We start from the raw sequence: 138093 nt of genomic DNA, 5'->3' as shown, positions 1-138093 counted from the left end.
AAATGGAGAAACTGGGATATCAACCAGTGCCCATATGGGATCCCAGTGGATGCAAGGCGAGGGCTTTAGCCACTAGGCCACTGCGCCAGACCCACCCCCTAAGAGCTCGAGACTGATTTCAAGGGAGCCCAAGGCAGGAAGCATCGTCACTGACTGGCTCCTGGTGACCCTGACTGCAGCCTTTCCGGCAGCCCAGCGCCCCCTGCAGGGAGGGACCTGGAGCACGTGCCTGTGGGGCTGACGCATCGCGCGCTGTTTCAACAGGAGGCGGTTACAGCTCAATGCCAACCAGGCCTTCTTCCTCCTGGTGAACGGGCACAGCATGGTGAGCGTGTCCACACCCATCTCGGAGCTGTACGAGAGCGAGAGGGACGAGGACGGCTTCCTGTACATGGTCTACGCCTCCCAGGAGACGTTCGGAAGGCAGGCGTCGGGGTGAGCAGGAGACGTTCGGAAGGCAGGCGTCGGGGTGAGCCTGCGCAGCGCACCTCGGAGCGGCAGAAGGGCTGTCTAGTCGGCCTCACGTCGGCAGGCAGCAGAGTCCGCCTGGGCGTGTTAGCCAGTTGTTTTTGTATTTCAAACAAGAAAACAGCTCCAACCAAGTACATCCAGCTTTGGGAAATTATTATTTAATCTAGGCTGTCTTGTTTTCAAATTTCAGGAGTTTAAAAATAAAATACCTTGCATTCTAAGTTGCCAATAAAATAGGCCTTGGAGTGGTTTGAATGCTCTCCCCTTCCCAGTGACTTCCAGGCCTGCAGAGCTGCGTCTTCTTGGGGTCGTGGAACCTGCTGCCTTGTCCTAGGGGAAGCCCCTCAGCGTTAGTTGTCAAGCACAAGCCCCAAAGCTACGTTTGCCCCCACGTGGCCGCCACGCAGGGCCCACAGAGGTGCAGGGGCGGGCAGCGCTGGCCCTTGACTCCCGGCAGCAATACCCCAACCCCGGGCCTCTGCGGCGCCTGTGGCCCGGCCGCCTCCCTGGAGCCATGCACAGAGCAGCACCGCCTGGGACCTGGAAGGCTTTGGGCTCAGGCCGGCTCCTTAGGGCCCAGAGAAGAGGGTGGATTCGCTTCTGCCAGGGGTTTTTCTCTAAGAACTCAACCCAGGCCTGCTCTGGTAAATAAACAATTGGTGCAAAAATTTTTTCTTTTGTCACTAGCGGAAACTACAGAATGAAGCACTGAGGCCCCCTCCCTGCCCAGCTCACAGCTAAGTGATCTGTGGCCTCTGTTTTGCTTTTTTGTTGCTGCTCAAGGTGTCCTGTTTGTAAGCGTAGTCAGGTCGCCCACCATCGGGAGCTCCCTGCCGCCCCCGAGTGCATGTCCACAGGTCCGGGATGTGTGTCAGCCAACCCAGAGTCCATGAGCACGGGGTCACTGCTTGCTGATGTCGGGAGCAGCATGGCTGTCCCACCTGTGGGGGCAGAGAGCAGCGTGGCTGCCGGGCCTGGGCCGGATCAGCACAAGGCCCCGCTGCATGCGTGCATCCGCGGCTAACTCTGTTTTCATGCTGTGTACATTCTGGCCAGTCTGTCGCGTTGACATTGTATATGCCATTATAAGACATTCTGTGACTATTGTGTGAGCGTTAAGGTCCCTGTAAGGAGTTTATGTTAACAAGGCTGACCTGCACATCAGTGGGTGGTCACTTTCTTAATATTTTCATGAATTAAGGTGAATAAAGGCACAGCTGAAAACGGGCTCAATTTAACAGGATTGGTCCTTCAGACTTCCGTTTCTGTACGCTTTGGGGGGGGCACTCTCCAGGAGGGACACCCTTCCCTCCCCCAGGGGAGCCACAGGTGTATTCCAGCAGACAGGCAGAGGGGTGCGGAGCGTGTGAGGCCTGCGTCAGCTCTGTGTGGGTCAGACAATGTTTAGAAAGCTCTGGATCCAGATCAGGTTTAGGCTGGCGCTTCGTGGGAGGGGTGGGGACTGTGGGTCCTGCGAATGCGCACCTTGGGCCACAGTGATGGGAGGGCCAGCTGGACCTCCCGGCTTCGCCCTGGCCCAGCCTGGCTGTGGGAGGTGTTGGGGGAGTGAACAAGCTGACAGATTGCCGTCTCTCACCTTTCAAAGAAGTAGAATAAAAATTAAAGCCACAGTGTGATTTTGGTACAACATAGCAGTGGCACTATGAAACACACAGGCTCCCACCTCAAATGTCAGGGGCGGTACCTGGTGCCCCAACCACAAGCAACACTGGGCAAAGTGGCTTTGTCCCACTGCCACCACACACCCCGGCAAGGACACTGGGCCAGCCTCACGACCCCCACCCTCCCAAGGTACCCGAGACCTATTCCCACCAACTGTTTTAACCCACAAAGTTTTTTTTGTTTTATTTCTATTTAAAGTTAGAGAGGAGAGGAAGATCTTCCATCTACTGGTTCACTCCCCAAGTGGCTTCAATGGTCAGAGCTGCGTCAGTCTGAAGCCGGGAGCTACTTCTGGGCTCCCACACTGGTGCAGGGGCCGAGGACACGGACGGGTACCCATGTGGGATGCTGGCGCTGGCAGGTGCAGGATCAGCCCGTCAGGTCTCCACGCAGCCTCAGGAACAGTGTCCCTTGCGTGGGAACACCAAGGGTTAGCGTTTCCCTCTGAGACACAACTGATGAGATCCAACGATGGGTCTTCCTTAAAATTTTTATTTTCAGTACATTAAATTTACTCATAAAAACATTCTAAAAATGTACAATTTTTCCTTTTTAACAAAGTATAATAAAACATAAAAATCCCAAAAACAGAATACTTGACATTTACAATTCAAAATCAAATTAGCAGAATATTAAATATTTACAAAACTATATCTTTTAAAAATATTTATAAAGTTACATGCAATTTTGTAGAATTGACAAAAGAATGGCTCAAAAATGAGTTTTCCTTCATTCCTAAAAAGAAAACATGTCCAAGAGAAGCTGTGAAGGTTTCAGTCTTGGTGCCAACACCGGCTGTGCCCACGGGCCGGGCAGGGCACCTGGCTCGCTCCCGCAGCTCGGCGTGGCAACCTGAACCTCTGGCCTCCACCAGCACAGTATATGGTTTGCTAGAATATTGCGAGTTTTAGTAAAAGATGCTCACTTTCACTCAGACCCTTGGGACTGTGAACCACTGGCTTCACGTGCCCCCCACTCACCCCCTGGGCATCTCCTGTGCCTTGGAGGCCGCTGGTCGCAGAGTGAGTGGGGGCGGAAGCCTGGGTCAGGGCCCCTCCTGGAGACCCCCTCCTGGAGACCCCCTCCTGGAGACCCGCCGCTACTGTGCCGCAATACGTCATCTGTAGTGTGCACGGACTATGCTGACTCCTGGCAATAAAGGACCTAGAGTTCTAAATACTGAAGGGAAATACAGGACCTACAACTACTATATTAACAAGCTGACATAGCTTCCGGCGGGCAGAGTGCTGGTTTGGGAAATGCTGTGTCTTGTCTAAGTGCTGGCTCCCGCCCCTCCGCACTCTCACTTTCCGATTAGAAAACTGTGTTGCTCGGGCACCAAGACTCCGAAGTCCCTTTGTCCCTCCGGCCCCGCTGGGAGGTGACGGAAGCACGGGAGAAACGGAGACTCCACAGCGCCCAGCACAGGTGGCAGCCCACGGCCGCCCCGCGAGAGCGCTGCCAGTCGAGGCTGCCACCTGGGGCTACGCAGGACCCCGAGGGCTCAGTCCGTTTTCTGTTTTAAACTGACGGAGTTTCCTGATGAAATGCAAAACGCTCTTTCGGCTTCTCGACTTTGGTTGCTTCTGGAGAGGAATCATCAGAGAATCCTGCTGGCCGACAGTGTCCAGTCCGAGGCGGGGGTCACCCAGGAGCCGTGGCCGCCTCCAAGCCCAGGGTCCTCGCCCCGGCAGCCCCCCGGAGGTGTCACGCTGCACACGCACGCCTGTCGAGACGGGCGGGCGACCCACCGGCTTGCCTCAGCTCAGTCACACGTCTGATCCAATTTCCTGTGGTAAGGTTAACACTTCCCCTATACTGATCACTAAAACCAAAAACTGAAATGATTTTCACCTTTGCTATGGCCACTTTTCAACAAATCCACTGTGTTGAAGTAGGATTTATTTAAAATACTTCTTTGTTAAAAAAAAGGAATTTGAAGTTTGGCTCTCAGCACACATCCGGGCCACCGCCCACGGCCTCAGAACACGGAGGCGTCAACATCACTGAGCACGCCTAAGTCACGTTCAACCGGAAGCGCCAGTTGAAGCGCCAGTTCTCGTTAAGGCAAAATTGTGTCAGTAAGTATGTTGACATTTCGTAGTGTTTCTGACCGAGAGGTCCACGAACCAGTCCCCTAAAGCCACTGCCCTAAGCATCCCCGGGCTCCCGAGGACGCCACGGGCCGTCCTGCATTGCATAGAAACAAAAGTACCAGACTCTGCGCAGAACTCGGAAGCCGCCCGAGAAATGGGGCGAGTCCGTCTCAAGGACACGGACCTCCAGACCCCCCATCCCCAGGGCTGCTCTGCGTCATTCGACGTAAGGTCAGCTGAATGGAATGGAAAATTTTCAGCCGGAAAGTCCCTGGCACGACCTTAACCCACCAGTATCTTAACATTGAAGGCTTCAGCATTTTCAATAAGATCCCTTCACCCAGGACGGCTGAAGTCCTGAAATTCCAGACCAGATGCTTTCATCCCATCCGGGTCAGTCAAAGACCTAGAGAGGGGACTTTACTTCCTGTCTTAAAACGAACCCAAACTGGTGCTTGCAAGCCTTGGGCTCCGTGTGGGCTGAGTGGTCTCCCTGTCTACTCTCCACTGAAGTCCCCCAGGATTTAACGGGACTGTCAATCAGTACCCAGGCTGATACCAAACAGGCTGACAGGGGAGAATGCCACACCTTTCGCTCAGACATTGAAGGACTGTATTCTTGTTGAAACGTCTCTCTCGAGTGTGGATCTGGTAGCAGTGTGAGCTACGACAGCGTGCACCCCTCAGAGGCAACCGGGGAGCCGTGCCTCACTGCGTGTCCGTGAGCTCCCGCGTGGTGTTCCCGGGGGAGGAGGGTCCGGGCACCTCAGTGCTCCCGTGTCTGGCCCTCAGGAGCAGGTGCTGCGTGTGGCCAGCGCAGGCTCACCAAGAGGGAGCCAACACTGGACTCGGTGCCAGGCCGACGGCCTGCCGGTGCCGACTCGCGACCCGGACTTCCGGCAGGCCCCGCACTGACTGGGCTCAGGAGTTCGTCTCCTAGAACTGCAGCTGTATCAGGTCCCATTCTTCTGTAGTGCAATCCGTAAGAATCCCAGAGATTAGTGCCTCATCGCTTTAGCGAAAAACAACAAAACAGGCGACATTTTCCTTAACCCGGGGGGGCCAGAGTCCGACTGCGGGACCCCACCCTGATTGCGTAGCTGCCCTGGAATGACGTGAGCCTGGAGGACCGAGACGTGTGGTGCTGCGCACGGCGTCGTCCGCCGCCCCGGAGATGCCTGCTGGGCAAGGCCGACGTCCAGCTCCGCTCGAGGATTTGGCAATGAATCGAGTGGGATGCGTGTCTACGCTAGGTTTTCTAGCCAGTCTAGTAAAGTAAAGCACCTTTGGATTAAACATATTAAGCTCGACAGCAACTAGACGTGTCAGTTTGTATTTAATTTTCCCTATGTCTCCATGGCTTAGCGATGTTCTGTCGCCAGAGAAAAACATCAATCGGTGGAGTCCAGGCTCTCTGCTGGGGGCGCATACTTCAACCTGAAAGTACCTGCAGAGGGGAAAGACACGACACGGGGTCACTTCACTGCTGCCCACACCCGGCTGCTGGGAAGCTGGGGTCCAGCCACCTGGGGCGCCCCTGGTCCCCGGGCCGCAGCCCCAGCCTGGACAGCACTCTACGGTGCATGCATCCGGCCGGGAAGTGACCGATGGCAAGGTGACCGTCCACTCCTGGGACTCAACCCTGCACTGCGCAGGAGGCCCAAGGGACACAGCCTAGCTCCAGGAAGAGCCCACGTGGCAGGGCCACCAGGCCTAAGTCACAGATGCCTCCCGCCACAGGCTCCGGGCGAGCACGAGACGGGCAGCGGGGAGCCCTTGGCAGCAGTCGGGCCAGGCCGCGGGGCTCAGCATCGGCCTCCAGAGCCCAGGTGCTCTCCGGCCCAGCACCGCGTGCACCAGAGCCGCAAGGACCTGCTGTGGTCACCAACCATGCATGCACTTGAACCTAACCAAGGAGACCAAACAGGCATGCAGGCAGCTAGTGCAGGGCTCTGAGGGAGGCTCTGAGGGCGGCTCTGAGGGCGGCTCTGAGGGCGGCTCTGAGGGAGGCTCTGAGGGAGGCTCTGAGGGAGGCTCTGAGCGCGGCTCTGAGGGAGGCTCTGAGGGAGGCTCTGAGGGCTCTGAGGGAGGCTCTGAGGGAGGCTCTGAGGGAGGCTCTGAGGGAGGCTCTGAGGGAGGCTCTGAGGGCGGCAGCAGCTCCCTTCTGTGGGGTCTCAAGTGTGAGGCTGCGCACTTGCCAAGGAGGTGGGCGCCTGGCATTACACCCTCCTGGCCCCAGAGGGCAGCGTCTGCAGGCACAGACTGAGTCCCACAGGGGTCCTTCCTCCTGGAGACAAAGCCACCATTCAGAGTCTCTGCAAGCTGATTAGCTACAGCACGCACGCTTGTGTGTGCCACCCCCGTACCTTGCCGATTGAAATCCATGGACGGCTGCTTGCAGTCCTGCGCACGGTGACCCGTGGCCCCGCAGTTGTAGCACGACAAGTTCCCACTCTTCTTGTGACTGGAGCCATTGCTGCCACCCACCAGTCCCTGCGCTTGGTACATGCCCGCAGGCCCCGCCATGAAGTTCTGCATGGGCGGCACAGCAAATGTGGACTGGCCGCCCAGGACGGGCTCCGTGGGGACACTGCTGCTGTAGGGCGCGTGCACCACGGGGAAGGCGGAGCCTCCGCCATACTGCTGCGCGCCAACGTAGCCGTTGCTGCACACGGGGCTGAAGGGCAGGAAGGGAAGGGTAAACACGGACGGCCCGGAGAACGGGTGCTGGAAGTAGTTGGCGTAGCTGACAGTGAGGCCGCTGGAGCCACAGCTGCCACTGCAGCCACAGGATGTGCACACGATGCAGCCGGGCGGGGGCGGCGCGGGCTGCGGCGGTGCTGGGGGCTGCTGATGGTGGTGGTGATGGTGGTGGCCCTGGCTCGAGGCGGCAATGTTCCCCGTGGAGCTGCCACCCCCAGCACCGCTGCTGTAGAAACTGTTCTCTGGGACAGAAGCGAGCGCAGGACTCGAGCTGGGGGCCGGGCAGCTGGGCAGCGTGGCCATGTTAGCAAAGGACGTGGCGGGGAGGCTGCTAGAGGAGGCAGCGTTGCTGCTGGCACAGAAGCCGGCCTGCAGAGGGCCCACGGGCAGACTGCTCACTGAAGGAAAGGCAACTTTGGTGCTGGCTGTGTAGAGAGCATTCCGGGGGCTGATGACGGCGGGGGGCACGCTGAGCTGCACGTTGCTGGGACAGGACGTCTGCCCGGACATGGGGGTGTCTGCAGGAACCGAGGAAGACAGCAGCAGCTTGATGGGGGGCCGGGCCACGTGCAGCACGCTGCTCGGCGTCCCCGTCGCGGCCGTGCTCGTCTCCCCTGCCAGGGCTGGCTGCTGCGCTGTCTTCAGCACCCTGTCCAGTGTGGATGCGTGTACAACTTTGGCCCGGGGACCGAAGGAGACTGCGGGGGACAGGGAGCTGCTCTCTGAAAGTCCAGAGAGGACCTGCATGGGCTGATGGGGCGAGGACGCAGGCAGCACATCCATCATGGCACCGCCGAAGCTCTTGTCCACTTTGATGCTGCCCCTTGGCCCGGACCCTTTCCCCCTCTCCTCGAGAGACAAGAGCGAGTGCACAGACGACGAGAGGAGCTTCATGTCTGAGCCACCCCTCTCGGGCTTGTGCACAGAGCTCAGCATCCGGATGGGTGCCAGGTGCGAGGCGGCAGGCAGCATCTGCGGGGGCAGGGGGTGGTGCGCCGACGGGCTGGAGCCGGCCTCATTCTGCACAGGGAGGACCTGGGCCGTGGGCCTGGCTGCACTGGACGTGAAGTGGTTCAGCAGCATGACCGGCTTCTCCTTCTCAGAGCCCTCCAGGTGGATCTCCACACCTACAGGGACAAGCACAGCATCAGCCAGCTGCGGCCCAGCAGCCGAGGGCAGCCCCTCCCCAGCCGCGCCCTTACGTCGCTCATTCTCCTCTGCGCTGTCCGAGCTCTCTTCCCGGGCCTGCACACCCCGCGGGCTGGAGGAGGAGCTGGAGTACTCAGAAGAGCTGCCTTCCCGGGGCAGCTGGTGAGAGGCCTGCTCCACGTCCACCCGCAGCTCTGCAAAAGAAACACAGCAGGGTCCCAGATACCCGCTGTGCACCTGACCCCACAGGCCAGAGGAACCGGGCACCCCTTCCAAAGTCACCCCTTCCAGAAGGGCCCTGAGGCTGGTGCCCACACACCGCCCAGGATCCCAGGCCGGTGACCCCGCCACCACTGGCAGGGCCCGTTTACTAAGCGGCTGACAGAACACCCTTTAGTGAAACAGTCACGGAGTAGGGGCACTGCCATCTCCCCTTTCTGTTCCCATCATACAAGGGAGGAGGAAGAAGATGCAGTTGAGAAATCAAATCCCTAATGATCCACACCCCCAGAGCAGAAGGCAGGTGGTGTGGGAGGGAGGCGCACAACCTGGACAGAGCTCCCCCACAGCCGGCTCTGTGTCTGTCCACGGCAGCCCTGCTCGGCTCTGTGTCTAACTGGCTGAATAACTCAAGTTCACCGGTCTCCAGATGCTGACTCACATGGTACACATGAAAATCAGGACAGAGAAGGACAAGGGATACAGTGCTGAGCCCTCACCTACCTGCAGCGTGGCTGCCGTGGCTGCCGCGCCCCGTCTGCACAGGCCCCACATGACTGGTGGGGGGCACACGAGCCACCCCGCTGCTGGTGACCAAGGGCGTGGCTGAGGGGTTCAGGCAGCGTCTCTCTGACTTCTCCCTGGTAACACACGAGCACGCACGGGTGAAGTCACGCTCCTGGTGTCCCCAGCAGGCCACAGCGGGCTGCTTCCCCAGGCGTCAAGGCTTGCACCGGCAGGCAGGGCAGGCCCAGTGAAGGTAGGGCACACTTACTTTTCCAGCTCCAGCTGAGTCTTGAGTTTTTTCTTTGCTCCCATGGTGAGGGATTCAAATTTATTGAGATCTTCTTCAGTGAGGCTCAAAAACTTCCACAGGATAAACAAATGGCCAGTTAGCAGAGCCCTGCCTCTCATTGCCCGCCGGCAGCCTGCCTTCTGGAAGAGCTGCAGTCTGACCCACCAACTTCCTAGTTTATAAAAAGCCACCAAGCCACTCTGCCCAGCAGGGGGAGCGCAGAGTTCATCAGTGACCAGTGATCACAGACAAGAAATCTCGGCATTTTACCAACAGAAAAAACCAGGCCTGCCAGGAAGCCAGCCTCGCCTCTCCTCTGGACCGGCAGGAGGCGGACTCTGTCGAGCAAACAGCTGCCCTGGGGAGCAAGATCTACAGAGCTGGGGAAGCCGGTCCTGCTGCCCGGAGCTTCCGCAGAGGGAAGCCGTGCCCTGCCAGCCCCAGCTCGCCACCCCGGGCACTTCAGAAACCAGTGCAACCGCTAAGGAGATGAGGTGGGAACACAGGTGGCTCGGAGCCTGGCATCCCCAGTCAACGACATACCTTCTCCATGGTGAGCTGCTTGAAGACCGGGTAATACTTGTGCAAGCGCAGCTTCCGCAGCCAGTCTAAAATCCCATTCTGTTCCTGGGTCTGGGGGGCCTGCAGACCGGAAGGCATGAGGATGGCGGGCGAGGTGTCCATCTGGGTGCGGTAGGCCAGTGCCGAGCCTGCGCCCGCTGAGTGAGGACAATGGGGCAGGCTGGTGGCTGCGCTGGCAGCGTGTGGCAGGTGATGCTGGGCACTGCTCTGAGAGGCCGGGATGCCGGCCACTCCACACACGGGCCTGCAGGACAAGCAGGGGCGCGGGAAGACAGCGTCTGAACACCCCACCCAGGACCTCTGCCAGGGGTATGCACATGCCAGCACCTCCTGGACGGCCTCCGTCACTGTCCACTGTGAACCCTGCACACACTCTGCCCTCTCCCACCTGGCCTCCCCGGCCCTGCCTTCCTGTCATGAGGACAGGCATCGGCGGTTACACACCCACCTGGCTCAGCCGTGTGTACCTGCACCATGTGCGTGCCTGCCTCTGGGTGTCCATGCTCAGTATGAAAACAAGGACCACCACAAGACTTCAGGCCAACACGCCCAATTTCTCATTTTTCACTTAAAAAAATAGTTTGGCTAATCATGTGAGAGGCAGAGAGCGTCTCCTTTCTCAGTTCATCCACAACACTTTCAGGAGCCAGCACTAGGCCAAGCTGCAGCCGGGGCCTTGATCCGGCTCTTCCACATGCGTGCCATCAGTGCTGTCTCCTGGGGTGCAATTCACAAAGAACTGAAACTGGGTGCCAGAGGTGGGGGGAGCTGGGCACTGTGAGGTGAGCCGGGCACTGTGAGGTGAGCCGGGCACTGAGAGGCGAGCCCGGGCACTGAGAAGTGAGCTGGGCACTGAGAGGCGAGCCCGGGCACTGTGAAGTGAGCCGGGCGCTGTGAGGCGAACCCGGGCACTGAGAAGTGAGCCGGGCACTGTGAGGCGAGCCCGGGCACTAGAGGCGAGCCCGGGTACTGAGAGGCGAACCCGAGCACTGTGAAGTGAGCTGGGCACTGAGAGGCGAGCCAGGCACTGAGAGGTGAGCCCGGGCACCTGCAGGGGCAAACACCTGCACTGTGTTATTCTCAAACAGTTGGCTCTGGCAAAGCAGTCAAACTGGCTCCAAGTTAAGTCTTGACAGTCCAGGTCTTCAGGGCACAGAGGCTACCAAGAGCAGCCAGCTTGCCACTCCCCTCGCCTACGTACGTACTCAATGCTGTTTCCCAGTTACCAGGCAAGAGGCTGAGCAAAATCAGTGTCCCCCAGAAAAACTGCGCACCCCACTCTCCACACAGCCATCTACAGAGAAAGTGTATATGATAAACACCCTGGCCCAGCTTGGCATCAGGTCACTCCAGACAACAGGCCTCTTCGGCAGACGCTGAGGAGCTGTGGGGAGCGAGTGGACGGGGCCTGCTGCAAAGGGGGACTGAGCCCAGTGCTTGCAACGGACACGTGCCCCCAAGAATCACTCTGGGGATTTGCTCACTGGATTCTCTCCTCAGACCCTGCCCCATCCTGCCAGGCCCAGAGGGGATGGACACAGCTTGTGTGTGCCCATGCAGGGGGGGCCTTACCTTCCAGACACACCCATCATGGTGCCCACTTTGGAGAGGGAAGGGTTGCCAGGACCTGCACACAGAAAACACGCTGTGAAGCCTTGCAGGCGGCCCGAGAACCCTCCTTCCTGCAGGCCCTCATGCACAGACTCACTTGGACCCGGAAGCGGTGGGCTGGGAGCTGCAGTGCTGAAAAACTTCTTCACGTGGTCATTTTTTAATACATGAGAAGGTAACGAAGACAAATACCTGAAAAGCAAACCATGGCTCAGTGGGCACGGGTGCCCCCACGGAGCCCTGGGAGGAACACACACTGAGGCCGCACCTTCTGTTCCTCCTCACGAGGACTTGGGGCGTGGGCAGTGAGCCAGAACTTGGGAGCGGCCAGTGTCACCCACAGGATGCCAGGACTCACAGTCACAGGCCCAAGATGCCAGCCCAGGTCCCTGGTGGCACCAGGCCTGTGTCACTGTGCCAGCCGCTGGCTGTTTACACGGCCCTAGTTCTATCTTGGAGCGCTCTCAACTGGCAACGCCAGCACAGGAGTGGCCATCAACATGACTTGCTGAGACCTGCAAGGCCCCAGGAGCGCTCAGCACAGAGGCTGCCCGCCCGCCAGGGAGAACCAGGGAGAACCGACCTCAGGCCTGTGTCCAGGTCCATGTGGCTTCGCTCAGCATAAAACGGCTCTGGGGCAGCTAAGCAGGGAAGGAGCTTCTCCAAGCTCTCCTCCGGGTGGAGCTGTGACAGCTGCAACCAAAGCAGAGGTGCGAGAGGCATGTCAGCGCTCGCTGTTCCCAGGACCCTCAGATGGCAGCACCCATGGGTCCCACACCCACCTGGCACGGAGACAGCCCCCAGAGCAGCACCCCTACTGGAACAGCAAGAAACAGTTTGCCAGGCTGCACAGCCTATCCTGCCCAGAGCCCCCAGGACGCCAAGCAGCAAGGCCAGCACCTGAACACAAGGACACAGGTGGCCTCTCCTGTGGCACATGAGAGGTCCTACATGCAGCCAGCGCGAACACAGCCACCTCCCCGGGTCCTCTTCCCTGAGAGCCAACTAATGCCACAGCCCTGGGCAGGGCTCCCAGATGCCCTCCAAGGCAAGCCTGCACACCAGGAAACGGGCAGGGCCGTGCTTCCTGCCTCTGGCACCAAGCAATGGGGAGACCCACACTGCTGGCAGAGGGGTCGAGGCTAAGCGCCTGCAGAAGGGGCATGAAGCCCCCTCGGGACCAAGGCCCTGCACCGACCCAGAGCAGAGGCCAGTCCAGTGGAGAAGGCCCACCTAGACACCCTGCTCCAAGGCCCGTCTAGGAACAGCACCCACAAGCCAAGAACCTGGTAGGGTCTAAAATCCCACTCAGTGCCAGAGGCCACAGGGACCGCGGAGAGCCCAGTGAGGCAAAACCATGAGGACAGCCACCACTTGCTGGGGGCACATGGTGACACCCCCCAAGCCCCTCCACTCTAAGAACCCACTGGTGGCCTGACAGCCACCACCTGCTGGGGCACACGGTGACACCCCCCAAGCCCCTCCACTCTAAGAACCCACTGGTGGCCTGACAGCCACCACCTGCTGGGGCACACGGTGACACCCCCCAAGCCCCTCCACTCTAAGAACCCACTGGTGGCCTGACACTCCAAGCAGCTTTCCAGAATCTTCCAAACACGTCACCCACCATTCAATTACAACATACAGGACATGCTGACAGCTGGACCGGCAGGAGGAACTAGCATTGAGGGGTCAGCAGGACTTGGACTCCCAGACAGGCTTTGCAGTGGCCATGAGGACTCATAGCATTTAGGGTCCAGGGAAAGGAGAGACAAGAGGTTGCAGGGCACGCACAAGTTCTAACGTTAAGAGCTGTCACCCCTATGGCAGTGAGGCCAGGTGGGCACTCAGCAGCCTGCACAGAGCAGAGGAGAGGTGGGGCAAGAGACGACCTGGCCCGGACAGAGGGAGGCAGAGTCAGAAAGGCCCAGGCTCTCAGAGGCCTCAGCACAGAGCTGGAGCCCCACAGCACGACGGCCTGAGAGGACGGAAGACAGCAAGGCAGCCACCCAGACCAGCAGCCAGCCACAGTGCTGGCGGATCGTCACGGGATGCAGGAGTCCTTCTAAGAGAGGAGGTGGCCCAGGCCAGCAACATGGAGGGCAGGTGGCTTTCCGGAGCTAACCGTAACCTTAGAAGCTGGAGATGGGTGCCCTCTCGTGCCTGGCTGGCTACAAGGCTCAGCCAGAGCCAATGTTTCCCCACGCTGAAGCCAGACGCCCCTTCCTGCTTTCCTTTGGAAACTGTGAGACCAACCACGGCAGAGTGCAGGCCACGTCCACCACCCAGGTGCAGGCCAGCAAGTGTACACACACAGGCCACGGCCACCACCGAGGGGCGGGTCAGCAAGTGTGCACACATGGGCCACCTCCACCACCCAGGGGCGGGCCAGCAAGTGTGCACACACGGGCCACCTCCACCACCCAGGGGCAGGCCAGCAAGTGTGCACACATGACCCACGGCCACTGCCCAGGTGAGGGCCAGGGGCTTTAAATGCCTAGGTACACGGATGTGCACGTGTGTACATGTGGGCACAGAGGAGTCTCTGTGGTGGAACTTTTTGTTCATAATATCCAGCTGAAGTACTTGCCTCTCCCTCAGCTTCTGCCAAGGACGCTGGGCTCGAGAGGAAGCCACATGCAAGGACTGGCGGCCTCGTGGCCGCACATCCCGGGGAGTTGAGGCACACAGCTCGCCCCTCAGAAGCGTCTCCCTGCTGCTGGGGAAGGGACAGTGTCAACGGCTGCCTAGGAGTGGAAATGTTAAGATTTATGCCCCTTAATCACCTTACCTTTGAAACAAATTCAGTCACTTCACAGGAAGATTTGGTTACTGATGTTACTGAAGAATCGGACCACAAGACCTTAAAAACAAATAAGCAAACAAACCTTAAAGACATATACACTTAATTCACAGCAAACACGTACATGTTCCAGTGAGCGAGCTATTCCATGTCCTCCATCAATTACCCAAAGCCAGTGTCTACACTGCGTGTACCAGCACTCGCACAGCACCGTGAGCCCTGGAGAAGGCTGTCCTTACAGACAGTGGCCACGGCTGCAGGCTGGGAAGGCGTGAGCGCGGCAGGATGGCAGGTCTTCCCCGGAAGGGCGGGGAGGCAGCCTGCGGTCAGCCCGCCGGAACGCAGGGAAAGGCAGCCGACAGGGCTCTGCGGACAGGCCTGCCCAGCTGGCTGTCGGCCACCTGCACGGGCGCCGTGCTGCCAATCTCTCGGAGGGTCCCGGGGGGTGGGCTGGGTCTCTGCCACCACCAGACGCCCAGAAGATGCCAGCTACAGGGTGACTTCTGATGGCCACAGGCCAGCTGAAGACATACACCCAACAGGGGGACAGCACATGACCAGGGAAGCTAGGCTGCCTTGGGAAGGGACAAATACCAAAGACAGACCTTGCCCTGAAGTCCAGAAGTTACCAAAAGATTCCAAGTCTGGAAACAGAATGAACTAATGTGTCACTCTAAGATGGGCTTAGAGTTGAGGCCAAAGTTAGAGCCACCGTGCCCCACACCCACCCACCCGCCTCCAAGCTGGGCTGGACAGAGGCAGGCACAGCCCAGCCGGCCCTGAGACAAGAGGCACCTCTTCCACAGCGCTCAGTCCCCAGAACCACAGCAGTTGTGAGGCTGTGCTGCTGGCCATACACCCTGCCCCCTCCACTGCCAGGACAGCCACAAGGCTGCGCTGCCCACGGCCCCTGCAGCCAGACACCAAGAGGGCACCACAGCACAACTGGCATTTACCTAAGAACAACTGCCAAGAAAAACTGCTCTTATACTCTCCCACCTGCTTCTAACTGGAACCTTCTCTCTCCCCGTTCCCACATCACAAACACAACATCTGCTTCCCGGCAGTTCAGCTTCAGGGTGCACAGCTGTGCTGAAGCTCACTTCCTGCTTTGGGAACACCCCAGGGGTACCCCAAGTTCCTAGCAGGCAGGCACTGTTCACTTGCTGCTCAGTCTGCGCACGGAGAGTGGACAGGCCACAGCAGGTGCACACTCTGCTAGCCTGGCAGATGCTAAAGACTCAACACTTCCACTCACAGCCAAGTCCCAGTCACCTGTCAGCCACACCATTACTCTGCATGCCCCCAGGGAACACTGCAGCTGAGGCCAGCACCCCAGGCCTGATCAGAGTCACCCCAGGGCTGATCAGAGTAGCCCCAGACCTGATCAGAGTCACCCCAGACCTGATGAGAGTCACCCCAGACCTGATGAGAGTCACCCCAGACCTGATGAGAGTCACCCCAGGCCTGATCAGAGTCGTCCCAGGCCTGATGAGAGTCGCCCCAGACCTGATGAGAGTCGCCCCAGGCCTGATCAGAGTCACCCCAGACCTGATCAGAGTCACCCCAGGCCTGATCAGAGTCACCCCAGACCTGATGAGAGTCGCCCCAGACCTGATGAGAGTCACCCCAGACCTGATGAGAGTCGCCCCAGGCCTGATCAGAGTCACCCCAGGCCTGATCAGAGCCGCTGAGCCTCACGGCGAGGAAACAAAGGACCTCACTGACATCTCCATGGTAGAGCACGCCACGTTCAGGGTCTCTTCCCAGGCAGGGCCAGCTCCCCCAGCCCCATCCCCTTTCCACATCAGCCCCTGGAACGCACGATGCTGCAGGTGCCAGTCACCCAGATGGCCGGTACAAAGTCCAGCCTGCAGGCTCCTTGGCAGGGGGCCCAAGACCAAAGACCAAAGCTGACAATTACGAGGAGAACACACCCCAAATGGCAGGCTATGGAAAAGCAGCTGCCAGACTCAAGGAGAGAGGGCAGTGGGAGTACCCCTCAGCCAGGGGTGGCACCACCACACCACCCACCCATCCAAACACAGCACAAGGAGAACGAGCCACAGGGGCCAGCCAGGCCGTGTCCAGCAGGCTGTGGACCACACAACTGCAGGGGCAGCACCACTCGCTCTCTGCCCACCAGCCTGGATGTGTCTGCAGCTAAGACCCCAAGAGCTGCCGGCAGACCCATCCCTTGTTAGTGGGTGTTCAGAGCAGATAATGTAACGCTGATTCGTGACGTAGCTCAGGTGTTACTTCAGAGCAGCTTGAAGGGATGACGGCTGAAGAAGACTCTAGCTTCGCTGGACAATTTCGAAGTCAGCACAACCAGTCAGCGCAGGTGCGGACTCTCTCCTTCCTGATTCTGTGCAACATGGAAGTATTCCTTGTTAAAATATTTTCCCTTTTATATGTTTTTTAACTATTATCTATCTGAAAGGCAGAGGGCATAGCACAGTAGCCTAGTGGCTAAAGTCCTCACCTTGAAGGCGCTGGGATCCCATATGGGCGCCATTTCAAGTCCCAGATGCTCCGCTTCCCATCCAGCTCCCTGCCGGTGGCCTGGGAAAGCGGCGGAGGACGGCCCAAGGCCCTGGGACCCTGCACCTGCACGGGAGAGCCAGAAGAGGCTCCCAGCTTCAGACTGGCTCAGCTCTTTCCATTACGGCCACTTGGGAAATGAACCAGCGGATGAAAGAGCTTTCTGTCTCTCCTACTCTCTGTCAATCTGACTTTCCAATCAAAATAAATGACGTGACCCCAGACATCCCACCGCACTATCTCACTGCCCACTCAGGCCAGCCCCTGAGTGCTCACAGCAGCCAGGCAAGGTGTAGTTCTCAGCAAAGGCTCGGGACTCTGTGTGGGCCTCTCACGTGGGGGGCCAGGACCCGCGGGTTGGTTAGCACTGCTGTCCCCAGGGTGCGCGTTAGCAGGCAGCTGAGTGAGAAGCAGAGGAGCCAAGTTTTGAACCAGGCACTATGATACAGGAGACATGTGTCCCCAAGGGCTTTGCTGTTTTGTTTTTCTTTTTTTAAGATTTATTTTATTTTTAACTGCAAAGTCAGATATTACACAGAGGGGGAGAGACAAAGATCTTCCATCCGATGGTTCACTTCCTAAGTGGCCGCAGTGGCTGGAGCTGAGCCAATCCGAAGCCAGGAGCCAGGAGCCTCTTCCAGGTCTCCCACACGGGTGCAGAGTCCCAAGGCTTTGGGCCGTCCTCCACTGCTTTCCCAGGCCACAAGCAGGGAGCTGAATGAGAAGCGGGGCTGCCGGGATTAGAACCGGCGCCCTTATGGGATCCCGGTGCGTGCAGGGAAAGAACTTTAGCTGCTAGGCTACTGTGCTGGGCCCTAAGCATATAAACTTTAACATGGGAAAGAGAGAGCGAGAGAAGCTGCAGCTGGATCCCCAGCCAGCACTGTGATCTGAGATGCTACAGGGGCACGCACACTCGGCTGCCTCCAGGCAGGGCTCCCACACACACACTCAGCTGCCTCCAGGCACGGCTCCCGCACGCACACTCGGCTGCCTCTAGGCAGGGCTCCCGCACGCACGCACACTTGGCTGCCTCTAGCAGGGCTCCCGCACGCACACTCGGCTGCCTCCAGGCAGGGCTCCCGCACGCATGCACACTTGGCTGCCTCCAGGCACGGCCTCAGCATGCACACTCAGCTGCCTCTAGGCAGGGCTCCCGCACGCACACTCGGCTGCCTCCAGGCACAGCTCCCGCACGCACACTCGGCTGCCTCCAGGCAGGGCTCCCGCACGCACACTCGGCTGCCTCCAGGCAGGGCTCCCGCACGCACGCACACTCGGCTGCCTCCAGGCAGGGCTCCCGCACACACGCACACTTGGCTGCCTCCAGGCAGGGCTCCCGCACACACGCACACTTGGCTGCCTCCAGGCACGGCCTCAGCACGCACACTCGGCTGCCTCCAGGCACGGCCTCAGCACGCACACTCGGCTGCCTCCAGGCACGGCCTCAGCACGCACACTCGGCTGCCTCTAGGCAGGGCTCCCGCACACACGCACACTTGGCTGCCTCCAGGCACAGCTCCCGCACGCACACTCGGCTGCCTCCAGGCACGGCTCCCGCACACACACTCGGCTGCCTCCAGGCACGGCTCCCGCACACACACTCCAGCTGTGTACTCACTCCACAGTCACCTTCGATTCTTACCAGTGAAGCCAGAAGAGCTGCCAAAGTGAACATTCCCACGTATACAAATACTAATTTTGTACTTTTTTTAAAAAAGATTGTTTTTACAGGCAAGTCAGATTTACGGAGAGAAGGAGACAAAAACCTCCCATCCATTAGTTCATTCCCCAAGTGGCTGCAATGGCTGGAGCTGAGCTGATCTGAAGCCCGGAGCAGGAGCCAGGAGCCTCTTCCAGGTCTCCCACACAGATGCAGGGTCCCAAGCACCTGGGCCATCCTCCTGTGGCTTTCCCAGGCCACAAACAAGGAGTTGGTGGGAAGTGGAACAGCAGGGGCATGAAGTGGCGCCCACGTGGGATTCTGCTGTATGCAAGGCTAGCACTTCAGACACCAGGCTGCCACGCCGAGCCCCACCTGGCTTCAGATCAGCTTGGCTCCAGCTACCGTGGCCACTTGGGGAGTGAATCAGCAGATCGAAGATCTATCTCTCTCCTTCTCTCTGTACATCTGCCTTTCCAAGAAAAGTACATAACAAATCTTTAAAAACAGAAAGTTCTGGTGTTTGCTCTACATACTCATTTTATGTCCTCAGTAACTAGTTTCTGACAACTGCAGTTTCAGCAAAAATAAAACCAACTCCATGAAAGACAACAGGAGACACTTAAGAGTTGTCGACCTCAAATTGTTCGCCACTTCACACCCTTCTAGAAATCAGTGGCCCTGGTACAGAAAGCTCAGATGCAACAGCCCCCAGACGCGCGACTGGGCAGCAGGGCAGCAGGAGCTATGAGCTGCGGCTCTGGGAGCACCCACGGCCCTCTCTCCATGATGCAGCCACCCCTGGGCCAAGCATCCCGTGAACCTCAGGGCCAATTTCATTCAAGAGGACAGTCCAGACCGTTCCAGCCCACGAGTCCAGGGTCTACCAACAAAAGGAGAAGGGTGAAGTCAAGTAATGTAGTAAAGAATACAGTCTAACCTCTGATAAATTTCTGCAAGCAAGAAAGTTCCCAGCTGCCCCAAAGCCCAGCCACCCCACAGGACCCCTGGCCTTCCTGTGGGGCCCAGGCTCCGCGTTCTGCTGCTGTGGCCTGGGCTGTGCTTGCTTGCTTTCTTTTTCTTTAAAGATTTATTTTATTGGGCCCGGCGGCGTGGCCTAGCAGCTAAAGTCCTCACCTTGAACGCCCCGGGATCCCATATGGGCGCCGGTTCTAATCCCGGCAACTTCACTTCCCATCCAGCTCCCTGCTTGTGGCCTGGGAAAAGCAGTTGAGGACGGCCCAAAGCCTTGGGACTCTGCACCCAAGTGGGAGACCCGGAAGAGGTTCCTGGTTCCCGGCTTCGGATCGGTGCGCATCGGCCCGTTGCGGCTCACTTGGGGAGTGAATCATCGGATGGAAGATCTTCCTCTCTGTCTCTCCTCTCTGTATATCTGACTTTCCGATAAAAATAAATAAATCTTTAAAAAAAAAAAGATTTATTTTATTTTTATCACAAAGTCAGAAATACAGAGAGGAGGAGAGACAGAGAGGAAGATCTTCTGTCCGATGATCCTCCCCAAGTGACCACAACGGCCAGTGCTGAGCCAATCTGAAGCCAGGAGCTCTTCCGGGTCTCCCACGCGGGTGCAGGGTCCTAAGGCTTTGGGCCGTCCTCAACTGCTTTTCCCAGGCCACAAGCAGGGAGCTGGATGGGAAGTGGGGCTGCCGGGATTAGATCCAGCACCTACATGGGATCCTGGCGCATCCAAGGCGAGGACTTTGGCTGCTAGGCCACCGTGCCGGGCCCTGGGCTGTCCTCCAGCACCGTGTGTCAACAGACTCGTCTGTGGTATGCAGTCCCTTTTTTCAGAATAGAGAGTCTGGTTTGTTTCAACAACTATGATCCAGCTACACTGCTACCGAATCAGCAGCCCACTCCAGCGCTGCCACACACCAGGACCGGCTGGAGTGCGTCTTCCAGGGACAGGCACTGCAGTTCCCTTGGGAAATCCCCAGCTATGGAGTTGAAGCAGCTGCATCTCAAACTTACTAAAGAAACTGCCAAAGAACCTTCCAGCAGCGTGAGACTCCAGGTCTCTCCCTTTGGCCAGGCCGGGGTTATCTGCCCCCCACAGGTCTTCTGACTACAGACTCAGAGTGCTCCGTGTCGTGAACGGAGACTCTACCAGCTAAGTGATCCGCAAGTATCTTCTGCTACTCTGGGACTCCTCATGCTCCTCACAGCTCCTTTCTTTTCTTATTATTAGAAAGGCAGATCAGATTCATGGAGAGCAGAGACAGAAAGATCTCCCATCTGCTAGTTCACCCAAGTGGCCGCAACAGCCGAAGCTGAGCCAATCCAAAGCCAGGAGCCAGGAGCTTCTCCCAGGTCTCCCACACAGGTGCAGGGTCGTCCTCTACTCCTTTCCCAGGCCACAAGCAGGGAGCTGGGGAGCAGTTGGGACACGAACTAGCGCCCGTATGGGGTCCCGGGGATTGCAAGGGGAGGCCGTCTCACAGTGCCTGAGAGCTAGTTGTGAGTGCTGGTGAAGCTCCAAGCTGCAGCCGTGTCTGGGCGCTGCAGTCAGGAAGAGCAGTGTCGGGGCAGCAGCTCCAGTCTGTCCCAGGTCAGGAGTGTGGGTCTGTCCCCAGCCTCCTGCCTGCGAGGCAGCGAGGGAGTTCCTGTCCAGAGGCTGGCCGTGACCCAGCCCTGGCTACTGCAGATGGAAGCTCACTCTGTCTTCCTGTTTCTGTCTCAGAAAAACAGAAAGAGAAAACAGACTCTGTGCTTTTGCATTCCCCTCCTCCTTTCCCAGAAGGTTCAGTCCAGGCTTTACGTGGAGGTCTGTGGCAAGTTAAGCGTTAGTTCTACAAGGGGGACCTAGTCCAGGCTTTACATGGAGGTCTGTGGCAAGTTAAGCGTTAGTTCTGCAAGGGGGACCTAGTCCAGGCTTTACGTGGAGGTCTGTGGTCAAGTTAAGCGTTAGTTCTGCAAGGGGGACCTAGGGGAGGGGGACACTGCCCTGCACACAGCTGTCCTGGCTAACCCAGTCCCTGCCTGCACTGCGCCTGGGGGCGCCCCAACAGCAGTCCTCGGGCTCCTGCAGCCCGGTCTGCCCTGCAGACAGGGAGCCGGAGTCCTTCAACCGGCTGTGAACACCCACCCTCCTTGCAGCCCTGTGAGCTTCAGAGCCAGCCCTGGGCAGTGGGGGCAGGGGGCACGCAGGTGCACAGTGACCGCCGTGAGGAGGCGAGGGCAGCCAGAGCCGCCCTCTGGTCACCCCACAACACACCCCTCAGGCATGCCCCGTGGTCCTTCGGGAAAAGCTCGCTGCTGTGCTGGAGCCAGCCCACCCGCATGGACACAGCTGTGTGTGAGCACGGCCAGGGCCCAGGGCAGGGAGTCAGCCCAGCAGCCTGCCACCCCTTCCCCATCAGAACCTCCCTGTGGGAAGGCTGAGCTAGCCTGGAGCACCTGTTACACGGCATGCCCCCCCCCGACCAGACAAGGCCTGGGGCAGAGCCCAGCCCACTAGGACCAGCATCAGAAAGAAATCAAGCAGAGCCACCTTCCTGCCGACAGGACAGCAGGGTCCCTGTACCCCCTGGGGACCCCCAGGGCTCCTGCAGACACAGGGCAACCATCGCTCCCTCCTGAGCACTCTACCGTGGCTCCCCGCCAGAGGAACGCACCAACGCCACATGTCCACCTGCTGCCAAGCCAGCCTCCGCCTAGAGGACACTTCTCAGCCTTCGGCAGCTGAGGACCAAGACGCTGAATTCTGGCCAGCACAGCCCAAGGGAGGCGTCTAGAGTGCTCACAGGGACATTCCTCCCCTGAATGAGCAGGCGGGCACAGGCGTCCCACAGCAGGGCAGAGACACCTCTGATGGATCCCTGGGGCCTCACTGCCACGACTCCTCAGCAGCCCCAACCCAGGGCCAGCAACAGGGACCTGGGCAGGCAAGCTCCCAGGAGCCCTGAGGCGCATTTGCCACGCAACCCAGCTGAGCACCTCTGCCGGCCCCAGCGTGTCCCTCCCAGCTGAGACGGGGACCCCCTTACCTCAAAGGAGCAGTCCACGTTTCTGTCACTTTGTGTGTGCGACAGTCGCTTCAGGTCTACCTTCTCGACACTCACTGCAAGACAAACAGCAGGATTATAAAACGGAACCAGCTCCCAGGGACGGGCACGGCACTCTAACACCTGATAGCTGAGGCGTTTGTTCTAATTTCTTCACTGGTTTTGCAAGGCAGAGTCACAGACGGAGCGCCCCGCTGGTCCACTCCCCGGACGGTGCAAGGACAGCACTGGGCCAGGCCGCAGCCAGGAGTTCCGAGTTTCCTACACGGCTGCAAGGGTCCAAGCACTTGGGCCACCTGGTATCTGGATGGGAAACGGAGCAGTCAGCACATGAAGTGGCGCCCCCTATGGGATGCCTTAACAGCTCCTGCTCAGACAGGCTCCGCACAGTGTCCACACTGTGGCTCCCACAGCACGTCTGCCCAGCAGTGTCCACACCCCTAGCTCTGCTTTAAAATAAATAAATCTTTAAAACAAAACACAAAAGCCAAGGGTTTTATCTGAACTATTTGTTACAACAAAGTCAATACTTCCGGAGTGAGGAGCTCGGCCCGACGGCTGGTGGGGCAAGGGAGGCTGCGGCAGCTGTGGCTCCCAGGGTGTCCCTCTGCTGCTCCCACCACGGGCAGGTAGAGTGCTCCCAGGCAGATGTGCACAGCTGGGTGTAAGGCCAGCTGCTTCTGGCTGTAGGATTTGAGGAACAGACCACCGATGAGCTGCCAGGCTCAACCCAGCTGTGCACTTGCAGCTCCAACTCCAGGAAGAGCGCATGCAGACTTGGGGGATGGAGCTGGGGACGGCCCCACCTTGCATAGCCCAGGGGTGTGCAGGGGACAGTCCAGAGAGCTTGCTGAGGCTGCAGCTGCACCGTCAGAGGTGCCCACCAGCCTTGCACACCATGGGCAGCAGCAGAGCCGTGCAGCCAGCACACACACATCCCTGGGCAGGCACTCACACCTGAAGTACGGGGGCGGAAACCCTGGGCCAGTCAGCACATGAAGAAACACAACTCACATTCTGGAATTGTCAAAAAGTGAACATTTTGAGGGAGATAATGGCTAAACAGTCTTTTGGCTGAATGTCCACTCCAGAAGCACGACAAACCCAACCCGCTGAACCGAAGGAACCATGATGAGACGCTGCAAAGCCGAGCGAGCCGCCTGCAAGCAGCTCACCTGCGAGCCTGCGGGCTGACGCCCCCGCGGCGGCCGGCCTGCACACCCATGGAGCAGCGTGGTGCATTAATGTGCCAAAGCCTCTCCAACCCGGAGGGAAAGACACAGGAAAGCAAAGGAAAGCCACATGCGGCATGCACGGCCCAGCCAGCACCCCAGAAGGCGACCGGGGCACTCAGCGGCTCAGTGGCTGCCACCACCCAGGCTCGGGATCTGGCACAGTCCCACCTGCTGGGGCATTCAAGGAATGAACCAGCACACGGAACCAACCAATCATTCTCTCTCTGCCTTTCAAATAAATAAAAACACTTTTTAAGATACTATTTTTAGTGTATCAGATTCACAAAGAGAAAGATTCTCCTTCCACCGATTCAGTGGCCGCCACAGAGCTCGGCTGACCCGGAGCCTCTCTGGGTCCCACGCGGGTGCCGGGTCCGAGGCTCTGGGCCGGCCTCCACTGCTTCCCCAGGCCACAGGCAGGGAGCTGGATGGGAAGTGGAGCTGCCGGGACATGGACTGGCTCCCATAGGAGATCCCAGGGCTTAGAGGTAGAGGACTAGCCAGTTGAGCCATCATATCAGCCAGTAGAAAGATTACCTTTGAAGTGAAACTTATCTAGAGCAAGTTGTACCCTGGATCTGGAGCCCCTGAGCCGAGGGGACCCGGGCAGCGCCTCAGAGTGAGCCGAGGGGACCCGGGCAGCGCCTCAGAGTGAGCCGAGGGGACCCGGGCAGCGCCTCAGAGTGAGCCGAGGGGACCCGGGCAGCGCCTCACGCTGAGCAGCCCAATGCCACAGTGTCTTTCTAGTCCAACACGGCTCCGTGATGGCAGCCGAGCCCCCCAGCACTGTCCCACTGGAACCGCTGTGCTACTGCTCCCCACTATCTTAGCACAGTGCCTGAGGCCACACCTGGCACTGGCCTGTGCCGTCTGGGTCCGAGGTGTTGTGCAACAGCAAAATTGCCAAATGTCGTTTTTCTTGCAACACGTTCCCGTCAGTGAAGTCCATGCTGCCTGTTGCTTGGGGCTATGATGCGGGAAACGGCGGGCACTTCCGGGCACTTCCGGGCACTTCCAGCAGGTGCCTGAGCGCATGCACATTTCTGGAATGAACCCTGCTCGGGCAGCTCTCAGCACACCCGCCTCCTGCCTGCCCATGTTCTAGTCATCTGCTGCCACAGGCCAAGCAGGGAACAGGGCGGTGCAGAGGCAGATTGCTGCATGTGGCTCCATCCGCCGTGAGCCTGCCAGCACAGGCTGGTGCCTAGCAGGGCTGGGGCTGTGTGTGTCCCCTCTCTCCTGACCAACACCCACTGCCTCCTCACGTCCAGAAAGTCACTCGTACGCACTGGCCACATTCAGTTCCCCCTCTGAACTCCAGAGCAAGTTCGCTGTGTCTCATTCCCACGTCATCCTCGGCAGGATCTGCGGCCCGAGGCCAGCGCAGTGAGTGAGCTCTGCCTGTGACAGCTCCACAAGGCTGTCCCGCTGACGTGTCTGGGACAGCAGGAGAACATGGCCCAAGGCCTCGGGCTTGGTATCCCACCTGAGAGCCCAGGATGGATTCTCTGGCTCCTCTTGGAGCCACTGGACGGGTGAACCTGGAAAGATCTCTTCTCTCCCTCTGTCGCCAAACAAGCCAACGAGACAAAACAAAAAACCTCTCTTTATAAGTAACTGTAGAAAGACAGGCTGTGTGGGAGAACCAGGCATTCCTGGCACCCCTTCTGTCATTCCTGCTCCCTCAAGGTGCCCCAGTGCCCACCAACAGCGAGTCTGCTGTCAAACGGGAACAATCTCTCACGCCTGAGGAGCTCGCCTCCTTGGCACGTGTCCCAACGGACTGAGGCGGCCTCAGCACCTTCCCCAGTCCTTGTCTTCCTCAGGTCCCTGGAGACCCTGGCAACCCTCTAACAGCACTCATTTCCACTTGCTCAGGAAATTGTTTTCAATTCCATGACCTCTTTGGTCTCCACGGCACTGGACCAGCAACTTAGTCGCAGCATCCACGTAGCTCCCAGGAGGGCAGCTGAAGTCCGCTCAACAGGTGAGATTCGTGGAGCGCTGCCCCTGGGTCCATGCACGTTCTGCCCCGGCCCTGGTCCACGCACGTTCTGCTCCCGAGTCCTGGACTCCCAGTGTGCCCGAAGCCAGGCCCAGAGCTCATGTGTACCTGGTGAATGACATGCCAGCAGCCTGAAGACTGCAGCCTCTGTCTTCTGAATGAAATTAACAGATAAAACTGTGGACAGGGCCAGAGAAGGGGCATGAGGTACGCTGGCACGCCGTGTCTGGAGCTGTCGCCAAGCTAAGCAGAAGCGAACCTCTCTGCGCCAAGAGGGGGAAACCAAGGCTGGTTCAGGGAGCCACGAGGCAGGGGCCGGTGCAACGGCTCAACTAGCTCATCTTCCATCTGAAAGCGCCAGCATCCCACACAGGTGTCTCACACGGCTGTGTGTCCCGGCTGCTCCGTTCCCATCCAACTCCTCCCATGGCTGGGAAAGCAGCAGAGAATAGCCCTTGGGCTGCTGACTCCATATGGGAGATCTGGAAGAAGGTCCTGGCTTCCGACCGGCCTAGCTCCGACTGTTGAGGACACAGGTGGAGTGAACCAGCCTTCCACTTTCTTCCCACAGATGTCCAAACCCTAACACCATATTATAGGGTGGGGTGAGGGTGCTCGGGTACATGACTGGCAACTGGCAGCGGTTGGGAAGGCCCTGCCTGACAGCATTTGCCAACTTCCAAACTGGAAGCTGCCCGCCCCCAGCTGTTTCCTGCTGCCAGTGTGGCGTCAGGCACTGAGAGGCTCTTGGGAGAGTCCTAAGTGGTCCAGACGGGCACCAGCCCCCACCTGGCACCACAGTGCAGAGATCCTGCTGTCTCGCCCGCGTGTGCCACGGAAGCCCTGACGACTGACCTTAAAGACAAGCAGGCAGGGAGACGACCTGCCCCATCTGGTGATGGCGACCATCGGGGTGCTGGGAGCACAGGTTTCAGAACTACCTGGCAAATGAAGCTGACTGAAGTTCTACCAGGGCCACTGCCTTGCCAAAACTGAACTTCAAGAAGGTACAATGACTACAGGTTCCCAGGACACAGTCACAGAACTTCCTTCCTGCCCCCCGTAGTATAGGCCTTGTGGGAGCTTCTCTAAGCCCCCTGGCAGGACTGGCCATGAGGGGTCGGTCAGCCCCACGCTCCTGGCCTGCGAGGCGCCCGGTGAGCTCTGCCTCAGGCTCCCAGCTTCACCTGCAAAGACACTGTGACTCAGCCAGGGCCCCAGGGCTGTGTGATGTCAGGGCCAGGGTCAGGGTCAACACGCCCACTGAGAGCAACAGGAGTGGGCTAGGCCTTGGTGGGCCGTCCTGTGCAGTGTAAGTACGTCACCTTCACAACACACAGCCGTGAGCCTCCCCGGGGGAGGCAGAGCCGACCGCACACAGTGCTGCCCTGTGGAACCAAGGGACGGGGTGGCAGGGTCAAGGCAGCGAACCAGCACCCTCCCCACAGAAGGCGCGGCTCCCACCCCAGAGCAGACGGGCGCAGGCTGCAGGTGCTCCCCAGGGTGACGGCTCTGTGAGGGGACAAGGGCAGCCTTGCAACAGCCAGGGCTCCGACTGCGCACGCTGCCTCCGGGCTCTCGGCACAGGCCCCAGACAACAACGCGCGACAAGGTCCACCCTGCAGGAAGGCCTGGGCAAAGGACTGGGCAGGCGGCAGCCTGGACCTACAGCGCCGCACGAGCACAAAGTGCCTGCTCCCCGCCTGGAGGAGTCAGGCAGATAGCACAGACGTGAGGACGCAGCCCGCGCGTCAGGCACAGGCTGCAGGCACGGACAAGGGGCTCCTGCGCTTCCACCTCACGCACAGGTGGCCTTGCTGACCTCCGACTGTGGCGTTCCTGTGCCACGGTGAGGGGCAGCGCCCAGGCCTGGTGGTAGGAGACAGCAGCAGCCGCACAGGCAGAAAGCCAGCCTCGGGACCCCAGGGCCTCCCCCAGGCACAGACTTCATGACTACCTCACTGAACTGGGACCAGTTAACCCTTCAGTGCTTCTCCTTTCCAGCTAGCCCAGCCTTGCGACTAGAGAAGGCCATGTACGTGCCTCACCCACCACCACCACAGCCTCTCTCTCACTTGCTACTCCCGCCCAGCCTGGCAGTTGCCACCTGAACGAAGCTGTGTGCATTTAAATGCAGTGCAAGCAAACCAGATTCCCTCAGCGGCAGTGTGAGCAGAGGGCATCTGTACAGCCAAAAGCGCATGGCCGTCCGGGGCCCCAGAGCTCAGCTGCAGGTTCCTGGCACGCTGCGGGCTACACAGCCACGCCGAGCATCCCCACGGACACGCACCTTTGCCGTGCTTCCCCAGCGGCCTCTTGGGCAGTGGCTCCTCAGTGGAATGTGCAGACGTCCGCAGCGCGCTCTCCAGGCTGTGGCTGCCACTATGGCCGGGGGTCTCGGTCCTCGGGGTAACCTGTGGGGACAGAGATGATCATCTTTCCATCACTACAGAAGCCACCCAGAGGTAGGAGCATAATCCTCCACTCTCATGCAAAGGGGATCTGCACATGGAGTGGCCCAGCAGGGCCTGGAAAATTCCACACTGCCACACTCTCCACGCAGCAGACTTCCCCGGACCGATGGAGAGCTGCAGTAATTTCTTCGTTTCCCTCCTTCTCAGTGCCCAAAAGTTTTACAGCCAAAATATAACAGTTACTTGTAGGATTTAGAGGAATAAAAATTGTAAAGGTTTTAACTTCTTCACAGTCACAATTTAACATAAATTTCAAGTATTACAGAAAGACACAGATGTTGAAGTTTACCCAAAGAGGCCTAGGAAAAAACGAAATATGCATAGAGGGAAAGCTGCCACAGCGGCCTGCACCTCTGACCCCGACCCACTACCCTGGGCCTCTGACCCCGACCCACTACCCTGGGCCTCTGACCCCGACCCACTACCCTGGGCCTCTGACCCCGACCCACTACCCTGGGCCTCTGACCCCGACCCACTACCCTGGGCCTCTGACCCCGACCCACTACCCTGGGCCTCTGACCCCGACCCACTACCCTGCGCCTCTGACCCCGACCCACTACCCTGCGCCTCTGACCCCGACCCACTACCCTGGGCCTCTGACCCCGACCCACTACCCTGGGCCTCTGACCCCGACCCACTACCCTGGGCCTCTGACCCCGACCCACTACCCTGGGCCTCTGACCCCGACCCACTACCCTGGGCCTCTGACCCCGACCCACTACCCTGCGCCTCTGACCCCGACCCACTACCCTGGGCCTCTGACCCCGACCCACTACCCTGGGCCTCTGACCCCGACCCACTACCCTGGGCCTCTGACCCCGACCCACTACCCTGGGCCTCTGACCCCGACCCACTACCCTGCGCCTCTGACCCCGACCCACTACCCTGCGCCTCTGACCCCGACCCACTACCCTGGGCCTCTGACCCCGACCCACTACCCTGGGCCTCTGACCCCGACCCACTACCCTGCGCCTCTGACCCCGACCCACTACCCTGCGCCTCTGACCCCGACCCACTACCCTGCGCCTCTGACCCCGACCCACTACCCTGGGCCTCTGACCCCGACCCACTACCCTGGGCCTCTGACCCCGACCCACTACCCTGCGCCTCTGACCCCGACCCACTACCCTGGGCCTCTGACCCCGACCCACTACCCTGGGCCTCTGACCCCGACCCACTACCCTGGGCCTCTGACCCCGACCCACTACCCTGGGCCTCTGACCCCGACCCACTACCCTGCGCCTCTGACCCCGACCCACTACCCTGGGCCTCTGACCCCGACCCACTACCCTGGGCCTCTGACCCCGACCCACTACCCTGCGCCTCTGACCCCGACCCACTACCCTGGGCCTCTGACCCCGACCCACTACCCTGGGCCTCTGACCCCGACCCACTACCCTGCGCCTCTGACCCCGACCCACTACCCTGGGCCTCTGACCCCGACCCACTACCCTGGGCCTCTGACCCCGACCCACTACCCTGGGCCTCTGACCCCGACCCACTACCCTGGGCCTCTGACCCCGACCCACTACCCTGGGCCTCTGACCCCGACCCACTACCCTGCGCCTCTGACCCCGACCCACTACCCTGGGCCTCTGACCCCGACCCACTACCCTGGGCCTCTGACCCCGACCCACTACCCTGGGCCTCTGACCCCGACCCACTACCCTGCGCCTCTCACAGCCTGCATGCTCACTGTTCCCTCCCTCCAGGACAACAGGAACAGCCACAACTCCCAAGCAATGGGCTTGCCCAGGAGTCCGGGTGTGGGTCTCAGGCAGGCAGTGAGGAGGTTTGATGGCAGCCCCGTAGACTGTGACCTGCCACAGGGCAGCCACAGCAACAAACAAGGACACCAATCCTCTGTCCCCAGTTTTTGAAAGCCAGCCCACTGGGCACACGGGTTAACAGACACAAGTTGCTGCTAAGGCATGGAGGTAGCTCCTGGCAGGGCTGGTCAACCGGAGTTGATGGCACTCGGTACAGGACAGCTACACACTGCTCCTCCAGAAAGCCATGTCTCCTGACGCACCACAAGATGCTAACAGCTGTAATTACTCATATTTGCAAATTAACTAAATGGGGTGATTTTTCTTAGATTTTTCTTTTGTCATCCAACGCATAAAGCGTCCCAGAGCCTTGTGTTATCTTGTGTATTGGAAAGGTGGAAGAGACGCTCACACAGCCCTTCCCCTCGCAGCTTCCCTCCCACGATGTCCACAACAGCCAGGGCTAAACCAGGACCCCCAGACACAAACAGGACCTCGGGGTGGGCGACTCTGGGTGTGAGCCATGGGTGTGTGAGCGACTCTGGGGTGTGAGCGACTCTGGGCGTGAGCCATGGGTGTGTGGACGACTATGGGGTGTGAGCGACTCTGGGTGTGAGCCATGGGTGTGTGAGCGACTCTGGGGTGTGAGCGACTCTGGGTGTGAGCCATGGGTGTGTGGACGACTATGGGGTGTGAGCGACTCTGGGCGTGAGCCATGGGTGTGTGGACGACTATGGGGTGTGAGCGACTCTGGGTGTGAGCCATGGGTGTGTGTACGACTATGGGGTGTGAGCGACTCTGGGTGTGAGCCATGGGTGTGTGGACGACTATGGGGTGTGAGCGACTCTGGGTGTGAGCCATGGGTGTGTGTACGACTATGGGGTGTGAGCGACTCTGGGTGTGAGCCATGGGTGTGTGAGCGACTCTGGGGTGTGAGCGACTCTGGGCGTGAGCCATGGGTGTGTGGACGACTATGGGGTGTGAGCGACTCTGGGTGTGAGCCATGGGTGTGTGAGCGACTCTGGGGTGTGAGCGACTCTGGGTGTGAGCCATGGGTGTGTGGACGACTATGGGGTGTGAGCGACTCTGGGCGTGAGCCATGGGTGTGTGGACGACTATGGGGTGTGAGCGACTCTGGGTGTGAGCCATGGGTGTGTGTACGACTATGGGGTGTGAGCGACTCTGGGTGTGAGCCATGGGTGTGTGGACGACTATGGGGTGTGAGCGACTCTGGGTGTGAGCCATGGGTGTGTGTACGACTATGGGGTGTGAGCGACTCTGGGTGTGAGCCATGGGTGTGTGAGCGACTCTGGGGTGTGAGCGACTCTGGGCGTGAGCCATGGGTGTGTGGACGACTATGGGGTGTGAGCGACTCTGGGTGTGAGCCATGGGTGCATGAGCGACTGTGCGGTCTAAGTGATGGGTGTGTGAGCCACAGGTGTGTCAGCATCTGTTGGATGGGAGCCATGGGTGTGTGAGTGACTGGGGCATGTGAGCCATCGCTGCTACCCCCAGCTTATCCCTTGGCAGGAAGCTGGGGTCAGGATCAGGAACAAGGACTTGATCCTGGGGCAAGTCTGATATAGGACCGTGTGCTGCGCCAAACTGGTCCCATTCAAAGACTGTTAGCTCCCCAAAGCAACAGCTACTCTGGGACACATCTGTAACCACACCTGAGTGACACCCCCAACTCTACCTTGTCTGGGCTGACAGGAACCCACAGGTGTTCACAGCTCCTATAGCACATCACGCTAAGGCCAGTGCTAGAGGACAGACCGGGACAGGAGGGACAGCCCGCAGCACCAGACAGCTCTCACACACATGCCTCCTGCCCCTCCCATGTCTCCCCAAGGAGTCACCAGGAAAATCAGACTGAGCCCACTGCAGAGCAGATTGGGGTGAGGAACACAACTTGCCAAATGGGAGCACTAGAGGACCACAGCAGGGGTGCCCACAGCAGGGGTGCCCACAGTAGCAGGGGTGCCCAGAGCAGGAGTGCCCATAGTAAGTGCCCAGAGGAGGGGTGCCCACAGCAGCAATGCCTCCCTTCACTCAGTACTCCCAGAAGGGAGACTGATTCCCCCTCCACCAGTGTCTTCCTCACTGATTCCAATCCAAAATGATGCCACGTCCAGGGTCTAAACTGAAAAAAAAAAATGGCAAACTAAAACAAAAAGTTCCCTGGGGATTCTCAGGAAAAGCTGCAGACGGAGGGCCACTGTGGCCAGCTGCAGGCGGAGGGCCACTGTGGCCAGCTGCAGACGGGAGGGCCACTGTGGCCAGCTGCAGACGGAAGGGCACTGTGGCCAGCTGCAGACGGAGGGCCACTGTGGCCAGCTGCAGACGGAGGGCCACTGTGGCCAGCTGCAGACGGAGGGGCAGTGCATGGTCTGTGCGGCAGAACGGTCAGGTCAGCGCGGGGCAGACAGACACACGTTTTCCAATGCTCACTCTCCCAAGCAGCCTTATCTTGACTCTGGCCCCCGTGCTGACACTGAAAGCTGCCTTACGGCGTTTCCCAGAAATGCTGTTTTGGGCTATTTTTGGCTAAGTCCATGTGTTCCACGTGACCCTCCCAGCTCCACTCAAGTGCTCTCTGACTCACCATCACCCACAGAGCCGCAGGCCCAGCTGCATGTGCGGGAGGCAAGCAGGAGGTGCCCAGCCCAGATGCGACTTCAGTGAGCCACACTCCTGCTCTTCACCGCCACCCTGCACAGGCTGGGCAGCCCGCTCCACCCGGGGCACCCCTCACCCCTGCGCAGCCTGGGCAGCCCGCTCCACCCGGGGCACCCCTCCTCGCCCCTGCGCAGCCGGCGCCATCCCTGAGGGCCACTCCACACTCAGGGGGCAGTGATTTGGGGGTTCCCTCTCCACACTCAGGGGGCAGTGGTTTGGGGGTTCCCTCTGCTCACTGTGACAACTCCTGCACTTGGGACAGCAAAGTTTACAACTATGCCACCACAATTTAACGAGGTTCAGGATTAAATGAATAAAACAGCCCCTCTGTCTCAAAATACCCAGGGCCTAAAGCAAGCAGCAGCCCACGGTCAGCCCTCGGGCCTGTGAGCCGGCCAGAGGGAGGGGCGTGCCTCCAACTGTAGTTCCAGGACATCTGACCTGGGTCACCGTCTGCCGCCCCCGAGTACAGGCACCTGCGGGCAGGCTGGCTCTCACCCTGAAGCTGCCACCAAGCAGGACCCGAGTGTGCCACGTGCTGCAGATGCCTCGCAGTCCCAGGTGCTGCTGGTGCTGCGTCAACACCTCGTACCAGAGGACGCCCTGTGAGAGGTCTCCGAAAGAAGGCACAGTGGGCCCCACGTGCCCTGCCTCCTGCTGTCTCCCTCACACGCCCCATCTTCTTCCACCTGCTCCTCAGTTCACAGGCCAACAACCATGTGCTTCCTAAGGATGTGTTCAAAATGCTCAGTATCTGTGCACCAGAGCCACAGTTTCTAAAGGGATTTAATTTCTTCTATCTATCTCCTTAAAAGCCACCTGAAAACATCCACATGGGACATGTGGGGAGTGGTCACAGAAATGGCACTGCCCTAGAGGACAGCTGGGCCCCAAGGGCCCGTGTGCGAGGACCACTGAGCCCTTCAAGAGGCGAGGGGCCACAGCTGGCCTAGGCCAGAACCCCCTGCTCAGGTCTCAGCACCAACCAGGCCCCGCTGCGCCTGCCCCTGCACGAGGCCCCTCCCTGGAAGCCTGGCGGCCCCAGCCTCACCTACCTGCCTGCCTGCTCCTCCACAGATATGGGGCAGATGAACAAAAGGCCACCCCAAAATCCTGCGGTCACTGGAAGTCCAGGTGAGCTGCACAGAGAAAGCAAACCTGCTAGCGGGCCTGGCCAGGCTGTGGGGCCTCCATGCAGGCGGAGGCTGTGAGGTGCTCCCCCATGTGAGGCCCCCCTCAGGCCCTGCAGGCAAAGGCAACCTCTCATTTCCACCTGCAGCCCCCCGCCTGGCAGCACGGTGCCTGGCTCCGATGGTGCCTGCAGGTGAGCGTGTGCTGCAGACCAAGCAGCATCTGAAGATGGACCCGACACTCCCTCACCTGCCCTGACCACACCCGGAAGGGGACAGGAGGGCTCGGGGAAGCGGCAGCTGCCGAAGAACCTGTGGCAACAACAGGTTCTTCTGAGAAACCGAAGCCTGGCCACGCGGGGCCTTCAGCAGCCCGACAGGCACAGGAGCACGCAGCAGGCGACACGCAGAAACTGCCTCCAGCAGTCACCTGGCTCGTGACACGGGTTCCCAATTCCACTCGTCCGCTTCACCCAGACACTGCGAGTGGCCTAGGTCACAGGTGATTACCACAGCCTCACGGCGCAGGACTGCAGACACATCACTAACACACAGACGGGCCGGCAAAACAAGCTGACTCACGAGCTGGAGCGCCAGCAAACCACGGGGTGGGGGCTGTGAGAAGGCAAAACGGCAAAATCTGTGTTGGGTTCTTGTTTTTTTTTCTCCTAAGATTGATTTATTTGTAAGAGTTACAGAGAGAAGAGCAGACAGAGAGATCTTCCACCCAGTGGTTCACGCTGCACACGGCTGTCACGGCCACTTGCAAGCCAAGCCGGCGCTTCAGCCCCGGGACAGCGGCCCAAACACTCGGACCAGGCCTCGGCAGGCAGCTGGGTCCCAGGCACCAAAGACACGAGTCTGAAGCCAGGCGCAGGCACTGGTGCTGTGGGAGCGTCTACACCGCCAGCATGCCCCGGCTCTGGCCTAACCCAGGTGAGCCACAAAAACAGAGGCACAGCCTTCTCTGCCTTCCCAATACATAAGCCTTTCATCCACATATATAAACATAAAACAATGGGACACACTTCGTAGTTCCTTCACCACGTCCTCGTCACACTGTCTGCACAATGCGTGTGTCATATGGCCGCGGAAGGACAGTATGACACACACAGACACATTATCTTCACAATTTCTTTCAAAAATTTATTTTTATTGGAAAGGCAGAGAGGAGAGATAAGACAGAAACAGCCTCCATCTGCTGGTTCACTCCCCAAGTGGCTGCGACAGCCGGGACTGAGCTGAGCCAAAGCCAGGAGCTTCTTCCACGTCTCCCACGCGGGTGCAGGGACCCAAGGCTCTGGGCCGTCGTCCTCTGCTTTCCCAGGGCACACAGGGAGCTGGATGAGAAGTGGAGCAGCGGGATATGAACTGGCATCCATGTGGGATCCCAGCAGACGTAAGGCAAGGATTCAGCCACTAGGTTACCATGCCAGGCCCATTCTCTCCATATTAAAACTAAGGCCAGCCCCAGTCAGGCGCCAGTGAGGAGCGGGACCCAGGCCTGCCAGGAGCCTCCTTCCCATATGGGCTCGAGACCCTCAGCTGCGAAAGAGAAACGTGGTGCTCACCCCGCAGGGGTTTTGAGAGAATCCCTAAAACCCGCATGTACAGGACCCAGTCAACTGGGCAGCACCATCATCCAGACCCCAGGGCCCCCCTGCAGGGACACGCGCCAGCCCCCCGTGGGACTGCACTTGGGAAGAGCTACGACAGCTGCCCACATCTCATCTGTGCAGCACAGGCTTGAGCTCAAAATGAACTCCCCCATGACATCACACCACCTGTTCTCAAACTGGCTCATGTCAACAGCAGCATGCTGTCCACACTTCCAGTGGCACAGAGGGACTACCTCCTCACCCAGCAACACCAACTGCTCCACCCACCCGCACAGCAAACAGGCAGAGGGCACTTCCATTCCTCTCAAAGCACTAAGCTCACTCATAAGAACTCATCCCGAGGGGATAATCAGGGCCCGGCACAGTAGCCTAGCGCCTAAGTCTTAACCTTGAACGTGCCGGGATCCCATCTGGGCGCCAGTTCCTATCCTGGCAGCCCCACTTCCCATCCAGCTCCCTGTCGTGGCCTGGGAAGGCAGTCGAGGACGGCCCAAAGACTCGGGACCCTGTGCCTGCAAGGGAGACCTGGAAGAGCTCCTGGATCCGGACTTTAGATGAGCTCAGCTCCAGCTGTTGTAGCCACTTGGGGATTGAATCAGCAGACAGAAGATCTTCCTCTGTCTCTCCTCCTCTCTGTATATCTGCCTTTCCAATAAAAAATAATTTTAAAAAAAAGAGATAATTAATGATGTAGGCAAAAGTTTGTGTGCAAGGAGGTTCCCCTGGGCTTTAAAAGGGCTACAATAGAGGCTGGCATTGTGCCACAGTGGGTTAGATGGGCACAGGTTCACACTGCAACTCTACTTCTGATCCAGCTCCCAACCCAAGTACCACCTCTGCGCGAGACCTGGGTGCAGCTCCTGGCCTGGCTCTGGCCTGACCCACCCGGGACCCCTGCCTCGCAGCCCCCTGGCACTGACTGACACAGTACACAGGTGGACTAACTCTGCCATCCAGACAAATAATAAATATTTTTAAAGTATATTTTTAAAAGACGTACTTTATTGATTCAAAGTCAGAGTTTCAGAGACAAAGATCTATCCACTGGTTCACTCCCTAAATGGCCACAACGACTGGGGCTGGATGGGTATAAGCCAGGAGCCAGGAGCTTCTTCCAGGTCTCCCAAATCCTTAGGCCATCCATCCTCCACTGCCTTCCCAGGCACATGAGCAGGAAGCTGGATCAAAGTGGCGCCACAGACAGCGCCTTTACCCACAACGCCACGCCACCGCACCAACTCCTAAATAATCTTAAATAAAAGGCAACAACGCCTCCATGCAACGTTAATATCACAACAAATGTCTGTGTGTGCGCATGTATCACTGTACAGCCGTATGGTTAATAGTACGCAATCTTTATAAACAGGGCCAGCCCTGTGGCACAGCGAGTGAGCTACTGCTTGTGGTGCTGAGCCAAGAGCCAGGACCGAGTCCTGCCTGCTGCCCTACTATGCTCCCTGGCACCGTGCCTGGGAGAGCAGCAGAAGGCCCGAGTGCTTGGGCCACCGCACCCACAGGGGAGACCCAGACGGCGCCCCAGCTTCCTGGCTAAAGCCTGGCCCAGCCCCGGCCGTCAGCTCCACCTGCAGACAAACGTTCTCCATCCGTCCCTCTTCTCTCGGAGCTCTGCCTTTCAAATAAATCAATCCTTAAATGGAAATAAAAATAACTTCAGAAAACACAATGCATGGGAATACTCACACAGATCAGTTAAAAAAGAAAGAATATATATTAACTGCAACGTGGAAGACCTCACCCCAAATGCAGCTGGTACGCCGGCCCGCCACCTCCCACAGGAGCCACCAGAGGCAGCAGTGAGCAAGTGACAGAGGGCAGGACGGCCAGCGGGGAGGGGTGGACGGCCAGAGGGGAGGGGTGGACGGCCAGAGGGTAGGGGTGGACGGCCAGCGGGGAGGGGTGGACGGCCAGAGGGTAGGGGTGGACGGCCAGCGGGGAGGGGTGGACGGCCAGCGGGGAGGGGTGGACGGCCAGAGGGGAGGGGTGGACGGCCAGCGGGGAGGGGTGGACGGCCAGAGGGGAGGGGTGGACGGCCAGCGGGGAGGGGTGGACGGCCAGAGGGGAAGGGTGGACGGCCAGCGGGGAGGGGTGGACGGCCAGCGGGTAGGGGTGGACGGCCAGCGGGGAGGGCCAGAGCGGAGCCCTCCAGGTGTACCCCAGGGAAATGAACCCTAACACACCTACCACCCAAAGTCACTTGTTTGTAGCTTACTTTCTAAGTAATCTGCCTCTGTTCAGAATGAAATAATGTTACAACACTGCAAAATCAAGGTTTAAAAAAAAAGCATAAAATGGAAAAGAAAAGTGATTTGTAAGCATTTCACTAAAACAGTCATCACATTTCTCTTAAAACCAGAAAATGGATAGTTCAACAGTGAGAACTACCCGCTGACTTCAGCCAGCTGGAGGCCAGTGCGAACCAAACACTTTCCACATAAAGACATCCGTCTCACCACTCCCGGAGCACTCAAGAGAGGACTGCCCAGGGCCTCCCAGCCGAGTCCCGAACCTGGGGCTGTGCGTGCCTCACGGACCGTCCACACAGGCTCTGGGGAAGGCTCAGCACACCCACAATGGGAGCGCCCATGGCCAGGCGGGAGGACAGCAGAATCCAGCAGGGCCGGCCAGCCCGACCTCTAAGGCGTGAGAAGCACACACCGGGCTCCTGGCAGCCTTGCTGACTTGAGCGAACACCGAGAAGGGTCTAGTGCTGCCGTGTGCATTGATAGCACCTCTTCCTTCATGCGTGAGCCACCACTCAGACCGTCTGCTGTCCACACCACTGCGTCCACTCAAAATCACCACCCCACGTGCAGCAAAGCCCCGGTGATGGTAACGCGGAGCAGCATTCTCCCAGAGAGGGATCCCTGAGAGAGGCCAGCCTCCTCTGCTGGTCAGAACGCTAGCCCTAGCCAGGCACTCCAGCAAAGCAGAGACACGTGCACTGCCAACCGCAGCCCACGCAGCACAGCGCCCAGCAAGGACACAGCCCACAGGGAAGGCCGCCCTCGGGGCTCCCTCCCAGGGAGGGAGAAGGCAGAACTCGGAGCGGGCTGAACAAGGTACAGCGGCAGCGGCCAGGACTGTGACGGCCAGGGAACAAAGCAGGCCTGCCAACCGCCATCAAGGGCGCCTTCCTGGTGGCCATGCCAGCAGCACCAGCTGTGAGAAAGCCTCGCAGAGCCCCAGCTCCTTCTCACACAGCGGCTGCGAGCAACAGAAACCACACACTTCCTCCAAGACACTGTGAGCACGGGGCATCCGACACCTGCTGCAACCGTAGAGCAGGCCCTGCCACACGCCCTGCCACGCGACCCGCCACGCGCCCCACCACGCGCGCCGCCACGCGCCCCGCCACACGCCGGGGGAGCAGTGCACAGAGCCCAGCACCAGCTGGGGGGAGCAAATCAAAGCACAGATCTGCCTCTCTCTCCTTCTTGCTGTAGATCTGCCTTTCCAAGAAAGATAAATAAACCTTTAAAATATATACATAACGTTAAAAATCATGTAACAAATTCACTGGAATACACAGTTTTGGGCACAGAGAAAACGGACAGACTCAGTGCAAAAAGCGAAGAGAAAAGACAAGGGTGAGCGTCCCCCAGGTCACTGCTGGGATACGTGGGCACGGGGGAGTGCAGCACAAGGGGGTGCGGCACGGGGGAGTTGGGACACGAGGGGGTGTGGCATGGGGGAGCTGGGAGGGAGGCTGTGAGAGAGGAGGCTATGAGAGGAGGAGGCTGTGAGAGAGGAGGCTGTAGAGAGGAGGCTGTGAGGAGGAGGCTGTAGAGAGGAGGCTGTGAGAGAGGAGGCTGTGAAGAGGAGGCTGTGAAGAGGAGGAGGCTGTGAGAGAGGAGGCTGTGAGGAGGAGGCTGTAGAGAGGAGGCTGTAGAGAGGAGGCTGTGAGAGAGGAGGCTGTAGAGGAGGCTGTGAAGAGGAGGCTGTGAAGAGGAGGAGGCTGTGAGAGAGGAGGCTGTAGAGATGAGGCTGTGAAGAGGAGGAGGCTGTAGAGAGGAGGCTGTGAAGAGGAGGAGGCTGTGAGAGAGGCTGTGAGGAGGAGGCTGTAGAGAGGAGGCTGTAGAGAGGAGGCTGTGAGAGGAGGAGGACGTAGTGTCACGAGACCCCCAAACCCGTCCCAGGTTTCAACCACACACAGAAGGAACCCTGCTGCGTGCAGGGGCTGCCCAACCCTGGCTGTGCCTGCCTCGCGAGGGCAGAAATATGAAAAAAATGGATCTGCTCAGGAGAGTATGCTCCACGGGCAGCACACAGGAACCGTGAGCCCAGAGCCGGGCTGCAGTGTATGCCAGGGTGAGGACAGCCTCGGAAGGCCCGGGCGAAGCAACAAGGTGCAGAGAGAGCTGCAAGCACACATTCTGAAATGGACGCGTCAAAAGGCCACCACACCACACCACACTACCAACAGCAGGCCAGGCATCTGAGTCCACCTGGCAATGCCACCTGCTCCCTAGTGGCCAGGTCCAAGTCACTATGCAGGCATGTCATTGGCACTTTCTCTAAGAATTAAGGCACGAATTTCGTGAATGTTAGTTAAGACATAAGATGGGGGAGGGGGGGCTGAATCCATGGCATAGTAGGTTAAGCCTCCATACACAGTGCTGGCATCCAATGGGCACCAGTTCCAGTCCTGGCTGCTCCACTTCTGAACCAGCACCCTGCTAATGGCCTGGGAAAACACTGTGAGACTGCTCAAGTTCTTGGGACCCTGCACCCATGTGGAAGACCAAGAAGAGGCTCAAGGCTCCTGGTTTTGGACTGGCCCAGCTCCAGCCACTGCAGCCATTTCTGGAGTGAACCAGTGGATAGAAGATCTCTGTCTCTCCTATATCTGTGAATCTTCCTTTCAAATACAAACGCATCTTTTAAAAAGAAACCAGGGGGAAAAAGAAGCTAACCAGCTAATAACTGTTTCTTGTAGACTTCATAAACAATGACCTCAGCTTAATTCTTAAAGGAGACCACCTCCCATCTCACGGCAGCACGGGCTGACTTAGAAGTGGAGTTGCACTAAACCTACGGTCACGCGTGTCCCCAAAGGCTCCTGGGCACACTGCCCAATCCGTCTGTCTGTAAAAAAACCATGTCATGTATGTAATCATCACACCAGATGAGCTAGGAAAAGGAAGAGAGGCTGGAGACCAGGACAGTGAGGACCAGTGGGGGCACAGGGCAGGAGGAGGGATGGCGGGGGGCACAGGGCAGGAGGAGGGATGGCAGGGGGCGCAAGGCAGGAGGAGGGATGGCGGGGGCACAGGGCAGGAGGAGGGGGCAGGGCACAGGGCAGGAGGAGGGATGGCGGGGGGCACAGGGCAGGAGGAGGGATGGCGGGGGGGCACAGGGCAGGAGGAGGGATGGCGGGGGGCACAGGGCAGGAGGAGGGATGGCAGGGGGCGCAGGGCAGGAGGAGGGATGGCGGGGGCACAGGGCAGGAGGAGGGCTCAGGGCAGGAGGAGGGATGGCAGGGGGCGCAGGGCAGGAGGGGGGAAGGCGGGGCACAGGGCAGGAGGAGGGGGCAGGGCAGAAGGACAGCGGCCTCCAGAGGACACTGGCTGTGGCTGGGACAGCACAGATGAAGACTGCATTTGCAAAACTACAAGGACAGGCTGCCACTGCTGAGGGCGGGGGGGAGGCTGAGCTGTTTAAAAGCCTTGGGCTCTGGCTTGGGCAGGAAGTGTGAAGGCAGACAGGTCCAGGAGGGGAAGGGAGACGCTGGCCCATGCACAGGCTGCACCAGCTGGCAGCCTACTCGAGAGCATGGCCAATCACAGCTGGAAGCGTCACGAGTGATGCCCAAAGAAAGGAGCTCAGTCGAAAGCACCCACCATTACCAGCCAAGCAGCAAAGCAGGTGCGCACTGGGAAGCAAAGACACAAAGAATGACAGGAAAAACCAGGGGCTGCAGACTTCTCAGCCACGGCCCTCGGCGGGCTCACTCAGACACTCCTCAGCCCACAGGGCGTGCGGCCAGTCAGCGCGACACCCATCGGGAATGGTGTGACCCACCGGCAAACAGGCACACACGTCACACACGTCACACAGCTGCAGAGCCGTAAAAGGTGTGCCTGTGGGCTGTGACGCACAGCAACACAACATGCAGCACACCACGGAAAGAGTGCCCTTCCACAGGGACCGGTACGTGACCAGTGCACACAGAGAACCCGGGAGCTCCACCCCGACCGAGACCACCAGGACAAACACCAGGGACAGCAGGGGCAACAGCAGCCATCGGGTGAGGGCTATGCAAGCCACTGTGCCACCTCCTAAAAAGGGAGGCTGGGCAGAGGTTTCCAATGTGTCTGCGTTCATTTACTTGGAGGGCAAAGAGCCACAGAGAACGATCCTCCACTCACTGACCCCTGTGAAAAGCCCATCACCAAAGCTGGGAGACCCCAAAATTCCATCCAGCTCTCCTCCAGGGGTGACGGAGCCCCAACTACGTGGGCACCTCACAGGAAGCGGGGAGCAGCAGCAGAGGCGGGACTGGAGTCCAGGCCCTGCAGGCCAGACGTCCTCTCAGTAGGAAAGCGACAGATACGGCCCGCCTTCAGCCTTCAGCCGTCCTGACCCTCCCAGGCGGAGGGACAGCCCTCCAACATCCCTTCTCGTGTTTCCTGATTATATTATCAGTTAAAAACAACTGAAATCCCTTTCTTATAAAGATTGCTTTCATCCAAGTCATTAGAGTCAGAGGCAGGGCACAGGAGGCGAGGGGTGCAGGTAAGCCATTGGCGAGGGCCAGCCTGCTCCCCGAAGTCACCTCCTTTGCCCACCCACAACCTGCACTGCAGATGGACAGCAGTGGCCAGTGGAGGAAGGACTTGGTAGAAAAACAAACCAGATAAGCACGAACCTGCCCATGGGCCAAGCAGGGAGTGAGTGGGAGCCAAGGACTGTTGAGTGGAGGAGGAGGGGATAGGAAACAGCCGGGACCCCCGAGCACACGTGACTGTCAGAACCGGGACCCCCTGAGCACACGTGACTCTCAGAGCCGGGACCCCCGAGCACACGTGACTGTCAGAGCCGGGACCCCCCGAGCACACGTGACTGTCAGAGCCGGGACCCCCGAGCACACGTGACTGTCAGAGCCGGGACCCCCGAGCACACGTGACTGTCAGAGCCGGGACCCCCCGAGCACACGTGACTGTCAGAGCCGGGACCCCCCGAGCACACGTGACTGTCAGAGCCGGGACCCCCCGAGCACACGTGACTGTCAGAGCCGGGACCCCCCAGCACACGTGACTGTCAGAGCCGGGACCCCCCAGCACACGTGACTGTCAGAGCCGGGACCCCCCGAGCACACGTGACTCTCAGAGCCGGGACCCCCCGAGCACACGTGACTGTCAGAGCCGGGACCCCCCGAGCACACGTGACTGTCAGAGCCGGGACCCCCCCGAGCACACGTGACTGTCAGAGCCGGGACCCCCCGAGCACACGTGACTGTCAGAGCCGGGACCCCCCGAGCACACGTGACTCTCAGAGCCGGGACCCCCGAGCACACGTGACTGTCAGAGCCGGGACCCCCCGAGCACACGTGACTGTCAGAGCCGGGACCCCCCGAGCACACGTGACTCTCAGAGCCGGGACCCCCGAGCACACGTGACTCTCAGAGCCGGGACCCCCTGAGCACACGTGACTCTCAGAGCCGGGACCCCCTGAGCACACGTGACTGTCGGAGCCGGGACCCCCGAGCACACGTGACTCTCAGAGCCGGGACCCCTGAGCACACGTGACTGTCAGAGCCGGGACCCCCGAGCACACGTGACTCTCAGAGCCGGGACCCCCTGAGCACACATGACTGTCAGAGCCGGGACCCCCGAGCGCTGTGGCTGCCAGGCTCAGGGTGGCTGCTCCCGAGTCTGCCAAGCACCCAGCGAGGACCATCATGGCAGGCGAGCTTTCCACTGGGAAGTGGCTCAGGGTCCCAGCACGCCTCTCTGAGGCAGGATGACGCTGCCAGACCATACTCTGACCCTGTATTCATGCAGTGGCTACAACAGCCATTTGAAAAACTTTTCATCCTCTCTCATATAACTTCAGGCCTGTTTTTTTCTTCTAGATTTTTTTTTTTTATTGTTAATTGGAAAGTCAGATATACAGAGAGGAGAGACAGAGCGGAAGATTTTCCGTCTGCTGGTTCACTCCTCAAATGGCCACAATGGCCAGAGCCAGGAGCTTCCTCCAGGTCTCCCACGCAGAGCAGGGTCCCAAGGCCTTGGGCCGTCCTCAGCTGCTTTCCCAGGCCATAGGCAGGGAGCTGGAGTACATACTGTGTAACAGCCAGCACCCATATGGGATCCTGACGCAGGCAAGGCGAGGATTTAGCCACTGAGCCATCGTGTCAGGCCTGACTTCCGGTCTCCTCACCCAAAGCACACGGTTACTGTCCTAGCCCTTGGCTATCTCTCCTTCTCAGAGGAAACGCTTGCACATGGCACTGGGTCTCTCCACAACCGTAACACCTGTGGGGACAGGCAGAGGGGCAGAGGGGCAGGCTGCCGCCCAGGAGGCCCGCACCCCACGGAGCCGGTCTGTGCTCCAGACACTCGGACACCGTGGGAGGCAGCAGGTGGCAGCCCAGGCCTGGGGCCCTGTCACCCAGAGGCAGCCTCGCTCCAGCACGGCCCTTGCAGCTGCGGTGTGAATCAGCTAACGGAAGACAGGTGCTGTCTGCCTTTCAAATAAACATTTTTTAAAATGGAGAGACCGGAAGGGAAACATTCCTGCGCTGAAGCTGATTCCTCAGGCTCATGCACAAGGTCAGAAACCCTGCCAAGCAGCGCGACTTTCTGCCACGTTCCTGTGCACTCGGGAGTGTGCCAAGCGGAAATCACCTCTCCAGGCAAAACGAGCCCTTCTCTGGATCTTGTCAGTCTCCACGAGGGTGACAGCCCCGTTCCCACAGCTTCAAGACCTTCCAGAAGCCTGCCCCGGAAGTGCAGGATTCGTATGTGAATTTGTTGGGAAAATACCAACTAACCTCAAGATAGCCTTGATTCAAAAAGCAGACCAGGGAGGGCAGAGGCTGAGGGAGAGCGCAGGCGCCCGACAGGAAGCCCAGGGCACTCCAGTGGGCAGTGATGCCCCCCTCCTGGGCTGTCCCACTGCATGGTGACACGGTAAGCACCCCACCCCAGCAGAAAGACCCCCTCCACACCGCATCCCACAATAGTACACACACGGGCACACCCGTGCCCACACCTGAGGCAGCCCGGGGGACGTGAACGGCCCTCACACAGCACAAGGGCCAAGGGCAGAAAGCGTCACCCAGCAGACAGACGCAGGGCTCACACATGCTGAGATCTCGTGAGATTTGCATGGGCACTGAGCACACTGCCAGAGGGCAGCTCCAACCACACCCACATCACTGCTGGTGCCCCCTGCCCTTTGTGGTAAAGACAGGGCAGCCTCCCACACCCAGGAACTGCATGGGACAGGCACTGGGACCTGGGTGACGGCAGCAGCCACTCCAGATCAGGTGCAGCCTGGGGCACGCTGGGCTACGTTTAGCAGCCACCAGCTGGGTCCTAGGTTCAAGGCCCCCCACAGCATCATCAGCACAGAGCAAATGGCCCAGGCTTCTCCACCCTGCGGGGACTCTGCACCCTCACAAAAGCACTGAGTACTCATCCTCAGTCCTCGAGTAGACCCCAGGTCACCCAGTGTCCACCGCCAGGCAGAGCATCTGTGAGCCACCCCTTTGACCTTAGTGCCCCCAGGACTCGCAGTGCACGAGGGCCTGGGCAGTCTGCAGGGCTGGGCCACCCAAGGTGACCTGACTGAGCAGGAGGCCCTCTGACAGTTGCCACGTGACGTGTCGAAGAGAATAGTGCCATACTGGCAAGCGAAGCCAGTGACGGCCTAACGGACAGGGCCACAGCCTGCCCACACGGGGCAGCACCACTCAGCCTCAAAGACGGTCAAAGTCTGTCCTAGCCACCACCCAGGTGAACCCTGAAAACACAGTGCTGAGGCAACCCTCCAGGAGACAAGGCAGAAGATGGGATGTCGCCAAGCACCTCAGCAGGGTGGGCCATGCGCTCCTCCGGGGGACCGTACCCTGAGCCGGACTGGGGCTGGGGCGCTTCCCGGCCCCGGAGCCGCAGCGAGAGAACCCAGCCTGCCAGCCCCGCCACAACCAGCAGACTGCGTGGGTGTGCCCCAGGCAGTTAGGACTGCCCTCACAGCAAGGGAGCCCAGCCCAGCCCAGCCCGCAGCACTGAGGGGCAGGGGAGGGGCACAGCCCCTCACCAGCTGCTTCACCACGGTGAGCATCCCGCCTCACAGAAAACATGGTGGCTTCACCTCCCTGCACGCCAAGCGTGGTCCCGAGCAGTAAGAATGCCTACCGGGAAGCCCCTCCCGTGCCCCTCAATGCAGCTGCCACCCATGTGGACCCCAGGAGGGCAGCAGGCTGGTACCAGCCCCCACAGAGGGCATGCAGGGGAAGACCAGCTCAAGACTGCACTCTCAAACAAACAAGGGGGAAAGACATAAAACAGCAAGGGTTTGGGAGAAAAAATTGCAAATAACAACTGTTTTAGAGAAACACAGCTAAAAGAAATACAAGTTTAAATAAGACATTAAAGTCATTGACATCTTTAACTCTAAAAGAAAAACACCAAATCTCAAAGCTCAGAGTGCAAAACAAAACACAACTAAAGAAAAGCAAACGAGGACTCGAAGGGGCCGCTCTTTCCAGGGCGAGGGAGGAAGGCAGGCCCTCGACGGCAGACAACACAGGGACGTCACCCAGAGAGCGAGCGGAGCAGCCTGCCCGTCCCAGTGTGCCCAGGGCCCGTCCCAGTGTGCCCAGCATGCCCGTCCCAGTGTGCCCAGCCTGCCCGTCCCAGTGTGCCCGGCATGCCCGTCCCAGTGTGCCCGGCATGCCCGTCCCAGTGTGCCCAGGGCCCGTCCCAGTGTGCCCGGCATGCCCGTCCCAGTGTGCCCGGCATGCCCGTCCCAGTGTGCCCAGGGCCCGTCCCAGTGTGCCCAGCATGCCCGTCCCAGTGTGCCCAGGGCCGGGCTCCCTCAAAGCCACCACAACACTTCCATTCCCCAGAGGACAAAACGCCTGGCAGCCCCACAGAACCATTCAGAACCAGTTCACGGCCAAGACATAATTACGTCACCACACAGAGAGCACTGCCCACAACGGAGCACTAGAAGCCAGAGGGGAAGAGGGGAAAGCCACCCCCAGCCCAGGCCTCACACACAGGGACATGGAGGTCCTCACACACACACACACACACACACACACACACACACGAGGACACAGAGGTCCTCACACACACACACACACACACACACACACGGGGACACGGAGGTTCTCACACACACACGGGGACATGGAGGTCCTCACACACACACACACGGGGACACAGAGGTCCTCACACACACACACACACACAGGGACACGGAGGTCCTCACACACACACACACACACACGGGGACACAGAGGTCCTCACACACACACACACAGGGACATGGAGGTCCTCACACACACACACACACACACAGGGACACGGAGGTCCTCACACACACACACACACACACACACGGGGACACAGAGGTCCTCTCACACACACGGGGACATGGAGGTCCTCACACACACACACACACACACACACGAGGACACGGAGGTCCTCACACACACACACATGGGGACACGGAGGTCCTCACACACACACACACACACACAGGGACACGGAGGTCCACACACACACACACACACACACACACAGAGGGACACAGATATGGATGGCTTCATTACCCACACACAGAAGTGGAGTGGCCCCAGCACTATAGACAGTCACAGAGCAGGAAACAGGGGTGCCCATGGCCACTTGGGGGGCAAGGCCAGGAATAGACCTATCTCTTCATCTCACCAAAGACTGCCCCAGGCCAGCTGTGCTGCCCCTCAAAACCACAGCCAACACCTCCCGCACCAGCACGGGCCTCACCCAGGTGGAGGCAGCTCCCGGGACTGGCTGAGACCCCACGGCCACCTGCATCCACACGCCCACGGCCACAGCCACGGCTGAGACCCCTCGGCCACCTGCAGCTCCACATACCCATGGCCACAGCCACGGCTGAGACCCCACAGCCACCTGCAGTTCTACACGCCCACGGCCACAGCCACGGCTGAGACCCCTCGGCCACCTGCAGCTCCACACGCCCACGGCCACAGCCACGGCTGAGACCCCTCGGCCACCTGCAGCTCCACACGCCCACGCCCACGGCTGAGACCCCTCGGCCACCTGCAGCTCCACACGGCCACGGCCACAGCCACGGCTGAGACCCCACGGCCACCTGCATCCACACGGCCACGGCTGAGACCCCGTGGCCACCTGCATCCACACGCCAACGGCCACAGCCACGGCTGAGACCCCTCGGCCACCTGCAGCCCCACACGCCCACGGCCACGGCCCAAACCCCACAGGCCACCCGGCGGCCCCACGCGCCCATGGTCACAGCCATGGCTGAGACCCTGTCGGCCACCTGCAGCTCCACACGCCCACGCCCACGGCCGCAGCTTAGACCCCACAGTCACTCCACATCTCCACACGCCCACGGCCCAAACCCCACAGGTCACCCTGTGGCTCCACACGCCCATGGCCACGGCTGAGACCCCACGGCCACCTGCAGCTCCACATACCCACAGCCATGGCCGAGACCCTGCAGGCCACCTGCAGCTCCACAGGCCCACAGGCCCAGACCCCGCGGCCACCCAGCAGCTCCACACGCCCACGGCCATGGCCTTGGCCAACACCCTGCCGCCCGGCCTGCAGGCACCAGGGCTCACAGGGACGCTGCCTGTGTGGGGACACAGAAGGAGCAGCTTCCCGCCAACCCACAAGGTGGAACGCACAGAGGAGACTTGAACTCCATCCAAGGAAAAGCTCGTCTCTGGCAGAAACGTCACCCAAGGAGTGCCCCAACAGCCAGCGCTCCTGGGAGGGCAGAGAGGGCAACCCCACAAGCAGAGCGTGACCCGGGGCCCAAAGCCAGCCGAGCACGTGCAAGCCCTTGGCTGGGTCGTCGCGGGGAAAGAGCTTCGGTGGCAGCGAGAGCCCGGGGAGCGCACCTTGTGGCAGGCCGGGCAGGTGGGCGCGCCCTTGCCCGCGGGGCCCCCGCCGCCGCCGCCGCTCAGGCTGCTCTGGATCTGCGTGAGCTCCTGCCGCAGCACCTGCTTCTGGTGGAAGCTGAAGGCCGGGTGGTTGGAGGCCATGGTGAAGAGCAGCAGGAACTCATCGCCCGTGCGGCCCTCGTTGAGCTGCAGCCCGTAGTTGTGGATGATGGAGTCGATGTGCGTGAGCGTGCGGTAGAGCACGCCCGCCGCCTCGCGCTGCTCCGAGCCCAGCAGCGCGAGCGACACGAGCAGCTTGCTGCGCACCACCTCGTCCGTCAGGTTGGTGAGGCTGCCCAGGTCGGCCGGGTTGTTGGCCTTGATCTCCGAGTCGCGCAGCGAGTGGTAGTCCTTGCGCGCCAGGTCCTCGAGGCACGAGCCGAGGAAGCGCAGCTCGAGCGGGATGCACAGGTCCAGCAGGCCGCACAGGAACTCGACGCGCTGCGGCGACGGCAGCTCCGAGAACCAGCGGTACACGCCGTCCCTCTGCAGCGGGCAGCGCTTCTCCACCATGCTGCCGCCGGGCGCGCGGGGGCCCCCCGCCTGCAGCGAGCGGCCTCGGCGGGCCCGGCGCTCACGGGCGCGCAGCCTCCCCGCGCCCGTGCCCAGCGGCGGCCGCTGAGCGCCTCGGCGGCGGCGTCGTCGTCGTCGTCGTCGCCCCGGAGGCGGCCGCCCCCATCGCCCCGCGCGCCGCAGGGTCCGTCAGCGCGGGCCGCCGCCCAGCCGGCCGTTGCGGGGAGCGCCGGGAGCCGAGGCCGGGCCGGGAAGGGACGCGCGGCGGCGCGGAGGGATCCGGAGCGGACACGGCCGGCCGGGCCTGCGCGAGTGGGCGGCGGACGGGGGCCGCCCCTCGCGACGGCCGGCGCCGGCCGCGCCCGCCCCCGCCGCCGCCCATTGGCCCGGCGCGCCCGTGACCGCGCCGGCTCCCCGAGGCGATTGGCCCGCGGGCGGCGGCCACGCCTCGCGGGGCGGGCCGTCCGTCACGTCAGGGCCGCGATTGGCCGGCGCGGGGCGGCCGGGCGGAAGACCCGGGCCGGATCGCCGGCCGCTTTTGTTCCCTCAGGCTTGCGTGGAGGCCCGGGCGGCGGCCCGGCTGGGCGGCCTCGAGAGGCGGCGGCGCGGGGCGGACGGCCGGTGTCCTCCCGGGGCCGCGGCGTCCGCGCCCAGCCTCGCCGGCCTGCGCCTGTGCGCGCTGTGCGGCCTTGGGCCAGTCGCTAGGCCTCTCTGAGCCGCGGCCGCCTCCCCGGGGAAGCGGGGGTAATAATAGCCGGTGAGCTCACAGGCTGCGGGGCGGGACGCAGCGTGGCCGCCTCCTCCTCGGCCGGGCCTGGGGCACGGTCCCCTTCGGACCCGAAGGAAGCCGCCGCCCGCGCCCTGGGCAGAGGTGGACTGCGTGAGCGAGTGGCCCGCGCAGGGTGTCACGAGGCGCTCCTGGCCGCAGCCCCTCAGGGCGCCCCTCAGCCCTCCTCGCAGGGCACCCCGAGTGGACAGGCCAGGCGCAGGGACCCGCTAAGCCGCAGACCCTCCAGGCCAGGTGGGCGCGGGCCGTGCGTGTCGGGCACCTCTGCTCCCTCCTGAGCAGTCCAGCTCCCCGGCTCGGGCAGCACCCCGCTTGCACCGCCAGCCCCGGCAGGGGCCGTAACCTTGGCTGTCCCCTCGACCCCTGCTGGCCAGCGGCAGCCGCTGCCGTGGAGCCCCCGCGTGGGGGCTGTGCTGTTTGCTGGGCCGTGTCCACAGCACGCTGAGCGGCCAGGCCCCTCAGACTGACCCCACGCGGGAGCAGGTCAGGCAGGTGTGATTAAATGAGGTGAGGTGGCACCCGGATGGGCCCCACGTCCCGGGCACTGTCCCCACCCCAGGACGACGGAAACGCCAGGGGATGGATGAAGGCTGAGAGGCACCTGGGTCCCCCGGCCTGGGAGTGGCCACCCCCTGGCTGTGAAATCCTGGCCTCCAGCCTGGGGGCGGTGGCCTTCCTGTTGTTTGCAGCCCCTGTTCCCACTCCCCACTCTGCAGCCCCGGCAAGCCAACACAAGGCCCTTTCCCTTGCATTCAGTGTGGCTCCACACCCCATACCTGGTCCCTCCCGAGGGCAGCACCCCTGTGAGTTGCTGCCAGCCTGGGCTCCCCACTCTGGGACAGGCTGGACCCCCGCTCCTGCCCAGGGCACTCTCTGGGGCCAGGTGTGGACCCTCCTCCAGCCCAGCCTCCTTCCTTCCTTCCGCCCCTCGGCCCCTCCTCTGCAGGGCTCCAGGCCTAGTCATGAGAGGGCTGGGGGTCGCTAGGAGGCCCCCAGGCTGCTGGCCACGGGCCGAGCATGTGGGGCGTGTGGGGAACCCCGTGCCTAGCGCGATGCCGTGGGGGTTGTCCCGCAGGGTGGGCCGTTGGTTCCCTCCTGCTGGGGGGCTGGCGAGGCCGGGGACTGCCCCTGCACGGGGCTAGAGCTGGTGCAGATTTCTCCACCGCGTGCTGATTCAGAGAGAGAGGAACTCAGATTTACCGCAGACTTGCCCGATTTCGCAACAAAGCCACAGCCTCCCCGGCTGCCGCTCGCGTCGGAACCAGTGACGCTGCTAGGATGTGGCTGCGGTCGGCTGTCTGCAGCAGTCGGACCCCAGCCGCGCCGCCAGCCGGCCATTTGGTCACTGAGAGCAGTGGCCGCTTGGGGTTCAGACAGTGAGGCCAGAGCTTTGAAATGAGGGGGGTCAGCTTCTTCCAGGGCAGGGGCTGCCGGTGTACCTGGAGGTGCCAGCCCTGCTGTGTGGGTAGCTCAGAGAGCAGGGGGCCTCCAGTGCACCCTCCATCCTTCCCTCGGCCTGAGCCTGAGCACCCCTAACGTGGCAGCGAAGGTGAGGGGCTCCCAGGGCTTCTGCATGCTGACAGCCTAGGTGCACCCTGATAGCCGTCACCCACTCTCACCGTTCCCACTCTCATGGATGCCACTCAGGGTCCAGCCCAGCCGCACTCAGTTCACGCCAGAAGTGGGTTCTGACCCAACTCCCCTGCCCACAGACCCTGCCCCTCCCACAAGGAGGTCACAGGGGCCAAGCTGTTTATTCGGGGTGTCTGTAAGCCTAGCCCGGCCCAGGTGTGGGCTGCATGCCCGCCTTGCCCAGCCAGCCGTGCCTGCTGACAAAGTCCACCTGCAATCATGAACGGGCAGTTGTCCCCGAGCCACGCCCGGCCCTGCGCTCGGCCTGGAGTCGCAGCTGGCCCTGGCAATCTGCTGTTCCCACTGGAAGTTTCCCCAGGCTTCCAGGACCTGGCAGCTCCATCCCGGTCTCCCACATGAATTGCAGGGCCCCGAGAACTTCAGGCATCTTCTGGCTCTCCAGTTGTTTATTTGATATTGTTTCCATGCTTGAGAGGGATGCGCTCCTGCTGGCCTCTGATGAGGGTGGGGAGGATGGAGGGCTGGAGAAGGGGGTGGATCGGTGTCACAGTTTTTTTTCCACTCTGTCCACTGGAGAAGGGGAGGGGGCCACTTCTTGCTGTCACACTGCGTCAGCACCCAGGGACGGGGACAGTGCTTTGATGTCTCGGAGACCCCTGTGTGCAGAAGAGCATCGTGAGGGGGTCACTGAGTGCTCTTGGTCGTCTGGACACATCAGCTGCATTGCACCGGGGTTGAGAAAAAGCTACACGGCCTGTTGGCTTGAACCATTTTCTGCTGCTTTCCCGGGCACATTAGCAGGGGGCCAGAGGGGAAGTGGAGCTTGAACCGGCAGCCCTGTGTCACAGGCAGTGGCTCAGCCCATTGCACCCAACACCAACCCCTCGCACCTTGTCGCTGTGTAGAGTCTTTATCTGCACACACAGGCCGTGCTGTGCCGTGTTCACGGGGCCCGCCACAGGCAGGGAGACCCTGCTTGTCTGTCCACAGGTCGCCTGTTGGTGGCTTTCCCCGACTTCTTGTTAGGGTGTTCACTGTGTGTCTGTGTCTGTGGTTTAAGCGTTGCATTGCTCCGGGTGTTGGGGCAGAGCCCCTTGCCGTGGCTCGTGTTGACATCGTCAGGAGTGGGACTGTGTGCTTTGGGAGGGGCGGAGGCAGGTAGCGTGCCTTCTCAGTCCTCCTTCTCTGCCGTTAGATTTATTGATCTTTCATTCCACCTCGCTTTTGAGTCATGGTGAGAGAAGTTCTCCCCGCAACAGGTGGTAACAGAATGGGCCCATGCTGCGTCCGTTCACATGCTTGCCCTTCTTCCACGCTGAAGCCTCTGGTCCACACGGAGCTCACTGCTGTGGGAAGCGCGATGTGATAAACCCACCCGGGACGGAACCCAGGGCTGCCAGCTAAGGGGCGGCAGAAGCGTGCCAACGGAGCTGATGCCTGTGGCCAGTCTGAGACCAGAACCTTCGGCCCGGCCTCCTCACCGCCCTAAGCAGGAGCTCCCGCTGCAGAGGCCAGCATCGGCTTGCCAGGCCCGGGAGACTCCCGGCCTCCCAGTGTCCCTCAGCTTTCGGTGCCGGGCTGTGTTTACACGCAGCCACCTGTGAGCGTGTGTATGTGTGCGGGCATCCAGCGAGCTGCCCGCTCGCGCTTCAGCGTCCTCTGTGGGATGGGCACAGAACATGGCAGGACTGAGGGGGCCCTTCCCGGCCAGTGCTGGGCAGTGCTCAGAAAGTTGTGGCCACCATGACTTTCAGAAGCGACTTTGTCCCCGGGCACAGATGGCTCAGGTGCTGCCCACCTGGACTAGTGCCAGTTCCTGAAGCCCAGGAGCGCCCAGACCTCTGTGTGGGTACATACACGTGCGTGTTGGGGTGCATGCCTGAGTGTGTGTTACGTGTGGGTGCTTGGAGGAATGTGCTCCGTGTGTGTGTGTGAATACACTCTGTAGAGGTGTGTGCCTGTATGGATATGTGTGGTGTGTGAATGCCTCTGTGTGTGTGTGTAGGGGGTACGGCACCTGTGGATGCGCCTCTGTGTGTCAGTGTGTGTATAGATGTAGTGTGTGTGTGCCTGTGTGTGCTTAGGGCACACACTCTGCGCCTGCTCTGGTCCAGCCACCCTCGAGTCAGCTGTGAGCAGTCCCTACAGGCCCCACCTCTGGCTGGTCAGGCTGAGGGGGCAGCGTGAGGGCTGTGGGTGGAGACAGTCCTGTGGGTCAGCACCGCTTGATGATGGCGATACAGGACCAGAGCAGGTAGGTCATTTGCAGAGGTCAGCCAGCTGCCAGGGCCAGGCCTCTGGCTGCGGCATCACCATACCTGCTGGCAGCCCAGCCAAGCGTTTGGCAGGGAGAGCAGGAAGGGCAGAAATGCCGGTGGGCAGCACGTCCACGCCTCATTTAGCCCCATGTTCTGAAGCCGCCGGATGGCTCTCCGCACCTGCTGAGGAGGGGCCTGTGTCCTGCAGCCAGGCTGGTAGCCGGGCAGTGAGGCAGGCTCCCCACGGTCCAGCTGAGGCTGGTGCTCAGCACACACAGCTGCTCCCTGTCCTCCCCCACAGGCCGGCTGTCCGCGTCCCCACTTGGGGAGGGAACCATGGCCCAGGAGCCGGAGAGGAAGAACAGACCCGTGGTCCCTTGTCTCCCCTGGTCACCCCAGCAGCACAAGGCTTCCTGACCACCTCGTGGCCTTGGCCTGTGCGTGTGGCCCACAGCTGCCCTGGGACTTCTGAGTAAGCGTGCACGTATGTGATACATAGCCACATGCAAACTGTGGTACATGTATGTGATGAAACCACACGTGTGTGACATGTGAGCACATGTGTGGTACATGTGTTATGAACACACGTGATGTGTGTGGTACATGTATGTGTACGTTTATGCTGCTGTTAATGCTGGAGTATCAGTATGTGTGTATGTATGCATATATGTAAGATGTGTGTGAATGTATCATGTAGCTTGTATATGTACATGTGTAATATATGTATTAATGTGTATGTTTGCAGTATTGTGTGTATGGGTTTTTTTTTTAAGATTTCTTTGTTTTTATTGGAAAGGCAGGTATACAGAGAGGAGGAGAGACAGAGAGGAAGATCTTCTGTCCGATGGTTCACTCCCCAAGCAGTAGCAACGGCTGGAGCTGAGCTGAGCCGATCCGAAGCCAGGAGCTCTTCTGGGTCTCCCAAAAAGGTGCAGGGTCCCAAGGCTTTGGGCCGTCCTCAACTGCTTTCCCAGGCCACAAGCAAGGAGCTGGATGGGAAGTGGGGCCACTGGGATTAGAACTGGCGCCCATCTGGGATCCTGGCACTTTCAAGGTGAGGACTTTAACCACTGCTATCACACTGGGCCCATTGTATGTATGTTTTATGTAACGTGTATATACGTAAGTAAATTATATGTAATATATGGATGGATTAGTGTTAAGGTGTTCAAGCATAAAGATGTATATTTACATGTATATGTATTTATGTACGAGTGGACGTGTGAGGTGTACGTGCATGTGTGTATGATGTGTGGCGTGTGGTTTTTGTATGTGTAACATTTGCTTGTCTGTGTGCGTGCCTGGCTGTTGTGTAAGGCTCCGTTGCGGAGGGCATTTCTGAAGCCTGCGGCCCACACGGGTTTGGCTGCTCTGGCACACCGGCACTGCCCTCAGGCCCCTCACCACCTGCAGGGAGCCCGGCGGAGGTGCCCGGTCGGCGCCCGTGTGCCTGTGCCGAGCGCTGCAGAGCAGGCAGGGCCGTGTGCCGGGACAGACTCCCGGAAGACTTGGTGGCTCTGAACTCCCGCGTCAGCTTTCCCAGTGCTCCCCAGCAGGTTTCCTCCTAGAGCTCCGGGTGGGTGTGGGGCTGCTCACCTCCGTGAGCACTGGCAAGTCTGCCGGCGCTTGTAACCGACATTTGCACGAGGTATGGTGGGACTTCCACGAACACGGCGTGAATTCCAGGGTGGCTGAGGCGTGGGTGGCTTCGTGCTTCCATTAGCAATACAAGTGACTGGAGCTTCAGATTCCCTGGGGGTTTTTCAAAGAGACTTCTCTATTTGAAAGAGCGACAGAGACATCTGCTCGTTCACTCCCCTGGTGGTCGTGATGGCCAGGACTGACCCCAGGAGCCAGAGGCTCCATCAGGGTCTCCTCCAAAGGTGGCAGGGCCCTAGCACCTGGGCCGTCCTCTGCCACCCCTCCAGTGACTGCATAGGGAGCTGGATGGAAAGCCGAGCAGCCAGGACTCGAACCTGGATGTTGGCATTGCAAGCCACTACGGTGGCTCCCGTGTCTGGGGTCTTGCCTGCTCCGTGTCTGTCCAGTTCTCCCTGTAGTAGCTGTGCTGACCGGCGGCGTCCCTCCTGTCCTCGGCTTCCTGCCCTGGCCCACTGCGGGATGCTCGCCTGTGAGCAGGCGCCCACTGCGCCCCTGGCCGCTGCAACGGGAAAGGCAGCCAGCACAGGCCAAGGAAAGCTTGGGGCAACTTGGATCAAAAGCAGGGTATGTTTCTCGTGGAACGTGGTGTCCACTTGGCGTGGACACAGGCCATCCCATGATCTGCTTAGCTGCCTCTGGGTCGCCATGAGGAATGTTTGGCTTCACAGTGACATAAGCATGCGGTGTGTCTCACATGACAGGAAATGCAGAGGCGGCAGCTGCTGGTCCCACTCGACTGCAGCAGACAATGTCTGTGATCCTTGTAGTAACAGCAGGGCTACTGTGGCTCCAAGCATCACCTCCTGCATTTGGGGCAAGAACAAGGCAGGCCAGGGTGAAGGTACCGGGTTCTGCACGTGTGAGAATGAGCAAATTCTTTCTTTCCCACTTAGCCATTCTCTGAACAGATTTCTGTCAAACTCACCTGCCAGTATGGCCATTGCTCCCGCCTGCCCCAGCCCCATAGCGGCAAAGATTAGGAGAGTGGGCAGTGCCCCCTGGCGCTCGCGGCTGGCGGCTGTCCCTAGAGGAGGCTGGGCGGGAAGCAGAGCCGTCGGGGCTGAGCCCAGCCTACACCAGCCTCCTCCAGAGCTGTCCTGCCAGAGCCACCTTCCCACGGATGGGTGAGGATCGGCCACCATCATTTTGCGATGGTGTTTTTTTAAATTTTTAAATTTTTTAATTTTTTAAATTTTCCACCTGGCTGGAGCCGCCCAAGCCCGCAGCTGGGAACTCTGGGTCTCCCAGGGGCTGGCAGGAGCTCAAGCGCCTGACCCAGCTTTTCCCCCACCCCGGGTGCCCCAGCAGGGGCTGGCCTTGAACCGGTGCTGAGGTAGCTAGCGTAAGCAGCAGCTTAACTCCTGTGCCACAGTGCTGGCCTAGGCATTGTTTTGTTTGAGTGACAGAACCCTCCCGCTGTCGGCACACTCCCCAGATGCCCACGCCGGCCAGGACTGGGCCAAGCCCACAGCTGGGTGCTGGGAACTCCAGGCCGCCCGCCTGGGGGACCGGAACCTGGGGGTTCCAGTTCACTGCTTCTCCCGCAGGCCTGGGTTGGTAGGAAGCCAAAGACAGGAGGCAGAGCTGGGGAGACCGGCGTCTCGCACGGCTGAAGCTCAGCCCTCTCGCAGCCTGTGGCCACAGCTGGAGGAACCGAGTAGCAGCGCGCTCAGAAAGGCAGACATGGGAGTGTAGCAAGGGCAGCTTGGTTCATAGTTTGTGTCTCCAACTGGAGTCAAGGGGCCCCACCAGCAGAGGCTACACTGTCCTTCCGTCATCCCTCAGGCCACAGGACGGCCGCTCTGCACTGGCCTTGGGCCAAGAGCTTTGGACTGCACACACCGGAAAGCCCAAGTCACAGGGCCTGAGGCTGCGAGGAAGCGCTCCACCGCCATGTCCCAGGGAGCAGGCCTGCAGACAGGCTGACCCGTCCGCCCCGCCGAGGGCTCCGTGTGGGCCGGGCTGCTTCCGTCTGGGTTCTGCCCTCCTCGGCCCTGGTGCCCGGCTGGCTGGCCGCCCAGCCCAGCTGTCCCAGGCGTCACATCAGGCAGCTGGCAGCAGAAAGAGGACCAGGAGAACCATCCCTGAGAGCAAACAAAGCTTTTCCTGCTAACCCCCCGGCAGACCCCCTGGTGCCTGTCCAGGCTGAGCTGACCCCATGACCACCCTCAGCCAGGCAGGATGTGCACGCTGGGCCACAGCGGTGAGAGCCTGGCCAGGGCTGCCCCTTCACCAGGGCCTTCCGTGTTGCCCAGAGGCAGCGTCCAGCGTGCGCACTCAGCCCCGGGCCAGCACGTGGGTTCCCAGCCAGTCAGTGCCTATCCTGCCTTCCAGCTTGTCCGGTGGAGAGTAGGAAAGCTCTTGTCTCTGGGGCCCTGGTTGGTGTGGGCCAGGAAGGCTGTCACAGCCCGGGAGCCCATGGCCATGGTCAGGGCCATCCTCCCCGGGTACCCGGTGCAGCTTGGCCTCACCCCGGTCCTGGCGCTCCCTGTCCTGTCTGCAGGCTGGAGAACCAGGGCCCTGGGACCCTCCCCTGCAGGGTGCTGCCTGACAGTGTCGCCTGGCGCCTTGGCGACATGAATGTTGAGTATCCACTGCATTGTTGGCCTGGCAGAGGAGTGGGCACTGAATGCATCACTACTGGACGTCAGCCAACAAACCAGCATGAAGTGAAGGCTCCTGGGAAAGACAGCCAAGCATGTGACTGCGGAGCGAGCAGTGCCCTGGTGGCGTCTGAGCACCTGGTGCAGGGAGTGTGACTGGCCGAGGCTTCCGCTGTGTCCAGAATACTGGGAAACGGCCCCCAGGAGTTCTGTTTCCTTCTGGGCGAGGGCGACGTAGCACATCACTGCCAACACTGTCGCTGTGACGCTGCGTCCTCGGGGCCTCCTGGTTCCCGAGCTCACATGTCCCTGATGAGCTTGGCAAGTTGAAAACCAGGTGATGGGCCTGGCGCAGTAGCCTAGTGGCTAAAGTCCTCGCCTTGCACAATCCAGGATCTCATATGGGCACCAGTTCTAATCCCAGCAGCCCTTGTTCCCATCCAGCTCCCTGCTTGTGGCCTGGGAAAGCAGTCGAGGACGGCCCAAAGCCTTGGGACCCTGCACCTGTGTGGGAGACCCAGAAGAGGCTCCTGGCTCCTGGCTTTGGATTGGCTCAGCTCCAGCCGTTTCGGCTGTTTGGGGAGTAAATCAGCAATGAAAGATTTTCCTCTCAGTCTCTCCTCCTCTCTGTGAATCCTACTTTCCAATATAAATAAATAAATAAATAAAATATTTTAAAGATACAGTGGCTTCCTGGTGTCTCGTAGGGAAACAGCTCCTAGCCAGGTTGTAGCAAATGAGCTCCCTGTGATGGGAGAGCGCCCAGCTGCTCCCCGGGGCGCCTGGCTTGGAGGAGAAGCTGACAGCCTGGGAGCCCCCCGTGGTGCAGGAGGCCTTGCCCAGCCCCTGGCCACAGCACCTGTGAGAGGGCTAAAGGCTGAGCCAGCCGAGCTGGCAGCCAGGGGCCCTCACCCCTTCGTAAAAAAGGGGCCAGCACCTTGGCACCCTGGTGGGCCGGCCTCACAGGCAGTTGCAGCCTGCTTGGCGGGGACTGAATCTGGCCCAGGTGGCCGAGGCCTCTGGACTGCAGGCTGAATGACCAGGGTTTGTGTCCGGCTGCTGCACTCAGTGCTGTGTGGCCTGCGGAAAACGAGCCGGTCGGCCTGAGCCTCGGCTTTCTTGCCTGCAGGCCAGCAGTCCCGGCCACTGGTGCCCAGCGTAGGAGGGCGGCCCTGGCGCGGTCAGCGGTGCAGGTTGGGAGCTGACAAGTGGGGAAGGGCCAGACAGCAGCTGCTGGTGTCTCGTCTGAACAAAACTGGGGACCGAAATTGGACAGATAGCAGCCCGAAGCCACGACCTGCGGCTTGGGCCTCCCTGGGCGCGCCTGGCCCTGGCGGGCGCGTGATGTTTCCCAAGCCCACTCGTGTCCATGCTGAACGCGGTCCCGCTGTGTCTCGGTCCTCTGTGATGCTCCGTGCTGGCCACCATCTCTTCTTTGGTTTGCTATGGGCCAGGCATATTTACCAACCCATATATACCAACCCATTAAAAAAAACAACTTAAAAATATATTGAGAACATTTTCTCCTAAGCTTTTTTACCACTTTGCATATTTTTTTGCGTGTTCATGTTTGTGACATAAGGACGTGTTTCAGAACCAATGTCGAAAGAAACATGCCAGCTAGCACTTCCCTTCCTCCCTTCCACCCCCTCGCGGGGCTACCAAACAGGTCACTGGGGCCATGAGCCAAGGCGTCTCAGCCCCTGGCGGCCCTGGCATAGGTGGCCACACCTACCATAGGAGTGCCCTCCCTGCAGACCGTGTGCCCAGGGCAACACAGCCTACGCCGGACCCGTGCCCCCAGCCTAGCTTCCTTGTGCCTGTTGCTGGCTCTGGGAATCCTGGGCCACCAGAAGGGGACAGGGAACTGAGCCTGGCAGGGGACGCTGCTTGTCCTGGGGAAGGTGGGCTGGCACAGAGTGGGGCCCAGTCACTGCCCACTAGGGCCCTGGGGCTGCATGCAGCAGAAACACTCCCGCTGATTGGGCTGGGGCAGGGGTGTGCTAGGAGATGCCAAGAGAGGGGGCAAATGGAAAGGAGAGGCCGGGGCTGGATCCCAGGAAGGCAGGAGCTGGGTGGCGCTGGGGGACCCCGGGGCTGAGGGGCTGCGCTTTACACAAGGCACAGCAGATGGGCTGGGAGGCCCAGGGCCCCACCGTTGTTGAGGGTCCCTCCCTGCCTCCCACAGACCCTGAACCCTTGGGCCACGCCCTGCATCGGGCAGCAGCCTGTGCCCCAGGCAGAGGGAGGGGAGGCCAGGAACTGGGGAGGTGAGTCATCACTGTCTGCCCAGCCAAGTGACAAACACGGAGCTGGCAGGCAGGGATGGCCCGCGGCCACCAGCCAGCAGCCAACACCCTGCTCGGAGCAGCCAGCCGGGCCTGGACGTGTGCGGCGGCCCTCACAGGCACCAGGCCTTGCTTCTCTGGCATCAGCATGCCTTGCTTCCCAACACCCACCCCGCCGCCTTGCTCCTGCTGCTCCTCCCACCTCTGGGAGCTTGGCATAAAGGAAACAGGCTGTGTAGTCAGAAAACCATGGCCCAGCTCATACTGGCCGGCCGGGACCCCTGGATGGCCCGGCTCATGCTGACCCGCCGGGACCCTCAGATGGATGGCCGGGCTCATCCTGACCCGCCGGGACCCCTGGACAGCCTGGCTCACGCTGGCCGGCTGGGACCCTCAGATGGCCTGGCTCACCGTGACCCACCGGGATCCCTGGAGAGCCCGGCTCATGCTGGCCGGCCTGGCTCATGCCAGCTGGCCGGGGCCCTTGGGCAGCTCATTTCCTCTTTTGTAATGAGGCCGTGAGACCCTCATCCTCCACGGGGTGGTGTGGGGGCTGCAGACACGCTCCCCAAGCAGACTGCCGGCATGGACTCCACCCCAGCTATGGCCTCAGCTCCTGCCTTTAAAGGCAATGGCCCGGTTCACAGCAGGGGCCAGGCCCAGGGGCTCTAGCTGGCCAGCGACAGAGCCGGCTGGCACTCCATGCTGCTGGAAGCTGGTGGCCATGGTCCCCAGTCCTGCCTGAATACCTCAGCTCTGAGCATTGTGCAGGCTGCCAAAAACAGGGACGTCGAACCAGGCCACTGTCTGTCTGACCCCTGTGCCCTCTACACTGAAACACTGGCTCACTTCCGTCAGGACGGAGGGTCAGGGCCACCTCCCCGTGCCGCTGTAGCTGTTTAGTAAGAGGCAGTATATTTCCTGCCTTGTTCTCTATCTGGAGACCCCCCCATGTTGTGAGGAGGCCCCCACTCACAGAGGAGCTGGGACTCCCTTGCCGAGACCCCAACTACAGGATATGCAAGAGCCTGGGCGCAGAAGCAAAGGTCGTCCTCACCTCCACCTGCCAGTCCTCACCTCCACCTGCCAGGTCTCACCTCCACCTGCCAGTCCTCACCTCCACCTGCCAGGTCTCACCTCCACCTGCCAGTCCTCACCTCCACTGCCAGACACGGCCAGCAAAGCATTGAGGGCACGAGGCTTGTGGGCCATTGTTACCGTGGCAACCACAACAGCGTCCACAACCCCCACAGCTCATAGTCATAGCAGACGACCCACACACCTCACGTCTCAGGAAGAATTCTGTCGACCAGCTTGGGTGAAGGGCTTGACCCTAAAGCAGCCACTGTGGTCAGGGGGATGGAGAGCCCTGAGTGTCAAGGCCACTGGGGCAGGGGCCTTCCATGGGCATGATGAAGGGTTGATGGAGTTGCCCTTGTCAGGGATTCAGGCGGCCGACCAGGGGTGGGGTGACACGCCGGGGCGGGGGTGGGCAACAGCTGCCAATGAAGTGAAAGGAAACTGCATCCAGGGCCGTGTGCAAAGGCAGGCCAGGTGGCCACTGCCAACGCCTCCCCTGTCACTCAGCTGTGTCCTGATTGGGGTGTGGCTGTGGGGGACTGGCGGGGTCTGGCGGGACTAGAGGTGGATCTGGACAAAGCCATGGGACATCTGAGTAGCTAAGGCTCTGACCCCCAGGCAGGGCTGGCCACACCCAGCGTCACCTCAGAGTCCCGCGTCCGCTCCCAGCCATGCACCTGCAGGGTGGCCCTGGACTGCACACTGGCTGCCGGCTCAAAGGCTGGCAGGACAGCAGCTGAAAGAACAGAGGGTTCTTCCTTTCCCAGAGGAAGCAAGCCAGGCTAACAGGGCAGCGCTGGGTGCCCAACTGCACCCCAGCCAGCCAGCGGTGGAGGAAAGAGGCGCCATGGCAGCCCGCCCTGCTGAGAACAGCGCCCAGAGGTATTCGTCATCGCTTCTACTTGCGTCCTCTTGACGGGCACTTCATCACACAGCTGCATCCTGCTGAAGAGGAGGCTGGGAAATGTAGTTTTCAGCCAGTGAGCAGCTCCTGGGCTAAGGTGGAGGGAAGGCACCGGAGCGTCCCTGGGTGGGTTGCACCATGGGTGGTCATGCCTCCAGGGGGCTTCAGCTTAGCTCTGTTCAAACTGCTGAGCAACCTTAGCCGCACTTCTGCCGTCCACACCGCTGGGCTGACGACAACATGTGATGGCTTCAAAGACACACTCACATGTTGTATTTATTTGGCTTTTTGTAACAGACAGGTTCACTTCTCAAATGGCTGTAACAGCCAGCGCTGGGCCAGAGCAGTCCTCCCTCCAGGGCCTGGGTCGTGTCCTGCTGTCTCCCGGGGCACACCTCAGCTGAGACTGGAGCTGGAAGCAGAGCCAGGACTCTGCCATGCTGCTGTGGGATGCTGTGTCCCGGGTGCTGTGTTAGGCTCTGGGCCACGTGCCCTGAGAGTCGCACTGCAACATCTGAAATCAGCTGCCTTTACCAGGATCAGCACATTCAACTGCCAGGTAACTGTAAAGTTTGGAATAGTGCTTAGCGTGACGGCTCATCCTACAGCCAGCTAGTGTCTTACAGTCGATGAAACACGTGCGTGGTTTGCAGGAGGATGTCTTCCATAGGCCATGCAGGTTCCGTTAATAAGGTGACAGATCAAAAGGTCGCCATAGATTGTGTCCTGGGGGCACAGTGAGGACTCAGTCACTCACTCCCACCACCTGCCGCCGTGGGCAAGAGAGAGCAGCCCAGCCCACTACACTGGAACTGCAGGAGTACCCAGGGCTCACAGTTAGGCAAGCCGGAGGTCTGGCTCCAGCTTCCCCAGGTCAGTGGGCAGATGGAGGCCGCGGCGTCCTCCCTCACAGCGTCTGGGTTTGCAGCGACGGTCAGACACACAGTGCCCACAGCTCAGGGGCAAAGGCCACACGGCCATGTTCTCCCTGTCTGGTAGCTTACACCAAGGTGAGCAGGAGGGGCACGGGCTCACTGGGGCACGGCAGAGCTGGCTGCCGGAGGCTTCCTCACAGCTCAGTTCTCATTTGCGTTCTTACCTTTTAGGAAAGAGAGAAAAATGCCCTCTGGTTAAGCAGCAACTTGTGCCAGGACAAAGATCACTCATGGAAGAGCTTCAGCTCAGGCGCTTCCCTCTTGGCAGCGGGAGGGGAATGAACAGGCCGGGGCACTGGCCGTGTGCGATGGCCCGGGCACCAGAGCGCCCACAGCCGCCTAGGGGAGCTGCGCTGGGCCTGCTCGGGGCCAGGGCTCCAAGGCCAGGCTCCGCTGTGCAGTCTGCGGGACTCTCCCATGTCCCAGCACGCGCCCTTCTCACGGCAGGTGTTTTGTGTCACTCCTAGTGTTTGGAAACAAGACATATAGAAAGCATAACCCACCTGTCCACCCATGGCCCAACAGAGAGGCAGGTCTGTGCCCTGCCAGTGTTACAGAAACGTCACTGAGTCGATCGTTGTCAAGGATATACAGATTCCAGAGGGCACATGCCTGGGTCTGACCGTGGCCAATACGTAACAGAGTGGCCTGGTGCTTCAGGCTGAAGGTAACAGTGGCGGGTCAGCGGTTGCAGAGGCCTGGCTGGACACGTGACCTCAGTGCTGAACAACTCGAAGTTCCGCACACGGAAGGCTTCTCTGTGCTCCCGCGGTACTTGCTGCACAGATCTAGCCATGAGTTACAGCCTCCTAACTTGCTGGGGCTGCTCTCTGGGGGGACTGAGCCACTCCAGCTGCCCCTGCGAGTCTCCTGGGGCTCCTAGGGGCAGCTCAGCCACCGCTGAGGCCCAGAGACTATGTGCCCCACCTACAGGTCAGTGGGTCCTGCACATGCCTGCCTCAGGACGGTGTGGCTGCAGAGCTGGGCGTCCTGGTGGGGCAGGAGGGCCTGCTGGCCACTCAAGAGTAAGGGGCTAAGCACACCACGTGTCCGGAGGGCCCAGATGACAGCACGCCTGGGCCACCAGAGCAGGATCAGGTAGGACAGGCTGGATGTGCGCTGAGGGCAGCCGGGACAGATGCAGCACACTGTCCACTACCCTGACCCTGAGCTGCCCACAGGAAACTGCCAAGGCCCTTGGCTGCCTCAGCCATGGCTCAGCAGGTGCAGCCTGGGAAGGGGGAGCCAGTAGGAGCCGAGCCCTGGGCTTCAGAGATGAGCCGGCATGGGCAGGCAGGGAGTGGCAAGGACTTGGAAGAGTTCTTGGAAAAACAAAGACTGCAGAGTGCCACACCCTAAGTGATCTCAGACAACGAAGACCTCCCCCAGAGGCCCCAGGCTCCACCGGCCAGGAGGGGCTGTCAGCATTGCTGGGCCTCACACTGTTCTTGCTTGTGGGTGTCATGATGAGGGGACCAGATCTTCGGCTTCTGTTCCCATGGAGGTCCCTGCACCTGTGTGGGAGACCTGGAAGAGGCTCCTGGCTCCTGGCTCCAGATCAGTTCAGCTCTGGCCGTTGTGGCCACTTGGAGAGTGAATCCGCAGATGGAAGATCTCTGTCTCTTCACTCTGTATCTGACTTTATTTCCAATAAAAATAAATAAATATTTTTAAAAGGCTCAGTAAAATTAAACTATTGTAACACAACAAGGCGCACCTACCAAAATGCTGCAGCTTATTAGTAAGGATGTCCACGACAAGTGGCCTCTCTCTCTCTCGTAACTAGTTATTTATGTGAAAGGGAAAGGCAGAGAGAGAGAGATCAGCCTTCCATCACTGGTCGCTCCCCAGGCGGTCACCTCAGCAGGGCAGGGCAGGGCTGGGCGGGAGCCAGGAGCTGGGAGCTCCTTCCGGGTCTCCCCCGTGGCTGCTGGGAGCCCACAGTCTGCCACCTCCCCTCCGCTTTCTGCCTTCCTCTCTGAGAGCTAAACCCAGCCCAGAGGAAAGCTGCTGGCCCACAGTGGCCCCATGTGAGTGGCCCAGGTGCTGACCCGGACCTGGCACAGCCAACCCCTGCCACCTTGGTCACAGCACCCACAGCAGCCGTGCAGCCGGGGCCTGTCTCACCTCTCAGACCTCCCGTCAGCTTCCTGCTCTTGGAGTGGACGTGGTCCTCCCACCCACGTAGAGCAGACAGAAAGGTCTCCCTCCACTGAGCTGAGGTGCACGCGGCTGGCCAGGGGTCAGCGGCGACAGCCCTGGGCTCGCACACCCAGCGGCTGTCCCTCTGCAGAGGGGAGACCTTCCCTGAGCCCACGACACCTGACCTTGGCCCGTTGGTGACATTTGACCATCCCTGTGGCATGGATTTGTTCTTGTGAGAGTTACAGAGCCACTCTCATCCCCCACTCACACGTATGACCTGCACACGCGTGTGCCTGCATGTGGTGCCTGCAGTCAGTGCAGATCGGTGGGTCTCTGTGAATGGGCAGTTCCTCTCAGTGCAGCAGCCAGGCAGCCGGATGCTGCGGCCTCCATGAACCACAAACCGCAGAGCCCACCCCGTTCACACAACCACAGATGATCTGGAAATTATTCATAGACCTGAGCTCCCCAGAAACCACGTGCCTGCTGTTGCCATGGCGACGGGGATGCCGGCGGGGGCGGAGGAGGGAGCTGCTGGCCTGGGGCAGTCTGTCCAGGAGGTGCCGGCTCCTGGCCTGTCACTGGGATTGTGAAAACTGCTTCACGAGGTCGCCTGGAACGGTGTGCAGGCCTGGCTGTGTGCCCGTCACCTCAGGGCCCTATAAGAATCCCGGCTCCTGTTCTGCTCCGAGGCTCCCTGCGTGGCAGCCCAAGCACACGGCGGTGGGGGGCGTGCAGGTTCTCCCGTGCCTGCCGCCTGTGGGCTCGATGGATTGCTCTGAAGGCAGAGTGAGAGCCCAGCTCTATCCAGGCCCAAGCACTGTGCAGGGAGCTGGTGGGAGGCAGGGTAGCTGGCCTTGCAGGTGACACGCAGCCACGAGCCAGGGCGTTAGCTGATGCCCTGCCCTTCTGGCCCCTCCCATACCCCTCGGTCACTTTGAGTGGCCCTTGGGTTGCAGTATCTGGGCCCCACTGCCTCCCCAGAGCACAGGACCCGGGGACAGGGTTCCTAGTGGTCATTAAGAGCTGGCGGCCTGGGGTCCCTGCTCCAGGAACAAGGGTGGGATGTGGGAAGCCGCTCCCAGAGCGTTCTTGCAGCAGCCGGAAGGAGCTCACGCGGTGTGAGGAGCGCCTGACCCATCAGGCTGTGCTGGCAGATGCATAGCCCACTAAGCCCTACGCTTGCGGTTGGAGGGGCCAGGGCGGGGCCGCCCCGAGGGCTGCTTCCCCAAGCAGAAGTGCTTCAGTCTCCACTCCCTCCACTTTTGGGTTCACCTCCTGCTGCTGCCCTGGCCAGACACCTGCCCTGAGGCCCAATCAGCACCTTCCTTCCCAGGATGCACTTCTCAGGCGTCAAGGGAAGAATGAAGAACTCACAGGTCCAGGGACCATGGTGTGTGGGGTCCATGGACTGCGCTGTGCCCGGGACGGCCACCCCAACTCGGCCTGGCTTCCAAGCCACCATGCCGGAGCAACCCTGGGTCCCAGGAGTTCGCATTTAGGTGGCCCCTGGCGGCCCCTGGCGGCCAGGAAGCAGCCCCAGGTGCAGGTACTGGAGGCTGGGCGGCAGGCCGGTGGTGGGAAGAACCAGGAGCTGCGGCGGAGCCCTGAGCTCTGCTGGGCCGGTGGGGATGGGCAGCCCAGGTGCTCCCCACTGGCCCCCACAGACGGCCAGCTCTCCGTCAGAGGCGTGTGTGGGGTCGCTGGGCTGGTCTGTCCCTGCACAGTCAGCCTGCCTTTCCCTTCCTGCCAGTTCCTCAAGGACACAGCTCTCTGTCGGCCTTCCTGCTAAGCTGGCCTCGTCCTGGAAAGGCCCATCCTCTGCTGACCGTGGCCAGGAAGAAGACTCAGGCTCCCTGGCTGAGCTGGCATAAATCCCAGGGCCTGCCTGTCCAGCCGGGGCCTACCTGTCCAGCTGGGGTTTACCTGTCCAGCCGGGGCTTGCCGTTGTCCAGCCGGGGCCTGCTTGTCCAGCCGGGGCTTGCCGTTGTTCAGACAGGGCCTGCCTCTCCAGCCGGGGCCTGCCTGTCCACCTGCAAACGGAAGATGCAGTTCCTCCTGTCAGTGGCTGCATGCCTGCTTCCAAATCAGAGTCCTGTCCTTGGGGATGGGGGACCCTCACCCCAGCAGCGACACCAGCCCACAGGTCACCTGGCACGCGGTAAGTCCCAGCAGGAACACGACGTAACTTGGGAGCTGAGTGTCCACGGTGTGTGGGAGAAGCAGCTGCGTTCTCGTGGGTGGGAGTGCTGAGGGACCTTGTGCGTCTTGGTGTTTCATGCTGCTCAACCAGCAACTATAAAACCTTGTCAGGGCCATGACGCAGTCTGTGTGGCTGCCACCCGTGATGCCTCCATCCCTGTTCATGTCCCAGCTGATACACATCTTATTGTTTTAATATTCATTACAAAGGTGAGGGGGTTACAGACCCCTGTGGGTCACTGGTAGAGACGGAGGGGTCGTGGGAAAACTCAGTAGGGGGAAAAGAAGGGGGTGGCCGCTCCTTGGTGTCAGATCACCTCTGTGCTGGGGGACAGCCCGTCTCCTGCAGCCGCTTCCAGGCCCTCGGTGTGCAGTGTGCGTGGAAAGGGAGCAAGTCCTGGGGTGTCGCCGTGAGACTGACGGGGAGGAGCCACCTCTGGCCTGTGGCCCTCGGCGTGCTGTGTGCTTGTCCCGACTGTAACCCTCATCGGGCTCCCCCTTCCATGGAGAGTAACAGGGTCCATCTGCCCCCACAGGGGCTCTTCCTGGTTCTGTGTGAAGTGTGAGGCCCTGAGGCCGTCCACGCTCCGCAGCGTCCCAGCTCCCCGGAGAGCTTGGCTGAATGCTGTGTCCTCGCCGTCCTGTCCCTCCTCAGAGAGCTGCGAGGTCCTCTGCTGGACTAGCAGCTGGCTGTCTTTCATGTGTGTCGGGGTGAGTTCCCCACACTTTCTCTGGGCTCAGGCAGGCCCTGCAACATGTCTGTGGTTGGGATGCTCCTGTGTGTGGGATGCTCCTGCGGTCAGGGATCCTGCCAGACCCACGTCCTCAGCTCTCGCTGGCAGGGCACCTTGGCCTGGTAAGGGCAACTCCGCAGCCTGGCTCTCACGTGTGTGCTGCAGCCTGCCGTGGCCCACCACCCCCCACCCTGGGTACCAGGGCAGGACAGAGGCCTAGTTCCAGGAGACCCTCCCAGCTCCTGGCAGCCCCAGGCCTAGCTCTGCTGTATGTTGGCAGGCAGGGCCGTCCAGCCTGGGGAGACCCTCTGGCACCCCATCTGCGCCATCACTGTATCAGCCCTCTTACTCACATGGTGATGTGATGGCCTGCCCTGTGAAGTCCTTAGCAACCATCTCCTACACCCCAAGGCCTCTGTAGGACCCCCTGGCCTGCCCCTGGTGTGCAGCCATAGTGACGGGGCAGACCTCAGCCACCGGCTGCTCCACTTTCAGTCCAGCCCCCAGCTTTGGGCCTGGCCCGGCCTTCACCATTACGGCCACTGGGGAGTCCCCCACCTTCGGGCGACCTGGGACTCACTGGCTGTCAGCTGGAGGCCGCCCCTTCCCCACTGCACGGCCCCACCCCCGCCCCACTCCACGTCACGGGCAGTCACTTCTCCAAGCTGGGCAGGCATCTTGCTGCACTCGCACCTGCTGAGATGGTATCCTGAGGTAGTGAAAGTAAAAACAGATATGCGTGTTCAGGCTCCAGTTGTCACAGCGGGCCCCCCGGGGGAGTCTGCACAGCCCGGAGGCCGGGGCCGGCTGCACTGTGCCACCCTGGGCGGCTGATGTCCTCCTCAGCAGGGTACAGGTCAGTATGCACCGTCCTCAACACAGGGCCAGGTGTGTGCCACGTTCATGTCCCGTGTCACCTGGGTGCAGACCCAGGACCTGGGGCCGTGTTCCCAGGTGGGACGCGGCAGTCAGGCAGTTGCGGTAGGTGGCATGGCACAGCTGTGTTCCACCTGCCAATGCCTGCAGGGCTGCCCCTTGGCCATGTGTCAGACCTGGGCGGGCGGGCGGGAGGAAGGAGCAGCCTGGCCAGGATGGGCCTAACTTGAAGGCTAGCTCTCGCCTGCAGACCCCAGCCCTCGTCTCGGGGCAGCCGTCCTGAGGAGAGCACCGTGGAGCCCCCCCCGCCCCCAGGATGCATGCCTCTGGGGCCTCTCTCACCCAGTCGGGGTGCTGTCTGAGATGGAGTCTGCAGGAGGGGCGTCCGACTCTGGACAGGGTGAGGACCAGGGACAGCTTAGGAGGTATGGGTGGGCCGTGAGCTTGGGGAGACAGTGAGGGTCCCCCACCTGAGGGAGGCTGGGCCTCCACAGCCTGGCAGGAGCCCGTCTGCCACGAGGAGGTGCCACAGGAGGTGTAGCCCGAGGCATCCACTCTGGCAGTGAATGCAGGCTGGTCCTAGCAGAGCAGGGTGCCATGGGGGTCGCAGGCACACTGCCCGATGGCAGTGGTCTGAGCAGGTGAGTGTGGCAAGCACCTTTGCTACCAGAGCAGGTGCTGGAGTACCCCCGAGCATCTCCCCTCCCCCACTCCAACGGACAGGGACGGGGAGGGGCTTTCCTTCCAAGCATGCACTGTTCTGTGTGTGATTGGACGCTGCTGCTGAGCTGGGGAGCAGGTGGGGAGATGAGGGATAGCGTGGGAGGAGCCACAGAGAGGGCAGGAGGTGGTCTGGCCCAGACCCAGAGGACTTTTGGGTGGGAAGATGGGCTTCCAGCAGCAAAGAGGTCCCTAAAGGAAAAGATAGAACATATTTATCCTTGGGGGGGGACCCTTGGATGTCTGGTTTCAGGATAGGATTTCTTAAGATTCCCCAGAGCAGGCAGGGCTCGGCAGTGTGGCCTAGTGGCTAAGGTCCTCGCCTTGATCCCATATGGCCGCTGGTTCTAATCCCGGCAGCTCCACTTCCTCTCTGTCTCTCCTCCTCTCAGTATATCTGACTGTGTAAAAAAAAAAAAAAAAAAAAAAAAAGATTCCCCAGAGCAGCAAATGCTGCAGAAAACTTGACAAACCAAGCGAAGGCTCCTTCCCATCCTGTGCTGGGCTCGGGTCCTGGGCCCCAGGGAAGCCCACTGGCTGGGCAGCTTCCAGGGTGGGGGGGGTGCTAGCAGCTCCACGCATGTTGGTCCCTTGTGCTTCCCTGGGTGCCCAGCAGATGGCGCCGCTTTGTAATTTGCCACTAGGCGTCAGGGGTCCTCAGGGGTCCCTACCCAATTCCTCCAGTGCAGGTGGGCTGCAGGCCTCACCCTCTGCAGTGCCTGCCCCAGGCCACAGACCCTCCCCCCGCCGGCCCCTCTCCTCTGAGCCCTGACGCGAGCCCTGCTTGCCCCCAGCCTGGAGACCTGTGTGTTTTGGGGATCACAGGGAGGTGTACATCGGGCTGAGCAGTGTAACTCTGGGTGAGCAAGCAGCTTGGCTATCCTGGGTCTCCCTTCCTTTGTGGCAAAGCTGGCCCCTCAGGGGTGGGGTGGGTGGTTCACCCCTGCCTGCACTGAGGCAGCAGTTGACTGGGGTCCCAACCCTGTGTGTGTGACCTTACCTGGAAAGGAGGTCTGTGGCAGTGTGGTTAGTCCAAAGTTACACTCCAGGGGTGGTCCTGAGCCCAACAGCAGGTGGGAGCGGGCACGGAGACGTCTTGGGGAGATAGGGCTGTCGTGGAGGGGGCAGAGACCAGGGGCCGACAGTGAAGTGGGCAGGAGGCAGGGCAGCAGGTCTGGGGATGAGCCTGGGGCGGCCGGACCCCCCACAGACTCAGTGCCAGCAGGGTTTGAGCAGCAGGCTCCACTTTCTCAGCTGTGGGGGGGCTGACAACCCCCTGGCTCTCAGCAAACAGGACGCCGGACATTACCTGTGGAACACATGGCATTCAGCAGGGCACACGCTGGATCGCTAGTCCATGGGCAAGATCCCCCTTGCTTCCTTTACATCCACCCTGGGCCCTGGCGTGGCGGAGCTGTGGGCAGGCCTGCAGGCGGGGGCCGAGCCTGGCTGCCCTGGCGTGGTGGAGCTGTGGGCAGGCCTGGGGCAAAGGGTCCGAGCCTGGCTGCCCTGGCGTGGTGGAGCTGTGGGCAGGCGTGCGGGCGGGGGCTGAGCCTGGCTGCCCTACCTCAGAGCAGAGGCAGAGATGCGCTTTCTGCAGCTCAGCTCCTGTGCTGTGGGGAGGTGAGAGCCTGGCAGGTGTGTAAGCAGGTCCTGGGGGATGCAGGCAGAGGTGCGGGTGCTGTGAGACTGAGGACTGGGGCCACTGGAACCAGGGCCCTCCCTGCACCACCCCCCACCGAGCCCATTGGTGCCGAGAGGAAGGCCCCTTGGGCCCTGTGCCTGCAACAACTGCAGGTGGGTACGAGGCCCAGAGCACAGCTGGCAAGGGGACATCCCTAGGCCTGCTCCCTGCACCCCATGACTGCCTGTGCTCCGCACCTGCTGGAGCCACAAATGGAAGTCCCTCGGTCTCAGGCTGTGCCTGGGGTTGCTGCTGCCCTCCAGTGGAGAAGCTGTGGTGCCAGAAACACACAGTGCTGGGGGCTGGATGCTGTGTCCTGCAACCCCAGGCCCGCAGTGGTGGGAGACTAGCTAGGGAAGGTGAGGTAAGGCGGCTGATGGAAGGAGCCACTGTTGGCACTTGAGGGCAAATGCCAGGTTGGTGTTACAGCTGTGTGCACCCCCACATGACCATGTGCACACACCCTGGGCTGGGCAGCTCCCCGTCATGGGAGACGGCTTAGCAGGAGAGAGTGCAGCCAGGATTCAAGGCTCTGCCGCATGCTGCACCAGGGGTGTGAGCCCCAACCTCTGGGGGGGAGGGCAGGGGCAGCCGGAGGGGGGAGGGCTCCCGACAGCAGGGCAGGAGCAAGCGGATGTGCCTGGTGACAGTTAGATGGCAGATGGTGGCTGAGGGGGTGTAGTCTGCACTGCAGTGAGGCAGCCACAGGACAGCTTGCTCTCAGGCAGTCTCTGTTCCCTGAAGACCCAGCCCAGGGAGCAAGGCTGGGCTGCCTGCTGCCACCTGTGTAGGCAGAGCACAGCCCCCCGCATGTGCAGTGGGACCTCCAGAGCGCACAGGCGCAGTTCCCAAATCCTCCTGCGTTCCAGTCACCTGAAGACGCGTCGCAGGGCAGACCCGGCGGTGCAGCTGCCGGGGGCCCGACGCGTCGCAGGGCAGACCCGGCGGTGCAGCTGCCGGGGGCCCGACGCGTCCCAGGGCAGACCCGGGGGCCCAGCAACGAGCATTTTCAGACAAGCATCTCCGAGCCCTGCTTGGGCCTTTGTGTGACCGGGTGGGGAGACCCATGTCGTGGAGGAGGACCCACTTGACTCAGATCCTTAGCCTTACTCCAAAACATTGGCTCAGGAACCCCCGGAGCTGCCAGAGGGAACTAAACTGCCCTCTGCACTTGGAATCTGCTGAGCAAGAGGTCGGGGCTGGGCCAAGCCGGCCCATCCGTGAACCTCGGCCCGGACTTGGAGAAGCTCGCCTGAGCCCCAGGCTGGCACTGCCCCGATATCCGCCTCCTGTGCCAGCTTAGCCCTAGGCTCCATGCGCCTGCTGGAGGGCTGGGTCCTGGCCAGGGCCAGCCTGGCTACCTGCCACCTGCCCAGCCCCAGGGCATGTCTCCAGCTACCGGTGTGCGTCCCCGTAGGTGACTGCCTCCAGGGGGATGTGTGGCGTTCCTGCTTTTAGACACCTCAGCCTGGCTCCTCCGTCATACGTGACCAGCAGGCTTGGGTTTGCTGCCACAGCCCTGGTTCACCTGGCAGTTACCTGGTGAGAGTGAGCAGGGCTGCTGGGGCCTGTTCTGATCCTGACCCTGCTGTGTCCACATGGCCAACAGCCTGCCCGAGCCCCGGTCCCCAAAACCAGCCTGGGAATCACACTGGGGGCGGGCGAGAACTGTCCTGCAGCCTGGACCCCCAGCTCAGCCTTCCTCCCTCATCCCTTTGGGGAGGTGCAGGGAGGCAGTCCCGACCCCCAGTCCACCTGGCACGGCTTTGGTGTTGCTGGCTGACATTCTGGGCTGTCACTCCCGGTGAGCTGTGGGTAGAGGAGCCGTAGTCGCAGGGTTCCGGGGCCACAGGAAGAAGGTGGCTGCTGGCCTGGAGGGGCCCTCCGACAGCTCCCCTGGGCACCTGGCCCCAGCAAAGCGGAGTCCGCACGGCTACCTGGGCGTGCCCTCTCTCGCAGAGCCATGATGGAGACCGGGATCTGGGGCAGCCCTGCCCTCTCCTGCTGGGCCCTGGCAGTCTGTGAAATGAAGTTGCTCACACAGGCTGAGCCTCAGCGGTCTGTGGTGTCTCCACGGGGTGCTTCCTTGCAACTATCACCACTACATAGTTCCAGAACTTTTCTTCTGTGAAGGAGGTATTTATTTGAAAGGCAGAGTTCTGGAGAGGGAGAGCGCTTCCATCCACAGGCACGCCTGGTCCGGCATGACGCCAGGAGCCTAACGCTCACCTGGGCCTCCCATGTGGGTCATCTTGCCCTCCTACCTCAGCGCATCAGCAGGAGCCGCAGGGAAGCGGAGTTGCCAGGACTCTGATGGGCACACCCACGAGCCGCTGGCTCACAGGCAGCGGCTAGACCCAGTGGTCATTACAGATTCTCATCTCCCCTGGGGAAGCCTTGTTCTGCCAGCGCCAGCCACTTCGTCACTCGGTGTCTCTGTGGACTCCCCCTCCCCCAGCGGCAGAACCCTGGTAACCAGCCCTGTGTTACTCTGTCTCCAAAGGCTCACCTGTCTGGCTCTCTGGCATCCAGGGAGCTGCGTGGGTGGGCGTGGGTGGGCGTGGGTGGGCGTGGGGCGCCTCTGGGCTGGCTCCTTCGCTGTCTGCCTCCAGGTCCCCCTGTCTCTTGGGCGGCCACTGGGCAACGGGACAGTGTTCAAGCATGCAACAGATCCACATCCTCACCTTACTTCGCTCGCATTTCCTACAGTTTTATCAACATGCACTCCACCCACAAGCTGCCCAGGTGAGGTGATGGGCAGACAGTGACCACCATGTCCACAGAGCTCTGCGGCCGTGGCCAGCGTCTGCACCAGAGCAGGTGCAGCAACCCCCGGCAGCCGTGAGCTCTGTCCCCATGCCTGGGCATCCTGCACAGGGTGGCCACAGCCGTGTGGTCCTTCATGCCTGCTTCCTGCACCTGCCGTTCTAGGCCCCCCTTGAGGCCGTGTGTGAGTGCCCCCTTTTCCAGGGGCCGGTGGCTTCTGTTGCCGAGAGTGCACCATGGGTCATGATTCATGTTCATGGACTACCTGAGATGGCCACCAGGGTGTGGCGCCTTGGGGCTGGGTGTGGAGCGGAACCATTGGGCCACAGGGTTCTGTATGTGAGGACCTGCCCATTGATCTCTGCCATGCCTGGAGCACCTGCCATGCCACGGGGCCAGGGTGTGTCCTCCAGCAATAGCACTGGCCACAGCCAGGGACTGAGGGTGGGGACAGCGTCCGCCTTGATCAGGTGTTGGGGGCATGTTAAGAAGTTCAACATCAGGCCTGGCACAGTAGCATAGTGGCTAAAGGCCTCGCCTTGCACGCAATGGGATCCCATATGGGTGCTGGTTCTAATCCCAGCGGCCCCTCTTCCCATCCAGCTCCCTGCTTGTGGCCTGGGAAAGCAGTGGAGGATGGTCCAAAGCCTTGGGACCCTGCACCCGTGTGGGAGACCCGGAAGAAGTTCCTGGCTCCTGGTTTTGGATTGGCTCAGCTCCGGCCATTGCGGCCACTTGGGGAGTGAATCATCGGATAGAAGCTCTTCCTTCCTGTCTCTCCTCCTCTCTATCTGACTTTGCAATAAAAATAAATCTTTTTTTAAAAAGTTCAATATCTGGGTGCAGCCAGGACACACGTAGTGGATGACAGGACCGCTGGTCACAGCAGCATCTGAAGGCGTGGGCATCCCTGGTTAGGTCTGCTGTCCCTGGGGCACCTGCTGGGGTCTCTCACTACTGCCCCTCACTGGAGACAGGCACAAACCTGGGCAGTTTCATCCAGCACACTCTGCTGGCACCTGGGGACCACCAGCATGGGAGCTGGAAGCTTCTGGAAGGGGCAATCAGCTGCAATGACTAGGGGTCTTCTCATCTGGGCTGCAGCCCCGCGCTGTGTCCTGCAGCCCACCCTGGCTCTCATGCAACCTGTACGATGTTTACACCAAGGAGAGTCCTGGCCACCCGAGTCACTCTAGCCCAGCAGGCCATGTGTGGATTTTGCAGCCAGGCAGGAGACGGTGTGGGATTGCAATTCAGCGAGAGGTTGCCGGTGCTGTAGAAAACTCACTGGTTCACTACCCAAATGGCTGTAACAGCCGGAGCTGAGCTTCATCCAAAGCCAGGAGCCAGGAATTTCTTCCAGGTTTCCTATACAGGTGGGCTGGACTGAATAGCAGGGCTGGTTGGGTTGAACTAGGTTTCAATGCCCATTGACATGTATGAGAGCTGAATGGGATGTGGGACAGACTGGACCAGTCTGCTGTACATACTGGTAAGCAAGGGAACCAGGGTAGGGGGCAGGCCTGGTGGGGGTTGTGGGGAGTCACCCCAGCTAGGCTGCAGCTCCCACTGGTTTGTGTGAGGGCCAAGTATGAAGCGGACAGAATCGGGCTGGACTGTAACACCCATCGGTTCGCATGGAAGACAGTGCTGGAAACAGAACTGACCCAGCAATTGCAAAGACCAGCGTGTGCATGAGCTGACTGGCAAGCGCACACAAGAATCATGGCTGGGATCACCTCAGATGCAGTTTCTTCGGGGATCCCTCCAACTGAACTGCTGATCTCAGAACCCCAACCATGAAGAGACTATGTCAGCCAGTGGATTCTGAATAGAGTTCATCGTGCTTAAAACGGCGAGATTGGCAGCAATTCAGAACTGTTGAACTATCAAAACTGCTTGAGCAGGACCCTCGGAGCATGCCCCACATCGGGGACCTGGGATGGTGGGAGGCTGGGTGGGAGGCTGGGTGGGGGGTGCTGGGGGGAGGCTGGGGGGAGGTTTGGGGGGAGGCTGGGTGGGGGAGGCTGAGGGGAGGCTGGGGGGCTGGGGGGCTTCTCCCTTTGTTTCTGCTCTTACCTCAGATACAGAAAGAAAAAAATGATATTAGTGTGGAAACAATGGTCTTACCCACTTTCCTGTAACCCTTGACCCTTTGTGCCCTAATCAACTATGTAAGATTATCAAAATAAAAACATATTCTAAAAAATACTTATTTATTGGAGGGTAGAGCTACAGAGAGGGGATAGAGTAAGCAAGGGCCGGCAAAGACCAGGGCTAGACCAGGCTGAAGCGAGGTGTGTGGGGCTCCCACCGGGTCTCCCCTTGGGCCACAGTGGCCGAAGCACTGACCATCTCCTACTTTCCCAGCTGAATCAGCATGGAGCTGGGTTGGAAGCAGAGCAGCTGGACGTGAGCTGGCCACAGGGATTCTGGCACAGTGGGTGGCGTCTTAGCTCACTGTGCCATGATCCAGACCCCACTGGTGGACACGGGTTTTTCTAAGTCTCAGTTCCCAATGTGCTGGTGTTCCTCTGCACGCCCCTGCCTGGCACCTGCTGCCCCTGTGTCCACAGCAGACATGCCCTCCTGCTTCCATGTCCCTGCCATCAGTCCCATGAACCTCCAGGGAGCACCTCCCACAGGCCAGGCTCAGGACTGGAGCACAGAGGTGAGTGCTCCCCAGGCCCTGCGCCCCTGGACTGCAGGGTCCCCAGGAGGGGCAGCCAGGGAGCAGGCACTCCATGGACGGTGAGCAAATGAGCTGGCAGCCTCCCCTCTCCTGCTCTCAATTCCCTCCTCGGTCCCAGTGGACCCTGCTCGGTAATTACCTCTGCCTCCTGCTTGTGCGGCTGCCCAGGCCTGCCCAGGAGCCAAGAGCCACCCGGAGCCCTGGCTGAGCCCTGCTGGGTGAGCGCCGCCCATCCTCAGCTGCCTCCGGAGCGCCCCTCGGTCCTTCCTGCAGCCAGGTTTGGACCCGGGGTCCAGTCACGGGTGAGCCCCGGATGCAGGCCAGCCCAGCAGGCCCTACACTGTCGACCATCTGTGTAGGATGGCCGTGCGGCCTGGTGAGCTCCCTGATGCGAAGCCAACATGGCCGCCCCTTGGGCTGCTTTTGCTCTGTCAGGACGGGCCTGCAGCCGCTAGGGAAACACCAGAGGGTGAGCAGCGTCCTGTTCCCCTCTGGATGGGGGTGCACTCCGAGCTGTAAGCTGGACAGGACAGAGGAAAACAGCTGCCGGCACTCGCCAGAGAATGGCGAGTCCTGGCTGCCCCCTGATGTCCACGGACTAAGTTCCCAGGTCCCTGCACCCAAGTGAGAGACCAGGAAGAAGTTCCTGGCTCCAGCTTAGCTCAGCCCCAAACGTGTGGGGGATAAAGCAGCTATGGAAGATTCTCTGTCTCTCCCTTTCTCTCCGTAAATCTGCCTTTCAAAAAATGAATGAATCTTAAAAGGAGCTTCATGGGCCAATGTGATGGCTCAGCTGGCTAATCCTCTGCCTGCAAGTGCCAGCATCCCAAATGAACACTGGTTCGTGTCCCCGCTGCTCCACTTCCCATCCAGCTCCCTGCTTGCGGCCTGGGAGAGCAGTGGAGGACAGTGTAAAGCCTTGGGACCCTGCACCCACGTGGGAGACCCAGAGAAGTCCTGGCTCCTGGCTGCTAATCAGCTCAGCTCTGGCCACTGGGGGAGTGAACCAGTGGATGGAAGAGCTTTCTATTCTGCTCTGTGAATTTCCCTTTCCAATTAAAGATAAATAAATCTTTTTTAAAAAGGACTCGTAGCATCTCATTGACTTAGCTCTGAAGACCACTCCCTTAGTGGATGGGGAATGAGGAGACCCAATGGAACCCCCACCGTTCCCTCGACTGGCTCTCTCCAGGTTGGGGGACCCAAACGGTGAAAGGAGGAAGGGAGGAGAGAGCTGCAGGGCCACCTGGGGCGCAGGCTGGGTTCGCACACAGCAGTTGTGCAGAGAGTGCGGGCAGAGAGCTCAGGCAGCCCGGGGGTGGCTGTGTGTGGATCAGCGGGGCTGGAGGCGTGTGGTGGCAGAGTGAACGAGTGAGCTTGCCTCTGCGGCTTTACGGGAGGCCTCCTGCCAGTGAGTGGCAAGGCAGGTGTCGCGACAAGGAGAGGAGCTTGCCAGGGAAGGGACGTCCTTTGGGGTGAGGGGACTGTTGTGGAAGCAGGCAGGGGGTGGTGACTGCACGCATCCCTGCATTGTTCATTTTAAAGTGGTCAGTGGCATATCTGTCACCTGCATTTTACCTGAATGAAACCAAGGGCGGCAGGAGGTGGCAGGAGGGGAAGGCGTGTGTCACTGGCTCCGTCCAGCGCCTGGGCACAGCTGGTGCAGCCTGAGTGCAGGGTGCCCCTGCCTGGCCACCCCTGCAGTGCAGGGTGCCCTGAGGGGAGCTGCCTGTGACCACGGCAGCTGCATCACTGAGGGCTGACTGGAATGGGGGTGGGCCTCACAGGGTGACATCCTCCCCCCGTGCCTTTCCCGTCCTCACAGGGGCCACGCCAAGGGGCACCCCCTCTTGGGCTGAGCTGAGTGAGTCTCCGTGCTTGATAAAGTGGGGCTCCCCGGGGTATCCTCTTGGTGACAATGTGGTACGGCTGCCATGGAATGTGTGCAGCCCACATGTTGCTGGGCCTTGCCCCAGATGTTTGCAACCCCCATGGGAATCTGAAGCCAGGCAGCAGCGTCTCTTAGGCTCTGGTCTCTGTGTCATGTGCAGACCTCGGTGTCCCACATGCCAGGGCCGGGGTGGTCAGAGCAGCCCAAGACCTGGTTGGGCAAGGCTGCCCCTTGGCATGTGTCAGCAGGGGGTGAGTACTACACACCTTCCCGCAGAGTTGGCTTGGAGATGCCCCACGCACAGCCTCCCTGCACTGTCAGCGGGGGAGTCCTGAGCTGCACACACATCCCATCTGAGGCAAACCAGCTGTTGGCCATGCTCCCGGCTTGCTCCTGGCCACATGGAGTCTCCCTGGACCTGAGGCTGCCACATCCCCACTTCCCCTGAGGCCTCTGTGTGGGCAGGGAGTCTGCTCTCTGACCCCTGCTGGATGGGTCAGGTTTTTTTGTATGTAAGATTTTTATTGGAAAAGCAGATTTACAGAGAGGAGACACAAAAAGAAAGATTCTCCATCCACTGGTTCACCCCCAAGTGGCTTCAACAGCTGGGGCTGAGCTGATTTGAAGCCAGGAGCCAGGAGCTTCTGGGTCTCCCACACAGGTGCAGGGTCCCAAGGCTCTGGGCCGTCCTCCACTGCTTTCCCAGGCCACAGGCAGGGAGCTGGATGGGAAGTTGAACAGCGGGGACACGGACCAGCACCCAGATCGGATGCCAGTGCATGCAAGATGAGGGTTTTAGCTACTAGGCTATGGCACTAGGTCAGGTTTGTAGAAATTGGCTGCACGAATGGCTGGTGCAGACTCTGACACCACAGTGTGGGCAGCAGCCCACGCTCCGGCCCTCTGTGCCCTGATGACCTGAGTCCACCTGGCTGCTGATGCAGGCCCCGGACGTCACCAGTGCCACTTCCTGAAGGGGAAGTGACAGGGAGAGGGCCAGCACTCCTGGGCCGAGCTCCTCTGGCCATGACTGACTGGCAGTGCTAGTCCTGCCTTGGAGATTCAGGGTGCAGGGCCCCCTGGGGACGTGTGTGTGGACCAGCCACCTGCCAGGGCACATCAGGGTAAGAAGCTGGCATTCAGTGGCTTGTCCCGCATGAGGGCCCACAGCATTGCAGGGTCGGGCACGTAGCGCTCTGTGTGAGCCTGCAGGCTATGCCCTCCTCTCTGGCTGTCCTGTATCCCTGCCCAGGTCTGTCATGCAGTGGCTGTGTGGCCTTGAGAATGTGGCCACGTCTCTCTGTGCCTTCTGGTGTTGGGGAGCTGTGAGAGCACCCTTCCTTCAGATGTGATGGGGTGCACCTAGGGTGGTGCTGCCCGGAGCAGCAGGCTCCTGTCACACAGCGCCGAGAGCCAGTGGGTGGATACACGGAACGCTGCAGAGTGGGGTCAGCCCCTGAGTGCGCATCAGCACTGTGTGCCTGAGAGGTTCCTGCCCCAGCGTCGTGGAGATGTATTTATCTGACAGGCAGAGTGCAGGAGAAAGTTTCATCTTTCTGCTGGTTCACTCCCCAAATGGCCACAAAGGCTGAAGCTGGGCCAGACAAAAGCCAGGAGCCAGGAGCTCCTCCAGGTCTCCCACCCAGGTGCAGGGTTGCAAGGCTCTGGGCCGTCCTCCACTGCTTTCCTAGGCCACACGCAGGGAGCTGGATGGGATGTGGAGCAGCTGGGACTTGAACCAGCACTCATGTGGGATGCCAGCACCACAGGTGGTGACTTAGCCCACTTGGGCCAGATGCCAGACCACCACCATGTTAGAGGGACAGGGACGAGCACCCAGCGTGCTGTGGGGGCTGATCTGGTGACAAGGCTATGCCTGGGCCGTAGTGGAGGCAGACAGGCTGTGAGAGGGTCCGGGGCTGGGCTGCACCAGGCTGGGAGTCCAGGGGCCCCTGGAGGGAGAAGGTGCCGGGATGCCAGGTGCTGCTCAGCCTCTGACCTCTTGGGGCTTCTTGTCCCTTTGCCTTGGTGCTCCCAGGGGTCAGTGGGGTGGTGCCCAGCCCAGGACCTGGGCCCCAGTGTCCCTGAGTGGTAGAATATCACCACCTGCCAGAGCCAAGCCTCACTATCATCACAGCTGTGTCCCTGCCCTGGCATCGCGGCTGTGTCCCTGCACTGGCATCGCGGCTGTGTCCCTGCCCTGGCATCGCGGCTATGTCCCTGCACTGGCATCGCGGCTGTGTCCCTGCCCTGGCATCGCGGCTGTGTCCCTGCACTGGCATCATGGCTGTGTTCCCACAGAAATGAATTGCTGCTTGGCTAATGGGGGGCCGGTCACTGGCACAGACCTCTCAGCCAGGCCGCCCCCAGCTTCAGCGAGGCCGCGAGGACCTTGGTCCCAGGGGCTAGAGTCTGGCATGAATGCCCTCTCTCTTCCACCTGCAGGAAGCCCTCACCACTGTAGCGGGGGCAGGGGGAGGGCAGGAGCATGTGCAGGTCCCAGCACAGACACAGGAGAGGGTGAACCATGATGTCCATCAGATGTGCGTCACAGCTACACAGGAGGCTGGGCCACAAGCTGCCAAGACAGCTGTCTGTGCCCATGGCAGACACCAGCAGGAGCCAGGCGGATGTGGGCCACCAGAGCCTCAGGCCTGGCTGCTGTAGGAAGTGGAGGTCCAGCAGGCAGCTGTGTGGCCAACTTTCCACACTGGAGTGCCAGCTCCAGGCCCATCCGCTCGGCACCATCCAGCTCCCTGCTAATGCGTCTGGGAAGGCAGTGGAGGATGGCCCAGGCTCTTGGGCCCCTGCAGCCATGTGGGACACCTGGGAGGTGCTCCTGGCTCCTGGCTTTGGATCGGCTCAGCTCTGGCCATTACGGCCATTTGGGGAGTGAACCAGCAGACGGAAGATCTTTCCCTCTGTTTCTCCTTCTCTCCCTAAATCTAATCTGCCTTTCCAATAAAAATAAATAAATATATATTGGGGGGGGAAGAAAGAAAAAGGTCAGGAACTCTCCCCAGAGTGGAATTCAAAAAACTTCAGAGCAGGCAAAGGGGAGAGCAGGTGCCAGAAGCCAGAGTTGTGGGCGGGAGGACCAGAGAGACCCAGCTTGGCCTACCCTCTCTTGGGTGAGGGTTTTCCATCCAGGTGGCCCAGGTCAGACTTTTACAAGTGCAGAGGGTGCCAGGCTCCCAGGCCACGAAGGTGGCAGTGGTTCATGGTGCCTTCCCTCCCCCCAGGCTGTTCCCCTATGCCCACGGCCTTGGAGAGCCGCCAGCCCTGCTTCATGGCACTGAACCGCCTCTGGTGCCCACATCTCTGAGGGGAGAGCTCATCGTGGCTGAAGTCACCAGGGTCATGGGAAATGGGGGAGTGTTCTTGGGGCGGGGCCGGGGCTCGGAATCGCAAGGCCAGATGGCAAGGTGCCGGCAAGTGATGGCTTGGAAGCAGTTGCCATTTTCCAACAGCCTGCTGCTGGAGGGCTGCTGGTTCAGCAGGAAGCATTTGGAAACGCAAATGCAGACGGTGCAGGAGTTAGGGCCGCATTTGTTGCAACAGTGTGTGCTGGGGGCTGCTGAGGGCTGCCAGTCCCCGTGGAGGGATCAGAGAGCATGCACACTCCTGCTGCCCAAGGGTTTTGTGTGTGCCTGGACCAGTGAACCCTACCACCAATGCTCCTGGAAGCAGCCCAGAGAGGTGCGGCCACTGCCTAGAACCACACAGCTGGTGGAGCCGGGGCTGGGGCTGGGATGCAGTGAGGGTGCTCTGCAGCCGATTGTCTCCCACGCTGGTGAGGCTGCGTGTCAGCCACACCCACAGGGCATCCCCCACCCATGTAAATTGACAAAACAACTTGAAACCAGAGAGGTCTGCAAAGCCTACTGCACAGCCACGGGCATGTGGCAGGTACACTGTGCCAGGTGGGCTGGGCAGGTCGAGAAGCCACCCTGCAGCCCCCCGGGAAAGCACAACTGGCCACTGGGTAACAGGAGAAGACAGGGCCTCAACCACCTGGAGCCACCACGCCACAGCTCTCCTGCATCCCCGCAGCTGCCCTCCATAAGCCCTGACCCTGCAGCGGCCTCTCCACAGCCCACCACCCCAACTGTAGCGGCCGTTCACATTCCAGGGAGTGTCGGGGACACTGGCTTCTGCCTGAGGACTCACTGGTCCCAAGATGCTCCAAACACAGACGCTATCTGGAGGGGGAGGAGAGCGTGTGAGTTGAGGCTGCATGTCCCTTGTCTCTTCCAAAGAGCTCTGTGAGCGGGTGGGGAGGGCACACCTGTTGGCCAGGTCGCAGAGGGCGCTCAGAATTCCGGGACTGCAGTGTGACTCCTGCTTAACTCACGGGGTAAGCGGGTGGGATTCGCCACTCGCAGGTTTTCTGGGATGAGCGTCCCTCTGCGCCCACGGTGGGGCCCGAGCTGCTCTGGATCTTTAGGGGGAAAACCACTTGTACTCTGCTAGGGCGCCAGGGGGTGGGGTCTCCCCAGGTAACCTGACCATGCCTCCTCTCTCATGGCAGGGCGCACAGAGTGCCCTGGGTTACACAGTTCGTGTCCCTTTAAATCCAAGTCTTGCCAAAGTGGGGGCGGCTAGGGCGCCCTCGACGGACCCTTGTTGCCAGCCGACCGGGCTCGCCGGGAGGCAGGGAGCTGGGGAGCAAGCCAGGAAAGGCTGCAAAGGGCGGGGCGCCTGGGGTCCCAGCCTGAGCCCGCGCACCAGGCCTGGCCAGGCAGCGCCCCTCTCCGGGCCGTGTGCGCGCGTGTGTGCGCGCGTGTGTGCGCGGGGGGCCGGGGCACCGGTCAGGGGGCGCGCGGGCGGCCTGGGTGCGCGCCTCGCCTGCCGAGCGCGCGAGCCGGGCCCGGAGCGCACGCCGTCGCCGCCGCCGCCCGGGCCCGCCGCATTGCTGCTGCCGCCGCGCCCCGCGCCCGGCCGCGGCCCCCGACATGGTGCAGCCGCCCGCGCCGCCGCCCGTGCCACCGCCGCCCGTGCAGCCGCCACCCGTGCCGCCGCGCGCGGGCCCTGCCGCCGCCGCCCCCCGGCGCCCGCAGCGCGGCAGCCGCAGGTGGGGGGCCGCGGCCCGGGCCTGAGCCCGCGGGGCCCTGGCGCTGAGCGGAGCCGCGGGCACAGCCGCGGCGCTCCTGCCCCCTCCCTGCGCCGCCCGCCGCCCCTCCCCCGCCTCCGGTCCCGGCTCCAGCGGGAGCGCGAGACGCCGGCCGGGCTCCGCGGCGCAGCTCGGGGCGCGTCGCCCCCGGTGACTTAGAGCCCGCCGGAGCCCGCGCCTGCTCGCCGCCGCCTCCCCCGGGCCGGGTCGCAGCACAAAGCGGCGGTCCTGGACTCCGGGCTGGGGGTCGCCTCGGGCTTTTTTCACCGCGCGCGGCTCCACAAACCGAGTTTCATGCATGTCCAGTGGGGGTAGGTTTAATTTTGACGATGGGGGGTCCTACTGCGGAGGCTGGGAGGACGGCAAGGCGCACGGCCATGGCGTCTGCACCGGCCCCAAGGGCCAGGGCGAGTACACCGGCTCGTGGAGCCACGGCTTCGAGGTGCTGGGCGTCTACACCTGGCCCAGCGGCAACACGTACCAGGGCACCTGGGCGCAGGGCAAGCGCCACGGCATTGGTGTGGAGAGCAAGGGGAAGTGGGTGTACAAGGGCGAGTGGACGCACGGATTTAAGGGGCGCTACGGGGTGCGGGAGTGCACTGGCAACGGGGCCAAGTACGAAGGCACCTGGAGCAACGGCCTGCAGGACGGCTATGGCACGGAGACCTACTCGGATGGAGGTAGGCGCTGCCGCGGCCGGGGGCCTGGTGGGGGGCGCGTGGGCGCGGAGGAGGGACGCTGTGCACGTCTGGCCCCTTCTGCTGCTTTCTGGGGAAGTTGAGCCACTCCTTAGAGTGGGGCTCTGGGCACGGGCTTCTCCAGAGGGCTCAGCGGCCCTTGGCTACAGGTTGCCCGTCTGCCTGGGTAGGGGCGCTGGGGGCTTTGCAGCATGTGGGCCAGGCCTGCCGGGGAGCTGAGCTGAGGCGGCCAGAGACCTGGGAAAGGCCCTGCTGGGCCCTGGCCAGCCCTGGGGCCCAGCAGAGGCAGAGTGTCTGTGTGTGTGTATGTTGGGGAGGGGGTGGTGCTGCGCCAGGGTCCCCTCCCTGGTCGCCATGGCCCCTTGGCGTGGGGGGAGCTGGTCCGGACCGCTGCTTGTTTTCCTGCTGCCCAAGGGCCTCCCTCAACCCTGAACCAACCCAAGCCAATGAGGAGGGAGCGGTGGGGAGCGCCAAGGCCGGAGATGCCAATCCCAGCCCTGGCGCGGCGAGGCAATAAACTTCTAGGTGGTTGGACGGGGCTGCGCTGCCGCTGCTGGAGGGAGGGGGAGGCCCATCTGCTTAGGCAGAGCCCAGGAATGTCGCCTTCCAGTGGCTGAATCATTTTCCCCCTTGCTGTCGGTGAGGGGGGATTCTGTGCTGCCTCCGCAGGGAGATGCCACCACAGGCCGTCATTCCTTCACTGGGGGCTGAGCCCGGCTCGGCAGTGGGGAGAGGGGGCAGCGGGGAGAGGGGGCCGCGGGGTGAGGGGATGCTTGGGCTGCTTTGCTGCCTTTGTTCCTGGAAGCCAGACCCCACTCCAAGTGTCCCTCCCCCATCTCGGAGCAAGTCCCCAGAGGTGGCTCCCAGCCCTAGGGCCCCCAGGATAGGAGCTCAGAACACCTGCTCTCCTCCCCCGCCGAGGCCACGCCACAACCACGGAGGGCCCCGTAATGATTATTTTGGCTTATGCAACGGAAGGCGGCTTCGTTATTGCCCAGAGCAGAGGAGGAGTCTGGGGCAGTTAATTATATAACGCTGCTGCCTGTCGGAGTCAGGCCCAGCCCTGGTCCCCGGTGGCCCTTGCTGGCGGCTGTTGTCCTGGAGCCCAACGGGCCTGCCTGGGTTCCAGGCGTGAACCTGTGTGCGTGTGTGTGTGCCTGCGTGTGTGCTCTGCTGCCCGCAACGCAGGCCTGGCGAGGCCCAGGCAGCAGCTGTGGGTGGCCCAGTAAGCGGGGAGGCAGCCTGGTGCTCCCCGGTGGGCTGTTTGGAGCCCTGGAGCAGGGATGCAGCCGCCTGTGGGCTGTGGCAGGGCTGCCCTGCAGAGGGGCTCTGGCCGAGCCTTCCCCGGTGCTTGCTTCTTGGCCCGTGCAGCCACGCTCACGTGGGGACACAGGGAGGGGAGGGTCTCGGTCCCACTTCCACCCCACTCCCAATGCTGTGGAACTTCCTGGAACATTTAGGCGTCTGCACCCACGCCTCCACGTGACCTGGGGGATTCCTTTCTTGATCCTGAAAACATTTACCCAGTATTTATGGACCTAGCGGTCTCCAATGCCAGCCTCATTTCTTTCCCCTGTGGGCTCCTGGGCTCCTGCCACCCTGCCCAGTCAGCCCCAGCGCAGACCCCCGCCCCTCTCCCGCCCACCCTGCTAGGTCAGGTTCGTTTCACACGTGGCTCTGTCCCAGGCTTCCTGGGGCTGGGGAGGGGGGACCATGAGCCCCTGCTCCCACAGGCCCACGTGCAGGGCTGCACAGCCATGTGGTGATGGTGACGGTGTGGCGCCATGGTATGCTGACCCCTCTGGCCTGGAGCAGTTGGGTCCTAATATCCGGGGCCACTTTTCTGCGTTGTGATTCCAGCTTCCTTTTAGGAAGGAGATAAGAATGTGAGCCCCTCCTGGGGCAGTGGCCCCCTGGGGAGTGCATGGTCCCCGCTTCCCGGGGTGGGACTTGGGCACCAGCCCAGCGATGCTGTGTGGGTCACTTAGCCCAGCTCCGGGTGCTGTCTCGCATGAATAATGCACTGGTGGTAAATGGCTTCTGCGTTTGGCCAGCACCGGCGTGGAGCGTTTAAGCCCGGGCCACCTGTACCAGCTCCCAAGGCACACCCTTCTCCCGGGCGCTGGGCACGGGGCGTGGAGCATTCGAGTCCGGGCCACCTGTACCAGCTCCCAAGGCACACCCTTCTCCCGGGCGCTGGGCACGGGGCGTGGAGCATTCGAGTCCGGGCCACCTGTACCAGCTCCCAAGGCACACCCGTCTCCCGGGCGCTGGGCACGGGGCACAGAGCATTTTAGCCCAGGCCACCTCTACCAGCTCCCCAAGGCACACCCTTCTCCCGGGCGCTGGGCACAGAAGCACTGCTTCTTGGTGGCGGAGCTTCCTTGCTCTGGGGGCATGGTGCAGGAGTGCCTGCTGGGAGTTCTGGCCCTGGCGTCACGCCCCCTGCTTTGTGCCCCTGGTTGGCCAAGCTGCTCTCCCCATTTCTGCAAGCAGGCTGTGAGGGTGAGGCCTGGGAATGAAGTGTGTGGAGAGAGTGTTTGCTGTTCCATGTCACTAGTATGATATTGTTCACAATCTTGGCCATCAGAGAGGAGTATCTGAGAGCTGTGGGGGCTGGGTGCCAGGCAGGTCCTCATCGGCCCCTGGGCACCCTGGGCAGTGGACGCGGTCTGGGTGGACCCCAGGTAGCGACACCGTCTTGGGCTGTGCGTGTGAGCGCTGGGCTGCCTCCCCCGAGGAGAGGGTGGGCTGCGCCGGTCAGTGCTGTCCCCCAGGGCTTAGACCGAAAGTGCCCCTTTTCAAACAAGCCCACCCACACCCCCCAAGCTGTGAGTCATCACAGGCCCCGGCCCAGATTCCCGCAGCCCACGCGAGTCACACACACCCACGGCTGGAACATGGAGCCGCGAAGGCGCCTGCGTGCGCACATGCGCATGGGTGCGCCTGCTGCCGGGAACACATTCCACATGGGCCCAGGACGCTGCACGCACACCCCTCCAGGTGTCAAGGGATGCTCCTGCAGGAGCAGATGACCTGCCTGGGATGAGGCAGCTGCCCGAGAAGCCGGCAGGCAGCCTGTGGTTTGAAGCTACCACTTGGCCCTAGCATGGCGAGGCCTGGCATTGGCAGGGGCAGGGGCAGTGGAAGGAAAAAGCAGATAATGGACCTGGTGCCGGCTATGGCGAGGGCCACTCCAGCCGCAGGCAGGCCTGCGTGAGGCTGCTGGGGTGGAGGCTCCTTCTCTCTGGTCTCTTGCTCAGCTTCCCCTAAGCCTTCAGTGTCAGGCATGAGCTGACCGTTACGTGTGTTCTGGGCCCTGTGTCCTTAATGAGTCAAGTCTGTGAGCATGTACAAGGGTGTGCTTGGGGTGACTTCCCCATGGCAGGCCACCAGCCTCTGGGCCAGCCACTTTCCTGGCTCTGCAGGGGCTGTGGTGGGCAGAGCCCCACCTAGAGGCCCTGGTTTTGGGACCCACGGGAGCTGGCTCTCCCGGGTCGGGGCGAGGCTGGATTTCAGCACCTCGGACAGCACTCCGCTATGGCCAGGCTCCTGCCGCAGGCCTCCTTACCGCAGCCTTGCCTGCGCCTTGCCGGCCTGGGTCTGCCTGCCCCTGGGCTCTGCCTGCCCCTGGGCATGCCAGGTTGGGGTGCCGTCTGTTGCTTCTCACCCCCTGCTGGGACCATCCGTCTTTCCTGGCACAGCTGAGTGCCCCTTGGTCTGTTGGTCAGAGAGCAGCATGCTGGAGCTGGGGAGGATGTTGGCCAGGCCTGTAGACGTCACTTTAAGGCCATGTGTGTCGCATGCAGCCTCAGGCGGGGGGTGTGGGTGCAGAGCTGGGCTGGTAGAGGACCAGACAGCGACAGTTAGAGAGGTCAGAGACAGAGTTATCGATAAGTTTTCCATCTGCTGGTTTGCTACCCAGATGGCCACAATGGCCGGGGGCTCAGGAAGAGCCAGCAGTGGGGGCTCCATCCAGCTCTGTGGTGAGGGTGTCGGGCCATCCTCCACTGTTTTTCTAGGTGTATTAGCAGGGAACTGGAGCCCAAGTGGGGCAACCTGGTGGAGCCTCAGGTGCTCCTACGTATGGGGTGCTGGAGGTACAGCCTGGGGCTCTACCCCTCCCTGTGTGCGCATCACACTGGCACCCTGGGCCTGTCGTCCAGTGCAGTCCTGCTCGGCACAGTGACCACTGGCCACACCTGCCCTGTGGCTCTCAATCCGTGAGACGCAGTGCATCGTGAGAGGGCGCCAGCCACACAGCGACTGTAGGTCAGTCATGGCCACCTAGGGCTAGAACTTTCCATGGTCCGGCCAGCTCTACTGGATGCTGCTGGGCTGCAGTGTAGACTCAGATAGGAAGGTCCATGCCCAGTGCCACCAGGCGGCTGGCGCATGGGGCCACCCAGAGAATGTTTGTGCCCAGATGTAGTCTGTAGGAATGCCCTGCTGTCATTACTGTGGCCCCACTGTGATGTGGGGAGCGCGTCGGACCTGGGCAGTTCTAGCGACGCTCTCCAACACCTGCTGCCAGCACTGCCCTCCGTGTGGCCGCTCTGTGGTCAGCTTGGCTCTGCCTTGGCTTTCTCACTGTCCGGAGGCATGACCAGCGGGGGCGTTAATGTGGGTCTGTAACTGTGGACCCCTGGCATGAAGGGGGCCTGGCAGAGTCAGGAGAGCACAGAGCTGGGGGCACAGGCCAGGAGGGGGGGGCCTCTCGGCTCATGGTGCCCTGCACTGAGGGCACAGGGTGGGGCCAGAGACCTGCCTGTGGGTGTGTGGTGGGCACCAACATGCAAGCAGCTCATGACATGCATGGAGCTCGTGGAGCGTGCAATGGAGCAGTCTGGGGAAAACACCCGCAAAGAAACATGGAAGACAAGCAGTGCGGAGTGCGATTGCCCACAGAGGAGTCGTATCAGTTCTGGGCCATGACCTGATGCGGTGTACTAGGGTCTGGGAGAGGGCAGGGTGACTGTACCCCAAACTCCAGTTCCTGCTCTTGTAGGAGGTGGTACCATCAGCGCCCTATCAGTGCCCAGACAGACGCACCTGGTCTACCGGGGCTGCCAGGGTGCAGGGCGCCCAGCACTGCCCTGGTAGGCCGAGCTGGGGAGCTGGGCGCCCAGCACCGTCCTTGTGTTTCCAAGTTTCCAATGATCGTGCCACTGCTGTTCTGGACACTGCTCAGAGAACCCTGGCGCCCGTGACTCCAGCCGCATCTCAGAAGCCCAGATCCAGCCCCCCATCTCCCCGGGCCCTTAGCTGCCCTGGCCTCCTGCCTCCCAGACTCGGGGTCAGAATCTACCTGTTTTTTTTTTTTTTTTTTTGGTGGGGTGCAATGTGAGGCCCCACAGCTGCCGTGCAGGGCCTGCTGTTCTGGGTCCCTCCCCAGGTGCCTGCAGGAGCCAGGGCTGAGTTAGGCAGAAGCCAGAAGCCAGCAGCTCCTGCCAGATCTCCCATGTGGGTGGCAGCGACTCTGTGCTTGAGCTGACACCAGCAGCTTTCCCTGGCAGTGGGCAGGGTTCTGACAGAGGAGGTGCCAGGCCCATAGCCACGTTAGGTCATGTTCAGCAAGACCAGTTACATGTGTGGTGAGGGCTTGTCTTGACGGGCATGGTCCAGCCAGAGGCAGCCATGGGCGCAACAGGTGGTGGCTTGGCCAGGACGGAGATGGCAGGGGCCCCAGGACCCGAGGAGGTGGCAGCTGTGGGCGGCCAGGGGAGCTACAGGTGCACAGTGGCCGAGGACTTGGGACGTGCCTGTGTGTGACCACTGTCCACACTGTCCTACTCCACGAACCCTGCTCAGTCCATTCCTGTCCCCGGGGGAGAAGGGGAGAGTGGAAGAGGCAGGTCTGGGAGTGAGGCTTGCCAGGGAGGCAGGCGGTGTTCGGGCCCTGTCCCATCGCTGGGAGCCTGCACGGGACTATCCCCAGGCACACAGCTGCAGTGCCCGGCACGGGGAGGTACGCCCCCGTTGGGCAGCGCTGTTCTTGCCATGACGCTGTGTGCTGGACACCTTCCCCACCTGTCGAAGCTCCAGGTAGTTGGGGTCCATGCGGCTGAGAGAGGAGGTCACAGTGGCGTGAGGGGTGACATTCATTGGGGGAGGTTTATTTCTGTTGAGGTGCAGGTCATAGAAGTAGTCCAGGGAGGTGCTGGCCCAGCGATCTCTGACTGAGCAGTCTCCCCGTCTGAGCTGGGAGAGCATCTGACCACTCCAGAGGGGAGCGCGAGCCACCAGCCACTCCGCCCCGTCCGCTTAGCCCCCGCGGCTACCCGTCCCCATTCTGCATGTGCCATGCAAGTGTAGTCGTGAGCGTGGGGCCTGTGCTGTCTGCTGTGTCCACTGTCGTCTGAATACGCCCCGGCTGTCGTGTGGCTGGACGAGTTCTGTTGATCCACTGGCCTGCGACAGTGGAGTGTACAGGCGTCCATGGGGTGGCACCATTTCACCCTCTCAGGGACCCTGGGCCTGGAATTGCTGGGTTGTGGGCAACGCTGTCCCCCTCAGCACCTGCCAGGCTGCTGTCCACAGTGCCGGCGCTGTGCCCCACTGACAGCTCGGGGCTGGGCCCTCAGGGCCTGGGCAGCCGTGGCTGTCGGGCATCCTGGTGGTGGCAGCCAGGCTGGGGCGTGGCAGCAGCGGCCACCTCTGTGTGGCCTTGCTTCTGGATGGTGTCCCTTCAGATCTGGCCACATAGGACTGGGTTCTTTGTCTTGTAGCCCACTGAGCGTTTGTGCATGTGGCTGGGGAGACCACGAGGGGGCCGGCTCCCGCAGTGCGGGGCGGGGAGGATTGCGTCTGCTCTCCACGCTCTCGCCCCTGGCTGCTCAGTTCCTGCGAGCTGCAGCCAGCTGGGAGGAGCCGGGGTCAGCACTCCTGTCATACCACTCTGTCTAAAAACAGCCGTGGGGCCTGGGCAGGTGCAGCCCCAGGCCCAGGACAGCCGCTCCTCCTGCACGGGCCACTCGCAAGCCCCATGGGGATGGCAGGGTCCTGGTGGGCAGGGCCTCAGGGGCTGCTGCGGCTTCAGAATCCCACCCCAGCCCCAGGCCTTCTCCCAAGCATCACTATGGATGTCTCCAGCCCAGCTACAGACCACCTGGCAGGGTTCACGCCTCCCGTGGCGGCGCCTGCCGTGGGGTGGAGGAAGGGGAGAAGCCGGGGAGCTGGTCGGGCAGCATTCGCCCTGTTGCAGCTATGAGGGTGGCACAGTGGCCCATGGTCCTCTGCTGTGATCTCAGGGTGACTCTGCAGCTGGGCTCTTGTGAGAAGGCTGGGGTGAGGTGGGCCCCCACCCCAAGGACGGGTCCTTCCTCCTGTGCCCTGGGGAGCCCTGAGCGTCCCTCTGCCTGCTTTCTGTGGTGTCTCCCTGCCCACAGGCTCTGTGGGGGCCACAGAGCCAGGCAAGGGGTGGGTGCTGCAGCCTGTCGCCAGCCACAAGAACCCTGGGGCCTGCTGCTTCCAGAGGGGACCATAGCGCCCGACACTTGCTTTAGCTCAGAAATGCTGGGCTCAGGCCATGGTCAGGGACATACAGGGGACAGGGTCCCACCACACTGACTGCCCTGGACCCCGGGGAAGCACAGACCCCGCAGGGCCCCAGCTCCCGCAGGTGCAGAGTAAGAACTTGCACGGGCCACGGCCTGCTTCACTGCACATGCTTCTGGGCAGGTTCCAGGGAATCTTTGTGGGGGGTGGTTTAGGGGCAGAGCACAGCAACCCACCCGGCCATGGGGGCCCCCAGGGGGGAAGAGCAAGGCTTCCTGGGAAATCTTCATGCTGCCAGAGCTCTCACAGAGCCCCCGCACTGGGAGGGAGGCAGGAAGTCGGCTGATGTCGGGGGGACCCCCACTCCCATTCCTGGGCTCAAAGCCGTGTTGCGCTCAGCGCACGGGATTTAGAACACGCCCACCGCTGGGACCCTGGCTGCTTCCTGTCCCATGGCCATGCCTGGCCTGGGCACTTCCTGTGGATGCCTTGGGCAGCCTGAGTGTCGTGCTGTGTGTGGTGCCTGTTGCTTGGTGTTGCCATGGCGCTGTGCCCCTCCATCCCTGGTGACCCGCATTAGGGCCATCGGGAGCCGGGCTGCCATGGCGAGGTCCCGGTGGACATGAGGCTGGCATGGTTGAGGCTCCAACGGGCGGCCTGCCCCAGCGGCCACACTTTTCACCAAGGGGTTTCTGGGTGCCGAGGCAGCGTGGTCAGGACTCGGCCGGGGAGTTCGCTGGGGTTGAGTTCTGCACTGGACAGAGCCAGGAGGGCCAGGAGCAGCTGTCCCCGGCCTTCGCCTTTCAGCCCACAGGCCCCCTCCCTGAGGAGCCAGGCCCAGTCAAAAGCTCAAGAACTCTGCCCGGGTCTTCGTGAGCGGAGGGCCCAGGCACTGGGCCATCCTCTGCTGCTCCCCCAGCTCCATCAGCAGGGGCCTGGCTCGGAAGTGGAACAGCCAGGACTTGAACCGGCTCCCACATGGGTTGCTGGCTGCAGGCAGCAGCTGTGCCACCGTCCCACTGGCTCTGCTTTGCACTCAGCCTTGGGTGGGCTCTGGCCAGAGCCAGGGGCTGCAGCGGAGTCCCAGGGACTCCCTGGTGGCACTGTGAGCCTCCCTGACAGGCGGTCGGCAGAGCAAAGATGAGGTCGGTCTTGAAGTGAGAACTTCTGAAGTCCCGGGCGTGTCTGGGCAGCGTCCAGAGCCCTCCAGGTGGCTGAGGGGAGGCTTTGCTGGAGCTGGGGTGCCCATGTGGAGGGCGTGGGGATCCGTGGGGTCCAGTGGGGCGCAATGAGATGGAGAATTGGCCTGGCAGCCAGTTACTGGCAGGCCACACAGGTGTAGGCTGGGGGCTAACGCAGACCACCTGCTGCCCTGCCTCCGGCCCAGCTGTGCTCCCAGAGTGCACAGAGGCAGGAAGGCCGCCTGCACAGAGAGTCAGAGGGAGCCCTGGAGGTTGGGTGGGAGGAGGGGACTGGACAGCCAGCAGGATGCCAGGGGCCGTGCCCCTCAGCTGCCCCTGAAGGAGGCCTCGGGATAGGCCTGTGCTCAGCGAGCTGTGTCTCAGTGCTTCCTGCTGCTCTCGCATCCTGGGTGAGTGAGGGAGGAGGGGATAGGCGGCGAGGTGCTGGGGGAGTCCACTTCCCCATCCCAGAGGTTATGGGGGCAGCAGAGAGCCATCCCACGGCTGGAGTGGGTCCTGGCACGGATGGTTTTGAAGTTTAGTGAGAGTTCCAGCAAGGTGTTGGGGGGCTTTCTCGTTGCCAGGTGGGAAGCAGCCTGTGCCCGTGGGGGAGGTTGGATATGTGGCCTTGGTGTGCCGTTGGAAAATGGTACTGTCCAGTGCCACCTTGGTAATGGGAGTCCTGCATCCCTCAGGCGTGGCCCGTGGCGCCCTCAGTTCCCGACCGCTGGTGTGGCCCGTGGCACCCTCAGTTCCCGACCGCTGGCGTGGCCCGTGGCGGCCCCTGGTCTCTCCCCAGGTCTGAGCTGCAGTGCTGCAGGAGTGCTGGGAAATGCTGGCACCTAGGGTGGATTTCCATGTGTCCTCCTCGTCCTATGATTGGCATCACATGGAAAAGTGGGCCCTAACTAGCAGCTGCCCACCTGCGGGTGTGAGAAGGGGTCCCCGGAGGAGCAGCTGTGAAGTGAGGAGGCCAAGGTGGACCTTGAGAGGAGCTGCCAGCCAGGGGTTCCACAGATGGTGGTCTCAATGGCACAGTTGCAAGGGTCAGGAGAAAGATGGGTGGCTGGCGTGCAAACGAGTGAGGCCCCAGGTGTCCCCTGTGAGCAGTGAGTGGCTTAGTCAGGTCGAGGCAGTGAGTGACCAGTGTGCCTCAGGAGTAGGCAGCGGGGTGAGGAGGGGCTGGTCCTTCTGTCAACTTAAAGACGGTGTTTTTTAAAGATTTATTTATTTATTGGACAGAAAGGAGGAGAGACAGGAAGATCTTCCATCCATTAATTCACTCCCCAAGTGGCCTCAAGGCTGGAGCTGAGCCCATCCGAAGCAGGAAGCCAGGAGCCTCTTCTGGGCCTCCCACGTGGGTGCAGGGTCCCAAGGACCTGGGTCGTCCTCCACTGCTTTCCCAGGCCACAAGCAGGGAGCTGGATGGGAAGCGGGCTGCCGGGACACAAACCTGCACCCATATGGGATCCCAGCGCATAAAAGATGAGGACTTTAGCTGCTAGGCGACTGCATATAGGCCCAAAGGTGGTTATTTTTTAAAGTTCGTTTAAAATCGGGGCCCGGTGGCATGGCCTAGCAGCTAAAGTCCTCTCCTTGAACACACTGGGGTCCCATAAGGGCACTGTTTCTAATCCCAGGAACTCCACTTCCCATCAAGCTCCCTGCTTGTGGCCTGGGAAAGCAGTCGAGGACGGCCCAAAGCCAGGAACCCTGCACTCATGTGGGAGACCTGGAGGAGATTCATGGCTCCTGGCGTTGGATCGGCGCAGCACCGGCCATTGTGGTCACTTGGGGAGTGATTCATCGGACGAAAGATCTTCCTCTCTGTCTCTCCTCCTCTCTGTATATCTGATTTTGTAATAAAAATAAATCTTTAAAAAAAGTTAGTTTAAAATCGGAGTTGCTGAGTGGAGGGTGGAGAGTAGAAGCCCAGGGGTCATTGGCAGGAAGTCCACGTGTGGAGGCCACGGGTCTCTGGGCTACGCATGGTTGGGGTCTCACCCTCCAGGTGGGCTGTGTTGAGGAAGGGGCCAGCTTGGAGGTGGGGAGGCAGACAGGTGGCTGGAGGGCTAAGCCAGGCCGTCCCGCCAGATCCCAGCCCCATCCCTCTGGAGAAGGGACGTCCAGCGTGGCCAGGTCCTGTTTGAGGAGACGCAGGGGAGCTGTGCACCCATGTGGAGACGCTTGGTGTTTAATTCACGTTCTGTGAGAGCTGCGGCAGGTCCTGCTCAGCTCCTGGGCCTCTCTGTCCCCACGAGACTCTTGGCAGGCCGAATGTCCACGGGACAGGGGGCCTCCCTGTCTGCCCACGAGGCTGTTGGCAGGCTGAGCATCTGCAGGGGTGGGGGATGACCTTGCCTTGGGCTCCGGTCTCATGTCCAGTAACTGACGGGCCTGTGGCCAGGTTGGTGCTGGCATGCCTGCTGTGTGAGGCATGTGGGTCCTGGGAGGGTCAGGAGCCTGAAGGCTGTGACAGGAGTGCGAGCTAGCTGTCCTCACCTCGCGTGTGGGACACAGGATGCTGTCACAGCCGCCATGGAAACCCACATACCAGCCATCTTTGCTATGTGGCCCCAAAACCTTGCGTTCCTTCATGGTTCCAGACAAGCTCTGCCCTCTTTAAGTGACCACTCCCTGCCCAGCACTCCCTCCGCAGCCCCAGAAGCCCCGTGTGCCTCTCGTGGATCATGCCCCTCTGGGTGGAGTCATGTGGCAACTGGCTGCTTTCCAATGTGTGACATCCTCAAGTCCCCTGGGTCCTGGCCTGGGGTGGGGGTCTCCCTCTCATCTCCTTTCCCACCCCTCCTCGGGGTGCAGCCTGCCCCCTCCCCTCCCCTCCTGGGGTGCAGCCTGCCCTTCCTCAGGGTACAGCCTGCCCCCTCCCCTCCCCTCCTGGGGTGCAGCCTGCCCTTCCTCAGGGTACAGCCTGCCCCCTCCTCTCCCCTCCTGGGGTGCAGCCTGCCTCCTCCCTGCAGACCTCACACTCAAGCCACTGCTTGCTCTTCCCAGGCACGTACCAGGGCCAGTGGGTCGGTGGCATGCGCCAAGGCTACGGCGTGCGGCAGAGCGTCCCCTACGGCATGGCGGCCGTCATCCGCTCGCCCCTGAGGACTTCCATCAACTCCCTGCGCAGCGAGCACAGCAATGGCGCGGCGCTGCACCCGGACGCCTCCCTGGCCGTGGCCGGCAGCCCGGCCGTGTCGCGGGGCGGCTTCGTGCTGGTGGCCCACAGCGACTGTGAGGCCCTCAAGAGCAAGAAGAAGGGGCTGTTTCGGCGCTCGTTGCTGAGCGGGCTGAAGCTGCGCAAGTCCGAGTCCAAGAGCAGCCTGGCCAGCCAGCGCAGCAAGCAGAGCTCCTTCCGCAGCGAGGCGGGCATGAGCACGGTCAGCTCCACGGCCAGCGACATCCACTCCACCATCAGCCTGGGCGAGGCCGAGGCTGAGCTGGCCGTGCTGGAGGACGACATCGACGCCACCACCACCGAGACCTACGCCGGCGAGTGGAAGAGCGACCGACGCTCGGGCTTCGGCGTCAGCCAGCGCTCCGACGGGCTCAAGTACGAGGGCGAGTGGGCCGGCAACCGGCGGCACGGCTACGGCTGCATGACCTTCCCCGACGGCAGCAAGGAGGAGGGCAAGTACAAGCAGAACGTGCTGGTGAGCGGCAAGCGCAAGAACCTGCTGCCCCTGCGCGCCAGCAAGACCCGCGAGAAGGTGGACCGGGCCGTGGAGGCCGCCGAGCGAGCAGCCACCATCGCCAGGCAGAAGGCCGAGATCGCCGCCTCCAGGTAGGAGGCCTGCATCTGAAGGGCAGAGCTGAGGGGCTCCCAGGACCTGCCGCACCCTGGCTGCCCAGCGGGGCGCTGTCCCTTGTGCTGTCCGGGCACCGGCCTGGCTAAGGGTGAGGGCGAGGCCCTGCCGGCCCAGCTGGCCGTGAGGGGTGCCACGTGGCTTTCCAGTCATCTCTAGGGGGACAGAGGCTGCTTTTGTCCTGCTGGGGCAGACTGCCCTGGGGGGGGTGTGCTCCTGGACCTTCTGAGAACCAGGGCAGTAGATGGCTGTGTTGAGACACCTGTGACCCTGGGGCAGGGGTGCCATGGAGACCCTGGCAGGTCTGTGTCCCCACTCGGGGCAGCCCAGCCCTCAGGACCTGTCACTCTCACATTGCCGCGGTTTGTGTCGGTGACATTTGACCCTTTGGTCAGCTAGGGGCTGTGATTGGAGGGTGGGAACCGGTCGCTCTCGGTGTCTGCGGTGTTGGAGGGGAATGGAGACCACCGCGAGAAGCTGAGAGGGAACAGAGTTGCTCCTGGGGCCTTGAGACCACCCCCTCATCAGCCCCCTCCCCGTGCCCTGGCTGGGGTTGTCCAGGCCGGAAGTGAGCAGGTGCTGCCAGAGCTTAGAGTTAGCCTCAGGTGCAAGGCTTGTTCCAGAAGATGGTGGCCACGGCCACACTGTGACCCAGACGGTCACTGTTGCGTTTGGGGAAGGTTCCCTCTGTCCACTGGTGGCTTCTTGCGTGGTGTGTGTGAGATGACCGATAGGAACCCCGGCTTGCCTTCCGCACGGTCACCACAGGGATCCGTCCCATCTTGCAGGCTCCACTGCTTGGTGAGGCAAGGCCTTGCCGACCAAGTAGCCGTCCCCCAGTGCTGCCCACCTGTGGGCCCTGTGGCCTGCAGGGGTGGGGACCACTCCTGTTCCCTCCCCAGCAGGTCTGCCAGGTCAGCAGCAGGGTTGTGTACGTGAGCCTGGGAGAAGGCTCACCAGGCCCTTCCTGGGCACTTCTGAGATCCCGGGACCCTCATCCGGCTGGGTGAGCCCTGGGCAGGTTGTGGAGCCTCCCAAGGCCTAGCACGGGGCTGGAGCCCACATCAATGCCACTGTCGCCCACCCACCCCGCCTGCTGTGACCCGTGTCGGGCAGACTCGTCTGTGACTCACAGATGGGGCTGGCCTCCTGGTCCCTGGAATGCCCTGTGTCCTGTGCCAACTCATAGTCAGGCAGCTGGGCAGCCAGGCCTGGCGGAAGCGAGCTGTGATTCCTGCATCTTCTCTGTAGGTTCAGAATATGGGAAAATATACACACACACACACCAACACCAACACCCCACACACACACCAACACCACCAACCACCACCCAGACACATACACCAACACCACCAACAACCACCACCAACAACAACCCCCCCCCCCCCCGCCGCAGGCTCGAATTGTGGCCCCTGTCCTCAGCGCAGCTGGCAGGTGAGCGACTGCCCAGGCCTGCTCTCCACTGGAGGCTGAGGGCAGTGGCTGTGGCTACGAGGGCCTGCCAAGCCCCAGGCTGACCCCTGCCTGTGAGGGAGGCAGTGCGTGGTTTGCGCGGCCTCATAAGGGGTGGCTGTGAGTGTGGGCGGGACCGAGGTGTCCTGCCGCCCGGGCAGCCTGGACCTGGAGAGCCAACAAGGATCCACGTCCCCTGCGAGGAGGGCTCGACTTGGGTCCCTCTGGGAGTCGGGTTTAGAGTCCCCCAAGTCCCCGGTGGGTGCCCCTGGGGCCTGTGGGGCTTGGAGCCAGCAGGTGGTCGGCCCCACCCACAGGCTCCATCTCTCTGCGCCCAAGAACCCGTGTCCCCACCCCCAAGTTCCCACTGGCCCAGGCCAGTGGACCTGGCAGACGTGGGGCAGGGCTGGGTGAGGGCATGTTGCACCCTCTGACAAGGGCATGGATGGGGCAGAGGGTACCCCCCACCAGCCCCGTGGGGATCTGGACTTCTGGCTCCCAGGTGAGCAGAGGTCTGGGGTGTACCCCAGCTCCAAGGAGAGGATACAGGAGTAGGGCCCTGGCCCGAAGCCCTGCAGGTCTCAGAGGTGCCAGCGAGGTGGCAGCTGGTGCAGCCGGGACCACAGCATTGGCTCCGTCACTGTGGCATGTGAGAGATGGGACCCTATGCTCTCAGGGAGCAGTGGAGGCGGCCCTGGGGCTGTCCCAGGCATGCTGCTCCTGTCCCTTGGGACCCCTGACTCCCAAGGGTGCCAGGTAGGCACTGCTGGGTGTGGCAGGCTGGGTCTCCTGCTGGCTCGGGCTGGCTGATGTCACATGCTGGGTCATGGTGTGGCCTGCCCAGGTCTGCTGCACTGGGTGTCAGGAGATGGCGTCTGTTCTGGGCTTTCACAGCCATGGCGGGGGCTCCTGAGGCCGATAAAGACTGGGGGTGCCAACAGAGGCCCAGACTCGTTCATGTGGCCGTGGCCAGGTAGGATGGGGCCTCTGGAGCTTGCCCAGGCCAGCAGGTGAGGAGTGGCCATGCCTGGGGCCTGGCGTCCCAGCCCTCAACCTGCCTTGTGCCTGGTGTGAGCCTCTGTGCTGGGGGACCGGGGTGGGGGAAGGGGGACAGCCTTAGCTTTCTGGGGACACCTATTGCCCCCAGAAGAACAACCCTGCAGAGAGCTGGAGGTACCTGGTGTGGCCTGGGAGGCCATGGGCGTGATGGTGCTGCTGTGTTGTCATTATGCTCAGGGAAGCTAGTGGGATCCAGAGCCGCCTCAGGACCTTAACAGCAGGGACAGGGGCATGGGGCACAGGCGTTGAAGGTGGGGTGCTGTGAGCCCAGGATTGGGGTGGCCTCGGGCAGCAGGACAAGTAAGATCTCCCCTGGAACCAGCCTGCCCAGTCTTCTGAGGCTTAGCTTGAACTCTGACCTTTGACATCTGGAATAAATGTGCATTTGAAGCTATAAGGTTGAGACCTACCTGGGCATCCATGGGCCACTCCAGCCCACACCCAGACTGCGGCCAGCGTCTCCCCAAGCCCTGTCCAGTGGCCCCATGGAGCTGTGTGCAGGGACAGGCAGCTTCCTGCCCCGTGCTGGGTGACACCCAGCTGTTCCCACCCTGTCCTCGGGCACTGCAAGGCACAGTGACCCTGACCGCCAGAGGCCAGCAGGCTGTCTGCCCCAAGGCCATGCCGTGCAGTCTTGCCCTGGGCCTGTTTGTTGGCCCACCTGCATCCCTGTGCTGGCAGCTGCTGAGGCCGAGACCCGGTCCCTGCCTCACCCCTCCAGGTTCACCCTCGCTGGGCTCAGGAGCTGCCCTCCTGGCCAGCCATGTGCTGCTCACTCGAGGGCCACAGCGGCGACCAGCCAGCCTCAGGGAGGCTCCTGGGAGGCAGGAGGCTGGCCTGAGGTGGCCATGCCCAGCAGAGCCTGGGCTTCTGGTGGGGCGCTGTTGCCCGGCCACCAGGGATTCTTCCCACAGCCCAGTCCTTCCCCAGCCCGGTTTGCCTGGGTGGCGGGGCGGCTGTCAGTTCGTTCAGTGGCCCCCGGTGAGCTTCTCGGGCAGCAAGCTTAGCTCCGTGAGTTGGATGGGCAGGCGGCATGCGCTGTGCGTCACGGTCACCATTGGTGTCACTGTGACCCAGCTGACCTCTGCTAGTGGCTGCTGGAGTCCAGAACCCAGACCTCCCTCCCACCATGCCTACACTGGGTGGTTTTCCTTGTACCACATCTGTCCCTCAAAGCTGACATGACAATGACCGAGAGGAAGGGGGGCGCAGTCCTCTATCTGCAGGTCCCCTCAGACGGCTTCAGCAGCCGAGGCTGTGCCAGACCAGAGCAAGAGCTGAGCTTTGTGTCCCAGTGTCCCTCAAGGGGTGGGGACCCCACAATGTAGCCTGTCCTGGTCTCTCCATGAGGAGCGGGGACCCCAGAATGTGGGCCGTCGTCTGCTGCTTGGCAGACTCCTGGGCAGGCAGCTGGATTGGAGCTGGAGCCCTGGCTGGGACTGGCCTGCACCAGATCCAGGAGCTGGAGCTGCAGCCCGGCCACGTCTCCCCGTGGGTGCAGGGCCCCAGCATTTGGTCCGTCTTCCACTGCTTTCCCAGGCACAGTAGCAGGGAGGCGGCTCAGAAGTGGGGCAGCTGGACTCAGACCTGCCTTCCTATGGGATGTGAGCACAGCAGGCTGCAGCTTTGAGAGCCACACTGCAGCGTGGGGCCCATTTTCAGTTTTCTCTGTGTGTGTCCAGGAGGAAGTCACGGCTTCCCCCGTAGGCTTCCGAGGAGACACGCGCGTTGGTTCCTTCAGGGGTGGGGTCGCCGGACTGCCGAGGTCCCTAGCAGCTGTGGCACGGGTGTTGATTCCTCCAGGTCCTTGCCAGCAGTGCCACCTGTACGACCACAGCCTTGCTGGTGAGTGGGCAGGAGGGGGCGGGACATCGCCCTGGCGTGACCGTGTCTCCCCAAAGGCAAGCAGCAGTGGAGTGGTGAGCTCGCTGCTTGCCCTGGGCAACTCGTCCCTGAGCAGACTCCGGGGGGTCCTTGTGCCCCATGCCTGCGGCAGTGCCCAGGGACCGGCCCAGGAGCAGCGAACATGGGCTGTGGTGGACACTGGGGAGGGGCTTAGGAGCAAAGCTGCGCTGACCCTGAGTGCAGAGCTGACCCCGGTCAGAGCCCTCAGCCTGTCTGGCTGTAGCTTTCCTAGTTGTCACCAGCCAGTGGGGCTCCATCCCCCATGTTGGGGGTCACAGAGTCCACGGTTCACAGAGCTGGGTTCCTGATGAAGGCTGGGGACTCAGTCTCAAGGTGCCAGCAACTTCTGGGCCCCTGTGTGGGGTGAGGCTAGTTCCCGCCGTCCCTCGGGGCTGGCGAGGAGCAGAGCAGTGGCCTCATCAGGTCATGTGGTCAGGGTCCCCTCCAAGCTGGGGCGTCGTCCTTACAACTGGCACTCTCGCAGGAGGCCTTGTGGGCCAGGAGGGCCCTAGGCCTAGCGCTTGGGGTCCTGATGGGGCCTGTCATCTGTCACTGGGTGTGCCACATCCTGCATCAGAGGGCTTGGTTTCGAGTTCCACCTCCATGTCCAGTCCCGTTCCCTGGAACATGTACCCTGGGACTCTGCAGGGGTAAGAGTTTGGGTATGCCACGTGGGGAACCTGGCTCTGACCTGGCTGCAACCAGGCGCCGGGGCATGGCTGGGGTCTGTGCTTCAGGCCCCGGACGGAAAAGGTAAATGCGACGGATAGTAAAGGCCGATTTACTCATCGAACATTCCAGGGGTGGGCATGTGACCCCCACGCCCCGGTGCCAGACGCTCAGCGGCAGCAGCAGCAGACCCCGTGGGGGGGCTTCCTCGCATCCACGGATGGTGGCATTCCAAGATGAGCTGACGTCAGCTGCTGGGGAGCCACACACGGCTTTTCCCTGGTGTGTTCTCCGGAAACTTTCTGGAATCCTCAGATGTGGCGCGTTGGCAGACTCCTGGGGTGCACAGGTGGGAAGAGTCGGTGTTGGCGTGAGGCAGCAGAGGGCGTATGTGCTCTCGGGAGCGCCCCGCTCATCGCCGACACGGGTGTGTGCGAGGCCACGTCAGGACCCGGGGCTGAGGCCCGTGGCTCCCGGATCTGGCTGGCGGGGCCTAGCTAGGACCAGTCACTTCTGCCACCACTCCCACCCCTTCCAGGCAGGTGCCTGCCCCACCTCCGCGCATTCCCTCTGCACCCCACAGGCCCTGGGTTGCTGTGCAGGCTCTGGGGTCCACGCTGGTTCTGTCAGGACGCGGAGTCTGTAAGCCTGGCCTGGCTGGCTTCTCAGCTGCTCTCGTCCCAGAGCCCATGAGACCCAAGGGACTGCTCAGCACCACACAGCACCCTCTGCCTCCTGCCCTGCATGGACTTCTGGCCTGCCCTGCCTCCTCCAGGACAGCCAGCAGGGAGAGGGACTGGGCTGCAGGCTTCCCCTTGCCAGGAGAGGTGACTGGCAGCAGGTGTGGGCAGACCCACACCCTCTCCTCCCCAGGAACTTGCTAAATATGCAGGCTCTCAGGTGCTGCCCAGACCTGCCAATCAAATATAACCAGTGCCAAGAGCCTGGTGGGCTGACGGGGCGCCCTGAGCCGGGGCAGTTTTCAGGGCAGCGCCTGCAGGCTGCTGGGAAGGCTAGGGATTCCCCAGGAGCAGCTGCTGCCATGTCTCCTGACACCCAACAGGGCTGGGCCCGCCGAGTGTCCACACAGCAGCTTCCCAGGGCTGCAGGCTCCTGACACCCAACAGGGCGGGGCCCGCCAAGTGTCCACACAGCAGTTTCGCAGGGCTGCAGGCTGCTGGCCCGCCGAGTGTCCACACAGCAGCTTTGCAGGGCTGCAGGCTGCTGGCTGTTCTCGGGCTGCCGCAGGAGCCTGATGCCAGAAGTGCAAGACATCACCTGCTTTTGCTCCTAGAACTTTCTCTGCAAACTGCCCCAGCATGTCCACGGTCACCTGGGCTTGCATTTGTTCACTGTACACTGTGGGTCCCTGCTCACCTTGGCCCCTGGGGAGCTCAGAGCCCAAGAGGCAGGGTGTCAGCCCACGTCTCCCCAGTGCGACATGAGCATAGTGCACCTAGACCCAGGGAGGGCCATTTGCCCACTGGGGCCCACCTAGGACAGACCCCATGCTGTGTGTTGGGATGAGGGTGTGGTGGGGGCACACGGCTGCCAAGGCCGCCTCAGGGCTTCCTGGGGCATATCAGTGCTCCCCTACCCCCTACTGGGCCATCAGCTGCTGCCATGAGCCTCAAGATCGTGCAGCCACTGTGGGGGCAGGAGCCTCCTGGGGGTGTCTGAATTCAACATGAGTGGCAATCCCCGTGGTCGCTGTCCTGGGAGGCCTTGCTCCGGGTCACCGACAGCACCCAGGTGGCTCACATCCCATCATGCCCAGCTCTGTCCTCTTGTTCAGCAGCACCTGCCAGGGCCGGGACGGCTCAGGAGCCACAAAGGCAGGTGGTTCAGCTGTAGCTGAGCTGCCATGTGAGCCCTTGGGTAATGCATGGCTCAGCGTCTCCTGCCCTGTCTGGGTCAGGGCAAGGCAGCTGAGCACATGGGCTGGGTGGCACCTGCCCAGGCCTGAGCTCCAGGCACACATGAGGCTGTCGGCTGCTGACAGAGGGATGTGTGGAGACTAGGCGGACACGCAGACGAGGGGCTGCCGGCCCACGGTGCCTCCTCGTCTTCCCGCAGGACCTCCCACTCGCGGGCCAAGGCCGAGGCAGCCCTCACTGCAGCCCACAAAGCCCAGGAGGAAGCCCGGATCGCCAGGATCACTGCCAAAGAGTTCTCCCCCTCCTTCCAGCACAGGGAAAATGGTGAGTCGGGCCATCAGCTCTGAGGGGCATGGCGGGGCCTGAGGGCGCTGTGCAGGGCAACATGTGTCCCTCACACATGCATGTTGAAGCTTGTCTGGCTCTGGGGCGTGGTGGGGAACTGGGCCTGAGGGGGCTGCAGGGCCTCGGCACGTGTCGGTGCGCGTGTCCCCGTGTGCGCTCACCTGCTGGGCATGTTAGTCGGCCTTCTCCCCACCCCTAGTGGTCTAGAATGGCCTGTGGTGATGGGCAGTTTTTAAAAAATGCTATATTTTGGCTTTTTGTTTCTTACAGCTGACCTGACAAGTAAATGTGTTTGCTGTTGCAGCTTTAAGCATGTTTAACGTTTACTTATTTTTATCAGAAAGGCAAATTTACATAGGAGAAACATCCACCCACCGGTTCACTCCCCACATACCCACAACAGCCGGAGCTACTCCTGTGTCTCCCACGTGGGTGTGAGTGGAGCAGCCGGGATGCACCCATCACTTACACTGGCAGAGGACTGGCTCACTGAACTGTTGTGCTGGCCCCAATGATGGACATTCCCTAAGCTTGCTCTGCGAGGGTGGACACCCTCCTGACACCTGCGGCTCGCCCTCAGGCTCAGTGCCTCTTGGCCAGCAGATGTCTACGGGGACGCCACCGCCCTGAACACATGCCCAGGCCTCGGGGTGGGGACAGAGCCAGGCTTGGGTGAGAGAGGGCGCACGTGAACCCTGGTCAGCTGCGGGCACTGCTGGTGCACATGTGGACGGTCCCTGCTGTCCCTGGCCTTGCTGGGAGGGAGCCCACTGCCCAGGGCCCGCCCCAGCCTTTCCCATCTACCGTGGCTGCAGCACAGCGCTCTCTAGCCACTGGAGCCTGGGGAGCCTGCGCCGCGGCAGTTGTGCCTTGCGGGCTGGACAGCTTTCTCGGATTGCTCTTCCTCTGAGGCACCTGTCCTTAGGCTGGGACTATGGAGACAGGGCTGTGGGGCTGCTGCCAGCTTTGGGCTGTGGTCACACAGCCTGGTATCCACCCATGTGCTGCCACGAGGGAGGTTCTGGGGCCACCTGCCTGGCTCCTGGTACCCAAGTGTAAGAGTGCAGTGCCAGGAGCTCCGTGGGCACAGAGCTGCAGTAGGCACTTGGCCCATGGCCCAGCTCTGGGATGGGGAGGCCTGGAGCCCAGTGGCAGCCCCGCCCCCGCCCACCCTGTGCTGTCCCCTCCAGGGCTAGAGTACCAGCGGCCGAAGCATCAGCTCTCCTGTGACGACATTGAGGTGCTGTCAGCCGGGGCGCCGCTGCCACAGGAGAGCCCGGAGCTGTACCGCAAGGGCACCACCCCGTCTGACCTGACCCCCGATGACAGCCCTCTGCAGAGCCTCCCCGCCAGCCCGGCCGCCACCCCGCCGCCCGCCCCTGCCTCCAGGAACAAGGTCGCCCACTTCTCTCGGCAGTTGTCTGTGGACGAGGAGCGGAGCGGTGACATCCAGATGTTGCTGGAGGGCCGGGGAGGAGACTCAGCCCGTGGGGGCACCCGGGGCGTGCGCAGTGGTGCGCTCCGCAGTGGCCAGCCCCCCGAGGACCTGCGCGCCCGAGGCTCGGGCCACAGGCAGCCCGGGAACAACCCCAAGCCCCGGGAGCGGCGGACGGAGTCTCCCCCGTTCACATGGACTTCCCAGCACCACCGGGCTGGCACCCCTGGCTCTGGGGGCGGCAAGCTGGCAGAGCGGGACGAGGAGCAGCTGAGCAGCTACAAGCTGGAGATGAAGCCGCTGTTGAGGATGCAGGCCTACGCGGAGGCACACCCCCAGAAGAGACGTGGCGGCCGCCCCGAGGACCGGGCCTTCGGGGTGCAGAGACTCAGGCCCGGGGCCTCCAACAAGGAGAACTTGAGGCCTGCCTCCTCGGCCGAGCCAGCCGTGCAGAAGCTGGAGAGCCTGCGGCTGGGGGACGGGGCTGAGCCCAGGCTGCTGCGCTGGGACCTCAGCTTCTCCCCACCCCAGAAGTCCCTGCCTGTGGCACTCGAGTCTGACGAGGACAACGGGGACGAGCTGAAGCCCAGCACGGTGAGCTGCCGGGTGCTGGGCTCTTGGGGGTCTGCTCTCCGGGGCGGTTTGCATCCCCCATGCCAGGGGTTGGCGGGGGCTCCTGCCGTCCTCTGGGGGAAAGCCAGAGACCCCTGCTACCGCATAGTGATTCCTGGTCAGCAGCCCACGGTCACCTGCAGGGACATGAAATCCCCGGAGGGACCTGATGGTTGTGTCTAACCTGCTGGCAGTAGGTGCACCTGCCTGAAGCCCTGGCTTCAGGGGGCTCAACCCATAGGGTCAGGGGCCAGCCTGCACCTGCAGCTTTGTGCTGCTGGCCACGGTGGCCTGTGGTGCACATGGAGCTATTTCAGGAACTGTCAGCCAGGCAGCCAGGCAGGTGCGGGAGCAGCTTCTATATTTGGCTAAGCCACACTGGCAGCCGGGGCCCAGGTGAGCCAGGGACGAGCTCCATACTTGACCTGTGGGCCATGTAGGGGATGCAGGGGTCCCTCCTTACCCCAGGGTGAGGCTGGGCATTGCTGAGCGCACCCAGCCAGACTCAGGGTGGCCAAAGGGACAGGCTCCTCCCTGCCTAGGGTCAGGGTGTCCAGTGCACAGCTGCTCACTCTCCTTCACGTTGAAAACCCTCAAGCAGACATCCCTGGGAGGTTCCTGAGAGGAGCAGCGGTGCCGAGGACCCAGTGTGGACCCTGTGGCCTCACAGGGCCCCATGCGACCGGGCAGCTGGCCAGGCAGTGGCAGTTCCTGAGACGGAGGGGCCTTGCTGTCACTCACTTCCTCCTGTGACACAGTGGCCGGGACCCTGGGCCCCACTGAGCATAAGCACGGTTTCCTAGCAGCAGTGGAGCTGTCGTGGAGGTGTGGGGTCCCGGGACAGAGCACATGGTGCTGGAGGTATCCTGCCCAGCCACTGGACAGTGCAAAGCAGCCCTCCTCCTCAGGCACCAAGCCCCCTGCCTGCTTCCTTCTGTGTCCACAAGGTCCCTGCTTCCTGCGGGCAAAGGCCTCACACCCTGGGGGCCACTAGGGGGCGAGGCTTGGGCTTGGTGACCGCAGCCATGCTCCCAGCAGCAGTGGGACACCAGCTTGGCTCCATCCAGTCACCATGACGGGCCCACAGGGGCACACCTTGGTGCTGTGGCGTGTCCCTAGTGCCTCTTCCCCCAGTGGACGGGCCCAGGGAGCCTTGGCAGCCTGGGGTAGAGTTTGTCTGCTGAAGCAAGCGGGGCCGTCTTGCTGGTGGAGACCCATAGGTCTGCTCGGCCCAGGGCAACTGTGCCATGTGCTCGCTAGCGCCACATTGGACATGCAGCTGGCAGGGCTGGGAAGACAGTGTCAAGGGGACACAGCCCCCAAGGGGTGGCTCAGGGCCCTGAGCTGGTGGGGCAGTTGACTGTTGGAGGCTGACCCTGGGGGCTATGACCCCCCACTGTTGGTGTACCTACACTACAGGGTTCTTGGTCTTCAAGGGGCAGTCCTGCAGGAGCCGCCCCACCTTCAGCCCAGGTCACCAGGTGCATTGGTGCTGGGCAGGGCTGGGCAGTGTGCCCACTGGGACCAGTGTCCACAACCAGAGCTGCCTGGCTGCCTCTGGCTCCAGTACAGTGTTGGAGTGCACGCACCCACTTCCTGGGTGTGAAGTGGGGAGCCACAGGACCACCCCATGGTTCTCCAGCTCTCAGGGAGCTATGGCCCCTCCTGTGGGGATGGGTGGCCCAGGGCCCCAGGCTGCAAGCGGAGAGAGCCTCCACACCACAATGACCCACTTTAGGGGGGGAGAAGAGGTAGGTACTGGTCCCCAACAGGGTCTGAACTCTGCAGAGGGGCCAGGCTCTGGGTGGGAGGGGTCCCCCAACGCCTGCGGGCCGGGAGGTTTCACAGCAGTGTTGGAAGTGCAGCCCTGGTCGGCTGTTCACCTGGCAGCAACATTTCTACTCAGTATCCCCTCGTGGGGCAGGGCGCAGGGGGCACTGATGCAGGAGGGATCCCTGGGGCCAACAAGGAGGTGCTAGCACTGTGGAGGCTGCTGGGAAGACCCCACGGGGCATGCCCACCTCCTCCACAGGAGGCTGCCTGGTGTGGGGCCGCCAGTGCCCAGCAGGCACAGTCACCTCCGTCTCCGTCGTTACAGGGATCGGCGCCCGTCCTGGTGGCCATGGTGATCTTGCTCAATATTGGAGTTGCCATTCTGTTCATCAACTTCTTCATCTGATGGGAGGGCCGTGGCAGGTCACCCGCTGTCGGCCCTGACGGACACAGAGAGCCAGGGACGGCCCACATCTGCGAGGACATGCCTGGGTATCACAGTTTGCCTTTCCTTCTGGGTGACACATGCGGATTGTGGCTGTGTAACACGGCGCTGCGTGGCAGGGCGGGGGGCAGCACCTGGCGAGGGGCCCTGGCCTTTGCTCTTCCTGATGCGGGTGTGAGGAGGGGGAGCCAGATGTCCCGGCCCCGCAGGCAAAAGCCCAGGCCTGGTCTGATTCCAACTCTGCACTGGGACGAGGGAGGAACCGCCACCTCCCCTCTTCCGCACACGACAGACAACCCCCTCTGCTCGGCACTGCCTCCCCACCGAGTCTTAAGCAAAGCCCTGGGTCCCCACCGCCCACCGCCGTCATCAGCCCCCACCGCCCGCCCCGGGGTGGCCGGTCCCCAACCTGCAGGGTTCTCACTCGTTCGTACTGTGCCTGCCTCAACCCCCAGACGTGCACTGTCCCTCCCCGCTGCACAACGGGCAGGTCCAGGACGGGAGCGTGACCGTGTCCCGAGCCCGTCCCGAGCCCTCCCCACCGTACGACGTACCTTGTTTCCGTCCAACAAACAGGTTCCCCGTGTCTCTGCCTTCTCTGCCAGGGGTGCCCCTCCAGCCGGCGAGAGGACGAGGGGTGTCCGCTGGGGAGCCCTCCAGAGCCTGGCCACGCAGGGCTGGGCCCAGCCCCCTGCGGACTCTGCCTTGCTTTGCTTGTGTCCAGCTGTGTCTGCCTTTCGAGCAGATCTTTCCTACACTGCACTGGATTGCTATATTTTTAACCAGAAATAAACGGAGGACTAGAGCATGTTCAGCTGCCTTCCGTTTGACTGTTTCCCATTTCCCATCCACTCCCTGCTCCCGGCGGCTGGGCCTGGGTGGGCGTGGGGGAGACGCTGCTTTCTAACGGGCCTTGCACCTTTTTGTACATCTTTGCCTTCCTTTTTTAATATGGAGTGGTTGCTACAGACTGGAGTGAACCAAATAAAGATGCCTGCTCTTTGAGGCCGAGAACCATCCGCCCTGGGGTGCGTGTTCTTTCACCCACCTGCCGCTCCGGGACCATTCAGGAATGCACCTGGCCCAGGCCCACACGCCCACTGCTGGGGGAGAGGGCACACAGCGTCCCACATGCCAGGGGACCGAGCTCGGAACTCAGCACACAGGCTGGCCCTCTACCCTCCCAGAGCCCTGGCCTGGCACACAGGCAGATGGGACTCCTGGAGTGATACCCAAAGGACTTGCTCCCCAGCTCTGGCCTCAGGAGCCCTGCAGGAAGGGCCTGCCTTGAACAAGGCAGAAGGTGCCCCATGCCCACTGAGCTCACCTGTGGGAGGGCCATGGCAGCTATAGTCCCAAGCCCACCAGGGACAGGGCCCCACGCTCACCTCAGGGCATGTAGCAGAGGAGGTACTGCTGGCCCGGGCGGGGAATTCAAGACAGCACCAGTTAACAAAGAGGAGTGTCCGAGGGTACTTGGGGCCCTGCCCTGCCACGCTGATGGTAGTCTTCAGGGCTGACCTCCCACGGGCCTCCAGACGTGTGTCCCCACAGGCAACGCCACGACCGTCCTTGGCACCTGGTAGGCTGATGCGGTGTGGCTGGGCTTGAGTGCACCCCCTTGCCAGAACCAGGGACCCCAGGAGCAGATGGAGGTGCTGAGCCCCAGGGAAGGAGGCAGTCCTTGGGGCTTGGCCGCTGCATGCGCCAGGCACAGCTGCTTCAGCCAGGGACCGATGTCAGCCTGCCAGCACGGTGACCTCGCCTCTCCAGTTAACCCCACCACGCCAGGACACAAGGTGCTCCGCCACACGCAGACTCCAGCTGGCACTCCTGCCCCGTCAGCTCTGCCTGCCAAACCACCACCGTGTGCTGAGGGCTGAAACCCAACCCAGGAAGTCAGCCAGAGGCAAGATGGGCCTGGGCTGGACGCCCGTCCCTCCCCCTGCTGCCTCCTCACCCAGGGGAGCCCCGTGTTAGACCACTGCCCTCCAGCGTAGTCCACAGCCACCAGCACCAACACTGCCCAGCCCCTTGTCACCAATGGCCTCCCAGACCTCCCAGGCCTGTGCCAGGGCAGACGGCTGCTCAGCCGGGGCTGGCTCCCGGCCAGGGCTCTACCCATGAGCCACCCGCTGCTGTGGCCTGCACAGCCGGGAGCCCGGAGCCCTGACTGGACAGGAAGCCCTGCCCTGGTGTCTGTCATTGCTGTCCAGCTGATGTCTGGGTGCTGGGCCCGATTACCAACGTGCTGACCGTGTTCTGAGAAGGGAGACAAGCCACACTGGCCTTCTTTGCTTACACGTTGGTCACTGACAGAGCTGGCAATGGCTGTAACTCGGTCACTATGGGATGGCAGGGCCATGGTGGCACTGAAGAACAGCCCCGCCCCACGCCACCACCAGAAGCCATGGGTAGTGCGCTCGCAGCCACTGTAGGTGGCTCTTTGCTGCCAGTCCCTCCTCCCATCACCCCAGGAGCCGGAGAGCACACTTGCTTCTTCAGGAGCTGGGGTCTCTATCACACGAGACCCACAGGGACCTGGGGATACTGCCCACACCCCAGCCAGCCTTTGCCACATGCTGGCAGCAGATGGCATAGCTGTGGCCTGTGCCTCCGGGGAGCAGGTACGGGGCCTAAGGGGTGGCGGGTCCCATTCTGGCGGGGGTCTTGCGGGAGGTCCTTGTGGCCCCTCCAGCTCGGCTTCCTCCTGCCTCGGTCAGTCCCCGAGCCACAGCACTCGCCAAGCCCCTGCCAACCTGGAGCCAGTCAGTCTGCAAGCATTGAAGGCAGATGTCCAGGGGTTCGAGTGGCCTCAGCCTGAGCACCAGGGTTCCCCAACACTGCCCAAGCCCCTGCACACCTGAGAGGCCCTCACAATACGGTGCTGGCTCCCGCCCGCAGACCTCCCCGCCGGCCACTGGGACCTGGCCCGGAAAGCGGCAGACCCTAGCCTATTCTGGAGGTGCAGCCCAGTTGGAAATGGCTGATCAACATGCCCCTGGTCCTCAGCAGGGTCACTTTCCTACTGCCGCACTGCAACTCAAGACTGGCTTCCGCCTGCCTGAGCTGTACCAGCTCCTGTCGGGCCCAGGAAGCCCACCACAGTGAGTCTTCTCCTGCCCAGCCCGCTGGTCAGCCAGGACATGTCTCGCTGACTCTACCTCAACAGCCAACTCCTGTCAAAATCACAGCAACGCCAGCACCCAGGACAGGATTTAAACGGCCACCTTTGGTGCCGAATCCCACAGGGGCCAAAGTTCGTGTCCCGCCTGCTCCGCTTCCCATCCAGCTCCCTGCTTGTAGCCTGGGAAAGCAGTGGAGGACGGCCCAAAGCCTTGGGACCCTGCACCAGCGTGGGAGACCTGGAAGAAGCCACTGCGGCCATTTGGGGAGTGAGTCAGTGGACAGAAAACCTCTCTTTCTCTCCCTCTCTAACTCTTTCAAATAAAAATAAATACACCCTAAAAAACATTGAGCAGTGGTTTTCCTGGTTTTTGTTCAGTTCAGCTCCAGCACAAGGAGCGCAAGGATTTGCCAGCCCTCACACCAGCTCAGCCCAGTGACGCCACGAGCAAGCAGTGCAGGGGGGCTCCGGGGGTGGGGCCCCTGGGCCACAGTGTGCAGGGGTGAGGTGGACAATATCCAGCCTTCAGCCCCAGGAGCACCTCACTGCGCCAGGGCAGCCATGGGGCCTGCAGACCCACACATGGCCACCTCAGTCACTGCTGGCCCACCCGGGGCAGCAGGCCCAGTGCACGGCCTGGCCTAGCCTCACCAGCTATGCAGGCCACATGCAGGCAGCACCCACTCAGCAGAGGGAGTCCTCTAGCGGGGAGCTTGTGCAGTTAACCCCCGCCAACCCTGGCCAGCCTCCTGCCGCAAACCAGACCTTGAGGGTGAGCAGAGCCCACGGCTGGGGCCACAGGGCACTTCCATCAATTCTCTGCAGCCACCCCACTGCACCTACAGAGCCTTCCTGCTGCAGAGCGCCTTTTGGGGCACAGAACAAGGCATGCCTAACCGGACTGGCAGGTCCCAAAGGCCCTTGCCCTAGGCCCCAGGTGGCCGGAGAAGGCCTGGCCCCCTCTAGGCCCAGGAGGGTCAAGGCAGAGGTGGCTCCTGAATGAAGAGGCTCCGCCCGCCCCTGTGGCTCAAGCCTGGTGGGCCCAGAGGGAGACGTCAGTCTGAAAGGACGGGGATGGACCAAGGCGGTGATGCATGACAGAGAAGTGAGAACTGTCCTCTCCTGTCATTTAAGACCTCACCATGCAGGGACTGGAAACCCACTTCTGGCTCACTTGGGCAAAGGAAAGCCAGCGAGTGAGGGCTGGCAGGCAGATGAATGCCGGCTTCCCTTCTCGCCCACCTAGTGCCTTCTGTCAACCTGCAGGGCACATTCCCCAAAGCCTACTAGGGACAGGTGGAATGTCCTGAGACTCAGGACAGAGGCAGACCCAGAGCAGAGGCCGGCAGACAGAGGGGCACTTCCCTTACAGGGAACTCAGACCAGCAATGTGGTGGACCCTTGCTGGCTGTGGTGACTTGCGGCATCACGGCAGCCACATCCTGCTGAACAAGTGGGGGTTCTTCAGAACCTGCAGCAGGAAGAAGCCACGAGGCCCAGAAAGCCGGCTTTATTACACGAGGGCCACGCGTGCCGCGCACGGCCAGAGGAAAGGAAGGGGACCCAGGGACAGCCCGGCAACCTGCCGCCACGCTGTTCTGCCACCGCTGCTCCCCGGTGACCTTCACCTGGCAGTGCCGAGTCCTGGGCAGGGCGCTGGGGGCCGGGCCCCGTGCAGTGCGTGCTCTCTCTCTGGCGCCACCTCTGCGTGCCGAGGCTCTTTTCGTGGATGGAGAAAGAAGCGCTGTGAGCGAGGAGGTACCGTGCAGGACAAGGCAGCTACGACAGGCACAGCCCACCACCAGAGCCCCAGCTCCCCGATTCCCCATCCAGCCCCTCCAGGCTTCTGGGAGACCTGGCTTTAGTTACTAGCTCTTGGGCCCAGCCCTGGCTGCTGCTGGCACCTGAGGCCGCAGACGGAAGATCTCTGGCACACTCTGCCCTTCAGGGCCTAAACGCAGGCCTTTTCTACGGGTGCTGGTCTGAGTCCTGGCTTCTGCACTTCTGACCCAGCCCCCTGCTTGTGGCGCAATCCTTGGGACCTCTGCCTGCCTGGGAGACCTGGAGGAAGCTCCTAGCTCCTGGCTCCAGACTGGCTTAGCTCTGACAATTGCAGCCATGTGGGAAGTGAACCAGCACATGCAAGATCTGTTCCTTTTGCGCTCTATAAATCTGCCTTTCAAATAAAAATAAAAGGTAAGCAACTGCAAACCTAAAAACTCAGCCCTGGCATGGATGTAGCTCAGTGCACCAGCCAGCCGCCCCTGCCGCGGGTCCAGCTCCCGGCCAGTCGGCACCTGGCAGGCGGCAGGCTGGCCCGGGCACCTGGCGCACTGCCGCTCCGTGGGCTATCCAGATGGCACTCCTGGCTCCTGCCTTTAGCTGGCCCAGCACTGCCAGTGGGGAGCATTTGGGAAGTGAACCAGTAGATAGAAAATCTTCGTCTGTCTCTCCCTGTCACTCCGCCTTTCAAATAAATTGTTCTTTAAAAAAAAACATGGGCCCGGCGGCGTGGCCTAGCGGCTAAAGTCCTCGCCTTGAAAGCCCCGGGATCCCATATGGGCGCCGGTTCTAATCCCGGCGGCTCCACTTTCCATTCAGCTCCCTGCCTGTGGCCTGGCAAAGCAGTCGAGGACGGCCCAAAGCCTTGGGACCCTGCACCCGGGTGGGAGACTGGAAGAGGTTCCTGGCTCCTGGCTTCAGATCGGCGCGCACCAGCCGTTGCGGCACACTTGGGGAGTGAATCATCAGACGGAAGATCTTCCCCTATCTCTCCTCCTCTCTGTATATCTGACTTTGTAATAAAAATAAATAAATCTAAAAAAAAAAAAAATACTAAAAATAAAAAAAAACTTATGCTTCCTCAAGAAATTTAACAGGAAATCCAGTGAAGACAGAAACCCTCTTACTGTCACCAGGAAGGAAGTCGGGACAGGCGCTGGCCCTGCTCTGGACGCCTGCTGCCCCAGCCGCCCCAGCCCGTCAGCCGCTCACCTTCCTCCTCCTCCCCGCTGTCCTCCTCTGAGTCCTCGGAGCTCTCGGCTTCCTCGCTGTCCCCGTCTGAGTCCGTTTCCTCCAGCCACTCCTGAGTGTCTTTAAAGCAAAGCAGACCCATGGGTTTGCAGTGGTCAGCGCCTCCTTGGAGGCTCCACCCTCCCGTCAGCTCTAACTCTGGGGCTGGCGGCGCAGTGCCGCAGCTAAAGCTTCCCTCTGCAGCGCAGCTCCAACCCCAGCCACTCCACGTCTCACTTAGCTCCTGCTAGTGCGTCCTGAGACGCTGGAGGGTGACCCAAGTGCTTGGCCCCCCGCACCCTCGGGGAGGCCTGCAGAAAGCTGCTGGCGTCACCTAAGTCCAGCTCAGCCACTGCGGCAGTGCAGGGACATTTGCTCTGTCTCTGCTTTGTAAACAGATCTCTTTTTTAAAAGGGGGACGAAGAAACAGACGTGTGTCCCAAGGCTCAGAGCAGAGATGGCACACCCCACACCACACCCCAAGTCTGCTGCCCAGGGGGCGGCCCGCACAGGCCCCAGTGGGCACCCTGCAGCCTTCGGACACTGCGCTGCCCGGGGGTGGCTTGGCAGTGGATGCCCTCTGTCACAGTGGTCCACTGCACTTTCCACGTCAGATCTCAGGGGCGAGCAGTCGGGGAAAGGGAGGGCCAGGGTGCCAGGACCCAGGACCCAGCGCTGGCCTTGCCCCTGCTGGCTTACCAGGGTCCAGGGCCACCAGGACCTTCCATTCCTCCATCCGGTGCAGGTCCAGGCAGTACAGGTCCCCGAGGGTGACCTGGCGATCACCAGCCTCAAACATGCCCCCGTAGAGATAGAGTGTGCCATGCTTCACTGCCAGCATAGCGTGGGAGCGTGGGCTGGGCCCAACCTCAGGGCCACCGGCTCCCTCAGCACTGTCCTCGTCCTCCTCCTGGGGCTGCGCCACTGGAGCTGGGGCCGGGAGCCTCTGCTTGATGGTGATCACAGTCCCGTCCTCGGCCACCACCTCTCTGACCACCTCCAGAGGCTGCGGGGCGCTGGTGCCCCCGTGCGTGGGCTCACAGGCACCTTCCAGGGCCTCTTTTCTGCCCCGCCTCAGCCTCCTCCTGTCCGACTTGGGGCCCTGTTGACAGACAAGCATGGAGCAGCGAGTGGTCAGCCCAGGCAGCGAGGATTGAGGAGATGATACTCCACAGCCTAGGGACACTGGGGGTGCTGTGGCCCAGGGCGGACCAAGGTTCTGCCCTCAGCTGGGAGGCGTGAGTTGTGGCCTGACCAGCACTTCGAGTCAGAGCTGCACCAACTTCATCTCTGCCACTGCAGGACAAGCCTGGCGGCCAGCCCGGCCTGACTCAGGACAAACACGTGCCCTAAGCCCGCCAGGAGAACCCCCTGCCAGGAACTCCTGCAGAACCAACCAGCAGCCTTCCCATCTCCCACCCGTGGCAGAGCAGGTCGGACCCTGCCATCTGGGGCTCACCCTGCTCTCACAGGTGACCCCTGGCACATCCTTCCCAACCTTCCAGCTGCCACCGCCTGCACCAACCCGTGACAGCACCCCAATGGGTCTCAGGACATGCAGCCCAGAACTGGGACCAGCTCCACACCCACCTCAAGAGCCCACGCAGGGGCCACAGCTGGGAGGGCCCGAGCTTTGAACCTTGGCAGTGACTAGCCCAGGGCTAGTCTGACGAGGGCATCAGAGGAACACCCCTGAGTGCATGTGGGCATGGCCACAGCCCCTCAGAGCTGACCCACCTTCAGCTGCCCCGCGAACCAGCGGTTCCTGTTGGCGTCATAGAAGTGCAGATCATTGAAGAAGTTGCCTTCGAGGCGCTCTTCCTCCTCCTCGTCACACACCCCGCCAAAGAGCAGCGTCTGCTGGTTTGGGGCCACGGCCACCGAGAAGCCGGACCTGGGGCTCGGCTTGACTCCAGAAGGGTGGATGCGGCTCCAGAGCCACTTGCCTGCCGGAGACAGGGGAGGTTGCCAGGTGCCTCCCCACGGCCCTGGCACAGCTCGCCACCGAGCCTCTGCAAGGCATACATCCCCAGGGCACAGTTCTGCACAGAGCTGTCCTGGAGCCTCAGGCAGCAGCCCTGGGTGTGGCCCAGCCCTCCTCTGTCCCTGCCTTACTCCAGTCCAGGCCAGGCAGCTCTCCTGGGAGGTGGACTTCATGCTGTTTTTCCTCAGTACAGGCCACCATGTGACAGTCCTGCACGTGCAGCCTGTAGGCTTGTAGGGCAACTGCTGACACAGCTAGAGAGTCAGCAAAGCCTTTCCCTTAAATTACCATCTTAAAAACCAGTTGGCGGGGAGAGGCCCCCAGCCCCCACGGCAGCAGCGGGGTGGAATCTCGGCCTCTGCATTGGGAAGGTGCCGCCCGACGCTCAGGGCTCGGACCCCTGCTGCCTGTGGGCGACCGAGATGGGCTTCAGCTTACGCTTATGTCCCAGCCCTGCCTGCTGTGGACACATGGGAAGTGAACCGGCACAATGAAGATTCTCTCCCCTCCCTCCACTTAGCAGATGGAAGTAAAGGCTGAACCAACACAGCCTGCTGACGCACAGTGTACCCACAAACAGGCAAAGGATATCAGGGAACCCAAGAATGACACATCCAGCTAGGACTCCCCTGTTCCTGGCCACAGGAACCTATGTGCTCCCAGGAGACAGCTCCGCCCCAATCACCCGGAGAGGAGGAAGGTCCCCGCTGGCAGAGACCCCTGCCGGGGTCCTGGTTGGTGGAGGCCTCATCTGGAAGGAGCAGATACCCACCCTCCCTGAGCAGGCACAGTGCTGGCTGCAGAACACCAAGCAGCCCTGGCCTGCCCGGCTCTGTCCTGGGCCACAGGCACACCCCATCTCCTAACAGCCCTGGAAGACTGACTCCACAGCCCACTACTGGCAAGGACAAACGGCAAGAAACAGCTGCAAAGAAGCGGCCCTGGCACGCCCACAGCCATACCCAGGCTTGGCTCCTGCAACTTCAGGGTCCATACGGGCACACGAAAAGCCACCCCACCCAAAAACATCGCTTCCTGTCATCTCAACACATGGTCTTCACCCAGAAATACAAAACACATCACATGTGGTGGTGCCCAGGGCGGCTGCACACCGAGGGCTCAGCTGTGGGAGCCCCAGGACTCTTCTTACAAGGCCCAGCCATCGCTGCCCTGACCCTCAGCAACAGGGCCGCGACCTGGCCAAACAAGTGCTGAGGGGCCACGGTCCTCAGGGCTGCTCCGGGCAGCAGCTGTCACCTGAGGCCCCAGCATTCTGTGGGCCCCGCTCACGTGCGAGCGTGTGCCAGCCTCGGCAGCCCAGGGTGGACCTGTCCCGCTCACGAGCGAGCGTGTGCCAGGCTGGGCAGCCCCAGGGTGGACCTGCCCCGCTCACGAGCGAGCGTGTGCCAGGCTGGGCAGCCCCAGGGTGGACCTGCCCCGCTCACGAGCGAGCGTGTGCCAGGCTGGGCAGCCCCAGGGTGGACCTGCTCCACTAAGGAGAAGGCGTGTGCCAGGCTGGGCGGTCCCTGGTGACCCTGGGTGTATGCCAGGCTGGGTGGCCCCTGATGACCCTAGGTGTCACTGCACATGGCTGGGTGGGGCTGACTTCCTGGGCTGGGCTTTCCACAGAGGCCACCTGCTGAAGCTGCCCTATGCCCAGACAGGCAGACATTAGGGCCAGGCACCAGGGGCTAGCGGCTGGCCTTCAGTCCTGGGCAGCATGCTCGAGGGGCACAGGTTGCGCTGGGCCTGTACCTTCCTTGCCATCCTCTGGCCTGAGCAGGAACATGTCCGAGTGCTGGGTGCCCTTGTCCACATCCTTCTTGACTCTCTGCAGGAGGAAAAAGGGGCCATGAGAACTACACAGCAGCACCTGTGGCCGCCACCAGGGGGCCCTCGTGAGTAGACGCGCAAGGAGACGCGCAAGGAGAGGCCCACGGTGCCGCACCCGCCCCCTGGCACCCCAGCAGGCACGTGGTCAGCCACAAGCCTGCAGCCACAAGCGTGTCCTCACAGACCAAACACCCGGGGCCTCCTGCTGTGTGGTCGGGGCGCTGCCAGGAACCATGCAGGGCGCCCGGCAGGCTCACTGTGAATCCCCCCGTCTGTCGCAGTGGGAGCAGCCTTCACGCAGGAAACCAGGGACAGTTCTCGACCGATGCCACGCACTGCCCACTTGGATCTCCGATCTGAAGACAAAACCCACTGCTTCTACCCTTCACGTTCTTCGCGAGCCTAACCGCCCTGCTGGGCCTTGCTGCGATGCCCTCACCAAGTGCTGCCCGAGGGGAAGGCAGCACCAGCCCATCCAAATGCTTCCTTTGTATCTGACCACACCCAAAGCACCCACTAGGCAAAGACAACAATCCGTGTGGCCAGGGGCCACACAGGAACCCCAGTGCACTCCTGGAGCTGCCCACGGAGGCCAGCTGTAGGCCGGCCACTGGCCGACACAAACACGAGACATCCTTCATCACTCAGTGCCAAGCACAACGAGAAGGCAATGCCGGCTCCGGGAACACAGCCCCAGCCGGGAGGAGAGACATTTGCCCCCGCAGCCGACAGTCTCCAGGGCACAGCAGCCCCTGCACCTGCAGCGCCTGGGGACGCGCAGGCCAGCAGCTGCCCAGTGCATCGGGACTCCAGGGAGAACCTCTGGTCACCAGGGTGACGTGCTGGACAGCAGGGTGTGGAGCCCAGGCACCCATCATCTCAGGAAGGGCCTCCCTGTTTCCCCCGAGGGAGGCCTCCAGCCACACAGGACACCCCAGTCCTGCTCCTCCACAGCACTAGGACATGAGGCCCTGACCACGCGTGGGTGGCGGTCATCGGAACATGGCATGGCCCAGGTGGTGAAGGTCTTCTCCCCCTCAGCCTCACTGACCGGACACGAGCCACAGAGCAATCACACAGCCAAACAGGCCAGGAGAAGGGTGGCAGGCTGCCAAGGAGCCGTAAGGTACCCACACACTGACACAGTCGGGGCCTCACGTGTACACACACACACACACACACACACACAGAGCTCTCACTCAGCCGGGGCCTCACATGGACCTACACTGAGCATATATGTAACATCGCGGGACATTCTGTCCCAGTCAGGATCCAGGACGACATCAAGGACCACTTGTCCCCAGCACTGATGTGACCAACACCTCCCTGACCCTGCAGTCACAGCATGGAAGGCAGCGTCTGTTACCCAGAGACCTGCATATAATAAATAAATAAATTTGTCGGAGGTGGCCACAGCAGTGAGAAGACCCACGGTTCAGGTGGCATGGGTCTTGCAGCTCTTAAGACATTACACAAGACCAGACAGTAAGTTCTAAAAATGATGCCAGACCATTAGAAGCAGCCAGAGTAAAAATAAATGAATTCAAAAGTAATAAAATTGAGACTTCTAAAAAAATAGAAGTGCTAATGACAACAGGCTCCAATATTGAACTGTTCCTCAGAACACATTCTACACGGCAGAGCCCACCCCAGGGGAGACCTGCTCTTAGAAAATACGCCACATGTGATGTGCCAGCGCAGAACCAGTGAATTCTCAAGGACAAAACAAGTTTTTGCACATTTCAGCTTTAAAATCCGTAACTCTGGCAGAAGCCTGAGACGTACATGCTTGTCTAGCGCACTGCAAGTTAAGATTCACTCCGTGTTTAAGCTTCACATTAAAGGGACAGCTGAGCACCACGAAGGTAACTACTTCTAAGGAATCTTCTCATTGAAGATTAAACCATGCAAAGTGGACTATGAAAGAAATACATAGACTTAAGTTAAGAAAAAGAAGGTTGGTGCTTTTGTTTTTTTCTTCAGTGATCTTCAAACTTCCCAAGAGGAGCCTGGAACTCTCCCCTTGTCTCGTCAGGAACCAGAAGTGTCCCCGAGACTGCCCTTCCACCAGGGGGTGGCCGCGTCCTGCATGCCCCACAGCCCAGCTCACCTGCTTCGAGTAGCCCCCATAAATGACAATGCCACCCTGGGGCGTGACAGACATCTGGCAGCCCGACCTGGGCGAGGGCCCAGTTCCTGATGGGCACAGCTTGCACCACGTGAATGAGTCCCGGTTAAAGGCGTACACGTCATTGTAGTAGATGTAGTCCCTGGTCAGAATAAAACAGAGACCATGGTCAGGGACACAGGGACCAGTCAGGGACACAGGGACCACGGTCAGGGACACAGGGACCAGTCAGGGACACAGGGACCACAGCCAGGTTCACAGGGACACAACCAGAGAAAAAGGGACACAGTCAGGGACACAGGGACCACGGTCAGGGACACAGGGACCACAGTCAGGGACACAGGGACACAACCAGAGAAAAAGGGACACAGTCAGGGACACAGGGACACAGTCAGGGACACAGGGACCACGGTCAGGGACACAGGGACACAACCAGAGACACAGGGACACAACCAGAGAAAAAGGGACACAGTCAGGGACACAGGGACCACGGTCAGGGACACAGGGACCACGGTCAGGGACACAGGAACCACAGGGACACAGTCAGGGACACAGGGACACAGTCAGGGACACAGGGACCACGGTCAGGGACACAGAGACCACGGTCAGAATAAAACAGAGACCACAGTCAGGGACACAGGGACACAACCAGAGACACAGGGACACAACCAGGGACACAGGGACCACGGTCAGGGACACAGGAACCACGGTCAGGGACACAGGGACACAACCAGAGACACAGGGACCATGGTCAGGGACACATGACCACGGTCAGGGACACAGGGACCACGGTCAGGGACACAGGGACCGGTCAGGGACACAGGGACCGGTCAGGGACACAGGGACCACAGCCAGGTTCACAGGGACACAACCAGGGACACAGGAGCCACGGTCAGGGACACAGGGACCAGTCAGGGACACAGGAGCCATGGCCAGGGACACAGGGACCATAGTCCGGGACATGGACAGTGGGGACCTGGAAAAGTGAGCCTGGGAGACGACCAGGAGCCCAATGGTGGCCACAAAACAGGTGACGGAGAGCCCTGTCCCATGGCCCACATCAAAGGCTGAGTGACACCAGCTCCACTATCTGACCCCCCTTCCTGCTAGTGCACCCCCGGGCTGGCGGTTATGAGGGTTCAAGGAACACAGGTTCCTATGTGGGAGGTCTTTAAGCTTCAGCCTGACCCAGCCCCACTGGTGGAAATCTGGGGAGGAAACTAGTGGGAAATAGAACTGTTTTGTTTTTCTTCCTCTTAAATATATTCTTAAAAATATACACTTAAAAAAATTAAAGAGTGAACCAGAGCTTTTTGTCTAGGTGTAAATCCATGCGGTGGACGGCCTGCACTGGAAAGCCCGAGCGCTCATCAAGAAGCCAAGCACTCGACTCTGGAAGTTGTGCCCAGCTGGCAGTGCCACGGGGTGCAAGAGGACAACACTGGGCACTGTGGATTAACTAAGAGACGGCACTGAACCACACGGCCTGGCTGCATCGTGAGAGACACAGCCCCCCACCCAGACCTGGTCAGCCCGCAGACACAGCACCAAGGTGGGAAGGCCTGTGGCCACCAGCACTTCAGAGCAGAGGGGAGGCCTGACGGTTGCCATCACGGCCCTTACCGGGGCCCCAAGCCCCATCCAAGCCTCAGGCTCGAACGGCACAACCAGGTGCCTGCATGGACACAGGTTGCCTCCGGCCACTAGGAAGCAGAGCCCAGGGAGCCTGGCTGTCCCTTCTCTGAGCTCCACGGCCAACCTGCAAAGAGCACACTGGCCGGCACAGCCAAACCAGTGCTCCTCCAAACCCACCCAGGCCACTGGCCTCACCTCACCTTTTTTTTTTTTTAAGATTTATTTATTTTTATTGCAAAGTCAGATACACAGAGAGAGGGGAGACAGAGAGGAAGATCTTCCATCCGATGATTCACTCCCCAAGTGACTGCAGGGGCACAGGCGAGGACTTTAGCTGCTAGGCCACTGAGCTGGACCCACCTTTTTTTTTTCTGGAAGGAAGAGTTGAAAGAAGGAGAGACAGATATCTTCTACCTGCTGGTACTCCTCACATGGCTGTAACAGCCAGGACTAGGCCAGGCAGAATCAAGAAGCAAGGAGCTTTTTCCAGGTCTCCCATGGGTGCAGGGCCTTCCCTGTGGGTGCAGGGCCCCTGTTGGTGTGGGTGCAGGCCCCCTCCGTGGGTACAGGGTCCTCCCTGTGAGTGCAGGCCCCCTCTGCGGGTACAGGGTCCTCTCTGTGGGTGCTGGGCCCCCGTTGGTGTGGGTGCAGGCAGGGCCCCCTGTGGGTGTAGGCCCCCTCCGTGGGTACAGGGTCCTCTCTGTAGGTGCAGGCCCCCGTTGGTGTGGGTGCAGGCCCCCTCTGTGGGTACAGGGCCCTCCCTGTGGGTGCAGGAGTCCAAGCCCTTGATCTTGTATTCCCTCTCCAGGCCGTCAGCAGGGAGCTAAACTGCAAGTGGAACAAGCAGAGCTCAAACTGGCACCCCATGCGATCCAGCGCTGCAGGCAGAGGCTTGGCCTGCCTCCCTCACAGGCCTTAAGACAACAGTGGGACCCAGCGCCGTGGCCTAGTGGCTAAAGTCCTCATCTTGAACGTGCTGGAATCCCATAAGGGCACCAGTTCTAATCCAGGCAACTCCACTTCCCATCCAGCTCCCTGCTTGTGGCCTGGGAAAGCAGTCAAGGACGGCCCAATGCCTTGGGACCCTGCACCCATATGGGAATCCTGCAAGAAGCTCCTGGCTCCTGGCTTTAGATTGGCTCAGCTCGGGCCGTTGTGGCTACTTGGGGAGTGAATTATCAGATGGAAGATCTTCCTCTCTGTCTCTCCTCCTCTCTGCATATCCGACTTTCTAATACATATAAAAACAAATCTTCAACTTAAAAAAAAAAAGCAGGGGCAGGGTCATAGTGTAGCACGCTAGGCCACCACCTGAGATGGCAACATCCCTTACAGATGCCCACTTCTGAGCCAGCTTCCCGCAAAAGCACTTGGAACAGCGGTGGAGCCCGGCAGGCAGGGAGCCACGGGGGTGGAGCCAGGCCGTGTGGGTGGAGCCAGGCCGTGTGGGTGGAGCCACGGGGTGGAGCCACGGGGGTGGAGCCAGGCAGGCACGGGGGGGGGGGGGGGGGGGGGGGGGGGGGAGTGGGGTACAGCTGGATGCAGTCACAGCTTCTGGTTTCAGTCTGACCCAGCCATCCAGGATTCTCTCTCTCTAAGCTGCCTTTCAAACATTGCACATCTTAGAAGAGACTAACACACAGAGCAGACAGCCCCTCTGCCGCTGGCCCACTGGCCCCTGCAGGGCACCTGACCCCTGCCGCTCTCGGGGCAGCTCTCCCAGCTGCCGGTTTCCACTCAAGAAACTATGTTTCATGTAGGATATACAGCAACTGTTTGAAGAAACTGGACATAGCCTTTCCAAGTGCAGTTCATTTGTTTAATACAGATGGTGATTAATCCACTGTGGCAACTTCCTATTTTTAAAATACTTCCTCAATAACAATTTTAAAATAAAATTTCCTTTAAAAACTGACTCTAAGGCAGCTGGATGTTAGAACTACTGCCAACTTTGATTTATAACCAGCAAGTTTCAAATGTAAGCCGTCCTGCCCTGGCCAAGGCCAGCCCTGAGTCAGCATAGCAGCACAGCTGGTTGAGCGCATGGATGCTCCAGTCTCAAGGGCAGCCCGTCTCTCTCTCTGAATGCACACGCCTGTCTGTCTCTCTGAATACACATGCCTGTCTCTCTCTCTCAATGTACACGCCTGTCTCTCTCTCTGAATGTACACGCTTGTCTGAGTGTACACGCCTGTCTCTCTCTGAATGTACATGCTTGTCTGAGTGTACACGCCTGTCTCTCTCTGAATGTACACGCCTGTCTCTCTCTCTGAATGCACACGCCTGTCTCTCTCTCTGAATGCACACGCCTGTCTCTCTCTCTGAATGCACACGCCTGTCTCTCTCTCTCAATGTACACGCCTGTCTCTCTCTGAATGTACACGCCTGTCTCTCTCTCTCAATGTACACGCCTGTCTCTCTCTGAATGTACATGCTTGTCTGAGTGTACACGCCTGTCTCTCTCTCTGAATGCACACGCCTGTCTCTCTCAATGTACACGCCTGTCTCTCTCTCTGAATGCACACGCCTGTCTCTCTCTCTCAATGTACACGCCTGTCTCTCTCTCTGAATGCACACGCCTGTCTCTCTCTCTCAATGTACACGCCTGTCTCTCTCTCTGAATGTACACGCTTGTCTGAGTGTACACGCCTGTCTCTCTCTGAATGTACATGCTTGTCTGAGTGTACACGCCTGTCTCTCTCTGAATGTACACGCCTGTCTCTCTCTCTGAATGCACACGCCTGTCTCTCTCTCTGAATGCACACGCCTGTCTCTCTCTCTGAATGCACACGCCTGTCTCTCTCTCTCAATGTACACGCCTGTCTCTCTCTGAATGCACACACCTGTCTCTCTCTGAATGCACACGCCTGTCTCTCTCTCTGAATGTACACGCCTGTCTCTCTCTCTCTGAATGCACACGCCTGTCTCTCTCTGAATGCACACGCCTGTGTCTGTCTCTCATAGATTTGAATGCACACATCTCTCTCTCTGTGTCTCAATGCACACAAACACTGAACCAGTTAGTGGCAGGAAGACGCATTCGAGCCTCGTCCAGCCAGCTCTGCCACCTCCCCGTCATTTGGCTTTGTCACAGCCAACGGGAGGCGATGGAGTGCAATGTGGGGAACATTGGTTCACCAGAGAAGGCGGCACGGGACAAGAGCCTGCTACGCCCAGACGGTACCGAGTCAAAGGCACAAATGCAGCCAGTGCTGTGGCAGTCAGCCAAGCGCGCCTGTGGCAGCGCCACCCGATGTGGGCGCCGCGTCTGGATCCCAGCAGGTCCTCTTCCACCCAAGGACAGGCCAACGCAAAGCATCTGGTCTGTCCTTCTCTCTGAACCTCTGCCTTTCAAAATAAATAAATAAATGGGGAAAAAAACCTAAAAAGCAAACAAGAATGATGCAAACACATTCCTTCTTTAAAATGAATTACACACTTAAAAGTCTCCCCCTAGAGCTCGGCAGCATGGCCTAGTGGCTAAGGTCCTCGCCTTGATCCCATATGGCCGCTGGTTCTAATCCCGGCAGCTCCACTTCCTCTCTGTCTCTCCTCCTCTCAGTATATCTAACTTTGTAATAAAAAAAAATAAAATAAATATTTAAAAAAAAAAAAAGTCTCCCCCTAAAAAGCGCTTCAGGGGCCCGATGGTGTAGCCTAGTGGCTAAGTCCTTGCCTTGTATGCACTGGGATCCCATTTGATTTCCGGTTCTAATCCCAGCAGATCCGCTCCCCATCCAACTCCACGCTTGTGGCCTTGGAAAACAGTGGAGGATGGCCCTAAGCTTTGGGACTCAGTGCCCTTGCAGGAGACCTGGAGAAGGCTCCTGGCTCCTGGCTTCCAATCTGGCCACTGCAGCCCCTTGGGGAGTGACCAATTGGATGGAAGACCTTTCTGTGTCTCTTCTCTGCAAATCTGACATTCCAATAAACAAATCTTTAAGAACAACAGCAACAAAAGCACTCGAGAGCTTAGATCTGGGGGCTGGTGCTGCAGCGTGGCACGTTAAGCTGCCCCTTGTGAGGCCAGCATCTCACACACAGTGTTGAGTCCTGGCTGCTCCCTGCTCGTGACCTGGGGAAGGGGCCCCAGCACAGAGGAGGACTTGCAGACGGAGGGATAGGCTCCTGGCTTCCACCTGGTGCAGCCCAGGCTACGGCAGGTGATTGTGTGTGTCCCTCTGTCGCTCTGCCTTCCAAATAAAGCACATCTTTTACAGACAGAGCATGAACCTCAATGCCACGGACAGCAATGCAGCCCGCGACAAGCCCAAGCTGCCCCTGTGCCCCCGCGGCCTCCCTCTGCTCGCCGGGCACTGCCCTCTCCATACAGCCAGGCCAGCACGTCTTTTTGGGGACTAAGAACCACCAGAAAACCATATGGCCACACATGTGGGTGCTACTGCACAAAGACGCTGGAGAGGCGGGAGACGCCATGGAGGCTGAGGTCGAAGCCACTGCTGGGAACCTTCAGATGCAGCCGCCAGCGCTTCCCGAGAAAAGCCTGACATGGCCACAGACCAGCGTCCTGGGCTAGCAGCGCCAGCAGCGCCTGGACGTGGTGGAAAGGCAGAGCTCGGGGCCTCCCAGGCCCGCAGAGCCAGCCTGGGCGGCTCAAGCGTTCAGCCTGAATTGCGTTCAGTCCATATTCCCAGCCCAGATACACAGCCCCTGGGCAGCCCCTGTCCGACAGTGAGCACGCCCCACAATGGGCACGCAGAGCGGGGACACAGCCTGGGCAGGGGTGGGCAACCCCTACCATCAGCCTGACCAGCCAGGACATAGTCCTGCCTTGTACCAACCTTGCACTTTCATGGAAGCCCCCGAAGAGCAGAAGGTGCCTCCTCCAGGCCACCATCCGATGTCCACTCCGGCCCGAAGGACCCCCTGTGGCCCTAAAAGGAAGGGAAGAGAGTCGTTTTCTTTTTTAAAACTCTTGTTAAATCTTCATGTGAGAAACAAAGACAGATGGTTCTCTTCCCCAAGGCCCAAGCAGCCAGGCAGGCGGCGGGCAGTGGGCACCCACGCAGAGGCCTCTCCAGGCGCAGACTGGCAGGACACTGCGATCCAAGCCAGAGCGAGAAGCCCCCGGGAGCTCAGGGTGGGACACCTGGGTCTCACCCACCAGGATCAAGCACCCACTCTCAACTACTTTTTTTAAAACAAATCTGTATTCGAATTTCCATTTTGTAGAGACTTCCCAGGCCGCCTTATTAGAAGTCTGCTACTGGGCCCAGCGCTGAAGTCCTCGCCTTAAACACTCCAGGATCCCATATGGGTGCCGGTTCGTATCCCGGCTGCTCCACTTCCCATCCAGCTCTCTGAATGTGGCCTGGGAAAGCCCTGAGACCCTGTACCCATGTGGGAGTCTCAGAAAAGGCTCCTGGCTCCTGGTTTCATATCAGTTCAGCCATGGTCATTGCAGCCACCTGAGGAGTGAACCAATGGATAGAAGATCTTTCTGTTTCTAATTCGCTCTGTAAATCTGATTTTTCAATAAAAAAATAAATCTTAAAAAAAAAGTGCTTAGGAGCTTCCACAACGCACCTTTGAAGCCTACGTCACAGCACAGTAGGTTAATCCTCGGCCTGCAGTACCAGCACCCCACATGGATGCATCAGGGTTCCCATTTCCGATCCAGCTCCCTGCTGAAGGTCTGGGAAAGTGGTGGAGTACAGCCTAAGGCCTTGGGCCCTGCACCTACGGGAGACCCAGAAGCTCCTGGCTTCTGGCTTTGGCCTCTGTCATCATTTGGATAGCGAACCAGCGGAAGCAAGCTCTCTCTCCTTATCACCTTATCAACACTGAGCATGGGAGTAACAAGGAGCCCCGCCCCCCTGGCCAGCCCCTAGGAGGAGCCCCGCCCCCCAGGCTGACTTACTTGACTTGCTCCCAGGTCTTGGTGGCCAGGTGCAGGACCCAGAGGTCCTTGTAGTGGTAAAACTGCTCCCCGTCGGGGGACGCAAACTCCCCACCGAAGACCCACAGTTGCCCACCTCCTTGAGGCACCATCACAGCCTGTTAAAAAGAAAGAGACAGGGCAAGGGACTGCACAGCAGCTGGGCCGGCCCGGGGGGACAGCACTGTCAGCTCTGCCCACTTACGGCCCACCCTACACATCCACCAATTTCCCAGGGGGTTCCCAGGAACCCTCCAAGGGCACACAATCCCTTCCAAGGTTTCCCAGGTTGTGAAACAAATAGCCACATAAAGTAAACAGACAGGCACTTCACAAGCTGACCGCGGCTGAAGCCCCGGCTCCCTGTGACCAGCTCCCTGCTAAGGCAGCTGAGAAAGCAGAAGACGGCCCATCGCGCGGGAGAGCCAATGCAGCTCTAGGCTCCCGGCTTCGCAATGCCCACTCCAGCCCGGCGGCCATTTGGGGGTGAACCAGCAGAGGGAAGAGCTCTCATTCAATCTCTCCCTCTCTCGCTGCAACTCTTTCAAATAAATGTATCTTTAAAAACAAATAAACAACAGGAATTAGGGGTGGCACTGTGATGTGGTTCCAGAGCTGGCTGCTCCGCCACCCACCCAGCTCCCAGCTTACAGCCTGGGAAAGGAGCGGACGGCCCAAGTGCTAGGACGCTGAATCCTCCCGTTCCAGACCAGCCCAGCCCTACCACGTACGTACAGAAGTACACAGACCTCTGTGGCGCCCCATCTCTGGGACTACCTTTCATGAATATCAGGGGCAAAGTTGGTCTACAACCCAACTAACAGTGTTTTTACCCACTATCTGCGACACAAGTGTTCGCTGCGTGCAGCACTTCAAGTCCAAAGGAGGCACAGCAGCCACGAGCAGCCGGGGTGCAGGTGGGCCCAGCCCCTCCCAGCTTGCCCAAGATGCTAACACCTCCGGCCATTTGGACTTGTCCATGGCTGCTATGGTTAGAACAGAACGTTCAGAGAACCGAGGGCGACAGCAGTAACCCAGGGGTCCAAAGGAACACGCAGGACTGGGCTTTGCTGCACGAATGTGAGTCCCCACGACCCAACCCTCACCAGGCCTGAGAAGCCACCAACAGGAACCTGAGAGGGAGTGTCAACATATCCCTGGTCACAAGGCCCCCACCCAGACGCGGCCTCCTAGGGACCACGTGTCTTCCAAGAAGGCGTGCAGTGGGACTTCTGCCGAGGTACCTCCTGCCCCAGACAGGCACGCTGCACGGACCAGCTCTTCCCCCAAGCCCTCCTCTGCTCCCAGTGTGTGGAGGACAGAACGCAGCTGCAGCTCGGTCCCCCTTGGCTCCATCCCGGTCACAGGTCACAGGAGGCTATGACTTCAGGGAACCAGCTCTCGGGCCAACACAGAGCATGCTCCTCCTTCCTGACTCCCCCCATCAGACCCACAGCTTTAGCCGGTAACCCGCACTCCTCTCCCTCCACACCAGCAGAGGGGAACAGAAGCCTCCCCAAGACGCTGGGTCTAACAGACACTGGTCAGCAGCCTGCAGATCCACTCACATCACACACTAAGTCACTCTCACCCCAACACGGAGAATCCAGAACAAAGGAGGAGTAGGTGTCTCCCGCCTCGTGCCCGGCGTCGAAGGCTCAGATCCCACAAGGGCAGGCCATTCATGCCCCACAGCACACTGCAGTTAACTGTCAGCAGCAAGAGCACAGCTCTCTGCACACTGTGGCCCCGCTCAACAGGCCGCCGTGCTGACCAGCCCGGCACAGTGGCCTTCACGAGGCACCACGCAGGTCAGAGCTGGCAGGAAGCTGCCAAGGAAGCAATCCACGCCAAGGCTTCCATGACGCTCCTCTTTCCGCAATGCTGTTAAACCCCACGACGGCCAAGGAAACAGCCCCGCCGTGGCCAGCGACGGCACCGCGGGAGAGCAAGCCAAGTTGGCCCCGCAGCACCAGCACCAACACAGGTGTCAGTTTGAGTCCCAGCAGCTCCACTTCCCATCCAGCTCCCTGCCTGTGGCCTGGGAAAGCAGCAGAGGACGGCCAAAAGCCTTGGGACCCTGCACCCATGTGGGAGACATGGAGGAAGCTCCTGGCTCCTGGCTTTAAACTGGCCCAGCTCCAGCCAGCTCTGGCCATTGCAGCCATCTGGGGAGTGAGACAGAGGATGCCAGACTTCGCTCTGTCTCCCCTTCCCTCTCTGTAACTCGCCTTTCAAACAAGAATAAACAAACCTGCAATTTAAAAACAATCCCTGAGCCAGCACAGCACAGCACAGCGGACCTGGAACACACTGTCTGTTCTCCAGAGAGGAGCGGCCCTGGGCTCAGGTGCCCAGGAGAGACTGCACCGCCCAAGAGGGACCGTGAACACACACATGCCGACCAGCACTGCCACGTGTCCTGACTCGGAGAATCCCGAGCTCACCTTTAGCAGGGAGCTGGCGCCTGCCCAGGGCCAGAAGATGCCGGCTTCCACAAAGCCAGGGGCTCCTTCAGGGCATGGAGTCAGGGAGGAGGCACAAACGGCACGGACACACACCTGCCCGGCTGTCCTCCATGGCAGCCTCCGAGAGCAGAGCCCTTCCCCGGCCACTATGGCAGCAGGGCACCTGTGCTGCTGTCGGGGGGCAAGCCGACACGGGGGAGTCTTCCCCACACACTGTCGCGTTCCACCCACTGCAGCCACCGCCCCTCGACACCCCATCTTCTCACCAGGAGCCCACTGGGCGCTCTCACCCACAGGGCAGCAAACACGGCAAGCCACACACACTCCAGGCACCTCCCCACACACCTCACTGCTCAGCGCAGAGTCAGCTTCCAGCTCCACAAGCCCAGGGACGCTGAGCCAGGCCCAGCTCAGCCTCAGGCCCCCAGCGCCCAGCAGACCAACACATCTGAGCAGCAGGGCCCCAGTGCGCCCTGGCGTTACCTGGTGCGCACAGCGCCGTGGGGGTGGGCCAGGGATGTCGACTTTGGTCCAAGCGTCCTTCTTGATGTTGTAGATGTAAAGCTCATTGTAGAGCAGCGTCTGCAGGGACGAGTGGCTTCAGCATCCGGGGAAGACAGGGAACAGCCCAGACCACCACACCACACTGCCCCGGGAAACCTGCCAAGACGCCCTGACTGGGGCCGTGCGGCGGCTCGACAGGCTAACTGCAGAGCTGCACCTGCAGGCGCCAGCATCCAACACGTCTGGCAGTGCCTGTCCCAGCTGCTCTCCTCCATCCAGCTCCTGTGGCCTGGGAAAGCAGTCGAGGACGGCCCAAAGCCTTGGGACCCTGCACCTGCGTGGGAGACTCAGAGGAGACTCCTGGCTCTTATCTTCAGATTGGCTCAGCTCCAGCTGTTGTGACCACTGGGGAGTGAACCAGCAGACAAAAGATCTTTCTCTGTCTCTTTTCCTCTGTGTAATCTGCCTTTTCTATAAAAATAAATAACTCTTATAAAAATTGCTTTTATTGGAAAGGCAGATTTACAGAGAGGCCTTCCATCCGCTGATTCACTCCTCAGATGGCAGCAACACTGGAACTGAGCTGATCCAGAGCCAGGAGCCATGAGCTTCTTCTGGGTCTCCTACACGGGTGCAGGGTCCCAAGGACTTTGATCTTTTTCTGCTGCTTTCCTAGGCCACAAGCAGGGAGCTGGATGGGAAGTGGAACAGCCGGAACATGAACTGGTGCCCATATGGAATCCTGGTGCACCAAGGCGAGGACATTAGCTAACAGGCTACTGTACCAGGCCCCCAGTAAAATAGATCTTAAGGAAAAAAAAATGCTCACAATCCAGCTAAGCTGTACCGAACATCCTCACTTAGCCAAGCCCCCTAGAACACGCTAAGAACCCCAAAGTCACAAAGCCTGTTTTCTACTGAAGTGCTGATCATCTCACTGAAAAGGCAAAGCCAGCAGCCCCATAACATCATAAGCATAGAAGTGCCCAGCCTGCCACAGGACAACAGTCCCTGGTGCCCGGCAGGATTCCCCATTCCCTGAGGCAGGCCCAGTTTTAACATGTGTGAAGATTCAATGAGGTCACACCCACAGGGTCTCCACAGGCGGCTCTAACTAGAAGCAGGGGGGCTTTCCCGCCGGCTTAGCACGTCAGCCCTGCGCTGGCCAGCATCTTCCCAGATGACGGTGGCAGTGCACCCTGAGGCCAGTCAGCATGAGCCGCAGGCAGCAAGACCTCCGGGACACCAAAAACACCCAAAACCCATCGGGCCTGGCACCCAAGCATGACACAGCTTGTTAACACACAGGCTCCCGATCGGGTCTGGCACCCAGCTATGGCACATCTTGCTAACACATTGGCTCAGGCAGACCCAGGGAAGGCCAGCAGGTTAATTCCATATCAGAGGGCTGGCTGAGTCCCAGCTGCTCCACTTCCGACCAAGCTTCCTGCTAAGGCACCTGGCAGGCAGTGACGCTGGCTGAGTCCCCCCATTCACCATGTGGACCCAGATGGGTGCTCCTGGTTCTGGCTTGGCCCAGGCTCAGCTGTTGTGGCCATTTTCAGAGTAAACAACACCACATGCATGAGCCCATCCCCCCACCTTCTCTGCATCTCCTCCATCATTCTGTTTCTCTAGCAAATATCTTAAAGACATTTTTTTTTTAAAACAGAAAAATATGTATACTTTACTTTTTGGCCATTGAAATATTCACCTCCAAAGAGGATCAGTTCGTCTTTCTCAGGATGAGCTGAGAGGGAGGCGTTCAACCTGCAGAGAACAGAGCACAGCTGAGCCCGGCAGACACTCCAAGAACCCGGCACCACAGGCCAGGCACACTGTGCTCATGCCACGGGCCCCTCAGACACAGGACTGCAGAGCCGGGAGGAGGCAGCACCCCTACCCGCTCGGACAGCCACCCCAGGGACACAGGACGGGGCCAGCACCCCTATCCAGTGCGGTATGGCCTAGTCCTCGCCTTGAATGCACTGGGATAACACATGGGCGCCGGTTCTAATCCCAGCAGCCCTACATCCCATCCAGCTCCCTGCCTGTGGCCTGGGAAAGCAATCGAGGACGGTCCAAAGCCTTGGGACCCTGCACCCATGTGGGAGACCTGGAGGAAGTTCCTGGCTTCGGATCAGCACAGCACCGGCCTTTGCGCTCACTAGGGGAGTGAATCACAGGACGAAAGATCTTCCTCTCTGTCTCTCCTCCTCTCTGTATCTGCCTTTCGAATAAAAATAAATAAATCTTTTTTAAAAAAATAGGAAAGAAATGACTGGCACCACTAGACCTCAGTCAAGGACGGGCCGACAGACACCAAGGCCAACAGGCCGGCTGTGGGCCAGCAGCAGCCGAGCCCCAGTGCACAGGTCCGCTGCCTGCTCAGCCTGGGAATGAACCAAGCCCTCACCCTTGCAATGCCACTCCTCCTAAAGCCTCAAACCTGCACATTGGGGGGACCTCCCCTCCCAGACAGTCAGACCGTGAGGAAGCTGTCGCCCAGCATCACCTCTGCCCGCTGGCAGACGGGGGGGGGGGTTGATGGGGGTAGGGCGGAGGCGGAGGGCTGAGGGGGAGGCTCCCCAGGCAAGGTGGGCCCCAAGTTTAAAGCCTGAGCATGTGGTCCCATTACCTGGGCTGAATGGGGTGTGCACCCCAGTGTCTCCCACCAGTCCTGGACTCCCCCAGGCTCAGACAGCACTGAGACCAGACCTGCCTTCCAGTTCAACAAAGCAAAACGCTTCCACTCAGCCGTCTGGGCCCCAGGGACCTGAAGTGTGCCACCGGTTGCAGCCCGGGAACCACAGGCCCCAACCCCAGCGTCCTGCCACGGAACGCAGAGGCTCAGCTCCCAATCAGACATGTGAGTCCCACGGTCACTCACAGCACCTGGGACGCAGGCCTCCTGCAGGTTGAGGCCCAAGCCACTGCACAGACTGCACACAGCAGGTGACTGGGAGTGATTACCGGGGCGAGGGCGGCGGGCAGGGCGTCTCCACCACCTGGGTCTTCCTGGCGTCGAGGGTCTGGAAGTGGGCGATGAGGGCTTCCAGGTCCTCCTGCAACACAGCCCAACACGGTCCGCACGCCATGAGCACTGGCCCGGGTCAGGCAGCTTCCTGCTCGGCCTCCCTGAGCTGGCCCTGGAACCCTCAAACACCCTGCTAGACATCTGACTGTGTGTGGGCATGGGCATGGGGTGTGAGGCGGCCTTGTCGGGAACGGGGTGGCTGTGGGCATGGGCTGTGGGGCAGCCTGGTCAGGGACGGGGTGGGCATGGGCTGTGGGGCGGCCTGGTCAGGGACGGGGTGGCTGTGGGCATCGGCTGTGGGGGTGACCTGGTCAGGGACGGGGTGGCTGTGGGCATGGGCTGTGGGGCGGCCTGGTCAGGGACGGGGTGGCTGTGGGCATGGGGTGTGGGGCGGCCTGGTCAGGGACGGGGTGGGCATGGGCTGTGGGGCGGCCTGGTCAGGGACGGGGTGGCTGTGGGCATGGGCTGTGGAGGTGACCTGGTCAGGGACGGGGTGGCTGTGGGGGTGACCTGGTCAGGGACGGGGTGGCTGTGGGCATGGGCTGTGGGGTGACCTGGTCAGGGACGGGGTGGGCATGGGCTGTGGGGGCGGCCTGGTCAGGGACGGGGTGGCTGTGGGCATGGGCTGTGGGGCGGCCTGGTCAGGGACGGGGTGGGCATGGGCTGTGGGCTGTGGGGCGGCCTGGTCAGGGACGGGGTGGGCATGGGCTGTGGGGGTGACCTGGTCAGGGACGGGGTGGCTGTGGGCATGGGGTGTGGGGCGGCCTGGTCAGGGACGGGGTGGGCATGGGCTGTGGGGGTGACCTGGTCAGGGACGGGGTGGCTGTGGGCATGGGCTGTGGAGGTGACCTGGTCAGGGACGGGGTGGGCATGGGCTGTGGGGGTGACCTGGTCAGGGACGGGGTGGGCATGGGCTGTGGGGGGTGGCCTGGTCAGGGACGGGGTGGCTGTGGGCATGGGCTGTGGAGGTGACCTGGTCAGGGACGGGGTGGGCATGGGCTGTGGGGCGGCCTGGTCAGGGACGGGGTGGCTGTGGGCATGGGCTGTGGGGCGGCCTGGTCAGGGACGGGGTGGGCACGGGCTGTGGGGGTGACCTGGTCAGGGACGGGGTGGCTGTGGGCATGGGCTGTGGAGGTGACCTGGTCAGGGACGGGGTGGGCATGGGCTGTGGGGGTGACCTGGTCAGGGACGGGGTGGCTGTGGGCATGGGCTGTGGGGCGGCCTGGTCAGGGACGGGGTGGCTGTGGGCATGGGCTGTGGGGCGGCCTGGTCAGGGACGGGGTGGGCATGGGCTGTGGGGCGGCCTGGTCAGGGACGGGGTGGCTGTGGGCATGGGCTGTGGGGCGGCCTGGTCAGGGACGGGGTGGCTGTGGGCATGGGGTGTGGGGTGACCTGGTCAGGGACGGGGTGGCTGTGGGCATGGGCTGTGGAGGTGACCTGGTCAGGGACGGGGTGGCTGTGGGCATGGGCTGTGGAGGTGACCTGGTCAGGGACGGGGTGGCTGTGGGCATGGGCTGTGGGGGTGACCTGGTCAGGGACGGGGTGGCTGTGGGCATGGGCTGTGGAGGTGACCTGGTCAGGGACGGGGTGGCTGTGGGCATGGGCTGTGGGGCGGCCTGGTCAGGGACGGGGTGGGCATGGGCTGTGGGGCGGCCTGGTCAGGGACGGGGTGGCTGTGGGCATGGGCTGTGGGGCGGCCTTTCGGGGCCGCGTGGCGGGTGGGGCTGTGGGGCCGAGGGACCCGGAGACCCGGAGAGCCGACCCCAGCCCGGCGGACCGGGCTGTGCACCGGCCTCCCCCGCCCAGCAGCGCCCACAGGTGCTCCCCCGGGGCCCCGGTCAGGGTCAGGGGTCAGCGATGGGGAAGGCCCCGCCCACCTCCTCCTTCCGCGAGCGCTTGGACACTTTCTTCTCCATCTTGGCCGCCGTCTTCTCCGCCCCGCGGCCCTTCTTCTCCTTCTTGCCCTTCTTGCCCATTGCGCCGGGCGCCGGCCGGCTCGGCCCTCGGGGGAGGCGGAAGTACCCGAGCGCCGGGCCGGCGCGAGGCGTGCGTCACTTCTGGCGCGCCACTTCCGGCGCGCGTCCTCCGCGAGCGCCTCCGGGCGAAGCGTCGCGGCGCGGGCGGGAAGGTTCCGCCTTCGGGAGCCGGCGCGGCGGAGCCCCCGCGCTTCCTTCCGGTCTGTCGGTCAGGGCGACCGCGTGGGCAGCGGGCGAGCAGGCCGTCAGCGTGGGGACAGTGAGAAGGAACGTCCCCCGTGCTTTGAAGGAAAAAGCGGTGCAGGGGAGAGAAAGCGCCGACCCCATGTTGAGGCAGCTTTCCTGCTGCCTGGCGTCGGGCACGAGGCTCCTGCCCTCGGTGCTGCTGAGCCCCCGGGCGTCGAGTGTTTGATCAGCTTTCGTTACCTGTGATTTCATTATGTTGTGGAGGACGTGCTGTGGGTGACTCCGGTCCTTTAAGATGTGCTTGTTTTTACTTGAAAGGCAGATTTTTATAGAGGAGAGATAGAGATCTTCCATCCACTGATTCGCTGCCCAAGTGGCGGCAGTGGCCAGAGCTGAGTGGGGAGCCAGGGGCTCGTTCCCAGCTTCCCACGGGGTGCAGGGGCCTGCCACCCCTCTGCACCCCTCTCCCCCTCTGTGCCCCTGTGTTCCCCTGTGCACCCCTCTGCCACCACCCTGCACCCTGCTACTGCCGTCCCCAGCTCCGGCAGGAGGCCAGGTTCTGAAACCCACATTCTGCTGGAGAGCCAGCCACGTCCTCAGCCAGGCTAGCGGATGATGCAACGTGTACAGGACAGGGCTGGGGGGCACGACAGAGCCCCTCCATCAGTGCCCAAGCCCTGGGTGTGCCAAGGGGCCAGACCCAAAGCAGGCTGGCCATCCGTCAGTGTCACCTTGTCTTGGATGGCCGCCCTGACTTCAGGACACCGGGGTTTTCCCACTGGCTGCCTTTCCCCGGATGGCCCCGGCGTCCTCCAGACCCCTCAGCTCTCACTGGCAAGCCTCACACACACACCCAAGACAAGCCCTGCTGCCTGTCTGCCCAGCACGCACGGGCGCACAGGGAGCAGCTGCATCTGTCAGGATCAGAGCACGGGAAGACCCTCGCGAGAGCCATCTGCTATGTGGGGCTGCCCACCTGGCCTCCAGCGAGACCCTAGGAAGGCAGGGGAAGCGTGCAGCTGGGACTCACAGGACAGAGAGACCAGCTGTAGACGCAGCCCGCCTCCCCCACCAAGGCTCTGAGCTTGGGCATCTCTGGGCCCTGCAGCCCACCGGTTCCCTTCCTTCGGGCTGGAGGCCAGCCAGGTGCAGAGCCCTTGGAAACGCGCTCACAGAAGGCCGTGAGACATCCAGCTTCCGCTCCTAGCCCGCCCGCTGCAGGGGACTCTCGAAGGGCCCCCTGTGCCAGGGGAACTCTAAGTCCTTGCCCTCATTAACAGCACCACACACACTGAGCACAGCCTGGATCCACGGGGGGGCTAGGTGGCCAGGTGACTCGGGGGCTGTAGAGCAGCAACTGTCCATAACCCAGGTTTTAACCCAGCTTCAGCTGGGCCCAGACGAGACCCCCAAGAACCACTCCCTCAGCCTTGGCAAGCGGAGGGTGGGGCTCCCAGGCCATCGCCCACCTTCCAGAAGACAGGTCCAGGGCGACTGGCCTGGAGTCCTGGAACTGGCTGCCCTGGGTGTTCATTTACCAGCTGCCGATTTCGGGACTCTGGAATTTGGGAGGCTCTGGGAGCCCTGGCTGGAGCAGTGGTCACCCCGCTCCCCTGGGGGGTGTATCTAACAGCAATGGTCGCAGTAAAGGAGGCACAGCCAGGTGCTGGTGTTCAC

General features: G+C 61.2%; 4 protein-coding genes across 5 annotated transcripts in view; 2 read left to right on the top strand and 2 right to left on the bottom strand.

The window, feature by feature from the left end:
• MAP1LC3B (microtubule associated protein 1 light chain 3 beta) overlaps positions 1-705 on the top strand; it is a 5223-nt gene extending 4518 nt beyond the window's left edge. Inside the window, exons 4-5 of the mRNA XM_058674185.1 lie at positions 265-427; positions 462-705. Coding sequence (XP_058530168.1) covers positions 265-427; positions 462-473 — 175 coding nt within the window. The 3' untranslated portion in view covers positions 474-705. The remainder of the gene's footprint in view (positions 1-264; positions 428-461) is intronic.
• A 4744-nt stretch (positions 706-5449) lies between these two features.
• On the bottom strand, positions 5450-49256 carry ZCCHC14 (zinc finger CCHC-type containing 14). The gene is made up of 13 exons (XM_058674549.1): positions 48380-49256; positions 27876-27999; positions 22328-22401; positions 14102-14173; positions 11894-12003; positions 11408-11502; positions 11272-11326; positions 9661-9943; positions 9097-9188; positions 8826-8962; positions 8156-8296; positions 6617-8080; positions 5450-5697 (listed from the first exon to the last, which is right to left on the bottom strand). Exons 1-13 carry the CDS (start codon positions 48932-48934, stop codon positions 5642-5644), a joined length of 3258 nt encoding a protein of 1085 aa, XP_058530532.1. The 5' UTR covers positions 48935-49256; the 3' UTR covers positions 5450-5641.
• A 17931-nt stretch (positions 49257-67187) lies between these two features.
• JPH3 (junctophilin 3) lies at positions 67188-108623 on the top strand. Of its 2 annotated transcripts, none has more exons than XM_058674211.1 (5): positions 67188-67350; positions 96256-97033; positions 104217-104341; positions 105553-106391; positions 108508-108623. In XM_058674211.1, the coding sequence occupies exons 1-5, from the start codon at positions 67236-67238 to the stop codon at positions 108586-108588; spliced, it is 1938 nt and encodes a 645-aa protein (XP_058530194.1). In that variant the 5' UTR covers positions 67188-67235; the 3' UTR covers positions 108589-108623. The 2 variants fall into 2 exon arrangements, with proteins under 2 accessions (XP_058530194.1, XP_058530193.1); XM_058674210.1 differs by lacking the exon at positions 67188-67350 and adding an exon at positions 83674-84547.
• A 4621-nt stretch (positions 108624-113244) lies between these two features.
• On the bottom strand, positions 113245-136295 carry KLHDC4 (kelch domain containing 4). The gene is made up of 12 exons (XM_058674732.1): positions 136132-136295; positions 134191-134282; positions 132909-132987; positions 131197-131295; positions 128228-128364; positions 127149-127241; positions 120694-120853; positions 118506-118581; positions 116504-116712; positions 115466-115868; positions 114749-114847; positions 113245-113473 (listed from the first exon to the last, which is right to left on the bottom strand). The coding sequence occupies exons 1-12, from the start codon at positions 136228-136230 to the stop codon at positions 113379-113381; spliced, it is 1641 nt and encodes a 546-aa protein (XP_058530715.1). The 5' UTR covers positions 136231-136295; the 3' UTR covers positions 113245-113378.
• Between the last annotated feature and the right edge of the window lie 1798 nt (positions 136296-138093).

The sequence above is a fragment of the Ochotona princeps genome, chromosome 16 (genome assembly GCF_030435755.1).
Source record: "Ochotona princeps isolate mOchPri1 chromosome 16, mOchPri1.hap1, whole genome shotgun sequence".
Taxonomy (NCBI): Eukaryota; Metazoa; Chordata; class Mammalia; order Lagomorpha; family Ochotonidae; genus Ochotona; species Ochotona princeps.
This window is presented reverse-complemented; position numbering and strand designations above follow the sequence as displayed.

Coding starts and splice junctions, on each gene's coding strand:
- ZCCHC14 (XM_058674549.1), bottom strand. CDS start 48,934: ATGGTGGAGAAGCGCTGCCCGCTGCAGAGGGACGGCGTGTACCGCTGG. Junction 11,503..11,893: donor GACCTGGACACAGGCCTGAG/GTCGGTTCTCCC, acceptor TTTGCTTTTCAG/GTATTTGTCTTCGTTACCTT. Junction 8,297..8,825: donor CCACGGCAGCCACGCTGCAG/GTAGGTGAGGGC, acceptor TTTCTTTTGCAG/AGCTGCGGGTGGACGTGGAG.
- JPH3 (XM_058674210.1), top strand. CDS start 84,166: ATGTCCAGTGGGGGTAGGTTTAATTTTGACGATGGGGGGTCCTACTGC. Junction 84,548..96,255: donor GGAGACCTACTCGGATGGAG/GTAGGCGCTGCC, acceptor TGCTCTTCCCAG/GCACGTACCAGGGCCAGTGG. Junction 104,342..105,552: donor CTTCCAGCACAGGGAAAATG/GTGAGTCGGGCC, acceptor TGTCCCCTCCAG/GGCTAGAGTACCAGCGGCCG.
- KLHDC4 (XM_058674732.1), bottom strand. CDS start 136,230: ATGGGCAAGAAGGGCAAGAAGGAGAAGAAGGGCCGCGGGGCGGAGAAG. Junction 134,283..136,131: donor AGCGCTCGCGGAAGGAGGAG/GTGGGCGGGGCC, acceptor GCTGTGTTGCAG/GAGGACCTGGAAGCCCTCAT. Junction 132,988..134,190: donor TGCCCGCCGCCCTCGCCCCG/GTAATCACTCCC, acceptor TGTTCTCTGCAG/GTTGAACGCCTCCCTCTCAG.